The 119,905-nt window shown below is 38.2% G+C and overlaps 6 protein-coding genes across 8 annotated transcripts; all 6 read right to left on the bottom strand.

The window, feature by feature from the left end:
- Positions 1-1,922: 1,922 nt before the first annotated feature.
- ccdc120b (coiled-coil domain containing 120b) lies at positions 1,923-50,528 on the bottom strand. Of its 2 annotated transcripts, XM_057846216.1 has the most exons (12): positions 50,500-50,528; positions 50,077-50,409; positions 26,841-26,970; positions 26,661-26,762; positions 26,121-26,251; positions 19,048-19,149; positions 18,839-18,959; positions 15,423-15,482; positions 13,054-13,207; positions 12,877-12,978; positions 11,461-12,483; positions 1,924-5,617 (listed from the first exon to the last, which is right to left on the bottom strand). In XM_057846216.1, the coding sequence occupies exons 4-12, from the start codon at positions 26,710-26,712 to the stop codon at positions 5,521-5,523; spliced, it is 1,842 nt and encodes a 613-aa protein (XP_057702199.1). In that variant the 5' UTR covers positions 26,713-26,762; positions 26,841-26,970; positions 50,077-50,409; positions 50,500-50,528; the 3' UTR covers positions 1,924-5,520. The 2 variants fall into 2 exon arrangements, with proteins under 2 accessions (XP_057702198.1, XP_057702199.1); XM_057846215.1 differs by lacking the exons at positions 50,077-50,409; positions 50,500-50,528 and adding an exon at positions 40,434-41,652 and having other exon boundaries at positions 1,923-5,617.
- Positions 50,529-56,483: 5,955 nt separating this feature from the next.
- Positions 56,484-76,590, bottom strand: mbd1b (methyl-CpG binding domain protein 1b). 2 transcript variants are annotated; one of them, XM_057847244.1, is made up of 17 exons: positions 76,431-76,590; positions 75,284-75,776; positions 74,971-75,111; positions 71,655-71,790; positions 69,611-69,861; positions 68,684-68,766; positions 68,509-68,549; positions 67,941-68,069; positions 67,782-67,862; positions 65,800-65,820; positions 65,638-65,718; positions 64,480-64,641; positions 64,221-64,370; positions 64,052-64,120; positions 63,895-63,969; positions 57,679-57,768; positions 56,484-57,610 (listed from the first exon to the last, which is right to left on the bottom strand). In XM_057847244.1, exons 2-17 carry the CDS (start codon positions 75,625-75,627, stop codon positions 57,140-57,142), a joined length of 2,325 nt encoding a protein of 774 aa, XP_057703227.1. In that variant the 5' UTR covers positions 75,628-75,776; positions 76,431-76,590; the 3' UTR covers positions 56,484-57,139. The 2 variants fall into 2 exon arrangements, with proteins under 2 accessions (XP_057703227.1, XP_057703226.1); XM_057847243.1 differs by having other exon boundaries at positions 64,221-64,391.
- Positions 76,591-78,852: 2,262 nt separating this feature from the next.
- Positions 78,853-86,983, bottom strand: cxxc1b (CXXC finger protein 1b). The gene is made up of 14 exons (XM_057846052.1): positions 86,857-86,983; positions 86,390-86,505; positions 86,202-86,302; positions 85,972-86,111; positions 84,733-84,888; positions 84,279-84,425; positions 84,083-84,196; positions 83,826-84,004; positions 83,427-83,634; positions 83,212-83,322; positions 80,630-80,679; positions 80,453-80,549; positions 80,212-80,364; positions 78,853-80,121 (listed from the first exon to the last, which is right to left on the bottom strand). Exons 1-14 carry the CDS (start codon positions 86,914-86,916, stop codon positions 79,975-79,977), a joined length of 1,779 nt encoding a protein of 592 aa, XP_057702035.1. The 5' UTR covers positions 86,917-86,983; the 3' UTR covers positions 78,853-79,974.
- A 2,835-nt stretch (positions 86,984-89,818) lies between these two features.
- tfe3b (transcription factor binding to IGHM enhancer 3b) lies at positions 89,819-100,875 on the bottom strand. Its single transcript, XM_057846622.1, has 9 exons — positions 100,712-100,875; positions 96,100-96,325; positions 95,791-96,015; positions 95,234-95,329; positions 94,433-94,544; positions 94,286-94,342; positions 94,093-94,168; positions 93,801-93,948; positions 89,819-91,803 (listed from the first exon to the last, which is right to left on the bottom strand). Exons 2-9 carry the CDS (start codon positions 96,289-96,291, stop codon positions 91,339-91,341), a joined length of 1,371 nt encoding a protein of 456 aa, XP_057702605.1. The 5' UTR covers positions 96,292-96,325; positions 100,712-100,875; the 3' UTR covers positions 89,819-91,338.
- Positions 100,876-100,950: 75 nt separating this feature from the next.
- gnl3l (G protein nucleolar 3 like) lies at positions 100,951-110,290 on the bottom strand. The gene is made up of 15 exons (XM_057846621.1): positions 110,193-110,290; positions 110,057-110,100; positions 109,725-109,832; positions 109,516-109,632; positions 109,337-109,420; positions 109,136-109,271; positions 108,911-109,014; positions 107,451-107,595; positions 106,836-106,923; positions 105,149-105,326; positions 102,976-103,118; positions 102,765-102,901; positions 101,515-101,678; positions 101,186-101,360; positions 100,951-101,109 (listed from the first exon to the last, which is right to left on the bottom strand). The coding sequence occupies exons 1-15, from the start codon at positions 110,203-110,205 to the stop codon at positions 101,042-101,044; spliced, it is 1,704 nt and encodes a 567-aa protein (XP_057702604.1). The 5' UTR covers positions 110,206-110,290; the 3' UTR covers positions 100,951-101,041.
- A 4,571-nt stretch (positions 110,291-114,861) lies between these two features.
- LOC130921610 (red-sensitive opsin) lies at positions 114,862-116,806 on the bottom strand. The gene is made up of 6 exons (XM_057845693.1): positions 116,640-116,806; positions 116,067-116,363; positions 115,825-115,993; positions 115,582-115,747; positions 115,276-115,515; positions 114,862-115,207 (listed from the first exon to the last, which is right to left on the bottom strand). Exons 1-6 carry the CDS (start codon positions 116,737-116,739, stop codon positions 115,109-115,111), a joined length of 1,071 nt encoding a protein of 356 aa, XP_057701676.1. The 5' UTR covers positions 116,740-116,806; the 3' UTR covers positions 114,862-115,108.
- Positions 116,807-119,905: the final 3,099 nt, after the last annotated feature.

The raw sequence follows: 119,905 nt of genomic DNA on the forward strand, positions 1-119,905 counted from the left end.
CGAAGTGAGAAGTGAGTGAGTTAAGAGGCAGGCTCCCGCGGGCGTGACCCCGTCCACCAGAACCACCGGCCCCAGGGCGGAAGAAGCGTCATGGCCCCGATCAATCCCCGCCCCAGACCACCCACGGTGCCTCCGCGACCGCCCACCCCCCTCCCACCCACCGAGCACCCACCCCGCACCCCGAGCAGGCGCCACACCATGCGCCGGCAACCAGGGGGCGTCCACCCCACCGGCAACGGACAGCAAGCCCCACCCTAGGCCCCGCGGGCCCCAAGAGGCCCCGCCAACGACCCCGCCGGCCGGGGGGCAACCGCGGCCGCCGCGGCCCAGGGAGGCGGACAGGGCCGGAAACAGACCAAGGGGAGGGAAGCGCACCCCCACAACCCACCCCCGGGCCAAGAGGGGCGCGCGGTATGGCACCAGAGGGCACCTCCCCGGCACCCGGTACAGGGAGACGCGGCTCCGGCCGGGCGGACCTGGGAGGGAACCATGGCTGCCGCATACACCCCCCGGCCCCCACCCCAACTCCACCCCACCCCGGCCGGCCGGGGAAGGGCCGCGGCCCCGGACCGGCACCCGCGCGGCCCCCCCACCCGCCCACGACACCAGCGCGCGCCCGACGGGACCCCCCGCACAGCCAGACGCAACCAGACAAGCCCCGGCCGAAAATCCCGGGGGCCAAGACCGGCGGCGGGACGGCCCAGGGCAGGACGCCAACAAACTCCACCTGTAAAGCTGATAGAAGAGGTTTATCAAACACCATTAGATGTATGCCAAGGACCAGTGAAGTGTATTATTTACGCATAGTTCCTTAATTGTTCCAAGTCTGATAAGTAATATATAGGGTGTTCCAAAAAAAGTTGCATATGATCCCCAGTAGCTGGAAACCAAATTGTCTATGAATATCCTTGTAAAATAAGCCCATTGACCGACTAAACTGTGAAGGAAGAAAAATTATTTATTACATGCTGTTGGGAGTGTATAAAACAGTTCGGATTTAAACATGTCCAGTTTCCAGCTGCAGAAGGATACATACAACTTCCCTGGACACCCCGCATACATCCATTTATGTATACATTTTTATTATTTTTGTGGCATTCCTTCGCAGGTGAGAGAGAATCCTTATTCTATGTTCATCATTCTTGCGACCGTTTCCCACTGTTGTTCGTATTTGTCCATTTTATTTGTCTGTTTGGCAGATATTTTCTCTAATGTTATATATTCAATGATTAGATTTAGCCATTGGTTAATGCTAATGTTTTGTTTGTTTTTCCAATTAAACAATATTGTTTTTTTGGCTATCGTTAGACTTGCTAGTAGTGGACGGGTTTGATGGATAGAGATATTCACTGTATTCAGATCGCCAAGCAGACAAAGAGTTGGAGACAATGGAATCCTGCAGTTCAATAGGAAAGAGAGTTTCTTCGTTACCTGTGCCCAGAACTCTTGTATTGGTTTACATTGCCAAAGAGCATGAAAGTATGTATCTGAAGTATCTTCGTTGCAGCTTGTACATTTATCGGACTTTTTTCCTTGTTTCTCCAACTGTATCAACTTTTTTTGAAAACTGTGTTGATTTCTCACACAAGAAAATCCACCGTGCGTTCGTTTGCAGTGCTGTCATGTCGTCGTATTTCGAGCAACACGTCGGATGTAGAAACAAATGGCGGCTCAAATTTTACGTCGGATGTCGAAAAGATCGTGTGTCGAAGTGATCGTATGTAGAGGTACCACTGTAAATGGAAAAAATAAGAAGAATTTAGACAAATTCAAATAGGTATGGCCCATGTGTATTTTGCTCCGTTAAACTGGGCACGAAATGATTTTTAAATTCTTTTTTTTTTTCGCTTCCTTGCAACTTTGTTTCAACTTTTGTCTGATTTTTACAATTTTATAGATGTCGTATTCAACCCCTTCCGACCTGCATTTTTTCTGCTAGACAAAAAAATAAAATCTGCATTGATTTTCACTCTGCTAAAACATTTTTTTGGTAGGGGATATTTCATGCTTTTATTGGTTTTTAATGTTAATGTGTTTTTAATGAGAAATGAGCACGTTAAGTTATCCTTTTTGAAGTTGAGTTTGGTCAGCCATTTTCAGAGCCAAAAATAGCAAAGAGGGCATGCCAAACCTCATGATTTGATTTCGATGGGTAAAGTTTCATCCAATCATCTCCCAGAAGTGGCAATAGCAATTAAATTCAGTGTATTTATTGGTTTAGAGCCGCAAACGCGTCATGTTCTTCAGCAGCATACTTAGGTCTGAAGGGGTTAAATAAACTTCTATCTGAACTGATTGACCTCGACCTTTGCATGTTTCATGTAAAATGTTAAAGATGAAAACTTTCCAAATAGTTCCCATTTGGTCGTAAAATGTAAATTCATATTTAAACAGAATTCAATTGGATTTACAGGTATACTTTATGTAATCTTGACTGTAAATCTGCTACGACAATTGCAATCAAGTTGCATAAGTGTGATTTAGGGTAGGTTGGAAGAATTCATTTTACTTTACCCTGAAAAACAACTGATGATACTTTATGGAATCACCCTTAGACGCAAAACTGTTGATTGCAACATGAAACTTTATTTTAGTAGAATGAATGCACAATTTCATACTCACATGTACATACAGTATAAGGAAAGGCCTATTGGGCCTGGTTCATAGACCTGCTAATAAAGGGAGGCAGAACAGTGGTCTTAAATATATATATTTTTTAAAAAGAGGCTTGAATATTAGCAAGTCACACTGCTTGATGAAATAGTTCTAGGTAACACATTAATTCCTGCACTGACTGATGAGAACAAGCTACAGTAGATTGCTACAAAGTCTTCAAGTTTATGAATATACTACAGTATAGGTAAATTTTGCTTTAGAGCTAAATTCAAAGCATTTCTTCTGAACTCTAAGAAAAATACATTTCAATTCCCAGTGCACAGACATTTGGTCTTTTCAGAAAACTGTATAGCTGTGTACATTAGAACATTAAATTCACAGGGTGCTACAGTTTGTACCAGAGTACGAAATAATATCAACATACAGTATCAAACAAACGATACATTCAAACATCATACATGGCAACTAATAGGTCAAAAAATATGTTTACTTTTGTATACATCAAAATCAATTACAATATCATCTTATACTCACATTTTCTGAGGTTTATGTTGCAGAATGTTTGTGAGACTTTGATTAACAACTAAGAAATAATATGCGTAATTAAGTATAAGCACCACCCCCCAGACAACAATAAGAGGTGATTTGTTGAAATGCTAAAATCATTGCATATACAAATTAGCAGAGATAAACTTTCATGAACCCATTTTCTGGTGTGAGGCCTGCTCACTCAGTCATTCAGAACAAAAGCAGCCCTAGTGCGTTCATGCCATCAGCCTCACTTTTTTTGTAAACAGAAAATCAAATTCATTCAAAGCAGGGAGGACTTATTACATGTGTTCAAGGGCGTAGGTTTGGTCTCAACATTGGTAGGGACAATATAACAGCATAACCTGCATGTACACTTTTTACTGGGGATGGGATATTAATAAGACCCAAAAGATTAGGTGAACAAGGGTTAGGGCGACATTTCTCACAAATATGAACCTAATTAATTGATACGATGAATCAAAGGTGCTCATTACATTGATAACGATTGACTCGTCGATCGCAATGCTAGTGTGGGTAGCTCGCGGCATCCCAATTTTTTATGTACAGAGTTAATGATGATTATATTCTGTTGTGTGAGCAACATATGAGGTTATGCAGCACCCCTCTCTCTCTAAACAGCTTTTTTGCTCACGTTTTTCTAGTTTTATAGTTTCCAGCAGAGTTTACTACATTTCTCACAGTTTAATTCAAGTTAAGAGTAGAAAACACAACAGAAGGACACTTCTCTCTATCCAGCTTCCTACTTGGGTTTTGCAGGTTAGCAATTTCACACGGTTTAATGTTATGCTAACTAATGCAGGTCGACCTTTCAGTAGCAAAACTAGTGGTGTTTTTCTCACCTCCACAACATTGGCGTATTATTAAATTACTAACAGTGGCTGCTGCTGGCCGAAAAAAACTTCTTCTAATATCCCTTTCTTAGAAAGGGCTGGAGGGGGCAGCATGTTGTCGACATGTTTTTCTGTTGGGCTGTGTGGGTGTGGGTGTGTGTCAGTGTGGGTCAAGTCATCAGCAAATCAAATGTGCGTTTGAGGGGGGGAATAATGGACCGGCACATTCAGCAAGTGAAATGAGGTAAATGTAAGTTTGAACATAATGAAAATAATTCACTTAATAATGGCAGGGTGACTAGGGTCAGTTCTATCCTTTACATATGGGAAGACAATCTAAATGACCTATATTGCTAAACTCATTATATAATGCATATAAGGTGGCTTAAAAGTTGGTGGGGACAATTTGAGCATCCTGAAAAGTTGCCATTGTTATGTCCCTACCGTCCCTATGCAAACCTACGCCCTTGCATGTGTTAGTTAAAAACAAAAACCAAACAAAATAAGCTATTGTTAGTAAAGGAATAAAACATCATCTTGAATCTCCTCGGCACAATTCAATCTATTTACAGACTCAGGCTGATGATAACTGTCATGTCTCGTGGTGACAAATCAAAGAGAATTTAAGGCTTAAGATGTTCATAAAGTGCTCCGTATGACAGCCACAACCAATTTCAACTGAAGAAAAGCGACACAATTCTTTGTCATACAGTATATGTGCTACTGGAATACAGTAGATCTCACAACAGCCCTCAGGTTTGTTCCAAAAACAAATCAAAGCATCCCATCAGCTGGAGGAATAAAAAGTATTGTTCCAAAATCTCTTAATTTGGTGACATCATGAACTGCTTTGCTTGATTCAATTCAATTCATACAGTAGGTGCTTAATATGAGCAGTACAGCCATTAGAAAGCACTTTAAAGTCATCTAACCAACATTTAGTTTTGCTCTATTAAAAACATTGAGGCACTCCCATCTGCTACACTGGTAAACTTAGTTCATGGCCCATTTCTTGTATCAACATTACCAAATAGGAATAGCTATTAAATAAATTACAGATGAAGATTGAGGTTTTTTTTTTAATAGTCCACAGACACACATTCACTGGCATGTATTTATACTTGTATAACACGCGTGGTTAATGAACAATATATTATCTCTTCATTAAAACCTTTTTTTTTTTTAATTATCTCTGAAGATACAAAATAGTGATTTAATCTTGTAAAAAAGTATACCTTGGGAGAATCTCTGTTATTATTGATGATATTGTGAATTTTTATGGGGATACTATTAAGAAGTAGGGCTCGACTATATTCTTGTTAAATGCACCCCATTTAGGGAAGAGTAGGTTCAAGGGCAAGGGACTGAAAAACACACTATACAGCTACAATCTGTCATTAGTTGGTCATTTTTCTGCTGAGGTTACCATGCTTTGTTTCTCCTGTTTATGTCACATTGTATCAAGTGGTCTGTTCTTAGGCTCACTGCTTGGTATTTTGCATTTTGAATTTGTCAATCTGCTTTAGACAAGGGTGCCTGGATCTTTGTTGGGTTCCTTCGCGGCCCCTTCTTGTGTCTGGGTTTGAGTAGTCTCCTGATAGAGGGAGAGCTCCATTGACCTGTTGGGGAAGCAACACACATCAAAACTCCACAAACACTAGGCAGGAGAGATTTAATTGTTTCCTGTACGTGCGTGGTTTATTGTTTTGTCTCCAAGTGAATATTAATCGGGGTAACAAATACATTGCAGTGCAGGAGTCAAAAGCCAACAATTAATACAATAGCGTACCGCAACGAATACTATTTTTAGACCGCAGGGCTGTGTGACGTGACGTCACCATCGTAAACCCGAAGGGGGTCAACACAGAAGCGCGTTCACATACAACCCATGCTAGTACTGCTTATTTTCTGCTAGTAATCTTTCAAAAAAGAACATGCCGATTAAATACTGCTGCTATGGAACTTGAAGAAACGACTTTAGACATTATGACCGTCCACATATGAAGGATGTTTTTTTCATACGTTTCCCGAAGACAAAAACTCAGAGGGAAAAAATGTGAACAATGGATTAACATGTGCGGACGTCCAAAAGACCAGTTTAGCGCAGCAAGGTGATATTTTTACTTAGTTTTTAGCGCAGCGTTTTGCTGTGCTGCTTCTGTCTGACAATGAATGACCTGAAATTTTTTTTTATTTCTATATTACAAGTCATTTAGACCCATTTTTCCAAAATACGGATATTTAATTAAATTAGCTATGTTTGGCCTTGATCTTTTTATAGTAAGCCTGTTCATGCAGACAGGTAGGCTCTAGAGTTAACAGCTTGATCTTTTCTGTTGTAAAGAAACGACCTTAGTAAAGGGGAACTGTAAATAGATTAATAGAATTAATATTTGTTATTAATGAAAAAATTAAGTGTTCGTTGGCTGTCACTGAGTAGCATTTGCGATCGCTACACAAAAAATCACCCCCAAGAAAGGTCAGAGAAGTAAGACAACCAGAGGATATAATATATAAGAAAGACAGGGCATATGGTGGTAAAGGATAGCTTGTTGAAACAGGAGAATTTCATTGTTAGTGGCGTAAGGCAATGCGCACAAGAAAAAGGTGTCGATAAAAAAGCTACCTCTGGTTCAGGTCGGCTCTTTTCCAGCCCTTGACACTCAAGGCATCTCTTTAACTGAACATTTGTATGTTCTTCTACATTTTTAGCAGCGAATTTGGCACCAGGGACATAATTTTCGGATAGAATTGGTAGGTTTAGTTCAGTAAACATTTCGTTCGTACACTATTTACATTTATCTAGCATGAAGGACAAACGCGAGTTTGACCCCCCTGGCAACAGTTGCTAACGTCATGAATATTAATGAGCAAAGGTGACGTGTTACATGCGGTACCCTAATGGTCAATGTTCACTTGTAAATTTTCACACTTTAAATCAGAGCGAGAGCTGTTTCGGTCACTCCTGAATTGAATGACATTTTACTTCCCACGCTTAACATTTTAAATAATCTACACACTGTATAAAATGCGAGAACATGCAGTTTTTGAGTAAATTTACTTGTCCGGAGGCCAAATTTAAAATAAATAAATAAAAATTGAGTGGAAAAAAAATTCTTAAAATATACTTTTTTAAGATAGCTAGTAAGTCTGGAGTAGTCTAAAATACCAGTTTTCTCTTGTTCCATGCCCCTAACAACCTCATTGAATAGTAAAACAGTTAATGCAATACTAGTTAACTTTTCAACCTTTATAAAATATTTTCATAACATTTGTGATAATATGTCAAGTGACAACTAGTTGAATGGCAATGGCACCACTTTTATATCTTGAGGGGGTCTGTATCGCTTTCACCGGCCCTAATTAACTTTGAGGAAAAAAACTACAAATGTGCTGACTGCTTTACGGCATACGTAACTTTCCCCTTTCCCTATTTATTATAAAGACGAAAGTCGATGTGAACGCTTTCACGTGAATTCTGGAAAGATGGCAGAGGAACAAAACAGACAACCAGGATATACAGAATAAACACTGGCCTGGTCTCACTCGCCATGATGAGCTGCTCATCAGCGCTGACGAGTTTGGGTGGGGTGGGGGGGTTCAGCCACTTGGTTGCTAACCGTCATTGCTATTGTTTAGCCACAACTGGATTCAGTATGATTGGTAGTAGGCCAGAGTCACCCACACCGACGAAAACAAACATTAGTGCTGGATCAGCGAGGCCATTGAGATACATGCTCTCTGCTACCTGGACCAGCATCATGAAAGAGTGAATGGTCAGCAGAGGGCGTGACTCGCCTGTCAATCTGACAGGTGAGACACGCCTTCATTTATCAGCTGATAAAGACGCGTCACACCAACACCAGTGACCCTATGACGAAGGCGGAAGTGTTCACTGAAACATGTCAGGTAATTAAATCACCTACTATTGTCTGGGATAAAAGAAAATTTTGACTAATCTATAAGTGTAGGCAAAATGAACTCAATACAACTTATTACTATTCGTCATTCACACAGCTGCTGTAAACAGAGATTTTGTTTAATCGATCTGCAGAAGACCAGGAGATTCATTTTTGATTCATTTATGATTTTCCTACACTGTCCGGGTAAGCATTGGTCTTCATGGGAAACGCAGCGCTGGTCCTTATGGTTATTGCAGTCTATCTTAAGGCAAAACACTACCGCTTTTGTCCATCGGCGTTGCTAAAATCGTCCAAGACTGAAAAGTTACAAAGTGTTGCTTTAATATATGTATATATATGGCGGAAAACACTCAGGTGACTTCAATTTAGCCAAATTGCAAAATTGTCCGATATGCATGTGTGATACATAATTGGAAAGCTTAATATCTCAATTTTCTGGGGGAAGGAACATTTTGAACAGGAGGGCATTTTTGAAAAAAAAATTTTTTTTTTAAACAGCAAAACCCTATCTGGAGGTAAGAGCAGGCGAGAGCAGAATTACAGACGCCATGACTTAAATGAGATAGTAGCGCAGACTTACCTTGTTTCGATTCAAAAACTCCATGTAGCATGTATCACTGAGTGTCAAGACACAGCTGTGAATGGCCACAGCTGGATTTTTTGAGGATTTTATGGATGAAACATGGTAGTATAACAATTGCCTGGCACGGCCAGACTGTTCTCCCTGTGTTTTTCAAACACTGAGAGTATAGTCTGGGACCCAGCCCATTAACGGCCTCTCGAGCAAGTACAAAATCAGTCGACAAATCAGATTCGTTTATTTGCGTGACGTATTCTTAACGAGCAACGTCACTCTTCCTCATCGGAAGTCGTCTCCACAACAACACAGATGGCGAACAGGAGAGCCAAGAATATGTTTCAATCCACGGTAAAATCAGTTTTATATTACCAAAAACTAGGGCTGTCAAACGATTAAAATTTTTAATCGAGTTAATTACAGCTTAAAAATAAATTAATCGTAATTAATCGCAATTGTTTATTATAACAATAAATCAACAAGATGGCATTAACATTATTAACATTCTGTTAAAGCGATCCATGGATAGAGGGACTTGTAGTTCTTAAAAGAAAAATGTTAGTACAAATTATAGAAATTTTATATTAAAACCCCTCTTAATGTTTTCGTTTTAATAAAATTTGTAAAAATTTCAATCAAAAAATAAACTAGTAGCCCGCCATTGTTGATGTCAATAATTACTTACACAATGCTCATGGGTGCTGAAGCCTATAAAATCAGTCGCACCCAAGCGCCAGCAGAGGGCGGCAAAACTCCATAAAACACAACAAGTGAGCGGGGCATATGCGTTAATTGCGTCAAATATTTTAACGTGATTAATTTAAAAAATTAATTAACGTCCGTTAACGCGATAATTTTGACAGCCCTACCAAAAACATATCGACACAAGTCATTGACAACAGTCTGTCTCGCGCTAGCCATGTGGAATAAACTCCGCTCTCCTCGTATGTTTACTTCCGTGCACAAGTCCCTCGTCCCGCCCGTCGCTGATTGGTCCACTCCGCTGTCTGTTTGCTGTGGCTTGCTCCGCCCTGGAAATCGCTGGAACAGCGCTGAGTCTGGAGTACCAGGCTAGTATAACAAGGGTCGCGATGCAGAAATCGCAGACATCAAGGGGTGGTCAAGATTTTCTTTTCCATATATTTACCCTTTACAACTTTTTTTTCTTTTTTTTTTTTTTTTAATTGTTTGGATCGATTATTTATCATCTAACATATCGGAGAAAATGCGACAGTAACAAAAAAAATACAATTAAGCGATAGTTATGAGGTATATATCCGTGACTTTTTTACAGACACCATTTTTTTCATTGTGACGTCATTTGTTTAAAAGTTTAAAATACGCAAGTGAATAATTTTTTAAAGTTATTTTTTTATAAACAAAATATTTGACATCAATTAATTATTCTAAGTTAAAAATGACAGACATTTCGAATAATAAATATTATGGCTGTCAAATTTTCCGCGTTACCGGGCGTTAATTAATTTTTTTAAATTAATCACGTTAAAATATTTAATGCAATTAACGCATGCGCGGAACGACCCACTCACGTATTGTCGCAAACAGACTACAATAGAGCCGTTTTACTTATATACAGAGCTAAGAGGCAGCGTCAAGTGAGTGGAGTAGATACAAGCAGTCGTTGGGGCGGTGCTTTTAATTGGCAAAAGCTTTGATATCTCTCCCACAACAACTATTAATATTGTGGGGAGTGACGTGGAGAAGAATGATAGGAGTTGAACTTTTTCTTAACACCCTGTATCGTACTCAACGCAGCGAAGATATACCATTTGCAGCCACCACACAGTCATGGTTGCCCTACTTCCCATCATGCATTTGGGCAGAACAGTTAAGTCGCTACAGTATCATTTACTGAAAGCTCAACAAATACACTAGATGGCAATATTTAGTCACAATATACAACTCACATTTATCCTTTAAGAATAACAAGTCTTTCTATCCATGGATCCCTTTCACAGAAAGAATGTTAATAATGTTAATGCCATCTTGTGGATTTATTGTTATAATAAACAAATACAGTACTTATGTACAGTATGTTGAATGTATATATCCGTCTCGTCTTATCTTTCCATTCCAACAATTTAATTTACAGAAAAATATGGCATATTTTAGAGATGGTTTGAATTGCGATTAATTACGATTAATTAATTTTTAAGCAGTGATTAACTCAATTAAAAATTTTAATTGTTTGACAGCCCTAATAAATACAATTACTTACCTTCTTTTTATGGCTAGGTTGAAACAAAAGCGGTTGCATGAAGTCTGTAAAAAAGGGTTTCCAGGGTAAAACTGACAAATTAAAAATAGTTCGGGGGCTTATTGCGCCATGAATCTGCTATGTCAGGATATAACATATTGTTCTATCAAACACAACAGTTCTTTTGGCTTAAAATACAGCAGTTTACTTTAAAGAGGGGTGCAAGAGCATAAACTGCTTTTTTAGTCTTGTCTGTGTTTTCCGCCATATATTTTTTGCTCGCTCGTGTAACTGTGGGAACATATGTTTTGATAAACTTAATTTTTTAAATATATATTATTATTCGTGGAATGTGCATCCCATGCAGTTTCTGAGTAAATTCATTGTCCTGTTCAAATAAAAAAAAAAATTTTTAAAGTGAAAAGAATGCCTGTAAATATGTTTTGAATATAACAAATAAGTATGAAGTACACCTACAGCTATCTTCTTCTCAGCAGAAAGGGCTAACATGAAACAGATTTGCAAGGTAGATAGTTTAATACCTATTATTGATGAATATGTGGCAGAAAATTATAAAAGCGAAGGCATAGTTTTCAAGAATTATGAAGCCCAAACGTCCCCCAATTCTGGAATGACCCACATCACAATGACTGATTTGTTTGTAGATGATGAGAGGGTAATGCAATCAGCTCAGGAGACAGACATTTACCCGCACCCTCATAGTGCAAAGACAGCAATACTGACCTGCCATGCAGTGGGTGCCCATGGAAGCTGGCTGACGTGGACATTTGAGTTCTGTGGAGGTTGACTGCTTCACCTTGAACAGACTGGGCCTGGAAAGCCAGAGGGTGGGGGTGCGACAGACGTGAAATCCCTGCTTCGTGGCTCTTAGAAGGGTATCCGAGGGCATTCCGAAGGTACCAGTCCCTCAGTCCCTCCAGAGCCAGGGCTTTGTGGAGACTACGTGTTGAGTCCTCTGGAGTCGGAAGGGAGAATGGTGGGGCTCTTCTACTAAAAGCAGGGCCAGAGAGCTCGGTCTGGTAAGGGAGCAGGTTGGGAATGGATGATGTAGTGGTTCCAGAGGCAGGAAGGTGTGACTCATACGCTGACAGTAAGATGGCATCCTGGGGGTGTTGCTGCAATGGAATAAAGGGTCCACAAGATTTGGTTCTGGTGACCTTGACCCTCCGCATGTCAGCTTGAGAACCTCGGCCAACCATGGGGCTGTGAGGAGGAACAGCACTCGGGAGGTGCACCTGGGAATGCGAGAAACCGTTAGCATGGGGAGCACCTCCCCCGCTAGTGGAACCGTGAGAGGGCAAATCCTGCCAGATCCTGCCTGTGGACTGGAAGAGGTTGTGCTGCACTTGCATCCTTTGCTGTTTTCCCCAGATGTAGTCCATCAACAGCTCATTGTAGCCCACCCCAGCCCCTCTGCCCCCCATGGACAAGCGCATTTTGGCCTGTTCCCCAGACCCATCCACGTGTTTCTCAGGGCTACTCAGGTGAATGTGTCGTAGTTTCCCATCCGTTAGTGTTTCCGAGCTCTTGTAGGGCCCCCCTTTCGGGTGCATGCCGTTTCTGGGAGCCGGATCGTCGGGAAGGCTGGACCGATCCAGCAGGGCCTCTGAGCTGTTACTGCGTCTGGCTCTGGAGTTGTAAAGGCAGCTTCTACGGTCTGAGCCCTCCTGGGCAAGTGGTATCATATAGGGCACATCTAGACTGCCAGACCACTGCTTCAATCCATTGGTTCCTGACACGTCAGACCTGAAATAATGAATTGAAATAAGGGAAACATCATGTGGAGCGTTTTGGCTGATGAAACAGGAATTTGCTCATCAACTAATATCAAACACTAATCTAAAAAGGGCCTTTGGACCGCCTTGTACTCAACCAGTTCTTATGAGAAGTGGCTGAATACATTAATGCATTTAGTAGAAATCACTATGAGGAGGGAATCTTTCAGCTAAGATTATTGTATTTACATTTCTGAGTCCACATTTACATTTGAATATGACTTCTGAATGTAATGGCTCATCATTTAACCCTCGATTGTTAAATTCATGAGCACTTGGCTGCAGCCTTCCTTAAAGACAAAAAAGGGCTTAAGCCCCTGCTGGTGGTTAAACCCAACCAAATGAATATGAATGAAAACGTTACCTGACATGAACACTGATTGGTGCGGTTCGGGCCAAAAGTGGTGTAGCTGGAACACTTCTGCCTTCAACATTAGATGCACTTCTTGGTAAAGAGTGTGTTGGACTGTGAAAGGTAATATCAAAATGTGCGCTAAAGTGATGAACTCACTAAAAAAATAACATAGTTGGGCTAAAGTACCTGACAGAACTTGTGACAGAATTGCGACGAGTTCTCATTTCGTAGTAAACCTCTACGGGAGAGAGTTTCCTGCTGATCCTGTGGTCAGGGCTGCCTACAGTAAGACGAGGCTGGGACAGAGAACGTTGATCTGCTGCTACGCTGGGAGAGGATTCTTGGCAGAGAAAAAAGAAATATGTGAGAAAGAGTACTAGCACGTAATAAATGTATGGACTTTGATTAAACCTCTATCATCTGTTATTTCTTAATACTGTAAATGATATGTTTAAATCCAAGGTAGCATATCTAGTTTAGAGATAGACCAATTATCAGCCGAACCGATTATCGGCGCCGATGTTTAGAAAATGGACGTATGTCGGTATCAGCTTTTTTTTTTTTTTTAATCTGACCGGCCGATATGAAAAAAAATATTTTAAACTGGGTTATTTCGGCTCAGATGCAGCTGCGCCTCTCTCTCTGCACTAGTATTCACCCTGTCTTCTGATTGGTTTAATGGTATATAGAGTTTAGAGCTTTCCCGACTAGTCAACGTAGTCAACGTCATCGATGATGTAAATGCGTTGACGAGAACAACATCCTGTCGACGGTTAATCAAGGGTTAAAAAAATATATGCGTGGAAAGTTGAGAATGTCGGAGGCTCGGTATGCAAGCGAGGAAAGCGGCACAAAGCCAAAAAGCGCACCTTAGTGGCCAATACATTGACTTATTTGAACGAAACAAAGGAGGGTACAATGTTGTGTCCTGTCTCTTTAATGCCGAGCTTGCATAACAGCATGTGAATGAACACCTAAAGCGGCGTCACCCAGTTGTAATTTTTCGGAAGATGACAGGAGACAACAAGCTGGCAGATCGTAAGTCCATCTAACTAACTAACGACATGTTTAACTGAAGTTGCTTAGCCTGTCACGAGCCCATTTATTGCACGGCAAATAAAAATGAGGGCGGTAATGATCACGGCTGCGTTTTATCGCCGCATGCGTGCGTGCGTGCATGCGTGCATACATTTGTGCGTGCGTGTTGATGGCATATGATACTCCAGTTATTTTCACATATGTTTATTGGTCATTAACATGCCATAGAATTAAAGTTCAGACATACAAATTAAGGAAACACATTTATATTAAACACTGTAAACGTTAGCATTGCTCCATTGTGGCTACTGAGGAAAAAAGACAACCTATTTCTGCCTGCTATAAAACATTGGCAATCTTCTCCAAAACCCAAACTTGCGGTTAAAAGGTGCCACTTCAAACATGAAAAACCGCTGGTTAACAGCATTTTCATATGAGATAATTTTTTTTTAAAAATTAAAAATCTATTACTGACACAACATGCAATGACGAAAAGTGCACTTTTTTTTACAGAGTGTAAAGCATAAGGTTAGCGGTTTAGCGAACGTACTTCCTGTGAACATTTAAAAATAAAAGCATGTCATGTTAGTCATATAAATAACAATTTCTGGAGTTAATCTCACATACTTCAGAATTCAGTTTCTACACTAAAAATAGCTTTTAAATGGCACCCTTATGAAAAATCTGATTGACAATGAATTATTATTATAATACTATTATCTATAGTACTGTACTATAAAATTAATGCTAGATTTTTTTTTTAAGAATTGTTTTGAATCATGTTGGAAAGTCAAAGTCAGTGTTCTGAATCTGTTTGCATTCCATTCTTTTGCACTACAATAGTTAATGGTATCAGCACTTGACCTCATTGTTTATTTGTGATTTATTATTGTTGGTTACGTGTTTATTTGTACTTTAATAAAGAATTTAAGTGTTCCAAGATTGTTTTGCTAATCAATAAGAGTCAACAAAAATTTCATTGCTAAATCAGTAAAAAAATTGAAATATTATTAGATTAGTGGACTAATCGTAAAAATAGTCGGCTGACTAATCGGGAGAAAATTAGTCGTTTGGGACAGCCCTAATGGAGTTAGACTTGTATTGCGCCTTTTCACCTTTTTTAAGCCCTCAAAGCGCTTAACACTATATCCTCATCTACCTACTGGTGATGCAGCACCAGGAGCATCGTGGGGTTTAGTATCTTGTTCAAGGTCATCAGGGCGGAGAATTGAACCCACAACCTGTGGGTTGGGGAACGACCACTGAACCACGCCATTCCCTATTATTAGCTATTATTTTCTATTCGTGTGATTCAGTAAACATGCTCTAAGCATTTCAATGAAGTTCAGTATTTGCATTATTCAAAATTTTTACACCAATTTTTACACTTTTACTGCAAATGAATATCGGCTCCAAAAATCGGTTATCAGCCCCTCTAACTACCAATAATCAGTATTGGTCCTGAAAAAGCCATATCTGTCAATCTCTAATACAGTTATATAAAAATAAGAACATACCATTGTCATGCGATGTTGAATCTGACATAGAGCTCGTACTCTCTGACGTGACACCGTCCTCTGGGAAAAAAAGCAAAACACTTTAAAACTCTTTCCAAACCTATGAATTGAACTGAATTTAGAGAGGCAGACAACAACGAGTGTAAACGTCCTACGTATGAAAGACAGTTGCTCAAAGGATTTAAGCATACAAATCACTAATTTCTTAGACCTTGGATAATGGAGAAAATTTAAACACAGAAAATGACACTGCTTTCGAGTGCAGAAATTTGTGTTGTCAGTTGTCACTTGTACAAATTACGTCAAAAACCGTACACCTTGACAGGTATGGTTGTACTCACACGTTTATACACTAATACTTGTAGATTTGAGCCCAGGTGCATTTCATATAAGTATCAATGACATCATAAAAAAGGATGGACCATCTTTTATGCTCTCATTTGATTGGCTAAAATAGTACCAGCATTGTCACAGTGACATTAATCAAATGTCTGTCCCCGTGTTGGGCGGCCACTTCCTACAAATACTGCCTTTTATTTACATTTTTCATTACTATTAAACATCAGAAAAAGGAAATTTTGCTTTCAATTTTCAAAGATTCTTTCCGCTGGGATGCACATGATACATGTGTTATCTGTCTCTTTAAACTGCACAAACTAGTAATTACCGTATTGGCCTGAATATAAGAAGGTGTTTTTTTGCATTGAAATAAGACTGAAAAAGAGGAGGTCGTCTTATATTTGCGGTCTAGACATTATACCAATTCACGACGCTAGATGGCGCCAGATATCATTGAAGCGGTGTTCTGTCATGACAGCTCTCAGCTACTCTCCCCATTCACGACACTAGATGGCGCCAGATATAATTGAAGCGATGTTCTGTCATGACAGATCTCAGCTACTCTCAAGTTTAACCAGTTTGCATCGTTTTATTGCAATGGTTTTCCTTATTCAGATTTGTTTCAAGACTACAGTTACAGTTAGACTTCACTTTGATGGTTAATGCTGTTATTGCAATTTTGTTGTTTTATCACAATAGATTGGTTTATTTACATTTCAAAAACCAGAAGCCATTCATTTACGAATGTGATTGCACTTTAATTTACATACCATAATTTTCGGAGTATAAGCCGCTACTTTTTTTGTTCATTTTGAATCCTGTGGCTTATAGTCCAGTGCGGCTTATTTGTTGATTTATTTAAGGTAACACTTTATTTGACAGCGGCATCATAAGATCTTCATAATTATTACATGACACTATCTTAGGCAGTACTGATTGCTTATGACAGATGTCATGAAGGGTCCTCCGGCAAATTAGATCACTAACTCCATTTATGTCAAGCTCAGATCTTTTACAACCATTCAAAAGTGAGATAATTTGCCAGATAACACTAAATGACATAAGCATACATTAATGCTCATGACAGTGTCATGTCATAACTATGATTGTCTAATGACAGTCATATGGCGTGTTACCAAATATTATAACTAGCAATTAATGAAACAACTGGAACAGTAACTGAAGAAATAATTAGCACAGAACAAGAATTTTGACATTTACATCTGTAGCTCTGCAATGCATGCTAGGAGGCATGTTGGATGACAACAGTGTTGACAGCAGAGGTTGACTGTCTCCCCAAAGGGAGCAGTGATGGCCAAAGTTTCTTGAAGCAAGGAAGCTTTGCAGCCAATTGGTTCAAAGCTTCATGGTGGTTCATTTGGTGTTATGACAGTGGTATGATGCCACTGTCAAATAGTGTTACCAGTTAATATCTTTTGGTATAAATATCCCATAATACAGTGAGGACAGCTGCGGCTTATAGTCCAGTGCGGCTTATCTATGAACAAATGTTGTTTTGGCGCCAAATTTTGTGGGTGGCGGCTTCTAGTCAGGTGCGCCTAATAGTGCCAAAATTACGGTATTTAAATGTTCAGCTATTAAGAGTTGAATGAGGCAAAATAACATGCCTTTTCTCTCAAATACTGTATATTGTTATAATCATTTGTTTCGGATGTGCTGTAATTTTCTGTATAAAAATTAATTTGTTGTTCAAAAAGTCTTGAAAAAGAGGGGGTCGTCTTCTAATCAGGGCCGTCTTATATTTGGGCCAATACTAGAGCTGAAACGAATACTCGAGCAACTCGAGTAACTCGAGTTTAAAAACTGATCCGAGTAATTTTATTCACCTCGAGTAATTGTTTATTTTGACAGCTCTAAGCATCACGTTTTGCTAGGACTACTTTTAATGCGGGACAACAGGCTGTCACGTGCGGAGAGGAAGAAGGGAAAAAAAAAAAAAAAAACTTACTGCAGCCGACAGCCGCCACAAACGACGCCGACGTTGCTAAATACTAGCCCGCACATGCTACGTTAGTTGCAGCTAGAGTCTGATGCGTCTCATACAGATCACATGTATGTTGAACTAGATGCATATTGACAGACTAGGCCGCGTCTGGGCAGCGTTAGCAAACAGCCGCCATCTTAAAGCAGTAGAGCGCTAAGCGCTAATAAAGAGCGCTAAGCGCTAATATATAAGATTAACGTTACTGTCACTACTAGCTCATCTTACGTTAGCCCTGCGGAGGGCTAGGTTTCAATTAATTAAGACCACTTTCGATGCGTGGCTAACGTGTCTAACATACAGGCTTTAACATAACATAGCGTTGTGGAGTGATGAAGGTGTCAAATAAAAACTCAATAATGCTAACTATCAATTTTAGCTCAGTAGTCATTGCTGGATAAAACACCAAGTAGCACTGGTCCCTAATGTGCTCCAATACAGCCTGCATCATACATTTATTTTGAACAGTGCAAAAACTCAAAATCCTATCAGGACTTACAGTTTAGACTAACTTAAAACTTAACTAGAACTTAAAAATGGCTTGACACAAAGAGAAATTCAATTGAAAAACGTGGGGGGAAAAATCCTAACTTTTAAGTGATGTGTGTTATCAAGCGTAAAGGCATTTCTAGGTGTGTATATATATATATATATATATATATATATATATATATATATATATATATATATATATATATATATATATATATATATATTTTTTTTTTATATATATATATTTTTAAAATAAGATCTAAAGGTTTTTTGAGTGAAAGCAGTGAATTAGTCTTTTTTTTTTTTTAATTCTAGTTACATCTGAGATGCAATTGTTGGCTGTTTTCAACAATATACATCAAAAATAAAGACATTGATTGACTGAAAATGATAAATGTCTTGTTTTCTCATGTATATCTATAATTGCTCTTCACCTAAAAATATATTTGTTTTATCCGATTACTCGATTAATCGATAGAATTTTCAGTCGATTACTCGATTACTAAAATATTCAATAGCTGCAGCCCTAGCCAATACGGTAACTGACTTTCAATTTTTAGAATTTAGATAAAAGTGTGATTACCTGTGTGACAGCCCCGATGAACTGTCCTCTTGTTATTTGGGATGTTTCTTTCTGAATCTGTGTGCCTGTATAGGGCACCAGTAAAGATTGCTTTCATCTGCTTTCTTTGGGCAACATCATCCTGCAACCAGGCATACCCAGTTATGTCAGACCACAGTGAAATTGGCAACGTTGCTACCACACGATGAATATTTAAGGTGGTGACTTACTTCTGTCCTGCAGTTGGGAGGCATGCCAACTCTGCGCTGCACTGCTGGGGGTTTCTCACCGGTCTCCAGGGGGAAAGCTTGTGGCAATTTCCCAGTCAGCTCCTGCAGAGGAAATCAATTAACTGAAATCCCCCTTACTGGCCTAGAAGGTCCAAAGATTTTATAAAAGGACACCACTTAAGAGATTACTTTAAGTTGCCATAAAACTATCCTTTAAATGCTTCACTACTCTGAACAGTTATGGCAGAACTAATGCTTTTGCTATAAATTAACATTTATGACGTTAACCGTGAACAGTGCAGAAACATCTAATTAGCTATACCAGCAACACGAAAGGATCTAAAAATAGTGTATTCATAATGAGTGAGTCACCAAAAACACATGGATGTGTTAAGTAGCTGTGAATAGGCTGAGGCAGCTGTGGCATTATCACTGTATGTGGTGACAGCTATCAGAAGAATATTGATATCCTCACTATATGATGTGAAGAAGAAAAACTCTTGTCACTGCACATTAGCTCAATACACACTTCAATATTGTGGTTTATCAGTCTGGATTGCTTGTTCTTCAATTTAACAACAGCACGTAAAGGGTCAACAGGACAACAGATCAAGACTATCTTGGTATGTTTTCAATTAGGGGTGTGACAAAATATCGAAATGGTGATATATACGTGTATATACAGTGCCTTGCAAAAGTATTCGGCCCCCTTGAATCTTGCAACCTTTCGCCACATTTCAGGCTTCAAACATATAGATATGAAATTTAATTTTTTTGTCAAGAATCAACAACAAGTGGGACACAATCGTGAAGTGGAACAACATTTATTGGATAATTTAAACTTTTTTAACAAATAAAAAACTGAAAAGTGGGGCGTGCAATATTATTCGGCCGCTTTACTTTCAGTGCAGCAAACTCACTCCAGAAGTTCAGTGAGGATCTCTGAATGATCCAATGTTGTCCTAAATGACCGATGATGATAAATAGAATCCACCTGTGTGTAATCAAGTCTCCGTATAAATGCACCTGCTCTGTGATAGTCTCAGGGTTCTGTTTAAAGTGCAGAGAGCATTACGAAAACCAAGGAACACACCAGGCAGGTCCGATATACTGTTGTGGAGAAGTTTAAAGCCGGATTTGGATACAAAAAGATTTCCCAAGCTTTAAACATCTCAAGGAGCACTGTGCAAGCCATCATATTGAAATGGAAGGAGCATCAGACCACTGCAAATCTACCAAGACCCGGCCGTCCTTCCAAACTTTCTTCTCAAACAAGGAGAAAACTGATCAGAGATGCAGCCAAGAGGTCCATGATCACTCTGGATGAACTGCAGAGATCTACAGCTGAGGTGGGAGAGTTTGTCCATAGGACAACAATCAGTCGTACACTGCACAAATCTGGCCTTGATGGAAGAGTGGCAAGAAGAAAGCCATTTCTCAAAGATGTCCATAAAAAGTCTCGTTTAAAGTTTGCCACAAGCCACCTGGGAGACACACCAAACACGTGGAAGAAGGTTTTCTGGTCAGATGAAACCAAAATTGAACTTTTTGGCCACAATGCAAAACGATATGTTTGGCGTAAAAGCAACACAGCTCATCACCCTGAACACACCATCCCCACTGTCAAACATGGTGGTAGCAGCATCATGGTTTGGGCCTGCTTTTCTTCAGCAGGGACAGGGAAGATGGTTAAAATTGACAGGAAGATGGATGCAGCCAAATACAGGAACATTCTGGAAGAAAACCTGTTGGTATCTGCACAAGACCTGAGACTGGGACAGAGATTTATCTTCCAACAGGACAATGATCCAAAACATAAAGCCAAATCTACAATGGAATGGTTCAAAAATAAACGTATCCAGGTGTTAGAATGGCCAAGTCAAAGTCCAGACCTGAATCCAATCGAGAATCTGTGGAAAGAGCTGAAGACTGCTGTTCACAAACATTCTCCATCCAACCTCACTGAGCTCGAGCTGTTTTGCAAGGAAGAATGGGCAAGAATGTCAGTCTCTCGATGTGCAAAACTGATAGAAACATACCCCAAGCGACTTGCAGCTGTAATTGGAGCAAAAGGTGGCGCTACAAAGTATTAACGCAAGGGGGCCGAATAATATTGCACGTCCCACTTTTCAGTTTTTTATTTGTTAAAAAAGTTTAAATTATCCAATAAATTTTGTTCCACTTCACGATTGTGTCCCACTTGTTGTTGATTCTTGACAAAAAAATTAAAATTTTATATCTTTATGTTTGAAGCCTGAAATGTGGCGAAAGGTTGCAAGGTTCAAGGGGACTGAATACTTTTGCAAGGCACTGTATATGTATATATATATATATATATGTATATATACTTTGTATCCCAAGAGGTTATCGATATGCTCCTGCCAAGAATCGAGATGTCGTTTTAAAAAAGCTGTCAATGTCTAAAAAAAATAAAATAAAAAGGAACCAACAAGTTCTACCATAATACCCAGATAGCAGACCGACATTGAACAAACGTTGATTTTCCATCAAAATATTCAGTATGATTGACATCACAATTTTTTACGTCAAGTGACTGTTCTATAGTATGTCAGGCGATGGTTGCGTTAACATTGTTTTATATAGCTGATGAACCAATGTTGACAAATAGTTGATTATTGATTGACCGAGAAATCTGATTGAAAGGTCATTGAATTATGGATGAGCGGGCGTTTTGGTCGAAAACATAACATTTATTCAGTGTTGTTCCAATATTATTAATAATCCAAATGACGTTTAGGTTTTGTTAGGATTTTAACGTTGAAACAATATTAATTGAGGGTGAAAAAGTGACGTTGATTTAACGATATAAGATCAACAGCGGGATGTTGATCCAACATCTTTTCAACATTGGTCTGCTATCTGGGTAGTGTCTGTTAACTCTAAGGCTGCATTAACGGTGCTCGACACCCAATCCATTTAGATTGGGAACGTTCGTTCATTCGAAACCAGAGCATTCACAGTCATTCTGCCCGATTTTTAGGGCATTTACAGGTCACTTGCTATCCATTTTTGGGCATTTACAAGACATTTCCTGTTGAGTTTGAGTCACTGCCTATTCATTTGGGTGATTCCCAGGTCATTTCCTGTTCTGTAACTCAAAATAAACAGGAAGTGACCCATATAATACCCCAAAATCAACAGAAAGTAACTGAAAATCAACAGGTAAATGACCTTAAATTACCTTAAAATTACCTCATTGCCTGGTATTGGCTGCCACAGACAGCCATAGACGTTCAATCCGTTTGAAGTGGGAGGATGGCAGCGAATGAACGAATTTCATTCACTGCCACCCTCCCAGTTCAAATGGATTGGACATTTACTAGTGATAAACTCATTCCAATTCACAGCAGAAGGTTGTTTTTCTGTTTATTAGTTTTTTGTAGAATATCCTAGAATGGTTTCCTGACCAATCTTTCGATAATCGTTGTATCGCCATATTGTCAGATCATCGTTATCCTGAGCTTTTAATAGCAAATCGTATCGTATCGTGAGGTACCAAGAGGTTCCCACTCCTACTTTCAATACTATTAGGTTCTGGAAAACTTTCACTGTGGCACACATTTAGGCAGTAGCCCAAGATGCAGTTGACGGTAGGTAAAAACCAAACCTCACAGACAAAATGATAAAGTAAAAGTTGTTAAAGGGATCCACAGATAGAAAGACTTGTAGTTCTTAAAAGATAAACATTATTATGAGTTAAACTAATTTGAGATTGAAACCTCTACTGATATTTTTGTTTTTATACAATTTGTAAAATTAGTTTAACTAGTAGGTTGCCATTAGAGATGTCCCAATCGATCGGGTGCCGATCGATCGGGTGCGATCACGTCATTTTCAAAGTATCAGGATCGGCAAAAAAAATATCGGCCATATATATATATATATTTTTTTATTAAATAAGTTTTCTAATTGTATTTAAAGTTACAGACATAATATGTTACACTCATCCAGAGTCTTTAGTTCAGGCTTAAGGTAGGATTATCAAATTCATCCCAATAACGGCGGTAATAAATTTTTTTTAATGTATCACGTTGCAAGTAATGCATGCGTTGCACGACCCACTCATGCATTGTCGCGCTCAATCTGTAATGGCGCCATTTTGCCTATATAGAGAGATAAAAGGCAGCGTAAAATAAGTAGAGTGAATTTTGGCAGCCTTTGGAGGCCTAATTTAATTGGCTAAAGCCTTACAATCCCTTTCCCTACGATTAGAAAAATCATGGGAAGCAATGTGGGGATGCAAGGTAGCATTTGATCTTTTTCTTAACACCCTATTTTATTTCCCAACGCAGAGAAGATATATCAATTGATAGCACTATGCACAGTCATGGTTCCACTTCCCATCATGGTTCCACTTCCCATCATGCATTGGGGCATGGCTGCAGTATCATTTACTAAAAGCTCAACAAATACACTAGATGGCAATATTTAGTCACAATATACAAAGTCACAAGTCTTTCTATCCGTGGATCCCTCTCACAGAAAGAATGTTAACAATGTAAATGCCATCTTGAGGATTTATTGTCATAATAAACAAATACAGTACTTATGTACTGTATGTTGAATGTATATATTCGTCCGAGTTTTATTCATTTTTTTTCTTAATGCATTGCCAAAATGTATATGATTGGGAAAAATTATCGGGAATGATTGGAATTGAATCGGGAGCAAAAAAAAGCAATCGGATCGGGAAATATCGGGATCGGCAGATACTCAAACTAAAATGATCGGGATCGGATCGGGAGCAAAAAAACATGATCGGAACAACCCTAGTTGCCATTGTTGCTGACGTCGCAGGGCGGTGATGTCACATGGTTACGCTGCCGGGCTTCCAGAGTATGACTCTAGGAACATGAACATGTCATCTGTTCAACCCTTTCAATTTGAAACCGAAAGGAAAATTAATGAGCATGACAACACTGTCGATATTTCACAAAACGAGCAGCAAACGCAAAATGAACAGGAAAGAAAGGATGAGACGAGACCCCAACCCGAACGACGAGAACCCGGTAGTATTGGTCGAGTGACAGTGACAATCTACGTCATCACTCCGAGCGTTCATTGCGCGCATAAAACATGGCGCCCTCCGTAGGTGAAATCATGAACTAAATATTATAGATTTTTAAATCAATGGCAATATTTAACGTGTTTCTACTAACATATTTTAGTAAAAGAGAACATTTGTGGCTTATTATAGCCTACAAGTATCTAAGTCCAAGGTTCCCTTTAAAATTCCCAGTGTTTGTGGTAATGCACGAATAAATATTTATTACAATCTTCACTTATTCTCATTAAGTTGGAGGAAAATGTCTATCTTTTTAAAGTGCGTACGACAGGAGAAAAAAAAGTCTTAAATAGCATTATTATGTGAATTATAATCATATTTTGAGAAGATTCGACACGCCTACCATTATAGGGCTCTAGCGTCCCCAACAGGTGGATGACGTCAGCGGAGTCACAATTTCATCTGATTTAGTATGCAGCCCATTGAGGGGGAATTATTCACAACGAGGAAAACGCGACGAAGAAAGTCGCAAAATGTCATTGTTTCAGTCTCTCTACTCCAATATTTTTACAGGATATTCTTTTTGTATTGCTGTTGTTGTATTGTATTTGTTTTTCCCCAGTAGCTGAATAAATGGCTTGAGATGGACCAGTCAGCCCGTTGAGGGGGAATTATTCACAACAATTGCTAAATAAATGGCATGGTCATGAAAAATAACAGTCTTGTGCTAAATGGAATATGAAATAATAAAAATGCACTTATTCAGGAGGACAAGGCAAAATTACTCCATAATGGTCAAAACTGTCGACTTCACCTTTACTGTCGCACCTCCCGAACGATATTTTATGACACCTAAACCAGGCTTATGTCATTCCCCCTTCCCCAGCTTCGGAGAATGTAAACAAACCAAGAGTCATGACAGCTAGCCGACACGCTAACCCGAACCGTGTGATGTTTCAAAGTTTTCGAAGCGGAAAATCACACATAACTAGCCCGGATCATTTCACATGACGACTGGTTTGTCGATTGTCCTTGCCGATCGGCAAACTGCCAGGCGGAGAGCAATTTACAGCTCCTTCCCCAGAGGAGGGCGGCTGCAGTTGTTGTGCAGCTAACGTGCAGCTAATGCGCATGAGGAGAGCTTTTTACATGCCTAGCAATGATCAAACGTAAGTAGTCCTTTATTTAAAGAAAGTTTGTCGTGTTTACTTTGTAATCACTGTATTCGCGGCTATTTTTAACACAAAGTTGCAATTTCTGATTGGGTGGAAAATTTGACGGAACAACGGGCACACCAGGAGTGCAAAAGCCGAGTATAGTGCTCGTCTGGCAAAGGGATGGGCGACAGGCCGCCGGTTGTAGGCCGAGTGGACAAGGAGCATGTCAGCCACAAAATGCAAGCCACCTCCGTCTTAAAATGATCCCAGTATTTGACATAATACAAAACACGACTTTTACTCACTTCCTCGTAAGTCCCATGGTCCCACAGTTGTAGGGCTTGTTTTGGCAAATATACACCAGTGAATGGGAACCTTTTGAAACTCCCAAAAGGCGCACACGCCTCTCCCTCATACAGCAATATTTTTCCGCAGACGTTTGGCTGGCGTGATGCGAAAAATAAACGTATTAATCCGCAAAATAAGCTGAATCCTTAGTCCTTCTCATACAACAGTACAGCTGTATAGCGAAGAGGACTCCTTCCTCTGTACACGTCACAGCGCCCTCTTTCTCAACTCGAGATTGTTGCCGGAAGTCACTCATTTTCATGGCGAGGGATTCAAAACGCTAAATAAATATAGCGATCGCTTCCACACACATCCAAGCATAAAATACCGCGTGTCTTATGAAATAAACATGCTTTTTCGTGTCACAGGCACTTTAAATTTTTACCTGTTCTACATTTTACCTGTTACAAGCACTTTTTCTGTAACCATCTACATCATATTCTAACTTGCTGAACAACAGTTGATAAAAATGATCAGCAATAATACCACTGTAGTTGTAGAGAATTGTGTGGTTCAAAACTGGACATAGCGAGAGTACTCACTGCTTCTTGAAAACAAACAAGTTTGAGTTCCTCTATGCGGGTGTTAAGAAGAGCCTCCAGGGCCTGCTTCCTCTCTTGCAGGGCTGCAACCCGCTCAGCCTGCAGCTTGCTGTCGTGGCACACTTGAACATCTACACAACATATTACGCACAGGCAAGTGAGAAATTCGCAATCATCAGTGTATACTGTGACTTTTTTCTAAAATTAAAAGCAAGGTACTGCGTCAAGGTGAGGTGTTGATTTACGCACTTTCACAAAATGTGAGGAGAGGTGTCTGCTACAAGTCACACACATGCATACACACTCAGTGATAAGATTATCTGACAGCTGTGGTGTCAGTATGTGAACAAAAGGTTTCACACATGCAGATGTAGTTCCACTTGGTCATTCCTCAGAGACAAACACTTTTGTTTTCATTGAGTTGGATCGGGGGAAAAAAACAAGGCGAAAATTCCTCCAGGCCATTGTAGGCTTGCCAAGACATGAAAGTGTGTGTATTTGCACCAGAGTCTGGGGGACTTTTTGCAAGTCATTACTCACCTGGAGCTCCCACCAAACCCATGGATGTAATCAGATGGCCTTTGACCTCCATGTGATTTAATTGTGGGTCTTGACGATTCACGCTCCCAGCCACACCTTCACCTAATGAACAGAAAACTGGGTTTAAATTGTGAAGGCAGCCAAACCAAAACCCAGATGTGCACTTTTTTGCCCACTGACCTTGTTGAGTCAGCCATGTGCTTTCCTGAGGTGTTAAGTCAGTGGTCAGCGGGGGATGACTTCTTGTGTCCCCTCGTTCAAATGTAGTATCAGGATATTGCAATTCTGCTTTGGCGCTTACAAAAGTATCCTTCAAAAAAGACAAAATGTAATTTCAGACAAGGGCGTAGGTTTGGTTTTAATATTAGTAGGGACGATATAACAGCATAACCTGCATGTACACTTTTTGCTGGGGACGGGACATTAATAAGACCAAACATATTTGATGAATGGGAGTCAGGGCTCACCGATATGAACCCAGTTAATTGATAGGCTAAATGATTAATGCAAAATAAATCTGTATTGACCTATACTAACTTTCACACTGCAAATTGATAACGTCTTAAACTGTTTTTTTTTTTAAATCTAGTCAAATAATTTTCTAAATAAATATTACATTATGTAATATTGGTAAATATTACTATTCGTTCGTATTGAGCCCATACCATAAAGTTGGTCGTCTTTCACCTAAATCAAGAAAAAAAAAATTCAAATAATGTTTTGAATATTCGTGAATTAAGAACATTTCTGACAAACAAGTTTTTCTTTTAAGATTAAATATACGAACGTTTTTGCTTTAAATAAGTCTGTTAAGCTTATTTTCAGCTTGCTGTTTTTATTATTTCAAGAAATCTCTGAGTAAAATCGATAGACGGAGAGACTTGAAGTTCTACCGTATTCCGAGAGACCCGGAGAGGAGAGCGAGATGGACTGCTGCAATTCGACGAGAAAACTGGGCTCCAAACGATTACCACAGATTGTGTAGTAGTCATTTTATATCTGGTAAGATGCATTTAATATATATTTAGAGGGTTTTGGGCTGACAACCACAATTAAGACCATTGTGAGGCTAATCGCCGACAACATACAGTTTCAAATTCAAGATGCTTATTTCTTCTATCATCATTACATTTTGAATAATATTTAGCTGGTACCAAGTGAAAGAAGCTGGCCTCGTCTACGGATCATCAGTTAAACAGGTGTGTCCAAACCTTTTGCAAAGGGGGCAAGATTTGGTGTGGTAAAAATGCAGGGGGCTACCTTGGCTGATTTACATAGAACAATATATTTAAACAAATTTTAGCATGCCCTTCTGCGTGTCACATTTACTTTTTTTTTTTTCATTAATTCATAATTTCAACAATCTCACCTTTGTGGCGTTCTCTTTCGACACTCGGGCTCTTGTGAAATACTGCTGCTGTGAAATTAAACTAGCTTCTCGTTGCTATAATTTCTCGCTGCGTATCTTCCCTGTAATGTTGTACATGTCAGCGTGTCTTGTTCGGTAGTATTATCGCGTCACATCGAACTCTTTAAAAACAGCGACTGTCTCTTTGCAAATGAGGCAGACACAGTTGTTGCGTGTTTCATTGAAGAAATAGTCCAATATCCACCTATCCTTGAAGCGTCGGCCATCGCAGTCAACTTTTTTTTTTATTGATTGTCACCATTTTAGAAAATTGGAAGTAAAGGGTCACACGTGGTAATGTTGCTTAGAGTGTTGCTCTTAAAGTTTTCAAACTTTCGTGAGAATAGGCTGATTTTGTGTTGACAAGATAGTCGTAGATATCAGGGTAGCAGATGTCAGGCAGAGAGGGCGAAGACAGCGGGTCGAAAAATATCGATTTAGGCATCAAATATGGATCTGGCGAATGGATAGACTGAAGCTTTTCCACATAACGCCTTTTATGCAACGCATCCAATGAGTTTACAGCGTCTGAAAGCACCGGGGCTTCCATGAATTGCTTTATAAACTGAACGACTAATTGAAACCATTGAGAATAGGACTAAACAGAGACGGACAATATGGCGGCCGGATACAGCGACACGTCATTCTGTGACGTTGGTGAGTAGGGTCTACAAGTGAAGTCATTATATAATGCAAATAAGGTTGCTTAAAAGTTGGTTGGGATAATTTGAACATCCTGAAAAGTGTGTAGTGTTATGTCCCTACTGTCCCTATGCAAACTTACGCCCTTGATTTCAGATATTGTATTGAACTAGTGTGACCACACCAATTATGATTTGTCTCACTTATGATAATATAAAAACATAAGTTCACGGGATTCGAACCAAGTTAACCTTTCTTTTAACCCTACTAATAGACTGTATATTTGAGGATCATGGCTTTGCAAGGCCTCATTCAGGGGTCTAAAACAAAGCCTACCAAAAGATCTTTAATTTATCCAAGGGAGCGTTGACATGGAGACTTTCTGACCGATTCAACGACAGAAAACACCCCATTAAGAGATTTGCGTCCACACGGCAAGAGATTGATTTCAGTCTTCATTCGAGACGTGTGAATACAATGTCGTCTTCATGCCATGCAATAGGAGGCAGTGCAGTTTTACAATGCGACAGTCGATACACACACTTCCTTGACAAAATCCTCCTCGGCTCAGATAGTCATTGCAGACAACCAACATTGTTGTTCAATACTACTAGCAGCAAAATGTCAAGCTGGCGGTTTTCTGTTTGGACGGACAGAAAATGAGAATTACTACTTCCTGTTACACTGGACTAGAAAACATTGATATAACAACGTTTTCCTGTTCTTTATTTCATTCTTTAAAAAGAAAATATATGCATCATAAACACAAGCATACAAGTTCCAAATGAAAGGTAGCAGAAAGAAGACTAATCCTGATATACTGTATATTCCCCTTGTCCCAAGAAATTAGTTCACAACAAAATCATCGCATAACGTCAACTGGAAGCCACACTGATCTAACTGCACAAATATTCATAATGGACATTTCAGTTTATTTTTATTAGGAGTATGACAATATATCCAAATGGTGATATATTGTGATACTTTGCATCCCAAAAGGTTATTGATATGCTCATGCCGAGAATCGAGATATCATTTAATAAAGATGTCAATGTAAAAAAAATTAATTACATGATTAATAAGGAACCAACAAGTTTCTACCAAAATCTTCCACAAGAATAGTGTCTCAGTGAACTCTTTGGCTGCCATTGACAGTGCTCAACGCCCAATGAAGACCGGGAAATGCGCATGTACGTTCGTTCGAAACAAAAGCATTCACACTATTTCCAATTTTCAGGCCATTTATAGGTCACTTCCTGCTGAGTTTGATTTACTGCCTATTCATTCCCGGATAACTTCCTGTTCTGTAACGCAAAATCAACAGGAAGTGACTCCTAAAATGCACCAAAATCAATAGGAAGTGACTGAAAATCAACAGGTAATGACTAGAGGTGTGCGAAATTTCTGATTCTTAGATTATTCGCGATTCGGCTGTGGAAGATTTGAGAACGATTCACAAACTTCCAAATTCCGATTATTGAAATATGCCAAGTTAAGCGGAACTAAAACACAGTTAGTGCAGTCTTCGGAACACAATGAGGAACAGACCGAGAGTAAACATCATGTGACAATGCTCAACTTACGGCTCTGGCTCAACTCATGCCGCTAGATAAAAAAAACAATAATACCTTACTGCGGCCGACAGCCGCTACAAACTACGCCCACATAATGCTACTGGAGATATCATATGTATAAAGACGTAGATGCAAAATGACAGACTCAGTGGCGTTAACAGCACATGTATAGACAACTAGATGCGAAATGACAGACTTGCTGGCGTTAGTAAACAGACGCCATCTTAAAACAGTAGACTTCTCTGGAAGGCTGTTGTAGCAAACGTTCGGAGCGAACCTAATTAACTTTTTATCCAAAATACTCCTAAAGGCTGAGTTATGCTCCCGCGTTGCGGTGACGGCGCAGCGACTACAGCGTCATTCGACATTCAATGGTTCTCCGGCCAGGTGACGCATTGCTCTGTAATTCACCCCCAAGCCACTAGAGGGGTGTTGCGTTATGTTTGTACGGTTTTGGGGCATGCTTGTTGACTTCCTCTTGTCTAGTTTAACGGAGAAAATATAAACAATGCAAGATGGAACGCTTGAATGTAGATCTTCAGCTCATCAACATTGAATAAATGTTGATCATACAAATGTTGAGGCGCAGGCGACGCAGAGGACGGTTTCGAGGCGGTCTGTCCAAATTTTGATGCCGCATAGAGAGTTCTAGCCTCGGGTGAAAACCAGCTAGCTGTGACAGCTAGCTTCAAACTGGTGTCGAGCACTGCGTCCAGCGTTTTGTCCGAGGTCTGCAAAGCCCTCCAGCCTGATTTGTGTGCAGTGTTCTACAACCAGACAGGGGGAAGCCATAGCAAATTTCTGGCGTCTATGGAACTTCCCAAACTGCTTTGGAAGCCTTGAAGTTAACGTTATCAGAAAAGCACCAAGGCACTCGCAATCAGTGATGATGTATCGTGTGTGAACTTTCTGTTGTTGAAAATTAAACATCAAAACAACTCTTTTGACACCAAACCTGTGCTTTATTCTTCATATATTTGAAGTGTGACACGTAAATAAGTCACAGACTCACAGCATACATATGTACACAATAAATGATGAAGTGATAAAAAGCTAGCAGTTTTTGGCCGACTGGGTCACCGCTTTGTGTGGCCACTCGATTCCGAACACACACGTCTCGGTGGTTCTTACATTTTTTTATTCAATTGCTGACCTTGCCATTTGGCAATCTTTATGATGTCTTGACGAGACTTGCTCTTCGATGATACTCCCGTCGGCTTGGTCCATTTTTGCGTGTAGAAAAATAATGTTTTACAATGGCGGTGATTTCGCGCTGAACCGGAAACAACAGTCTGAGCGGACCAATCACACCCCATTTCCGCCACGTCATATGCTTTGAAGTGACGCTAGGGTTTGAAAAATCAATAGGTACACGTCAGGCTACAGCGCAGGATAGTAAATTGGGTCTTCCTTGACAGCGCAGGTCTGACACGGTAGCATACCTCGGCCTTTAATCGGCAAAATCTTGACTTGAATCTATCTTTAAATGATGAAACAGTTTTAAAACTTTCACGTGTCAAAAGTAGACAGAAGGGAAATTATGGAATGGCGGGAGCAATTTTAACTTTAACGGTTGATTCACAACATTAAATTAATGTAGTGTAAAGCTGCTCATACAGAATGGGGAATTAAGTATTTCATTCATTGTGAACTGTTAACTTGATACTGAAATAGTAGTTTATGTTTTTGTACAATTTTTGTAACTAATTTACCAAACATCAAAAGCAGCTAATAGCTGGGGGGTATCAATAATCGATTTATAATCGAATTGTAGCCTCTGAATCGTAATCCTAATCGAATCGTTAGGTGCCCCAAGATTCCCATCTCTAGTAGTGACCTGAAATGGCCCAAAATGACATCATTGCCTGGCATTGGCTGCCACTGATGGCCATAGAAGTAGGAGGGGCTGGTTTGTAGTGGGAGGAGTTAATTCGCTGCCACCCTCCCAGTTCAAATTGATTGTTGATCTACTCAGGGCCGGCCCAGCCTATACGCAGACTATGCAACTGCTTAGGGCCCCTGACCACTAGGGGGCCCCCAATTTGGCAATTGTTTAATTTATATTCTATTTTGTTTACTACAGTTTGCTTTATTGACTTTTGATACTTTATTACAAGCTTGAAAAAATAAGTTATTCCTTAACTTCTTTGAAGTTTGAAGTATGCAGTGCAACAAAATCTGATTAATATACAAAATATGGACGTATGGGTTGGATTGCATGTATGGGTTTCACAGTACACTGTGACGAAATGGTGGGCCAAAAAAATGGGCACCTTTGCATTATTTTGCTTAGGGCCCCCAAATGGCCTGGGCCGGCCCTGGATCTACTAGTGATAAACTTATTTCAGAAGGATGAAGATAACTTATTTTTCTGTTTGTTAGTTGTTTCGTAGAATACCCTAGAATGATTTCCTGACCAATGTATCGATAATCATTGTGTCGCCATATTGTGATCTTTGTATCGAAAATCGTATCGTATCGTTAGGTACCAAAAGGTTCCCATCCCTATTTCTTATACGAGCTGCAGTCCTGTTTATATGGTTGTGGAGCAAGCCTCGCAATTGAATCATTCCACTTTGGAGCCCGTAATCGAAAGCTTGAGTCTTATTTTCCCAATTCACCGTCACCATCAAAATGTGAGGCCAATTGCAAAACAATCATTGCGAGCTGCTGTCACGTAAATGGCCACTAATAAGGGTGTTTGAAGGATGTGAGAAATATAAAGTAGCGAGAGACCCCACACATATAGATCACACAAAATTCACCAAAATTGTTCCAGATTTGAATATAGCAGACATGCCAAACACTAATACAATGTGCAGCCCCTTAAAGAATATTAAAAAAATGATTATCATCCACTGTTGTATTTCTTGAGAAAAAATGATTTAAAAAATGTTCTAAAAGTTCTTGTGCCTCATGGCAAAGTGTGAAAGGAGTCTAAAATTACCTCGTGAATGAATTAACAACCTATTAATTTGCAAAGAGGAGGTGAAAGAGGAGAAGCAATATTAATAATGTATTCAGACAAATCCCATTGTGCGTGATGTGCAAAAAATAGTAGATGCCTGAAGTGTTCAATGAATTAAGGGTCTATGCTACCATTAAGGATAACCAAATACCTGGATGTTAAGGTCACATGCAACTTCCCTTAAAAAATATATATATAAATATATTTTCCCACGGAAAATGAATTTAACTTTCCATTCAAAATGTGCTTGACAAGACACAAATGATTGTGTGGAGTTCTCATTTCTTCAAATAGCAGAGGTTCATTACCATCAAAGCCTCAAAGACATCCAAAAATAGTGTCAGTGCTTTTTCCACCGAAATCCTCCCTTCTCAACAATGCTCACAAATCACGACCACAAACAAGCATCTTGCTGTCTGTTCGCCAGTCAGTCGACTAAATCATTACGACTCTATTCAGTCCGCAAATCTGGATGGCTATCCTCGAGGCTGAACCAGAATCAACCTCCTCAAAGGTTGCTTCTGCCAGCATCCCATTTTTAAAGGAGAAACATTTGTCTGTCAAGTAAAAGGAGCAGCTGAGTGCAAGCTAGACCAGCTTTCTGGGTCAAGCAAGAAGATCTAATGTTCTTTTTTCCTGGCTTAAACAACAATGATTGAGGCACGCTTTGTGTGGACACATAGTTGAAATACTTCCACTGGCTCCTGTCCTGGAACTGAACTAGTCACTGTTGTGCGTTCTTGTCTTATACATGTGAAAACCAACAGCATACTTGACCTCTTATTGACAGACAAGTTGCCTCACATGAGTCTGGTTACACAGAACCAGATCAGTGGTCAGACATTAGGTATTCTTACAGTATACAAAAGTACTTCCTTTGGTCATGACTGCGCTCAGGTGTACTTTACTGCTAAGCACTAAACTCACTGAGAGATAGAGAATGTGACACTATGTAAAGGTAATCATCTGGGTGGTTGCCAAATGGTGTTGACATGACAATTGCTTTAGTCTGGAAAGCAAAACATTTGCCTGGACAAGTGAAGTAACTTGCTGTCTAGACCAGAAAACTGATCTGCAAGTCTTTGCATCAGTGTGTGTAGCTTTATTATAATTGATTGATCACAGAAACTTTACAACTAGGCATGTGACATTATGATATTCTGACGGTATGATTCACGGTATCACAGTATTGCAATTACAACTCTAAAATGTGTGAATCTGAGATATCTGGGTTAAAAAAAATCCATTGAACAGGATTTTTCATTTTTCAAAACATATTAGCAAATTGGAACGTAAGTATAATGTTAAGTTAAAATAAATTTTAAAATTATATATTCCTTGTTTTTTCTTTTTTTGTTGTTGTTTTTTATGTTCTGGTGTCTTTTCTATTGTATTGTTTTTCATGTTGTGAATTATTTGCTGGAAAATCAATAAAAAATACATTGGGAAGAAAAAAATATGTATATAACAATTAAAATAAATGCAGTCCTTTAGGTGAGCCGAAACCCACAGCTCAACATAATTACCCTCAGAACAAATATAATGGAATTATTTTCCATAAAAAGTACATGTGTACGACTTGTATCACGTTTACATTATACTAGGGCTGCAGCTATCGAGTATTTTAGTAATCGAGTAATTGACTGAAAATTATATCGATTAATCGAGTAATCGGAAAAAACATTTTTTTTTAGATAAAGAGCAATTATAGATATACGTGAGAAAAAAAGACATTTAATCCAATATTGAACCATTTTCAGTCAATCAATGTCTTTATTTTTGATGTACATTGTTGAAAACAGCCAACAATTGCATCTCAGATGGGACTAGAAATTTTTTTTTAACTGCTTTCACTCAAAAAACCCACTCAAAAAAAAAAAAAAAACATATTTCTTACCTAAAAATGTAATTAGTTACGCTTCATAACACACATCGCTTAAAAGCTAGGTGTTTTTTCACATGTGTTTCAATTGAATTTCCATTTGTGTCAAGCTATTTTTAAGTTGTAGTTCAGTTTTAAATTAGTCTAAACTGTAAGTACTGAGAGGATTTTGAGTTTTTGCAGTGTTCAAAATAAATGTAAGATACCGGCTGTATTGGAGCACATTAGGGACCAGTGCTACTTGGTGTTTTATTCAGCAATGACTACTGAGCTAAAACTGACAGTTAGCTTTATTATGTTTTATTTTTACACCCTCATCACTCTACAACGCTGTGTTTTTACAGATTAAATAAAGCCTGTATGTAAGACACTTTAGCCACGCATCGACAATGGTCATAATCAATACAAACCTAGCCCTCCGAAGGGCTAACATTACATGAGCGAGTGACAGTAACGTTATATTTATTAGCGCTGATAAGTCTACTGCTTAAAGATGGCGGCTGTTTACTAACGCCGCCCAGACGCGGCCGAGTCTGTCATATCGCATCTAGTTCTAAATGCATGCGATATCTATGAGACGCATCGGACACTACCTGCTACCACACTAGCATCATGCGGGCGTAGTTTTTAGCAACGTCGGCGTAGTTTGTGGCGGCTGTCGGCTGCGGTGAGGGTTTTTTTATTCAATTGCTTCTTCCTCTACGCACGTGACGTCAGCGCGTTGTCCCGCGTTAAAAGCAGTCCGGGCAAAACGTGATGCTTAGAGCTGGCAAAATTAAACGATTCCTCGAGGTGAATAAAATTACTCGGATCAGTTTTTAAACTCGAGTTACTGGAGTTGCTCGAGTATTCATTTCAGCTCTACATTATACATACACTCTCTTTCTTAACACAGACAGTTGCAAGAGAGAAAAAAACACCACTTGTTCTACCACCGCTAGACACACTAAACACACTGAAATTAATTCTCATAGCTGGTGGGAAACTTTCATGACAGTGTTTACTAACCTTTAATTTTGCATAAATGCAAAATCATATTGGAGGCGTTGCCTCCTCGGCAGCCACCATCTGCACACATCTTTTACGTGTCGATTGGCCCTCCTCCTCTAAGCCGCGGCTGTCTGTAACTTTTTTGTAGCCGAATGTTTCCCATACCAGCGATTCAGCTTTCTTCGATGGGGGGGGGGTATGAGTTTCACCTCCTCCAGCCATTGTGTAGCACAGCTGACTCACTGACACCGAGCAACAACTGGTGGGGAAGGGTTGAGCCTTACAGTTGAGAGCGAGGAATTTCTCCATGCATTTTTGTGACAAAAAATAGCTAATACCTTAGGGACGGTATGACATAAAATTTTTGCGGTTCTAAAACCTTGACATTTGCATACCACGATATACAGTGCTGCTCGAAAGTTTGTGAACCCCACAGCGATGGTCAGATTTTTTGTAAAAAAAACTAAAATAACCTTATTAAATGTTAAGTTATACCCAAATCCACAATACTGACATTCCAAATAATGGACTGAAACAAAAGAAATAGTTATATTGTCATTCTTTATTTAACAAAAGTGGTTGATTTAAGAAAAACTCAGATATCATGTGTGCAAAAGTATGTGAACCCCTTCAGTTAATAGGATATTGCGCCTCCTTTTGCAGAGATTACCTCAACCAAACGGTTTCTGTAGTGACTAATCAGCCTCTCACATCTACTTTGGGGGATTTTTGCCCATTCTTCCTTGCAGAACGCAGTCAGTTGAGAGAGGTTTGATGGGCGTCTGGCATGAACTGCTCGCTTCAGGTCCCGCCACAGCATTTCAATGGGATTTAGGTCAGGACTTTGACTGGGCCAGTCCAGAACACGAATCTTCTTCTTTTTCAGCCATTCCTTGGTTGTATTGCTGGAATGCTTTGGATCATTATCATGTTGCATGATCCACCTTCTGCCAAGCTTTAACTTCAAAACAGATGGCGTCAGGTTATGTTCTAGGATTTGACAATATTCCTCAGAATTCATGATTCCCTGGACTATGTGGAGTTGTCCAGGTCCTGAGGATGAAAAGCAAGCCCAGATCTTGACATTCCCACCTCCATGCTTCACTGTTGGGAGAAGGTTCTTTTGGTGGTATGCAGTGTTGACTTTTCGCCAGACATGGCGGTTTTGGTTGTGACCAAACAGTTCAATTTTGCACCTACATCAGTTGATGAAAACTCTTTTTAATTTAGTCTCGACAACACAACTGTTAAAAAAACAAAAAAAAAACTACTGAATTGATTGATTAGGAAATCAGGTTGAAATAATAGAAAATTCCAAAATGTTGAGGGGGTTCACAAACTTTTGAGCAGCACTGTACCTTGAAAACGGTAATCGGCACATGTCTACTTACAACAATGAAGTTGGAGGAATAAACACAACATGACACAAAAGCATGTATAGACCCCACTCACCAACGTCACACAATGACGTGTCGCTGTATCCAGCCACCATATTGTCCGTCATGGTTTATCCGTATTCTCAATGGTTTCAATTTGTCGTGCAATTTATAGTGCAATTCATGGAAGCCCCGGTGCTTTCAGATGCTGTAAACTCATTGGATGCGTTGCATAAAAGGCGTTATGTGGAAAAGCTTCAGTCTATCCATTCGCCAGATCAATATTTGATGCCTAAATCGATATTTTTCGACCCGCTGTCTTCGCCGTCTCTGCCTGACATCTGCTACCCTGATATCTACAACTATCTTGTCCAAAGAAACTCAGCCTATTCTCACGAAAGTTTGAAAAACTTTTAAGAGCAGCACTCTAAGCAACATTACCCCGTGTGACCCTATACTTCCAATTTTCTAAAATGGCGACAATCAATAAAAAAAAAAAAGTTGACTGCGATGGCCGACGCTTCAAGGATAGGTGGATATTGGACTATTTCTTCAATAAAATACGCAACAACTGTGTCTGCCTCATTTGCAAAGAGACAGTCGCTGTTTTCAAAGAGTTCGATGTGACGCGTTATAACCAAACAAGGCACGCTGACATGTACGACAACATTACAGGGAAGATACACAGCGAGAAATTAAAGCAACTTGAAGCTAGTTTAATTTCACAGCAGCAGCATTTCGCCAGAGCCCGAGTGTCAAAAGAGAACGCCACAAAGGCGAGATTGTTGAAATTATGAATTTAAAAAAATAATAATAAAGCAAATGTGACATAGAAGGGCTTGCTAAAATTTGTTTAAATAGATTGTTCTACGTAAATCAGCCAAGGTAGCCCCACACATTTTTACCACACCAAATCTGGCCCCCTTTGCAAAAAGTTTGGACACCCCTGTTTAACTGATGACCCGTAGACGAGGCCAGCTTCTTTCACTTGGTACCAGCTAAATATTATTCAAAAAATAATGATGGCGGAAGAAATAAACATCTTGAATTTGAAACTGTATGTTGTCGGCGATTAGCCTCGCAATGATTTTAATTGTGGTTGTCAGCCCAAAACCCTCTAAATATATATTAAATGCATCTTACCAGGTATAAAATGACTACTACATAGTCTGTGGTGATCGTTTGGTGCCCAGTTTTCTCGTCGAATTGCAGCAGTCCATCTCGTTCTCCTCTCCGGGTCTCTCGGAATACGGTAGAACTTCAAGTCTCTCCGTCTATCTTCTCTGTTACTGCAACCAACTGCCACACACGCCTTCACCATTTTGATTATTAATGTTAAAGAGCAGAAAAACACGCCATAAGAGGAGGAATTTACATAGCGGTAATGCGTAAACACGACAAGCTGAAGGACAATATGGCGCGAAGGCGTGGTTGTGACGTCATGTGAGTGGGGTCTATAGAAAACTTTCAAGAAAAGCCTAATCGCATTACAAATATTCAGCTTCTACACAAATTAATGAGAACTGCTGCATGGGAACAGCTTTTGTCATTGAAAGACAAATGGTTTTAAAACACCAAATGCATTGTAATGACCAGTTCACACTTAGCAAAATGACACTTTCTAATCACAGTATCATCAAAAAGTAGAAGGAAGAAAAGGCAAAGAAAAGAACCACTGAATTACCATATGACACACAAATGTGTGTATTCAAATTGTGCTAAAAGCGCATCCCAAACTGAAGGAAACACCAGGTATCCTACAAAAAGCAACAACTGCTACAGTCCGACAATCACACCTGAAGATAAAAAGTGGGAGTTACGGACAAAATGTTCAAACATCTGGTACACAGATGTATGCAGTGATACAGGTATAACAACATGGGACTTCATCACATTCCATGGAACAGCCTGCAGGAGTGCCGGCAGGAGGGATCAGATAAACTGGGAGCTGCATCAAAGGGAGGATCGAGAGCGATATGAACGCTGGAGATATGAATGCGAGGCGATTACCGAACACGTGTTTTGTTTTGCGTGGACTGGGGTGAGGGATTGGAATTGGTAAAGGGGGTTGTGTGGAGGGAGGCTATGTTGGTTAAAACATGAGCTGTGCGACGCAAGTGAGCTTCCTCTGTGCAGCTCGCATCACACGAATGCAAATCAACAAGGAGTTTAACATTCAAGTCTGCAGGGCCAAATGCGGAGGCCTGCAAACATAGCTTCAAATCTGACAACTTTCACACGGCAAGATGCTTTCCTTTATTATCAGCAACATTTGATGGGAGCGTTTCTATTCCTCCCCTGCAATGATCGCAGTGTCTTTAAAAGACAATCTGATTCTATTATCTTTTCTAAAGGCTAGGAGTCTGGAAAAAAACATTCTTTGTGATACGTCAACTGTAATCACTTTCTTAATCCAGCAATTACGAAGATTTTTGGACCCTTTTTTGACTGTGCCCCAGTGGCAAACACAGGGTTCATAACAGTGTGAATGAATGAGTTTGATGTGGAAGAATGTGGGCTTTGACCCCGACCCCATCAAACTAACACAAAGATTGTGAGTCAGGCGCTCTTGTTAAACATCAGTGACATCTGACCTCTCTCAGTGTTTTTCTGGATGAATGAATAATATATAATGAAGGAACACAAACAGACTTCTGCTATTGTCAAAATAGTGTTTAACAGTAGTACATCTTGATGTCCCGACAACACTGCACCACATTGTAATTGGAAACGGACGCACAACATTGTTTGTTAGTTGATTGTTAGTCCTGTCATCTAAGAGACATTAAGAGGCGCTAAGATGACGTGTAAAGCAGCAGCTGAGACATCATCTAACAGTCACTGTTCACAGGTGAGGACAACCAGTTCTCATGTTGACACAGCTGCTGCTGTTGTGAACTTACACATACAAAACAGACAAGGGTTAAACTTACAGCTATACAGCTCCCGCTAAGACGAGAGGAAATGTCTCCTCCTTGTCCGACTGTTTCATGCTGCAGATGCGACAAATCATGATAACGTCGCAACCGTGAACCCATATCCTCTCCAACAGGCCTCCTTTATTTGATAAGCAGAAGACATGTGACTTCTGCCTGCACAGTCATGCTTCTCAGCAGTTTAAATTCATGAGTAGCACCAACATGCTATTGTGGTCTGATGAGGATTTAACGTATACAATGGCAGCCTAATAGTACAATTTCGAAATTGAACTTTTAAATTTTCAGGAAGGTTAAGCTAAAATGTCACTATTACCCCGGGAGTCTAAACATATTTGTGTATAACAACATCAGTGTACCTTGCTGAACTCTTTCAGCCAGCATCAAAGCATTCAATAAAAGGAGATCAGAATGGACTTCCCCAAGAGGGAAAGGGGCTTTTTTCTTTTCATCATGAATAAAGCCCAGGTGTAGAAGGTGAAAAATCTTCATTTATGCTAGCATTAACATCTACCAAGACCTGTCATAGTCACACAAGTTCAACACAGTGGTAAAAAGGCTGCTCAGAAACCTCTACACCTATACTGTTGGGAGCATCCTAAGTATGAGCATCACAGCCTGAATTGGGCACACTAGCTGCATGAAACATCAAAAATACCAGTGCAAATGATTAGGACACCTATAGACAAGTTTCTGAGGTACTTTCGCTTTACTTCTGCATATCTGCTCGCGACTTCCATTTTACATTTTCTCTACCCAAAACAACAGTAGAGCTGGAGTGGCAATACTCATTAAAATCCCTCAAAAAAGACAATTTGGAAATGTCGCATCCATCCGCCATCATTACGACATGGGAGGACAACATGAAGAAATGTCTAATGCCACAACCAAAATAGTTTTGTATTTTATTGATTTAATGGCAGTGGATGGAGACTAGTGTTGCAACCATTAATCGATTAACTCGCGTATTCGATTAGAAAAAAATATTCAAATTAAATTTTATTGCTTCGAGTATTCGTTTAATTAAAGTGGCGTTGTATTGATTTTGAAAGTGTTTGCATGTAGTTTTATTGATTTGGGTGGCAACAATGAATATGATGTAACTCATTTCTCATGGCTGAAACCAGCTGCTGCCTGTTAAAACCAACATTAGCCAAGTTTTTGTTTGAGCTAATGTTTTCTAATGCATTCATGATTTAGTTTATAGGTATATTTAACAGTTTTTTGGGGGAATATGTGTCTGAACCATTTGTTAAGAGCACTGTAAAAAAAAAAATTTTTTTTTTAGCATTTTATAGCATTTAAGCTAGCGGATTTTTTCTGTGTAAGTTAGCCAATTATTCTTTTGTTGTACATACAGTAGATCCTCATTTTTTAATTTCTTTTTAATACCGTTTTAGGGTCGGCTCGGGTATTTTAATTTTTCATGTTCCTTATCCGATTACTCCATTATTCGAACTAACTAGTCCATTGATTAATCGACTAATAAAATCTTCGATAGCTGCAGCCCTAATGGAAACACAATCAGGGACCTGAAAATCTCCAAAGCATGCAGTTGAATGTGTCCTAATATATGAATATAGTAATTTTGTGTTAATAAAGGCAGATGGGGAACCAAGACAGTGCCACCACAAAGTAATAGCAGGTACATTTATGTTCAATTTTACTACAATTCTGTGTGTTGCGTCAAAGCTGAGACATCATGAGCTGGGCATTAGCTTCAACGATAAAGAAATGAAAAACAAACACTCATATACTACAAGTCATACACTGGCTTTTTACCCTACATGCATACAATCAAACGTTACATGTGTTTTGTTTGTTTGTTAACAGTAGGGTTGGGCATCAAGCATGGATGGGAACCGGTTCTAACACTAAGATGCTCCGGAACCGTTCGAATTTTTAAATTTTGATTCCATGTTTCGATGCCCTGACCGCCGAGCGGAAAAAAATTGCTCAAGTTCAAAGACTGATATTTATATACAAGTTTAAAATAGCCCTGTGAGAAGTTCATATAATTTTTAAAAAATCATTGAGAAGTTAAGACTTTAATATAAACTACGCAATTTTTTTTAGCCTGTGCCTCTCTTTTTTTTTTTTTTTTTTTGACCGTGCCTCTTAAAATAATCGGAATCGAAAATCGTTCAGAACCGGAATCGTTCAATTTCAAACGATGCCCAACCCTAGTTAACAGGTGGAAAACGCTGTTAGGAATGGGAAGACAACTTGATATGCCTCACAACAACACTTACGTTGATGGACATACAGTATATCGAGACTATGTGCATTCTACCTTGATGATGGAAGGATTTATGCTCCTCTCTCGTTAATATTTTTCTAAAAAATTTATAATTTGTGATTTATTGACCTGTTTTGCACACGCACCAATAATTTTGAATAAAACATGAAATGGAATCATGTTGTCCAAAAGTTTTATTGCGATCAATATCAGCAATAAAAAAGAATGACATACTATTTGCTTATATGTACATGTGTGATAAACTCATAATAATCTAAACAGATGAACAATACCTTGTAGTAATTCCTTGTAACAACAAAATCTGTGTCAGCCCTTCTGCGTTCAGCAACTGTAATATTGTTTGTAATTTTGCCTCATCTTGGTCACTCAAGTGGACGGCATATCAATCTACACCTCATGTTAACACAGGCTGCACAGCTTGTTAGAATTTGGTCCACGAACGATCAATGAAGTGATAAGATAAGAACAAACGCACAACACAGAAAGTCCTGGAGCTTCATCTACGTCGTGCTGAATCCATTTTTGGAGATTCCATGGGTTCCTCTGGTTTGATTTTGCAGTTTTAACTTTGTCTACACATTGCTTATTTCAACCACACTTCATGTTGTTCTGTACTCTAAACTCGAAGTCCGTAGCCCATGTCTATACCAAATGCTGTAATGTTAAGATCCAGGAGGATCTCCAAGGATCCCTCAGCCACACCAGCGACAGACTGCTGCAATTAGAGAAACAATGAAAATTGTTCAGGGTAAAGATGGAAAGACTGAAATTTGCTTTCTTACCCCAGGTCATCAGACTGCTGAATAAGGACTAAGTAATTTGATGTACACTGTGCAGCTCATGGGAATCTTATAATACAGACAAACTGATATATACATGAAGATGGTCCTTAGTAAGCTGCATTTAACTCTTTTAGTGCCATTGACGATGACAGACGTCCAATACATGTGCCTCGTTTCATTTTACTATTGAGAATTTAAATTATTTTGTCACTAGTAGACATCCAATCCATTTAACCTGGAAAGGCTAAGAGCGAATTAACATTCATTGAAATAACTGGACGTCTATCACCATCGATGGCAGCCAATGAGTTAATCAGTTCTGGTTTAGCTGTCATAGATAAGGCAGTGTGATGATGTTATTGCTTTAAATAAACTATATAGAATTACTGTATCTTTACTGTACGTTTAGTTTGACACTTAATTTACAGACTGGTAGTGGTAAGAAACAGCTTGGAGACAATTTAAAATACCGTATTGGCCTGAATATAAGACGGTGTTTTTTGCATTGAAAAAAGACTGAAAAAATAGGTGTCGTCTTATATTTGCGGTCTAGACATTATACCCATTCACTGTAATGTACTGTAATTATTTTCTGTATAAAAATTAATTTGGTGTTCAAAAAGTCGTTTTTCAAACTTGAGTCTTGAAAAAGAGGGGGTCGTCTTATAATCAGGGCCGTCTTATATTCGAGCAAATACGGTAATTGTTCACTATTTTTTCAAACTAACTACTAGAGGTGTGCGAAATTTCTGATTCTTAGATTACTCGCGATTCGGCCGTGGAAGATTCGAGAACGATTCACAAACATCCAAATTCCGATTATTGAATTATACCAGGTAAAGCAGAACTAAAACACAGTCAGGGTGGTCTTCAGGACGCAATGAGGAACGGACCAAGAGCAAATATGTTCAACTCATGCCGCTAGATAAAAAAAAAACAAAAATACCTGACTGGGGCCGACAGATGGTTCAAACAACGCCCAGTTGCTAGTTGCTACAAACATACGGCCACATACGGCTATAGTAGATATCACATATATGCAGAACTAGATGCTAAATGACAGACGACTTCGGTGTTAGAACATATAAAAAGAACTAGATGCGAAACGACAGGCTTGTCGTTCAGTAGTTGCCGCGTTGTAAACAGCCGCCATCTTAAAGCAGTAGACTTCTCTAGAAGGCTCTGTTGTAGTGAACCTAACTGAAATACTCCTAAATCAGCAAAATCTTGACTTGAATCTATCTTTAAATAATGAAACCATTTTAAAACTTTGGCATGTTGTAAGTAGACAGAAGAGAAATTATGGAATAACGGGAGCAATTTTATCAACTTTAACGGTTGATTCACATCATTAAATTAATTGAATGTAGTTTAAATCTGCTGATACAGAATGGGGACTCGAGTATTTTATTTAATGTTTTTAACTGTTAACTTGATACTTAAATATTAGTTTGGTTTAGCCTAATAGGATTTTTATTCTATTTTGGAACTAATGTACAAAACATTTGGGTGACATCAATAATCGATTTATAATCGAATCGGAGCCTCTGAATCGTAATCGAATCGTTAGTTACCCAAAGATTCCCACCTCTACTAACTACAGCTTATTGTGAAATGAGTTGAGCTGCGTTCAGTGCCACCAGCAGGGTGTTTTTTGTAAAATTTTTGCTCGCAAAGAAGAAGGTCAACTGAACGACGGCTTTAATCTTGAAAAAGTACATCGATTATTACTTATCTCAAAGCGTTTTCCTTATGAAGAATGAAGTTCTTTAAATTTAGACAGGATGACAGGCACTTGAGCACAAAATGTGCTGCACTGTACTGCAGAAGTCCACTTTGAACATTTTAAACAAATATAGACATTATTCAGCAATCTATTTTCACACCTCCTGTTTGTTCAAGGTTTCATGTAGTTGGAGTTTACCCCAGCTGAACTCAGACAAAAGACAGACCACAGCCAGTCAATCACAGGAAGAAAACTATTCACACCTTCACTGAGTGGGAAGTGAACCTAGACTACCTGCACAGAATGAGAAACAATGATGCATGTTGGGAAAATCGGTGATGTAAAACAAAGGGCTTTGTAGAAGTGTAGTGAACCATTATTTTACAATCTTCCGCTTTCCATTTTCTTAAAATACATTACTGATTCATACCAAGTTTATCAGCACTAAGCAGGAAAACTTAGCTTTGATCGAGTAATCTGACAGGTTACTTCTCTTCTTTGGCCTTGACACTCACCTTTTCAATGTAACACATTTTCTCCAAGGTGAAAAAAAAATCTAGATATCCACCTGGATTCTGCTCAGCCAAGGTAGTAGGGTAATAAAGAAAGGAATGTGGCTCAAACATTGGAGAGGATTATTCCAACACATTTTGCTATTGCTCTATACCACCTAGATGAAGACCTGCGTATAGCTTAGGTTTCGATGGTCTACTGTAGCTACAATTTAGAGTGGCATCTAAGAGTTTCTTTTCATGCCACTTTGTCTAAATAGAAGTTTATAACTACACCGTGAGTGTAAATATAGCCATATACTGTACTTGCACACATTAACACAGTTTTGATCTTATTCTGATTGAAATGTAGGTGACTTCACAATTGTTAATGTGCTCAGAGACTTTGAGACCCTCCTCAGTCTGACACCCTTCACTCCCCAGGCTTATTATCTTCTTTTTTGAATCAAAGCTTGCTAAAAAAAAAAAAAAAAAAAAAAAAAAGTCACTGACTACAGTGGTATGAAAAATTAGCTGAACCTTTTGAAATGTGACCTTTGTCAAAATCACACAGATGAAAAAACTGTTTGCTTTAACTAAAATCACCAAAACATTTATAGGTTTTCATATTTTAATGAGGATAGTATGCAAACAATGACAGAAGGAGGAAAATAGGTAAGTGAACCATCACATTTAGTATTTTGTCGTTGACGTTGCTAAAAACTTCGCCCGCATGATGCTAGTGCGGTAGCAGGTAGTGTCCGATGCGTCTCATAGATATCACATGCATTTAGAACAAGATGCGAAATGACATACTCGGCCGAGTATGGGCGGCGTTAGTAAACAGCCGCCATCTTTAAGCAGTAGACTTCTCAGCGCTAATAGATATAACGTTACTGTCTGTCACTCGCTCATGCTTCGGAGGGATAGGTTTCTATTGATTATGACCACTGTCGATGCGTGGCTAACGTGTCTTAAATACAGGCTTTATTTAATCTGTAAAAACACAGCGCTGTAGAGTGATGAGGGTGTAAAATTAAAACATAATAAAGCTAACTGTTAGTTTTAGCTCAGTAGTCATTGCTGAATAAAACACCAAGTAGCACTGGTCCCTAATGTGCGCCAATACAGCAGGTATCATACATTTATTTTGAACACTGCAAAAACTCAAAATCCTATCAGGTTTTACAGTTTAGACTAACTTAAAACTTAACTAGAACTTTAAAATAGCTTGACCAAAATGGAAATTAAATTGAACACGTTGGGAAAAACACGTAGCTTTCAAGTGATGTGTGTTATCAAGCTTAGTTACATTTTTAGGTAAGAAATATATATTTTTTTTAAAAAGATCTAGAAGTTTTTTGAGTGAAAGCAGTGAATTTTTTTTTCTAGTCACACGTGAGAAGCAATTTTTGGCTGTTTTTAACAATGTAAATCGAAAATAAAGACATTGATTGTAGTTCAATATTGGATTAAATGTCTTTTTTTTTCATGTATATTTATAATTGCTCTTTACTTTAAAAAAATGTTTTATCCGATTACTCGATTAATCGATAGAATTTTCAGTCGATTATTCGATTACTAAAATATTCGATAGCTGCAGCCCTAACAAACGCGTTGAACTTTTGTCTTATTTGCGGTCTTTTTTTCTTTCGGAATGACTAAAATTTGCTGTGTTGCTGGTTGTAACACAAGGAAGAGTTCGGAGCCGCATTCGAAGTTCTTCATTCTTCCTCATGAGAAGAAAAGGAGAAGCAAATGGCTGAAAGCAATCAATCGAGGAACAGTAAAAGAAGACGGTTCACCTGCGGGAACCTAAATCCAGGCACATTTACATTTGCATTTTATTACTGGTGAGTAAACTTTAATCGATTTTTTTGCCCCAATCAGCTGCTAGGATTCAATAGACGGGCAGTGGTTATTATCACCGTAACCGACAACTCGCAAAGCGTTATTTTTCTTTTGCCGTGAACTGCTCTGATTGGCCAATCGGTATATTATTGGCATGGTGGGAATTGGTTATTTTGCCGTGACGTGACTCATGCACTGCGTTCTTGCCTCGTGACACCCCATTTAGTTCTACTACCACGGTTCATGGCTAAATAACGCTTAGAGGCGAATTACCGGTTACGGCAGAAAAAAATCAATTCACATACAGTATACTACCATTTTTTGTTGTTGCACACAGTACATACCATATTGGCCCGAATACAAGACGGTGTTTTTTGCATTGAAATGACACTGCAAAAGAGGGGGTCGTCTTATATTGGCGGTCTAGACATTATACCCATTCGCGACGCTAGATGGCGCCAGATATCATTGAAGCGATGTTCTGTCATGATAGATCTCAGCTACTCTTTTTAGTTTAACCTGTTTGCATTATTTTATTGCAATGTTTTTCCTTATTCCGATTTGTTTCAGGACTACAGTTACAGTTAGACTTCACTTTGATGGTTAATGCAGTTATTGCAATTTTGTTGTTTTATCACAATAGATTGGTTTATTTACAGTTCAAAAACCAGAAGCCATTCATTTATGAATGTGATTGCACTTTAGTTTACATATTTAAATGTTCAGATATTAAGATTTGAATGAGGCAAAATAACATGCTTTTTCTCTCAAATATATTGTTATAATCACTTGTTTCGGATGTACTGTAATTATTTTCTGTATAAAAATTAATTTGGTGTTCAAAAAGTCTTTTTTCAAACTTCAGTCTTGAAAAAGAGGGGGTCGTCTTATAATCAGGGCCGTCTTTTACGTCCACGTAATTGATAAAGGTCAACTTACTGGATGACTTTATGAGGTAGTTGTAGATGTTTCCGAACTCCACTACAGGCCATTCCTTTGGAATGTTTATCCAGTTATCAGCTGCGACTTTGTATGGGCAGATTTGCAAGCCAATACACGCTAATTTTAAGTTGTATCGCCTCCTTGCATCTGTCGGCAGTGACTCGTGATAATAATAAGTTATGCTTAAGATGTTTTTATGAAAAAAAGGTGCAAAACACAGCTGAAATATAGAAATTTCAGACAACGTTTGTCTACGGTTGTTTTCATGTGCGTGCCCCCTTCTCAAAATGACGACACGTTGCTATGCGAGATGACGTCATCATGACATCACGCCGACTGCGAGAATTGGGTTCAAGTCTGGACTTTGACTTGTGTAATGGTTCACTTTCCCCCCCCCCCCCCCCCTTCTGTCATTGTTTGCATACTATCCTCCTTAAAATGTTAAAACCTATAAATGTTTGGGTGGTTTTAGTTAAAGCAGATAGTTATTTCATCTGTGTGATTTTGACAAAGATCAGATCACATTTGATGGTGATTTTATGCAGAAATGTGAGAAATTCCAAAAGGTTCAGATACTTTTTCATACCACTGTACATCCAAGCCAGATGCCAGGATCTTTTCTAGCCAATGCTTAATGGGCAAAGGAGTAAAGTCACCCTGACTGAACCTATGTAATCAAAATGTAAAGTGATCTGGGTCAACATCCACTCCCCTTGATGTTTGACAGCAACATACAAAGTGGTGTAAGAGGGAAGGGCGCATTGCAAAGCAGATGGGTGGACATGAGACTGGAGAGAGAAAACAAACACAGCAGCATGTGCTAAAGAGATCAAGATGAAAGGCTGCAATAAATCAAATAAACTAAGTCTCTTCGGGAAAGGTGTGACGTCCCATTAGATAAATTCAACAACAGCCCATACAAAGATCATTACTTTCGAGAGGGGTGTATTGCAAACACAGCAAAAGGGACACTTCAAGAGAGAATCCCCCTGCAGGCATTGGCTGACCCTCACAATCTTTTTTTTTTTTTTTTTCAAAACCTGACAGACATCCTTGTTGAGGAATCTGTTAATGATAGGCCTCCAACCTGCTGCATGGGAAAACAGTATTTATAGATGGCATCCATAAAAATCTATTGAGTCAATTCGCAGAAACGTCTGTATTTCGCTTCATAACAATTCAGCAACAGGGGAAGCATGACACGTATTTCTCCTGTGATGCTGCACGCTTTAATTCATGTAGATGTGCGTGCAATCCACAACATGTGTTGCTGCAAATGATTCACTCACTGCACAAACAGTCACAGTGACCATGTGTTACCAGGCATGACATTGGTGGAAGATACATAGACGTTCATTTTATTGTAATTTGCATTGCATTGCATTTAAAGTGGCGTCTTGGGCGAGTGAGACACGCATCTGCATAGCCGCAGACCACAGTATCACAAACGCGATTAAAAAACACGTCCTATATTATATAGTTCCGTCTCAATATTGTAGATAACATCATTACATTTCACGTCCATTGATTTGAATCTCAACCCGCTGGTTAAAGAAGTGTTCCACTTAGGAGAAGAAACCCCTCTTACCGGAGAGCATGACCGATGTCTTCGGAGGTCTCCATGGTCCTCAAACCGGGGACAAGAATGGTTTTGCTAGGTGACACGAAAGCCTCTTCTTCCACTGTGCGATAACCTTTTAAGAAAAGGAACCACGTGCAATAACCCACTCGTTCATGGCATCACCAAATTTTAATACACGCGAGCACTTGACGAGCGACGTCGGACGGATTCGAACACTCAGCGGTTCGCATCCCAGCTCAGCCGAGCCGACTGGAGCTACCTCCGGAAAGCAGAGCGCTAAGCCCCTCCCACATGCAGCACGCCCCCGATGGGATCAAGCAGATAAAACCTGGCTGTTTTCTTCTCATAACAAAAAGAAAAAAGTATAAAGATATGTTGGTCATGTGGCACAAATTCACACCGGTTCAAAGTAGTTTTACTTGTACTCACCGGCCACAAAATAATTTGGCGACATCCAGTGACGACTCATCCCAGCATGTCTCCACGGTGTCGGACAGATGGCGCTGTTTTTCTTCATAGCAACCAGTGAGTCCCGAGACAACCTTTGACCAGCCAAAGCACATACGAGTACAGTGATCCCTCGTTTTTCAGCGAGAACCAAAAATGGATTTTTTCATGTGGCAAAATTGATTTTCCATGTGGCAAAATGGATTTTTCCATGTGGGATTTTTTTTTCCATGTGGCATTTTTTGGGCCATGTGGCAAAATGGATTTTTCCATGTGGCATTTTTTTGCCATGTAGCAAAATGGATTTTTCCATGTGGATTTTTTTTTGCCATGTGGCAAAATGGATTTTGCCATGTGGCATTTTTTTGCCAGTCGGCAAAATGGATAGGGCCATGAAGCTTTTTTTTCATGTGGCAAAATGGATTTTGCCATGTGGGATTTTTTTGCCATGTGGCTTTTTTTTTTTTTTGCCATGTGGCAAAATGGATTTTTCCATGTGGCGCTTTTTTTGCCATGTGGCATTTTTTTGCCATGTGGTAAAATGGATTTTGCCATGTGGCAATTTTTTTTCCAATTGGCAAAATGCATTTTGCCATATAGCATTTTTTGCCATTCTTCAAAATGGACATGTGGCATTTTTTTTGCCATGTGGCAAAATAGATTTTGCCATGTGGCAAAATGGATTTTGCCATGTGGGATTTTTTGCCATGTGGCAAAATGATTTTTCCATGTGGAATTTTTTTGCCATGTGGCAAAATGGATGTTGCCATGTGGCACTTTTTTTGCCAAGTGGCTTTTTTTTGCCATGTGGCAAAATGGATTTTTCCATGTGGCATTTTTTTACCATGTGGCAAAATGGATATTGCCATGTTGCATATTTTTGCCATGTAGCAAAATGGATTTTGCCATGTAGCATTTTTTTAACATGTGGTATTTTTTGCCATGTGGCAACATTTATTTTGCTATGTGGAATTTTTTTAGGGCCATGTGGCAAAATGGATTTTGGTTTGTGGCATTTTGGTATATGGCAGTTTTGCAGGCCATGCACATCCATGCCATTGATGGCTATGCACGTCCAAATTTTCCATTAATTTTAAATGTCAAATAAAAAATGTGACTGGGATTTTTGACCATACACTTTACATAGAGTGCATTGACATTCAACTGGTCCCCAAGTCAGGCTATGCCATTGACAGCTATACACATCCAAATTTTCCATTAATTTTAAATGGCAGAAAAACGTGTGGCTGTGATTTTTGGCCATCCACAGTGCATCTACATTCAACTGACACCCAAGTCAGGCTATGCCATTGACGGGTATGCAATCTAAATTTTCCATTCATTTTAAATGGCAGAAAAACATGTGTGGCTATGATTTTTGACCATATACTTTACCTTAGAGCGCATTGACATTCAACTGGCACCCAAGTCAGGCTATGCCATTGACGGCTATGCACGTCCAAATCTTCTATTCATATTATATATATATTTTTTAAATATTATTTATAATATTTTTTGTTGTTGTTTTTGTTTTGTTTTTTTCGTTTTTGTGTGTGTTCAATTTATTTGTTCAGCTTTAGCATTGGAAAGAGATACAGATAAGACATGTGTTTTCACTTTTTTCCCAAAGTATAATTAAAAGAAAAACTTATGTATATAGACAGTATATTTTTTAATTTTTAATTTTTAATTATGTTTTAAACATGTTACTGTCCCACCGAATTATTTTTAAACAAGAATAAAGTAAAAAATGCTTGTCTTTATTAAATGCTTCATTGAGTGAGTCCGCTCAAATTCGCTCAAGCTGCTCACTTACACACAATGAGTCGCCTCAGCAAATGTAAATCAAGCTAAACGATGATTGACGCATGCAGCGCTGTGAAGTTTAGGCTTCCAAGCATCTCTGGCAAGATCAAATCTTAATGTCTGTCAATCATCGTTAACTTTAATAAGCAACTCCAGTACACTGCCAGACCAAGAAAAGCAGCAGGAGGAAGAGGGAGACTACGTTATCGGATCTGGACAGCTTGTCTGTATTTGTTTATTCATTTATTAATTGGGGGGAAAAATGCAATGGACTGAGGGCGCGAAGTTTGTTGGCAAAATAGCGAGGGATCAACGTACAGTATTTTATATTTCGGCTACAAAAAAGTTACAGACGGCCACGGCTTAGAGGAGGAGGGTCAACTGACATTTAAAACATGTTTGAGGAGGGTGGCTGCCAAGGAGGTAATACCTCCAATATGATTCCGCATTTAAACAAAAAAGGTTAAAGGTTAGTAAACACTGTCATGAACGTTTCCCACCAGCTACAAGAGTTAACGCCAGCGTGTTCAGTTTGTCTAGCGGTGGTAAAACGTGTTTTTTTTTCTCTCTGGCAACTGTCTGTTGAGAAAGAAAGTGTGTGTATAATGTAAACATGATACGAATCATACACACATGCTTTCTTTGTTCTGATGGTAATAATGTTGCTGTGGGTTGAGGCTCACCTGAAGGACTGCATTTATTTTTATTTAGAATATTTTAGTTGTTTTTTTGTTTTGGTTTTTTTATTTATTGTAACCCAACAATATTCTTCTGTTCCAATTGGCTAATATGTTTTGAAAAATAAAAATCCTGTTCAATGTTTTTTTTTTTTTTTTTTTTTAACTCAAAGTAACACATTATAGAGCTGTAATTGCAATACCGTCATACTGCGAAACCGTGATATTTTGGCTTAAGGTTATCATACCGGCACATGCCTAATTAGGCTATTTTCACATTGGTTGCCATTGACAGCAATAGAGGTCCGATCTATTTTTATGTTTTTAGCTGAAGTTGTCCTGGGACCAAAGGGTCAGCAGTTCAATTCCCGGCTCTGACTGCCCACAGTTGATGTACCCTTGGGCAAGGCACTGAACCCAAATTTGCCCACAATGGGTTGGCAGCAGCACCATTGGTGTGTGAAAGGGTAAAAGTGTGCTAATGTAAAGCGTATTGAGCATGGTAACCAGATAGATGTGATTTTCTGTTTTTTATTTTTATTTTCCACATTCTGGCTCTCGTGGTTGAGATTTACACATTGACAATTGACAATTACAGGCCTCTCTAATCTTTTCAAGTAGGAGAACTTTCACAATTGTTGGTTGACTAAATACTTATTTGCCCCACTGTATTTACCAGGTGAATTTTTGGTCATTAAAAAAAACAAAACAAAAAAAAACATTGTATTTATTTGCAATGTCATTATTTCTTCGATTATTCATTATCTTTTTTTGAAAATGTTTTGTTATATAATTATAAATACATTAATTAATACAATGTGAATAAAAGCTTGGTTAAATTAAAATGAATAAAAACATAAATACACTCGGGTTACGGTCCCAAGTAAAACTCTAAGTTGGAGAGAAAAAAAATCATACGTTTTTACTCATCTCATTCTATTGATAGCAATAGACGCCCAATTCATTTAAACTGGGGGGGGACTGACATGAATGCTCAATTTTCAGTGTCATTGACGGTGCAAGAGGTCCAATCCATTGTGACCGAGAGGCGCCCCTCACAGTCATAAAGGGTTAATACCAGAAGAGGGATAATAAAACACACCATACAGCAGAAGGGTATTGTAGTTTTGTTAGAAAGTGGTTGGCGTCACAATTATTTTTCTAAATAAAAGGGTCCATGTGTGGAGGTGCCAGAATTAATATCTCACATTTCTATGTCTTGCAACGACTTCTTTACCAGTTATCAGACACCTTTGATGTTTGTAAGGTATTACGGCTTGGATAAGGAAAAATATGGAGCTGTTTTATACCAATATAACCGCTGGAGGATGTTGCTTTTCTGGATTTTGAATCGCGGATCAAAAGGATTAACTGGAGGAATAATCTGCCTGACAATTGTACGACATATCTACTATAAGCCCACACATTAGGTACACCTGTGAATTGAAATGATGACACCATAAATGACATTGTTTGCCAAAGACTTAGGTTACAAAAAAAGATGCAAGTACAGCAAGAACATGCAAAATGTAGAAGTATAAATGTCATATCAGAACTCTGACCACTGTACTACTACGCTGGCACGCATGCATTTCATTTCCAATAGCTAGACAAAAATGTAAACACACTTGAGTGTCATTAACTGTGTATATTACCTGTCTTTTGCTGGATTTTGGAAAGTTTTACTGTCCAATAACAACAAACAATATCCCCTTAAGGAGAAGGTCAAGGCTATTTTATAGGCTTTTGATGAGGATTTTCATGTGTGTCTGTATAGAGCCCTATAGATAGCCAAATAAACAGTCATAAGAGCAGCCAACATCATAAGAGCAGCCAACAGTAATTACTGTATAAAACCAAAACAAAAACATATCAAATCTCTACAACTTCCAAAAGATTCTACAATCAATTATTAACACTTGATAAGCACTTCAAAATACAGCGAGGAAATTCTAGATGTCTGGTTTATAAAACTTTGGCATTGGCTTCCTCTAGCTAGAGTCTGTACTACAATCTCATGAGTATTTAAAAAAAAAAAAAAACTACTAGCATGTAGTTCAGCGAAAAATCGACTGAAGTCAAAATTTCAGTAAATCAGTTACGATTTAACTGCTGCGATAACTTGGCACACCACTGAATGATATACAATTGCACTCTTTTGGTTTAGGAGACTTCACATATTTTGGCACCTGGGATCCATTTAATAGAGATGCAATTAAAATATTTATTTTAGAACAATTCTGTCAAATATGAACATGTTAAACACAAGACACTTTAAAACAGAGTTCAACAATTTAAGAATCTGCAATAATTTGAAAAAATGACATTTTTGAAAATAAATGAAATGACACTCATCTTCAAACAGCTACAATACAGCAGAGGAAAACAAATACAGTAGTTTAATTTATAATAGCAAAAGATATTTTTGATGTGCAGCCAATTTTGCAAGGAAAGACCACTACATTTTCTGTGAGTGGAAAATCACATGCTAAGTGACAACCATCCAGTCTTATTTGGGAGAGAAAAACAAGGCAAAGTAACAGGAAAAACTACTAAATGTGGGAATGTGCATAAATATGCAATATTCTGGTATGTTTCATTAAACAGCTGTTTTTTGTTTTTGTTTTTTCCCCAAAAGTAGCATCAACAAATTAAAATTATAATTATAAATGCAATTGGCCTGGGGGGGATTTTAGGAAATTGAATATCCAGTGATTCAGTTCTGATAGCAATTCCTTTTCTGGAATCATACATGTGATAACTCACCAGACCAGTTAAAGACATCATCACCCCAAAAACTCAATCAGTGAACAGTTTGGATTTAGAATTATATCATCTTAACAAATGTGAAAGCACCTTCAGCATTCAGTAAAGCATTGTGAAACACTTTTAGTTCAGGTTTGATTCTGGTTTGTTTCAACCCGAAAAGAGGTTTAAAACCCCAATTCCAATAAAGGTTTTGACATGTTAAATAAAAACAGAATTCAATGATTTACGAATCATGCGAAACCTATATTTAGTTGAATACACTACTACAAAGACATTAAATTTAATGTTCAAACTGATGAACTATTTGTAACAAATAATAAATTAACCAGCAATTTGATGGCCCCATGCTCTAAAAGAGCATATTCAGTTTAGACTGAGGTTGAATATAATTTGCAAATCAATGTTTTCTGTTTTTATTAATGTTTAACACATCACAATTATAATTGGTGTTGTATTTAGCAGCCAGTTAAGTAGCTTGGAGCAAAAACTGATGAATAAACTGAATAATGAGTATCCCTGGTCAGTATAACGTTTGTTTTATTTATTCCCAATCTTTGGCAATAAATAAATTATATACATGTTTTCAATTTACTGTGTGTCTGAAGATACAAGCGTAAAAGAAACAACTTATAGTGAATTGTAGGTTCAAAGCACCACGTCAAAAACACTGTTTGCACTGCACATGCTCACATGATATCCCACACATGGCACACAAATTTTTAATCACTTTACTGGTGCAACTCAAATTTCTGACAAATTTCAATTCAGAAGGTCTTTATTGACATTACTGCTTCCAACTTATTTTGCATTTGTTAAATAGCGATTTGACAAATCCATCTTGGGGATCGATACTTGAATTAACTACAATCAGTGAATTATTATACATTTTTTTAGATTCTTGCAGTAAAACCTACTCATAACAAACTGATGTATCAAAAACAATAGACAATAACCCCAGCCCCCAAGAAAAAAATGAAGGGCAAACACTTAGGCAGGCCATTAGGAGAAGAAGGCAGCCAGTGCCATGGTAAAAATGTCAAGAGTAATAGAGATCATTACGATTGAGACTTCAATTTGGACAAGACAGCAAGAGTGAGTTAAAAGATCAAAATTACAGCATCCATGTATGTTGTATGCATCGATTCTTCAGGTGCAAGTCGATCGTCCACACTATGAGTCTGAGAGTATTCGACTGACATCCATCATCCTTAAAGAAAACCACAATGCTGAAAGAAATACGCTTAATGTCCTTGGAATGCCTTTGGTGGTGCATCTTTCTTATTATTCCAGGTCAGAGCACACTGAAAAAAATACATTATACATCAGTGCTCTATAGAATTGGTCCCACTCTTATTCCCAGTTCATAATCCTCATTCACAAAGTAATTTGCAGTTAAAACAGACGTCACTGTTTTTTTTCACCAAGAACTCGCACGTCGCAGCCCGCTCCAACGTAATGGGAACGTGGCTGTATAACGGGCCCTTGGGGGGCAGCCCATGGCATATGGTGTATTTCTCCAGACCCAAAAGCAGACTGACCACTTCAGTCACAGAGGTCAATTTGTGCGGGAATTTACGATAGAGTGAGTGGGTGGGTAAAAGCGGTTGCTTTTGAACGGTGACATGATATATGAGGTTTGTGTCGATCACCACTATGGTATCGGACATATTGGATTGTTTTGAACACTGAACAAGCTGAATCTGTGGGCCCTGCGCCATTACGGCATACCAGAGGATCGGCAGTGAGGTGCTGCGCAAAGAATTGAGCAAGTTCAATAGTTGGTTATCCATTTCATCCACTGTTTCGACAGGGTTATCGGCCAAACTGAAGATCTGTGTTATCTGAAGAGGAGAAATATGGTCAAAATAAACCTAAACCAGAGTGAGAATCATTTTTATTGAACACTTACCATGGGCAACTCATGATTTTCCTCTTCAGCTTGCCTTGGGCAATCTGTTTCAAGGTGAGACTCCTCTTCTTCCCTTTCATTTTGCCGATTCTGCAAAAATAAGTGTAATTAATACAAAATGAATGTTATTATAGCTGCTGAGCAAGGTTAAACTGAACAATAGCAGCCTGGCAAATGAAACCTGTGCAAATATATCACTCCTCAGGAGATTTCAAAACAGAGTAAAATTCTAGATTGCGCTTCTCTCAGTCAAAGAAAGAGTATGTGGGAAAATAGTGTCCACTTGTGATATTATGGGTGTTAAGCAGAGGTGAAAATGGGTCGAAAGGGCCAGGTACGCCATACCGGTAAAAAAATTGGGACTGGAACGATCTGGTTTAGTGCTTCAGCCCCGAAAATATGACGGCCACGGTCAAACCCCCATGTAAAATAACCTGGCAGACTGCAACACACCAATCTCCATGACAAAATCAATCTATTGACATCAGATTTACATACCCAAGTGTGTTTTAAAACCTCTGTTTACATATTAGCCTTATTGTACTTTTGTTTTATGGGGTGCTTGTTATGGAGAAGCTTTAAATTTCGTTGTACGCTGTATAATGATGATAAAGGCTTTCTAATCTATTCTATCAAGAAGTCTAGTGAAGTGCTTCTGAATTGTTCCAGTGTGCGCTTGTGTAGCATAATCAGTTCCCACACATATCTATTATTCATTCCATGAAGTTCTGTCCACTGGGCCCGTCTCAAGTTTATCTGACAAGACCCATTAATGTTTGCATGCCTAAAACTAACGCCCCTGGACTCAGTTCAATTAGTTGACAAACTGACACACGATCAGTATGGATAGTTAGCTATGATTGGTTCAAATTCACATGTGCTGTCAAAAGAAAAAAACCCAAGAGAGGTAGCTAACAACAAATTAATTCAACGTAAAATTATTTATGTCCTTAAAAGTTAAAAAAAAACAAAAAAAAAAACGTATGTTTACGTTAACTTTCAAATATACAGTGGTACCTCTAAGTATGAAGATAATTTATTCCAGGACCTTGTTTGTAAATTGCAATTGCTGTATGTCGAGCAGGATTTTCCCATAAAAATGCATTATAATTCCATTAATTCGTTCCACAGCCCGAAAACCTACACTAAATCCTTAATAAATGCTGTTGCAAATAGCAATTACACGGAGCAAAACAAATACATTATGAATACGAATCGGAATAATAATAATAATAATACCTGTAATAATGTAACGAATCGGATTCTAATGTGGCGGTTGTGTTTTGCGTGGTGTACCTGAACGCACCGCGTGGCTGACTTCACACAGTGAGAGAGGGATTTTTTACTTTAACTTTGTCCAGCTGCGGCGGACAGTAGGCATGTTGTGTTGCACAAGTAATGAAATAAATGATTAAAAACCTGACGGAGCTGGCGATATTTCGGCTAAGTTTCCACAATAATAACGGTCACCTTAACTTATAAAGACTGACGAACGGCGGTCGGAGGAAGACAATCAAGATAGTAGACATTCTATGGCCGTATTGTCGAGCCAGTTCGCAGACATGCGCACCACGCTCATATTTTTCTATCATTTTCATCGTCATGTCAATGGTAAGCGTCCCCCCTTTTCTCTTTTTTTCACCATCTGCACTAACAATCTTGGACCCTTTGTTGATTTCTCTCACAAGAAAATCAGTCGTGCGTCCGTCTTGCGTGAAAACAAAGAAACTGCGGCGCTGTCATAATTCGTCGTATTTCGAGCATGTTGTCGGATGTAGAAACAAATGGCTAGTCAAATTTTACGTCAGATGTCGAAAAGATCTTGTGTCGAAGCGATCGTATGTCGAGGTACAACTGTGTTTCCATTTCAAATGTGCACGATGTAAGTCATTTGGTTTTTTTTTTGTTAATTTATTTAACTTATTTAATATTATTCATTTAAAAAATAAATATATATAAGGACATGGTTACTGGTGTTTTTGTTAACTTACTTTGCACATCATTGAAAAAAATACACTTTGAAAGTCAAGTTTCTCATGAGTGCGTTGTTGCAGTCAGTGTAATGCCGTAGTCTAATGCATGTGTGAAGTCCTATATTTTGGTGGTTTTAGGTTTGACACATACAGTGCCTTGCAAAAGTATTCGGCCCCCTTGAACCTTGCAACCTTTCGCCACATTTCAGGCTTCAAACATAAAGATATAAAATTTTAATTTTTTGTCAAGAATCAACAACAAGTGGGACACAATCGTGAAGTGGAACAAAATTTATTGGATAATTTAAACTTTTTTAACAAATAAAAAACTGAAAAGTGGGGCGTGCAATATTATTCGGCCCCCTTGCGTTAATACTTTGTAGCGCCACCTTTTGCTCCAATTACAGCTGCAAGTCGCTTGAGGTATGTTTCTATCAGTTTTGCACATCGAGAGACTAACATTCCTGCCCATTCTTCCTTGCAAAACAGCTCGAGCTCAGTGAGGTTGGATGGAGAGTGTTTGTGAACAGCAGTCTTCAGCTCTTTCCACAGATTCTCGATTGGATTCAGGTCTGGACTTTGACTTGGCCATTCTAACACCTGGATACGTTTATTTTTTAACCATTCCATTGTAGATTTGGCTTTATGTTTTGGATCATTGTCCTGTTGGAAGATAAATCTCTGTCCCAGTCTCAGGTCTTGTGCAGATACCAACAGGTTTTCTTCCCGAATGTTCCTGTATTTGGCTGCATCCATCTTCCCGTCAATTTTAACCATCTTCCCTGTCCCTGCTGAAGAAAAGCAGGCCCAAACCACGATGCTGCCACCACCATGTTTGACAGTGGGGATGGTGTGTTCAGGGTGATGAGCTGTGTTGCTTTTACGCCAAACATATCGTTTTGCATTGTGGCCAAAAAGTTCAATTTTGGTTTCATCTGACCAGAGCACCTTCTTCCACATGTTTGGTGTGTCTCCCAGGTGGCTTGTGGCAAACTTTAAACAAGACTTTTTATGGATATCTTTGAGAAATGGCTTTCTTCTTGCCACTCTTCCATAAAGGCCAGATTTGTGCAGTGTACGACTGATTGTTGTCCTATGGACAGACTCTCCCACCTCAGCTGTAGATCTCTGCAGTTCATCCAGAGTGATCATGGGCCTCTTGGCTGCATCTCTGATCAGTTTTCTCCTTGTTTGAGAAGAAAGTTTGGAAGGACGGCCGGGTCTTGGTAGATTTGCAGTGGTCTGATGCTCCTTCCATTTCAATATGATGGCTTGCACAGTGCTCCTTGAGATGTTTAAAGCTTGGGAAATCTTTTTGTATCCAAATCCGGCTTTAAACTTCTCCACAACAGTATCTCGGACCTGCCTGGTGTGTTCCTTGGTTTTCAGAATGCTCTCTGCACTTTAAACAGAACCCTGAGACTATCACAGTGCAGGTGCATTTATACGGAGACTTGATTACACACATTTGGATTCTATTTATCATCATCGGTCATTTAGGACAACATTGGATCATTCAGAGATCCTCACTGAACTTCTGGAGTGAGTTTGCTGCACTGAAAGTAAAGGGGCCGAATAATATTGCACGCCCCACTTTTCAGTTTTTTATTTGTTAAAAAAGTTTAAATTATCCAATAAATGTTGTTCCACTTCACGATTGTGTCCCACTTGTTGTTGATTCTTGACAGAAAAATTAAATTTCATATCTTTATGTTTGAAGCCTGAAATGTGGCGAAAGGTTGCAAGATTCAAGGGGGCCGAATACTTTTGCAAGGCACTGTACGTCCTGAAAAAGCAAAGTTAAGAGTCTAGAAACCTTTTCAAATGAAATGTGTGATGTTGGGTTGAAAGATTTTGAGTAAGGCTATAAATAGGCATCTGCTTTATAGTATCCTTTACGACCTAACCCCTCAGAAATAAAAAGCTGTAAAAATATAAAAGTTACAAATAACTGCTAGCTCACATCATAGGGTGAAATCAGACATCAAAACAATATGAAAGCTTATTCTTCTACTCTATCCCAATTTTGGGAGGGTGACTGGACCATTTACAATAAAGAGCACAAAATACCATTCAAATATTCAAAATAAATGTTAATTTGCCATGATATAAAATGTTTGGTACTGTTGACCTGTGCTTTTAAAGATCTTTCAATGTGCTTGCAACAAAGAGGCTAACATATTAGCTTTTACCAACAAAGTGTCGACTAGCGATGTCCCAATCGCATATCTTTGCACTATAGTCCGAGGCACCTGATTGAGAATCTGCCCGAGTCCTCATCAGATACCGAAAAAAACGTTTTTTTTTTTTTGGTATTATTTAAACAAAAGTTCCAAACATGTTACAGTACTTTCTCTTCCGCTTTTTCTGGGAGTTTTGCAGGGTAAAAAACATAACGTAATTTTTGGACTATAAGAAGTCGCACCTGAGTATAAGTTGCACCAGCCATAAAATGCCCAACAAAGAGGGAAAAAAAGCATATAAGTCGCACCAGAGTATAAGTCGCATTTTTGGGGGAAATTTACTATTATTATTATTATATTACTACTATTACTATTTATTTTAATCCAACACATAGAACAGATATGTCATCTTGAAAGGCAACTTAAAATGGGTTACAACAATAGGGAACAACATGCTGAATAAGTGTACAGGATGATAATGTTACATGATGCATGAACAACAAAATGCGAACGTGGCCGGTATGTTAACGTAACATAGCTATTAAGAGTTATTCAGATAACTATGGCATAAAAAACATGCTAACAAGTTTACCAAACCATTAGTGTTACTCCAAAACACCAAAAATAACATGTGAAATGATATAATAATGTGTTAATAATTTCACATATAAGTTGCTCCAGAGTAAAAGTCACACCACAAGCCAAACATGAAAAAAACTGACTTCTAGTCCGAAAAATACGGTATATATTTTTTCATTTTGTCTTTTAACTGGAAATCCACGCACTACTATTGCGCAGAATAAATAAAGAGATTTTGATTGAAAAAAACATTTTTGTTTCTCTTGGCAATGCCACTGTATTTTTGTTACTTTTTAGCTCTTAAAAAAAAAAAAAAAATATATATATATATATATATATACATATATATATATATATACATATATATATTAGGGCTGTCAAACGATTAAAATTTTTAATCGAGTTAATTACAGCTTAAAAATTAAATAATCGTAATTAATCGCAATTAATCACAATTCATACCATCTATAAAATAGGCAATATTTTTCTGTAAATTATATATATATTCTGTAAAATAAATTGTTGGAATGGAAAGATAAGACACAAGATGGATATATGCATTCAACATACGGTACATAAGGACTGTAGTAGGCATTTCACTCTACTGTCAATTAAATCTGTCTATGCTGTCCTCGCTCGGAAGAGTCTACTTTTTCCCAAAGCTAGACAGCTAATGAACGATGCCTTAATAATCAGACTTCTTCCTTTTTCATCTGATTTATTAATAAAATGGCCTCAAACCATTGTCCTCTTTAGACCGTCGTAAAACTACAAAAAAAGTACACAAGCATTGCATTAGCAACAACGTTAGCTTAGCACGCTATACAGGTTCACTAAACATAAACAAAAAGCGTCTCATACAAAAAATATAACATTTCGCTTACTAACATAATATGTACATTCTTTACAACAACCATACTTACGGACAAATCTTACATTACATTACAACGTAGGCGTCAGCCCGAGACGTCGTGCAGCCATATTGAACTGGCAAGAAAACAATAAACCATGTCGCAAAACGACCACAAGAGTACGCTGTTAGACAGCACAAAAAGCCTTGCTGTAAAACTTACCAAAAGGGAGAATACTGTCTGAACGGGACATGTGCGTTAATTGCGTCAAATATTTTAAAGTGATTAATTTAAAAAATTAATTGCCGCCCGTTAACGCGATAATTTTGACAGCCCTAAAAAAAAAAAAAAAAAACATATATATATATATATATATATATATATATATATGTTGGGTTTTTTTTTTTCAATTAAAAACTCAATCCTTTCCTCCCAATTCAGATCCTCTGAAAAATGGCCCGATCGCCTGATTTCATATCACGTAATTGTATTGAGAACATCCCTAATATAAACATAACAGAGTATATTGGAGGATAGTCGAAAATTTGATCATTTTTCTTGATTGACGGTGACAAAATCTCTAGTCAAACATTAATATTACCTAATTATGAGGATGAGAAAAAAACTTACTTGAGAATCTTTACTTTTGTCTGGGAGACAGTCTCTTTTTGCCATTTCTTGATCTTCCAAAATTGAACGATTTAACTGAGAAAACAAATGATTAGACATTTTCAGAGGACATTTGTCTGTGGCGTCAAAAACATGAAAAATCTGGCAATTATCAAACCTGTTTGGATTTGTCCATCAAGTTCATGTCGTGTCTGTTACTGCTTGAAGGTTCTAAGCTCCAATTAATCTTAAAAGAGAAACATATAGCGTTTTTTTTTTTTGCTGGGAAAACACCCTTTCATTTCATAAACAAAATTAAGAAATGAGTAAAACTAAAGACTACTAACGTCATTGAAGTCGTCATCCTCATCACTTAAGTCCCAAGCACCCGGCGGCAATTTATTCCTTTTTAAATTTGTCTTTCGACTGTATGTGTAATGAGGCCTTGGCCTGCCTGGCAGTGATGGATCATCCGACCTACAATCAGCATGAGACATCTGGAAAGGGAGCAAGTGCCTCTGTAGAAATAAACCAATGCAACTGTGACTTGTCAGTCCAGCACACCATTACTACATTAACGTAGCAGGCAGCCTGGCAGTAACATACCATTGCCTGTCTCTGGCACTGTCGAAGGCGACACTTTTGCCTCTTTTTATTGCTGCCGCCAAACTTGGGTTTGTCAACACAAAAATCACACGTGCCGCAGTCCTTCCTGCAGAGGCATGCGTTACATTCTCCACAGGCACGTCGCTTCCGCTTCCTATGCCACTGAAAACACATGCAGTAGTACATTTAACTCACAATATGCATCATGCTATGTTTTTCTTAGTTAATTAATGCTCCGTTATTTCTGTTTTACGACACTGGTGAGAATATTGTGGTATAGAAGATAAACTATGAATGATATTGCTGCATTATTGTTGGAACTCCTACAATGTTCACCAGATTTTGATGCAAACACCATCAAATAAAAACAAATTCTACATTTACAGGGTTTCTACATGTATCAGCAAATCTCATTTAGTTCAGTTCAGTTTAAGTTTATTGTCCCCTAAGAAGGGGAAACTTGTCTTTAATTCTTTTTAATGCCACATTAAACAAATTTAATGCCCATGCCCAACTCCAGATAGTTTCACACACACACAAATTGTAAGTAGAGTTGTCCGATATTTACTTTGAAACGATAACCGATATTGTCCAACTCCAAGAATCAGATACCGATATATGCGGTCTTGGACTTAACATATTATGGCTAATTGTATTGTGCTGCCCCACTGGATATTTTGATAATGATAAAAGTAATAACTTCAAGGTTTTCCAATAAACATTCTGTGAAAAATAAGGTAACAACTTCAACTGAAGTTAAGGGAAAAGTGCCTATATCGCACCACTATATTTACTGTTGAAATCAAAATAGAGCAAATATCAGTTTTTTGGATAAGTACAAGTGCAAAGTGCCTTTATCCGATATCATTTTAAAGTGATTTTATCAACTAAGAAATTATGTTAAAAAAATAATTTAAAAAAAATTCTTTATAACTGTCCAGTTTACATAATTTATTTAATGCCTTGAAATATTTATTTTAATGCTTTTCAATGACCCGCATAAACTTTGATTTAAAGAGCGCTGAAAAAGATTTTAACTTTAGGGATTTAATGATTAACACCTGTTCATGAAAAAAGATCAATGCTGTGAACATAAAGGAGCAGGAAATTTTGAATTTCCTTTACAAGTTACAAAAAAAAAAAAAGCTCAAGACTCACATCGTCATCATCATCGGTTGAGTAGTCATCATCATCGTCAAAGTCAAAGTTCTCTGTTTCGTTGCTTTTTAGATCCAGCTGCTGCAGGAATGACAAAATGAATGCACAAAATAAGGATCATGATTCCCCATTAATTTTATTCTATAAAATTGGACATTTTACCTGAGAGTCTGTAGGTTCCTCCTGCAAAATATACACAAAATGAATTAATCTCCAAAAAACATACAATTAGACTTAACATCACCCTAAAATAAGAAATGTAAAGGCCAGTTCCTCTATTTGTTCTATAGACTGAAAACAACATTTGTCAGACACGTGTATATCTATTTTGTCTTTGGACTAAAATGTATTTTAAAAAATTGAGAAAAAAAAATTACCCGCCAAGAGCTTTGCGGGGATTCGCACCAATCTAAACTAAGGTTAAAACTTGTCTAAAAATTGGGTTCTCAACTCTCCATAAAAATCAATGCAAATCCTCAAGTGTAAATGATTGCATATAAACATATCCATAATATATTCAAACTAGGGGTGTCAAACGATTAAAATTTTTAATCGAGTTAATTACAGCTTAAAAATTCATTAATCACAATTAATCGCAACTCAAACCTTCTATAAAATATGCCATATTTTTCTGTAAATTATTGTTGGAATGAAAAGATAAGACAAGATGGATATACACATTCAATCTACGGTACATAAGTACTGTATTTCTTTATTGTAACAATAAATCAACAAGATGGCATTACCATTATTAACATTCTGTTAAAGCGATCCATGGATAGAAAGACTTATAGTTCTTAAAAGATATATTAAAACTAGGGCTGTCAAAATTATCGCGTTAACGCGCAGTAATTAATTTTTTAAATTAATCACGTTAAAATATTTGACGCAATTAACGCACATGTCCCGCTCAGACAGTATTCTGCCTTTTGGTAAGTTTTACAGCAAGGCTTTTTGTGCTGTCTAACAGCGAACTCTTGTGGTCGCTTTGCGACATGGTTTATGGTTTTCTTGCCAGTTCAATATGGCTGCACGACGTCTCGGGCTGACGCCTACGTTGTAATGTTGTGCTTATATGATCCTTGGACAAGATTTGTCTGCAAGTATGGTTGTTGTAAAGAATGTACATATTATGTTAGTAAGCGAAATGTTATATTTTTTGTATGAGACGCTTTTTGTTTATGTTTAGTGAACCTGTATAGCGTGCTAAGCTAACGTTGTTGCTAATGCAATGCTTGTGTACTTTTTTTTTGTAGTTTTACGACGGTCTAAAGAGGACAATGGTTTGAGGCCATTTTATTAATAAATCAGATGAATAAGGAAGAAGTCTGATTATTAAGGCGTCGTTCACTAGCTGTCTAGCTTTGGAAAAAGTAGACGCTTCGGAGTGAGGACAGCATAGACAGATTTAAATGACAGTAGAGTGAAATGCCCACTACAGTCCTTATGTACCGTATGTTAAATGTATATATCCATCTTGTGTCTTATCTTTCCATTCCAACAATTTATTTTACAGAATATATATATATAATTTACAGAAAAATACGGCATATTTTATCGATGGTTTGAATTGCGATTAATTGCGATTAATTACGATTAATTAATTTTTAAGCTGCAATTAACTCGATTAAAAATTTTAATCGTTTGACAGCCCTAATTAAAACCCCTCTTCATGTTTTCGTTTTAATAAAATTTGTAAAATTTTCAATCAAAAAATAAACTAGTAGCCTGCCATTGTTGATGTCAATAATTACTGACACAATGCTTATGGGTGCTGAAGCCTATAAAATCAGTCGCACCCAAGCACCAGCAGAGGGCGGCAAAACTCCGAAAAACACAACAAGTACTCCTTTCACTCTGCTGTCATTTTATTGTTTGAGCGAGGCATTTGTGCGTTAATTGCGTCAAATATTTTAACGGGATAAATTTAAAAAATTAATTACCGCTCGTTAACGCGATAATTTTGACAGTCCTAATTCAAACCTCAAGTTAACTCTTTAATCACATTGTTTTATCGCAATTCTGGTATGAAGGTGCAATGAGAAAAATAAAATGTTAGTCATTGTCTATTATTGTTTAACATGCATATATTTTTCAACATTGTCCATTATTGTTTTACATCTATGTTTTTTTCCAACAGTCACCTGCAAACTTATGCTGTCATCCAATAATTCAGAAATGTCGTTCTCTGGCATCTTTGGTATGAGACTTTCTGTTTCAGTCGCCTGGAGGGAAAGTTTTTGACAATTTGTAACCAACGATGAGTTCCATTGTAAAGAACAGCTCTGATCACTTTTACTTACTCTGCGAATTGGACAGAGACATTTGCGCATTCTACAGATGCGTTTTCGGTTTTCAGGATTCTTGCAATTGGCGCACTGGCCACAGTCTACCGTCATATGACATCCTACACACTGCCCACATGGAATCCGCTATAGTGAGAATAAACAATAGATTAGGAAAATAGATGGTGACAATTATTACTATTAGGATCCATTTTATAATCTCATCAATAAACTAATTTTGTTGTGAGAGGCAGAATTGTCTGAAGCAATTGTGTACATACAGTATTTCAAATCGTACAATTAGCAAACATTATATTAAATTCCCAAATGTCAGCATTTAAAAGTTGATGAAAAGCTGTTTTGTCGATGAAGCCATAATACGAAACATTTATTCATTCATCTTCTGAACCGCTTATCCTCACAAGGGTCGCAGGGGTGCTGGAGCCTATACAAGCTAACAACAGGAGGAGACAAACTAATACAAAACATATTCAACTATTTCTATACAATGAATAAAGAGCCAACATGCATAAGAAATAATAAATTATCATGCAAAAAGTACATAAGGTAGAAGAAACCACATTACCTTCCGCATACGAATCAATGGGTGCTCAATTGTCTTTGTGGCTGTGGATTGTCAAAATAAATAAATAAAAACAAGTTCGTAAGAATGATTATTTTCCCACAGAAAAATTTTTACAATATCGATTTGCACTATGTTCTAGTTCTTCACAACAACACTTCTACATTAACTGACATACCCCAACATGAAGGACAGCTGGGTCTCTTCCTTTGTCTGTCGTACCATGTGCCAATGAAAGACATACCACATTTGGAACACAATCTGTTGAGAAATAATACCACTATAAGTTCAGCTGTATTTATTCTGTTTGTTTATTAAGCTGTAGTACAGGGTGACCCAAAAAAAAGTTTACACTCAGTTGACTGCTTGTTTAAAAGCCATTGAAACATATCTAAATAGGTTGTCATGCTTAAGTGATTCATTAAGTTCACTCAATGCAGCTGGTAATCTCTCATCTCGACAATTCCTGTGCTTCTGCTGAAAATGAAGAAAACTTTAGCTGTACCTGAATTGCTGCGTGCCGGTCTGACACCTACTGAGATTGCAGCAAATCTGAGAATATCCAGATGTGCAGTCTACAAAGTCAAAAAGAAGCTGAAAGATACTGGAACAGCCTCACGAAAACCTGGGTCTGGAAGTGCCCGATCTGTGGGGACCAAAAAGTTGATTGACAAGGTGATATGTGGCCACCCCAGAGTCCAGATCTCAATCCCCTGGATTATAGCATATGGGCAACTGTGGAGGACAGTGCCTGTAAGAAGCCACAAACTTCTGTGGCAGCCTTGGAGAGGTCCATTGTTAGATCTTGGGAAAAGATGACAGCATCCTACATAAAGAAGACCTGTCAAGCGTTCCGCAGGCGCCTGGAGGCTGTTGTGACACTTAAGGGAGGACACATTGAAAAATAGAGTGTACTGTACATGTTCTTTACAATAATGTATAATTTGTGATTAAATTCTAATTCTAAGATGAATAAACATGGCATTTAAGTTGTATTATGGCAGTGTAAACTTTTTTTTGGGTCACCCTGTAGTTAAAGCAGCAGTGGCAGAAACTTCGTAGCTATAGGTTTTTGTGTGAATGTGAACTCAGCCACTGAACTCACAATGTTTTATCATCTGGGCCAGGTTGTCCTTTTATAGAGAGGTGTGGTTTGTTTGATGACGGCACGCACAATTTAATTTTAATACTGGGTACTACATCTTCACTGACAGGTTGTTGGTAAGAATGCTCCTTTGAGAGGAAGGCTTTGGCCCAATTGCTGGGACCACGCTTGGGGCCTGAGTCTGGAGTGTCCGCACCCTCGCCTCTCTCCATCCAACTGGACTCTGAGGAGGAACGTTCCCGAACTTTCCTCTGGTGAGTCAGAAATGGTAAAGTTAAAAAAACAAAAAACGCGTAGCATGTTTTCAAACATAACATCTTCAATGCAGAACAGAATAGACTTTATTTGTCATTATACATACATTGCTGGCCAAAAGTATTGTACCCCAGCAATTCTGTCAGATAGATAATGCTCAAATTCTCCCAGAAAATGATTGCAATTACAAATGCTTTGGTAGTAATATCTTTATTTATTTTGCTTGCAATGAACAAACATAAAAGAATGAAAAACAGAATTTAAATCATTATCATTTTACACTAAACTCCAAAAATGGGACGGACAAAAGTATTGGCACCCTCAGCCTAATACTTGGTAGCACAGCCTTTAGACAAAATAACTGCGAACAGCAGCTTCCGGTACCCATCAATGAGTTTCTTACAATGCTCTGCTGGAATTTTAGACCATTCTTCTTTGGCCAACTGCTCCAGGTCTCTGAGATTTGAAGGGTGCCTTCTCCCAACTGCCATTTTCAGATCTCTCTATGGGATCCAGGTCTTGCTGGCCACTTTAGAAGTCTCCAGTGCTTCCTCTCAAACCATTTTCTAGAGCTTTTTGAAGTGTGTTTTGGGTCATTGTCCTGCTGGACGACCCATGACCTCTGAGGGAGACCCAGCCTTCTTACACTGGGCCCTACATTATCCTGCAAAATTTGTTGATAGTCTTCAGGCCTTATAACGCCGTGCACACGGTCAAGCATTCCAGGCCCAGAGGTAGAAAAGCAACCCCAAAACATCAGGGAACCTCTGCCATCTTTGACTGTGGGGACTGCGCTCTTTTCTTTGAAGGCCTGTTTTTTTTCCCCTGTAAACTCTATGTTGATGCCTTTTCCCAAAAGCTCTATTTTTGTCTCATCTAACCAGAGAACATTATTCCAAAACGTTTTTGGCTTTTCTCAGGTAAGTTTTGGCAAACTCCAGCCTGGCTTTTTTTATGTCTCTGGGTTAAAAGTGGGGTCTTCCTAGGTATCCTACCATAGAGTCCCTTTTCATTCAGACGCCGACAAATAGTACGGGTTGACACTCTTGTACCCTCGGACTGCAGGTCAGCTTGAATTCGTTTGAATGTTAGTCGAGGTTCTTTATCCACCATCCGCACAATCTTTCGTTTAAATCTCTCGTCAATCTTTCTTTTCCGTCCACATCTACGGAGGTTAGCCAAAGTGCCATGGGCTTTACACTTACTGATAACCCTGTGCACGGTAGACACAGGAACATTTAGGTCTTTGGAGATGGACTTATAGCCTTGAGTTTACCCATGCTTCCGGACAATTTTGCTTCTCAAGTCCTCAGACAGTGCTTTTGTCTTCTTTTGCTTTCGCTATGCTCAATGTGGTACACACAGGGACACAGGACAGAGGTTGAGTCAACTTTAATCCACTTTAACTTGCTACAAGTGTGATTTAGTTATTGCCACCACCTGTTAGGTGCCACAGGTAAGTAACATGTGGTGTTAATTACACAAATAAGAGAAGCATCACATGATTTTTCAAAGGGTGCCAATACTTTTGTCCGGACCATTTTTGGAGAATAAGTAAAATGATAATGATTTAATTTTTTTCCCCATACTCTTTTGCGTTTTTTTAATTGCAAGCAAAATAAATGAAGATATTACTACCAAAGCATTTGTAATTGCAATCATTTTCTGGGAGAAAATGAGCATTATCTCACAGAATTGCAGGGTGCCAATACTTTTGGCCAGCAGTGTAGTACAATGAGATTAAAAGTAGAAAGTAACATACATCAATACATATTTTTTTTCAAAATACCTTTCTTCCTCCTCGACTTCTTCGCACTTCACCATTATGGAATTTCCCTGCTTTGTAGTCAAATTTTGATATGTCGCGTCCGCCATCAAACAACGTCATCAGCTCTACTCTGCTTCTTACTCGAAAACCTTGAGGACTGAGAATTGGAAAAAGTCAAATGCAGCTTTTAGCAACTTTTAACCCGTCACTGTCTATTCCATTACTAAAACTGAACACCAGAAAAAAATGCCAGTAATTCTGAGTTGCATAATACGATTCTAAGTTACATTCAATTGCTCTAACCCCGGTAATATACCAGGCGTGTGTGCAGTGCATCGGTCAACGCACCGCTGACGCTCGCTACCAATTTCCACAGGATGCACTTTACGAACACAGCGTATGTGGAGCGGCTCGATCGGTTCATGCCAGGATTGCAAAATCGCACAAGAGTAGCGGGTATCTAAAGATAACAATACAACAACCTTTTGCCTTTTAGACCTCGCATGTTTCAGCTCGTAATTTTTTTCTTACGAAAAGTTTAAAAAAGCTTTATTGATGAATTTTCTCAAGTTAAAGCGCCACACAGAAATTGATAAAGTTGCATATTATTTTGAAAATTGACTGGATCCACCATATTTTTACGTAGTAACTGATACCTAGTCAACTGACGCAGGAGGGTTGCGTCGCACGACAAATAATAAACTCTCCCGTTCATTTCAGGTGCGATGCGTCGAACCGCTTCTGTGAGACATCTGAAACGCAGCCACTCTGCAGCTGGTGTGCAATCACTACTTGACTTTAACGGCCGCGTTTCAATGCGTTGATGCGGCTGGTGTATTACAGCCTCAAAGCCATAATAACCACTTGGGTGTTAAACAACTTCGAATTTGACGAGAGCAGAATACACACATATTGAAAATCCTGTCAAATTTGAGCATTTCCTCTTCTATCATCAAATGCAGTATGAATTTATTAAAAAAATACTGCCTATGTGTAAATCCCGTTATATGTACACTTAAGTGTTTGCTTTAAGAATGCTTCAGATTTTTTATTTTTTGACAATTTCAGTGCTTTCTTAACACGTAATGCATTCTTAAATGTTCATTCATATCGATCAGGGGTCTGAATGGCGGTCCCTGGGAAAATATTTTGCGCCCCCCCCCATTGGACATCCAATTGTAGTATTAGTGTTGCCTGCGTGTACTTTGCGATGGACAATAAAAAAATATATATATATACGGTATATAAATAATTTAATATTAACTGCAGAATCCATTTTGGGAAAAAAAAAATGAAACAGCATTGAATTAAAGCAGGGCGGTAAACCAAAAATTTACCGTTACCAAAATTCCTTACGATGACCAACGTAATTTTGACCATGTCCGTAAATTCGGTAATTTAATAAAACAAGAAAATATTGTCTTTTCATCCCGCTTTGACTCTGTGTTGTTCGGCTATGTCCATTCCCCTTTTAAGAAAGCAGTCAGTGTGCTTACATATGGAGTGACGTGGTTTTCAGGAAGCCAAACAAACAGAAGCCCGGTAGGCCAGCGCTAGCGGCTAACGCTACAAGTAAACGTGATGGAATCGGGCTTAAGGGAGCTTTGCCAAACTTTCAACCGACATTAAGTAAACTCTTGGCGGGTTCCAGACGGGCTTTCACCCGCTGTCCTCCCTGGTTCTCACGATTCTAGGAGAGGATGCTTTCAGTTCTTTCTTGTGGTAGCCAAGCTACAGGCTAATGCTAGCGGCTAACGCTACAAATGAACGTGATGGAGTCGGATAGCGACTCTAACCTTGTCGAAACGGCTGAAATTAATGAGTGGACTAGGCACGGACTTCATCTAGCAATCATTATGTCGCGTTATTTGGTATCTGTGCGATTTCTCTGAAAGCTTTCATGATGGTAAAGCACTCAGCATAAAGTATAATCCAACAGTGAAGCCTATACATAATATGACAGTTTAATGGCCACAGCTGTTTTTCTGTATGTGTTTGCATTATTCTGCCATCATAAAATCTTAAATGTTTCATTGGCATCAGGGCAATACAGCTTTAATCTGGTTGTGTCTGGGGGGATGCATGTATTAAAAAATGTTCTGGAAAAAAAACCTGAAACCTTGACGTAAACACGTGTGTTGAATAATTATGTCACAGCAGCCATTACCAATAATTTTTCTGAAGTGTGCTGTTAAAGCTGCAAGTCATTTGTGTTACAATGACATGTTTGCACAGTCGTCATATTGATTTTTATAATGTTGTACATTTTTCAAGTCATACAAGCTGTTATAAATGTTCACACTAGAATTCTTATTGTTTACAAGATTTTTTTTATACTTAATGTTTAGAGTAGACTGCTTGTGCAATTGTTAAATTTAAAGCTGGTAAATAAATTTAACGAGAAAGGGTTAATTTGTATTCCATGCATTGATTCAAATTTTCAAATTATATAACAGTCCGCTTGGGAGAATTTATCGTCATTTATCGTTATCGAGGTAAATCTTTCTCAATTTATCGTGATAAGTACTTAAGGGCATATCGCCCAGCCCTACAATGAATTATAAAAATGTAATAAATTGAAAAAAAAAAAGAATAAAGACATTCAAATAAGAAAGGCCTGACTGTATTTTGCTTTGGGGATTTTTTTTTATTGCTGTTGTCTGTTTCATGACTCATGTGACCTCATATAACTCAAAGTCTTTGGTTGCCATTGACTGCAATAGATGTCCAATACATTATAAGTGGCAGGGGCTGGAAGCGATCCCCCAGTTGAAATGGACTGGACATCTATTACCATCAATAGGTGTTTTCAATATCAATATCCCTCTTTTAGTAACTAGCACAACGCAAACTCTGATCTGGGCTGGCAGTGAATGAGTTACGTAAATGACAACTTTTGAATAGATGTCCACTGCCAGGTTAGTACTCTCCAGTCCGTTTTAAGAGTGCTGATGTTTAATTTTATTAATCGTTTGAAGGGTTCTAAAAATCTAGTTGTCTTGGGCCTGACTAACATTCTGCAGTTCTGCATGCTTCTTGTCACTGTTCTGGAAACACTGGTATAGCTGCCTTTTAAAAGTGGATCACTCGAAGACCCAGTGTTGTATCACTGTAGTTTACTTTTTATTTTTGTTTATTTGTTTTGATTATTTATCTCTTGCTTGTATTGTGTTGTTATAACATGGGACCTTGAGTCTGTTTGGCAGCAATTTTAAATTTTACTTATTTAAGGAAAAAAACAATGCAGAGTTGCAGACTTCCTGTTAAGCATGAACTTTATACATATGTTCAAAATGCACCAATGTCACACACCCCAAACAAGCAAATACGCAATTACCTGAGGTAATAGACATCCATTTGACCAATACTAGAACCAGACTGCCGAATAACCTCTTTGCGCTTCCAACCCTCTCCAAGTTCAGGGAAGTCAAACCATCCCTCGTCGGGATGTGTACGCTTGCGTTTGGTTCGAATAAGTCTAATGTAACCCAAAAAAAGCAACAACAGACAGGAAGAATATATTAGAAATGCAGATAAAAAAGTGATTAATGCCATAATTCAATCGCAAACAACTACCAACTTGAAAGCTGATGATAGCATCACTGCCAAATTGAATGGAAAATAGATCAAATACATATAAATGATCTTACCTGTTTACTGTTTTTAAAACATTCTCATTGCCCATTGCGCTATGACTCCATTCACTTCCTCCTGCTACGCTTTCATCATCTTCACACTGATCATCATCTTCAAGAGGCTCCAACCAGTCAGTGGGGGGACAGTCAACCACGGGCTTTTCTTCCTCTATCTGATTCTCCCTTCCTTGTGCTTCTCCAACATGTGGCACTGGGCCTTCTCTTGTATCACGAGTAATTGCATTTTGTACTTCGCTGGTCTTCTCTGTGCTTTGACCTGCATCTTTTGCTGGCTCGTACCTGAGAGGCTGCAGTGGTTCCCCGTTGCTCCCGGGAGTGTGCAGGACTTCCATGTCCATTGGTGCAACACCATAAAAACTATCAAGGGTGTTTTCAAAGGATGGCCAGGTCCGTCTAGCTCTATTTACCTTCGAGCATCCTATTTGATGTAGAACATTTCACCACCATGCGAGGATTCAGTTTGTTGCTTGTGGTCTACAATATTTATCTGGGGGTAAAAGAAAGATGGTTGGAAGTAATTAGTGATTAAGCAGAAATGAAATAGCTGTTTCTGCCTTACTTTTTTTAAAGTTGCAAAATATCACACCTATTCTGTTTTTCCCCAGGTATAAAGCAGAACAAAAATAGAATAGGTGATCAGGGTTTTTTTTTTTTTTTTTTTTTTTTTCTTCTTCTAAATTTGTTAGCAGATGAAGACGATTTTTTAAATTTAAAAAATAAGACCAGTTTACAAAAGGATGGATAGTAAGATATACCAATTAGTATTGTAAATAGACAAGAAATAATCTTACTGTTCTGTTGTGTTGAGCAACGACGGAGGGCAAATTGGTCATGAAACACACTAGGGTCACTTATAAAAGTTAATTTGCAAAGGGGTAGACGTATAACTGTTGCTCGTTATTGCTTCATTCAAAGTTCAGGACATATCAAACGCTAATAATAGATTTCTATACGAGGGTGAACGCCAACTAACCGGTTACTAACGTTAGCAGACAAAAGCTAAAGCTAACTTGATGGTCACAGTGTAAAGAAATAGCATAATTTACGACTAAGCGTATGGACTGTTGTATGCTACCAGCCAATACATGTTTGTCGGTTCGATGAGTCAACAAAAACTTACGATTAAGGAATTATTACTTACCTTCTTGACAGTAGCAACACCACGATTCCACGGTGTTCCTCTATTACCAATACAGCTAGCTAGCTAGCTAGCTAGTGAATTACAGGCACGGACGGAATCTACGTTAGGACAAAAAGTTAACAAAACATTTGCGTTGAAGTCACTTTTAACTTACTGTAAACTCTAATTTATAGATATTGACAATGTTTGTAAACCGCTATATTTTAACACTATCAAATTACTGCTAAAATATATTTGGTAAAGGCAAGGGGCTGAAAAATGAATAGTTAATGAAAAACCGAGTGAAGTGAATGATCTTGCTTTAATTACACTATCTTCATCAAGTGAACTCAGTCAGCTGTGCTGCCTTCACGGTTCAAATAGTTTAACCAATTCCACTCTTTTGATTTTGCGTAACTTTACTTACAGCAGTCAGCAGCTATTCGGAAGCATGCACGTGATTATAAAATATGTTGTATTATTTGGCTGCAAGTTTTGCTAATAGCAGGGCCCGGACAAGGAGCTTCTAGTCAACGGAGCACATTTGTGTTGAAAATATTATTACTGTATTACTATACATTTCCTGGAAAACGGGACCCCCCCCCCCCCCCCCCAGCCCCCCGTGTTCAGAAAAAAGTACGCGTCCTGTATTGAGTTTACAAGGAACCCATTTTATCATGAAACTAGAAAATAGCGATTTGTACAACGAATAAATACCGGTAGGTTGCTTTTTAATATACAGGGCCATTTTTTTTTTTTTTTAGAAATGTTTTGTTTTTTCCTGTATAACCATGGAGAAATAGTAACAGATAAAAGATATGTATAAATTTTATGTAAATTCTAGCAAAAGTCCATATTTATAGTATAAAATATGTATATTACAATATATTTTAAAATTATTATTTAATTGCACAGATTATTTTTTGCCTTAAATATTTTTTTTATCACATTCATATAAGACAGGGGTCTCAAACTTACGGCCGAGGGGCCACTTGCGCCCCCATTTAACATCCACTTACAGCAGGGCTGTGCAGAGACGGATGGAGGGGCAGGAGCTCATAGATCAAAAGGGGCACATGAACAAGAAATACACCTTACAACAACTTCCAGTTTAGGCAGCTTTACAGTATAATTGGCTGTGACTGTGACAGATTTTAATTGGGAGGGGGAATAGTGAATAGAAATCAACACTGTCATCAACACTTTCAGTCTTTGCCTCTTTTCTTACTTCAACCTCAATATCAAAACTTCATTACTCAACTTGTTCATCTGAGAACAAACCAAATTAGATGTTCACTGAGCCACCATCAGCAGTTTTTTAAAAAACTATTATTTCATTATTAGAGAACTCAAAGATGTGTACCTTTCTAGATAATGTTGTGAAGTGAATGGACCAATATGGTTGCCTATAGAGTAGAGACGCATTGATCGCAATAGCCATGGGGTGGGGGTAGTTAATTATTAAAGTAGAAAACTATATAAGAGAAAATGAGTTTTTTTTTTTTTTTTTTTTTTTAAATCCCCACAAAAAACATGTCAGATTTTTCACTACAGTATTTGCTTGAACACGGTTTAATAGGGTAACACTATTTTTTCAACCACCAGATGTCTTCAGACTCCTCACCACACACCCGAGTCACAGCTTGCTGGGGGAGGAGGCGTGGGTTATGCGGCGGCTTAACGACACACAGACACTTTATTTTGTAATTTTTTTTTTTTTTTTAAAGGTGTTTGCTAAGTAAAGTACTCTGTAGCGTGCCTGCACAGTCGGCCAGCACACACATAACGCACACACACACACAAAAAAAAAAGCAATAAAAATATAATTCTAAATAAACTAAGTTCAAATAATTTAAACAAATTTTAATACATTGAAAAATAGACATTCAAATAAGCGTTGCCAGTGTGTATTTTGTTCTAGGCATGTTTGTTTCATGTCTCTTGTGACCTCACACAGCATCACGATTTTTTTTATTCATTCAATCGTTTCCAGCCCCTCCCTGTTCAAGTGCGTTGGGCATCTATTGCCGTCAATGGGTGTTTTCAACATCAGTTTCCTTCTTTTGCTGACTACCACAGCACATACTCTGTGGCCTGGGCTGGCAGTGGATGAGTTAAGCTAATGATAACTTTTGAAAAGCAGTCCACTGCAGGGACAACTGTCTCTGAAAGTTTTTTGTTTTTCTTCAGATTTTAAATTTTAAAGTAGGAAAATGACATAAGAGAACGGCAATGATGCCCCAAGGGAATACACTGAATGGTATTGTCCCAATTTCATTTCATTTTTTACTTTGTGAAGTGTTTTAAAGATCAAAGTAAATTAATTCAAATAAAATTCAGCTAAAGTAAAATAACTGATTTGAATTTTTATTTTTTTAAATAACAAGTTATTCCAAAAAACAATTACAGCAAAAAGAGTAAATGTAACGCAATACTTTCCACCCCTTTCCTTTGTATATGTGTAGTGCCGTACAATATAACAATATATTTATAGTCGTGTTCACTGAAATAAAGTTGAAGACTTTTAAGTTGTCTCTTTAACTTTTATGAAAGCAGTTCCTCGGAGGATAGTTTGGAAACCCCTGGTTTACTGCTTCATAAATGTTTACAGTAATTTGCCCAGGACTAAGAAATACTGTAATTGAGGAAGCTTGTCTTATCGCTTAGAATTTCAAATCTACTTTCATGAAAAAGATCAATGATATATCATCCGCATATCAAATATGAACGAGGCTTCGGAATGTAATCAGATAAGGAGAAAACTCAGGAGATTCATAAATACGCTACAAGCTTCATTCGTTAAGAGTTTATTTTATGAGTTCATAGCAAAAACAGCACTAGATCATGAAGTTGGGAAAAAATATATATATATCTATATCAATTTAAGTTAATTATCATACAACCAAGTAAAAAAAAAAAAAAAAAAATTAACCTGTCCTGTTCTGCTGCTTAGACACTGAGAACAGGGATCTGAGTGTCCTTTTGGTCTGAACAGTTTTAATGTATCACATGGGAGTTTGATAGACCTGTCAGTTCACCTAGCAAAGTCAACCCAACGATCTCCAGTTCGGGTGAAAGTTTGCAGACATAATGCTTATGACTGAAAGCTCAAGTTCAAAATCGGGTCAAGGATTAGGGAGATGTTCTTTTGACCTCTTTGACAAATTTTGCTGTCCTACTGAATTTCAAATGTCCATATTTCGACAACCCTGTTCCTATCATTCTTTAATTAGTGTCATTGTACTGGGATATTAACATCTGAAAGTCAGAATGAGAGCAAAATTTATCGAAAAAAGGTCAAAAGTTAAAGAGATCACATGCTCATAACCCCTGATCTAATCGTGCATCAGTCAAAAGCTTTAGCTCTACAAAGTTTAATCAAAATTGGAGATGCACATGTTAAATCTTGAAATTATTTTGTCTAATTTGACACATAATGACCCAATAACCAGAGTGAACACTCTATTTTCACATCTGACCAGTACAATTTTTTCTTTAGATTAAACCCTAAAGACACAAATATCAGTACAAACAGTGACCAGTCAATAGGAGTGGACTACTCCCACTACCTATCCTTGTTACTGCGAAGATCTGTGGTCAGAGGATCATGCTGAATGGTTTGGTGCAACATCAGTGCGAGCAGACCTGCTCTGTTGGTCATTGCAGTCCTAACATTGCGCTCTTGTTCAAAGAGCTCATCCAACTTGTACCACTGTGGGTTCAGAAATAAAACAAGTTACAATGCTTAATCTATTAATGGACTGTGGGCTTGTTTGAACTACACCTATCAATAAATACTCACCACTCGAACTCGCTCCAGGTCAACTTCCGCCCTCCTGAGCTTCTCCCAGTTATAATGTTTGTTACATTTCCGTTTTGCCACCCTGCAATATTCTCCTGTCAATTCGAAGACATTTTTCACCAAAGGACACCCGCACACCTCATCAACAGGAATCTGGGAATCACAGGAATGAAATGAAGAGAACTAAGAAAACATTACAAAAAGTAGTGTATAGTGTGGATGATGGAAATCTTGCACTAACCTTGGGATCTCTAGAATGCTCTGGACACAAAACCTGAAGTCTCTTGCAGTAAGTTTTGCTTTGGGGATTGTACACATCACAGAAGAGCCTTGTTGCCCTAAAAGAAGAACAAAAACAGCGAAAATTGTAAAGCATCTGAACTGAGAGCAGATATAAACATGTTTTTTTCCCCCTTACCCTTCAATTCTTGTAGGATACATGGACCCGAACGAGGTTTGACTCTCATACTGTAAAGATAAAACACAGATTGAACCTCCCTTGGTTGTCTTTAATGCTTATCCTCAAGAGTGTCATATCTGTGCTGGAGCCTATCCCAGCCGACTTTGGGGCAAGTGATATGGTTCTTTCTTGACTGGTTACCAGCCAAATCGCATGGCATATACTGTATGTCTTGGCATATATGCATATAGTCTTTTTTTAAACTGTGCTCAGACTCATTCAGATACTCAAATATTTGTTACAGCCAATCTTAACAAGCACTCCTTTTCAAGGTTGGTTGTAGTGCTGCAACGATTAATCGATTAACTCCAGTATTCGATTAGAAAAAAATATTCAAATTAAATTTAGCTGCTTCGAGTATTCGTTTAATTAAAGTGGCATTGTATTGGTTTGTTTTGAAAGAGTTTGCCTTTAGTTTTATTGATTTGGGGGGATTCACTGCCCTCTAGTCTGCCTCATTCACATGGCTTAATCCATTTGCTCCCTGTTAAGACCAACATAAGCTGAGTTTTTGCTTGAGCTAATGTTTTTTAATGCATTCGTAATTTAGGTTAAATGTATACAGTGGTACCTCTACATACGAAGTTAATCCGTTCCAGGACCTTGTTTGTAAGTCGAAATGGTCGTATGTCGAGCAGGATTTTCCCATAGGAATACATTACAATTCCATTAATTCGTTCCACAGCCCAAAAACCTTCACTAAATCCTTAAAAAATACTGCTGGTACTATTAAAAATGGCAATTACACATAGCAAAACAAATAAATTATAAATCAAAATCGGAATAATAATAATAATAATAATAATTATAATTCCTGTATTAATGTAACGAATCGGGTTCTAATGTGGCGGACGTTTTTTGCTGACCCTGAACGCACCGCGGTGCTGACGTGCCAGAGGCAGACCGGTGAGCTTGAGTTTCACTTTCACTTTGAATGTTTTCTTAACACCGTCAATTGCGGCAGACAGAAGGTGTTTTTGTTTTGAATAAGTTGTGAAATAAATGATAAAAACGTGGCGAAGTTGGCAATTTCTCTGGAGATGTTACCACAATAAGAATTGTCAGCTTAACTTATAAAGACTGGCGAACGATGGTCGGAGGAGGACCGTGGAGATGTATTGTTGAGCCATTTCACGGATGCCCACCCTACGCTCATATTTTTCTGTCATTTGCATCTTCATTTAGAAGGTAAGCGTCAACTTTTTCCTTGTTTCACCACCTGTACCAACCTTTTCTGAAACCAGTGTTGATTTGTCACACAAGAAAATCCGCCGTGCATTCGTCTGCGGTGCTGCCATTGTCGTCGTATTTCGAGCATGTCGTCGGATGTAGGAACAAATGGCGAGTCAAATTTTACGTCGGATGTCGAAAAGTTCGTGTGTCGAAGCGATCGTATGTAGAGGTACCACTGTATTAGCCAATTTTTGTGGGACTATTTGTCTGAACCATTTGTTTAGAGCACAGGTGTCAAAAAGATTCCAGAAAGGGCCAAGTGGGTGCTGGATTTCGTTCCAACCGATACAACGCAGAGAGTTTAACCAATGAACTTCCTGCTGAAACAAGCAGCACCTGACAAAGTTTAACTGATTACACATGTAAAAGATCTAATTGGTGAAAAGGTGTCCTCTTCATTGGTTGGAAAGCAAACCTGCACCCACTTGGCCCTTTCTGGAATTGGTTTGACACCTGTGGTTTAGAGCATTGTATAAATAAATAAATTTTTTAAAAGTATTTTATTGCATTTAAGCTAGCGGACTTTTTCTATGTAAGTTATCCAATTGTTCTTTTGTTGTACCTAGATTTTTTTTTTTTTTTAATACCATTTGAGGCTCAGCTAAGGTATTTAAATTTTTTATGTACCTTATCCGATTACTCGATTATTCAAACTAACTAGTTCATCGATTAATTGACTTCTAAAATAATCGATAGATGCAGCTCTAGTTGGTTGACTGTTGCGAAAATAATACAGGAGAGGCAGCTATCCAGGCAAAGCCACGTAATCCATTTCAGTAGGTTTTGTCATTTGAATTGGGAGCTCAAACTTCCAATTTTGAAGGGTTCTACGAATTCAAGTATGAAACGTGGGGTTCAGTACCTCCAACAAGTTTAAATAAGAACCCCCTAGTCCTCATTGAACCTCACAACATGGATGTTTTTAGTAAAGGGGAATGAAAAAGGAGGACATGCATCATCCAGAAATGCAAGAACGTGGATTAGAACATCCAAAAGTGAACTGTGGAGTGGACTTGCTAACCCAGGGGTGCCCAATCCTGGTCCTCGAGAGCCCCTATCAAGCTTGTTTCCGTGTCTCCTCTTTTAACACACCTGAATCAAATGATCAGCTCATCAGCAAGCTCTGCAGCAGCCTGATAACGATCCTGATTAGTTGATTCAGGTGTGTTAGAGGAGGGAGACATGGAAAACAAGCTGGATAGGGGCTCTCGAGGACCTGGATTGGGCACCCCTGTGCTAACCAATCACCATTGTTTACATTTTGCAATTAATGTCCCGTAGTGGAGGCTGAAATTTAAGACATTCACCTTTGCATAGCACCTCTCCATATGTCTTAGTGCAACTTTGGGGTTGATAGGATGGCTGCAGGACACGCAAAAAATCTGGAGGTCTGTGTCATCTCCCTCTCCTTCATTCACCTGACAACAAAAGGCAAAACATTGCAGAACATATACAGTAGTTGAAAAATGATTTTTGTGACGGCTAAATAATTTAACAATATTTTAAAAAGACATCAGTTCACCTCCTCATCCTGCTGCACTGCCTGCTGCTTGGCCTTGGCGATGATGCCCTCCAGTTCATGGAAGCGACGTTCCATTTCAGTTAGGCGCAAGCGGGCATTTTGCTGATCCCTGCGAATGCGCTCTAGTTGCTTTTTACCGTGTTCCTCTGCGATGCAGGGGCTCTGTTGCCACTGCTGGATGCGTTGAGGGAGTATCTCATAAATTCGACTGCAGAGAGACACCCAAACATGGTAGACAATTTCTAATCAGCAGTGTTTGGCTATCAAGCAGCTAGTATGTGATAATTTTGCATTTAATGCACCATTTAAAAACGTCTTCTGACAGAGTCGAGCCCCAAAGGTAAAATGAGATTTGGTTATTCTACACATGCCATCTTAACAATAAAAGAAGGCTCTTACTTGGCGGCTAACTTCATGCCACATGCCTCTGAGCAGTATTTGGAATTTGCCCTTGAAGCCTCAACACAGTTGGGCCCGAGACACTGATGGCGCCCACCGTGATCCCGTAAGTCTCCCCTCTCACTGTGTCGGCTTCGGTCCTTGTGCTTCTGCTTCTGCTTGTGGCGCCGGGACTCTTTCTAAACAGATTGAAAACATTTCCCATTTGTTAACATGTAACTACAACACTAAGAAAACCTTTAAAGCAACAGTTGTACTTTTTTGTCGAACTTCTTCTCTCGTCTCTTAACGTGTTTCACTTTCACAGCTTTCTTTCGCAAGACAGGACTGAAAGGCGGCTCATCGTCATCGTCGTCATCCGTTGCCCACCCCTGGTAAAAAAAAACAAAAGAAGGGTTGAACATATCGTTACAGACAAAACACCTTATATGGAGTAAGTCTTCGTAGTGCTACCATGCTTCTGTTAAACCCTGATGCTTTGTATTGGTGGTAGAGATCTGCCTCGCTGTCATAGTCTTCAGAGTAACGCCTTCTTCTGTGGTGGGAGTTCTGTCTTCTTTCTCGCAAATACTGTTCCTCTTCTTTTACCCGTAGCATTTTCTGTGTTACACAAGACAGAATTGTTTTTCATTTTTTGCAAGAGAAGCCTTAATGAAAGTAAAACTGCACAATAATTCAGCAACGTAAATGTTGTACTTTTTTTTTTTTAATTAAAAAAAAAAAGTTTAACTATCAGAAACTTGGGTTTAAAATTGTGCTAAATCTTTTTTTTAATGAAAAGGAAACATGGCGCAGAAAATTAGCTTTGATAAGACTTTTTTATGAAATGTCTGATCCATTTTTTAACAAAGCACAATTGTTTTACATTATACAAAGCATTTTGACATTGTCTAATGTTAAAACATACCCTTGCTCGGACTTCACATTGTCTGAATCTGCATTTCTGCCTTATTTTATTAGGGCCCCCGAATTTCTTCATGTCTTTGCAGAAGTCACATTGTGCGCAATCCTCAGTCCTCCTGCAGGGCTCACATTCGCCACACATTCGCACGGAGCGCTTCACCTGCAAAACATAAGACAGACAATTAGATCTGCGAGTGGTGATGAAGAAGCATAACTACTCAAGGTTACAGTAGCTGGTAGTTTGGATCATTTTCATCACATCGCTTCATTAGTATCTTTTCACTTGACTACCACTCTAAGGATAACAAAAATGAACCAATGTTGTAAATCGATAAGGATATGCAACAACATAAGATTACTAAGAGTAGGAGTGGGAACCTCACGATACGATTTGTGATATAAAGCTCACGATAACGATGATCTGACAATATGGCAATACAACGATTATCAACACATTGGTCAGGAAATCATTGTTGTATATTCTACAAACAACTAATACACAGAAAAATGAACTTCTTCTGTGAATTGGAATGATTTTATCACTAGTAGACATCCAATCCATTTGAACTGGGAGGGTGGCAGCGAATGAACATTCGTTCATTCACTGCCACACCTCCCACTTCAAACGGATTGAACGTCTATAGCTGTCTGTGGCAGCCAGTGCCTGGCAATGAGGTAATTTTGGGCCATTCAAGGTCATTAACCTGTTGATTTTCAGTTACTTACTGTTGATTTTGGGGTATTTTATGGGTCACTTCATGTTTGAGTTACAGAACAGGAAGTGACCTGGGAATCACCCAAATGAATAGGCAGTGACTCAAACTCAAAAGGAAGTGACTTGTAAATGCCCTAAAATTAACCTCAAGCAACCCTTAAATGCCCTGAAAATCGCACAGAGTGACTGCGAATGGTCTGGTTTCAAACGAACGAACGTTCCCAGTCTAAATTGATTGGGCGTCATGCACCGTCAATGCAGCCTTAGAGTTAACTGAGACACTATTATGGTGGAAGATTTTGGTAGCAACTTGTTGGTTCCTTCTTATTTTATTTTTTTTTTTTAAAGACATTGACACCTTTTTTAAAACGATATCTCGATTCTTGGCAGGAGCATATCGACAACCTTTTGGGATACAAAGTATCACGATATATCACCATTTCGATATTTTGTCACACCCCTAACTAACAGCGTGGCTTTTTTCTCCCTTATTGTTCTAAAATGCTGATTTTTATTTAGAGAACTTACTTTTGATCCACGTCGCCTTTCACTCCTGTAGTCTGGAGTACTAGGGGTGCTGTACTGTCTTTCAGTTCTATCAGAGTCTGGCTCTCTGTCTCGGTTTTTCTTTTCTTTTCTATACTTTATCTCCAACAATGGGTTTTCATCTGGAAACATGAAGAAGAAAAGGGCAACAACAATAGGTACTTTTATCAGTCGCTCAATAAATGCTAGGCTAACTTGTTCGTTTAAACCACCTCTGCATCTCATGCAGTACCACTCTCGGATAGCTTTGGCCATCTTCTCTGTGATATTAATGCAGTTTCCATGGAACCATTCGTTGCAGTTATCACAGCCACTAGGAGGTGCAAACACAGCATTTAATCTTTGATATAATTTGCCATCGGAAAATAAGTGAATTATGAAACAGTGGTGGTGTGCCTACATCATGAAGCAGTTGATGTGCGGTTTTCTGCAAATACAATATAGTGGGGCATTCTCCCCATCCATATTATTGCTTTCTGGTCCTGGCGCAGGGTCAATATCAGAAGCTTCGCTTTCCTATTAAAAAAAAAAAAAAAGCCAACAATTTTAATATTGATTAATTGAGTTAACTGCAATACAACAATGAAAAGTGTCACTGTCTTGCTTGACAGCAGACATGCTAAATTACCACACTTAAAATCATCTTTAACCATTGATCAAATTCAGGCAACTTCATAAATTCTATGTAAAAGTGTGGTCACCAGAGATTTGACAATACGGTCAATTTCAAGGTTTCGATATTTATTTATGTCGTGAATGTGCTGCTGGCGTCAAGTTAGGCCATGTCTATATCGAACAACTTAACGCATCTGAGATGGTTACAACTTCTATTTGTGAATAAAAAAATAAATCAACACTCGCACTTACCATTGTATTTGAACTCGCTCGCGATTTTTCAAGAAGTAAAGAAGACAGCTGTTGTGGCATAAAACAAAACCTCTTAGTGCGATATTCAACATTAGCCTAGCTAATAGATGAACCTACGATGTTTACGTCATCAAAATAGACTGGTGATAAGATGCTCTAAAATACATTACTGACATCTACTGGACAGGAGTGTAAATCGGTAGATAACACAGGAACACAATTTTTCTTGGTTAGTTATGACGGGAGCAAAACTACAATTAAGCTTACGGTAGTTCTTCAATATCACGTCAAGCTTTTAAACAATAAAACAGTACTTTATGAACATATGTCCTTGTTTTATTTATTTATTTATTTTTAAACCTACCATCAACTAATTGACATGCAATGAAGTATGAATATACTAGTATATGATATATTATCTAAATCTGTCAGCTTTTTACAAAGGATTTGGCTAATTATAGTTGTGTGCAAGTGGTAAAAACATATTAAGTAAGAAGAGGAGGGAAAAAAATGTCGAAAACCTCTAACTGCATTTGTGGAACCAGCATGTACATTTTCGTTTTATTCAGCTTAAAAATTTGGATTTAAAAAATATATATTTTCAAATTGTTCCCAGATGTAATTAGAACAGTGGAACAAGGAGCCAGGAAAAAGTTATTTAAATCACATTAATTTTCTATTTTATTTACTAATTTCTCTGAATTATACAATTCAAACCAGTAAATAATAAGAAATTATTAAATGTTTTCAAGCATTTTGACCGACCAAATGTGATCCAGATGGAGGCAAAAGTTGAAGTTTGCTTTAATGTATTTAAAATTTTGACTCTTGAAATCACTAAATAAGACAAAAGTCTGACCATTGGAATTTTTCCATTACACTTATATTTACACATCTAAAATAGTTGATTTTTAAAATATATTTTTGTAAATGCATACAAATGCACTCACAAACATGTGCGCGCACACCCCCTCACACCTATATCCATAGGAGACAGGATATAACGGATAGGAGGAGTTCCTGTATGATGTTGATGTATATTTTTACTGCTGAAGACTTTCAGGACATTAATTGTGAAGGCTGTAACACAAAAGAAGAGGACAATTGTTAAAGCTATTTGTGCCATTACCTCGTACATAATGCCATGCCAGGTAAGTTTAATCTTGTTTTTGTTATTTTTGGGTGAAGGGCTGTGAATTTCAAATTCTAATTGTTAGATTAATTGAAGGTTAAATAGAAGTACACAGTCACTTTACGATCCCTTCATTCAACTTAATAAGTCTTGTAAAACTTATGTTGTGTTCAAAATATTTTATTTAGCAAGTATCATTTAATACCATAAAAAACGGTGGCTCTCATCGTACAATTAGACTGCTCAACTTGGTGTCATACCTTAAGAATGAAATATCAACCTTCGCATGAGTGAAGTTGCCTGAGAAAATGTGTAATTAATGAATAGCAAAATGAAGTTCACTCACATTCCCACACAGCTGTCAGCATATTGATGCACAGCCTTTCATACAAATGTTTCCAAAATGATATTAATAATAGATCAACTTTCCTGCCTTTTTCCATGCTGTTCATTCAACAGTCAATGCAGAGCTGATGTAATGTATGCAGGAGATATGTCTGTGGATTCTCAGTCATCCACGTCATGGTAATTTGCAAAAGGAAGGAAAAAAATTTGACGCATCTTCTAAACATTTATAATGTATTTGCGATTAATTTGAAACATCTTCAAAAACACAAGAGTGGGGGTGTGTGGATTCAACTTTTGAGGACGTATGCAGGGATTTTTTTTTTTTTTTTTTTTTAAATTTTGCAATACTGTTACAATATTTCTATATATGACCATTTGCTTTGTAGTATATTGTAATTTGTAATTTAATTTGGTTACTTTAAAAAGTCAAATAAGGCTAAGCAGCATTGGTTATGTAAAATATATATTTTTTTAAAGGTGTGTTTACTCTTCCTGCACAGTGTGTCACACACAGTTTCCAGTAACAATGCATGTGTTCTTAAAGATTTGTGACGTTTTTTCTTTACAGCCTTAATCAGTTTTAGCACCCCCAAAACTGAAGCACATTATATATTACTATGGATGCCAAACAAAATTCCACAGAGGGTCTTCAGAAATTGGATAATGGACGTGATGACTCAACCAAAGAATCTGACCTGGAGAGCTCCACTGTATCGAACAACAATATTGCTGATAAAACAGGTATTAGTTAGTTAATGAAGCTCAACTTTTCTATAAAACATTTATCCAGTATTTTTTATTACAAAGGTTGTATGTTCAGAATAGGCCTAGAGAATTGTTGTCATGCGCATAATTCTTGATGCAAACGCACTTAGTAACTTTTCTTGCCTTATTCAGAGACTCAGGAACAGAAAACATTTAACTCCGGTGACACACTAGGTCAAGCAGGATCCTTGAATGACTTGAGTTCTACAGAGAGACCTCAGCTACTGCCTGTGTTGTTGCCATCAGGCAGCAAAGAATCATTCTCATCAGCCAGGAAGAGTCAAGAACAGCTAAAAACTGACACTTTGAACATGATGCCCCCAGATGAAGATGGTAAGCCCATTCTACTTTTGAAATACTTTGCTTTCCCTCAATTAAGTTTTACACCTAATTTTCCTTAATGTTTTCCTGAGACGTCTGTGCTCCAATCCTGTTGGCCTGTCTGTTCTGCCATCCACTGGATTTTATAGTGGCAACAGTCAGAGGGTGTAGCCAGTGCCTGTGCTCTTTACTGTTCTGCTGCGAGCCCACCACTGTGCAGAATCTCCTGAATATCACTCAACATTGTAATATATGCAGATGTCAAGAACTATACTGTTGTCAATGTGACTGCAGTATCTGTGATCTGTGTCTTCAGGCGACCGAGTGTCTGGATCTAGCCATGGAAATCTCTCAAATGCTCTACCACTAATCTTGCAACGAGCAGATAAACTCACTTAAACACATGAAAGAATAGTTTATTTGTTCAAATTTACTCACACACTGAGTTGAGCATATACAATTAACAGGTGAAACACACAAAGTTTCTCATACAATTGTGAAAGGCTGGATGTGCTTTTAAGTTTCAGAAAGCAACAAAATGCTGTTCATTTGGTGCTTGATTTTAGAATTGCACAATCGGGCACGACACCAAACTAGCTAATGTGAAATAAAATAGAAGGGGTATGCCTTAGAGTATATAAATTCCAGGAGTGGACAACAATGTAACTTAAAAACTAATTGGGCTGGTTCAGTTCATGTTTTTGTAACACCAACAAAATTGCAAATACAACCATACCACTTTCAAAACCTGCTGAAACAAATTCTTATTTACATTGCCCCAGTGTTTGAAAACTAAAAACATGCATAGACAAGTACACATTCATTTATTTCTACTTGCATGATGCAACTAAAGAATTAAATGCCGTGTTATCTTTACCTCATGGTATACCTGTAAAATAGTGGTTTATTAAAAAGAAAAAAAACTATGCATTTAAAGATCATTTTACACCCCCACTATAATGAAAAATACTCAAATGAAATGATCTGGTAAAATCAGCCAGCGATCACCAAGGTTAATGGAGAATAACAATCACAAACACAAATATTAGTCACATGAAACAACATGCACATCAACCAATTATTTAGGTATCAAAAATACAATTAACTGCAGCACTATTATAAAAAAATCAAACTGTTCTCTGTGTTTTATTGTGAAGCTGAGTATATTGAAAAATAGAACATTGATTTGTAATTTGCACTGTAGCTACTTTGAGTCCTGCTTTGGCTAACTAGCAGCAGCGGCAGCATTTAAACACTCATAAGAATACATGCACCCATTGTGTCATATATAAAACAGATTTCTCATAAAATGCATAGACTGCAATAACATAAGGTGCAATGAATTTCTGGAAAATATCCTTATTTTCACACAAAGAGGGAAAGCATTTCATAATGTGCCAATTCACTTTTTAAGCATATCCCTTTTATACCCTCTCTAAATATACCAACACGGACACATGTGCAAACCCTGATTCCAGTAAAAAAATAAAAATAAAACATATCTTTGCACCTTTTTGATTTTGCCAATACTGTTACATTAATAAGGCCAAGAAAGTATTCTGTATACGACCACATAATAATTCAAGCAAAAATGTATATTACTCTTAAATCTTGAAAAATATGAAAAATTATTCATATATTGTCTGTAAACTACCCTATAGTGTACAATATTCTGTTTCAATACTATTGCATATGCACACCCAGACATAATCACTCAACCAGCACTCAATAGGATCACCAATAACATTTACATGTACCAGGACAAGAGGGTTAGTCCCACTAACATTTAGGTTATTTTCAATCTGAATATTTACTTCAAACGGCAACAGTCCTACAAACAGACTCACTTAACATTAGAGACAGACTGCATGCTGACATTCAGTCCTGGCGAGCACGCGTGTGCCACTCCGAGCATGTCACAAGTCTTCATCCATATCGAGGCTGCTCCTGCGGCTGCTGGTTTTAGAGGCACCCGGTGACAATGGAGAAAAGAGGGGCTCAGCCACCGCTTCTGGAGAGAGTGTGCATCCATCATCCATAAGAATGTCCCCCAAGCCGACATCAGGGTAGAGAGACGAGGCGGAGGTGTCCTCTAGCTCTGCGAAGCTCAGGCTGCCCAACTCTAAAGGGCTGCTAATGGTGACACCAGCGGGAGAGTCTGAGGAAGGTGGGGAGAGGAAGGCAGTGGGCAGAGGCTGTCCAGTAGCTGCCGCACCCAAACTGAGGAGGTTCTGCCCGGATGTTGCATCTGCACTGGGATGCAGGGACTGGCCATTCTGAAGGATTTGCTGGTGCTGTTGCAGCAAGGCAGGACTGGAGCTCAGACCAGAGATACTGGCGTTAGAAGTGAGGCCATGGATGCGGGCCTGTATTTCCAGCTCCTGAAAAATTAGGGACAAATGAAATCTCATAATGAAATCATGAACAGCTGCATGATGAAATGACATCATGACAAACTAATTAGCTGACAAAAATACTGAGACATTTGGTAAACGTATCCATTTCAAATAAATAAAAACGTTTACAGTATTTTCCGCACTATAAGGCGCACGTAAAAGCCTCCAATCTTTTCAAAAGTGCGTCTTATAATCCCATGCACCTTACATATGGATTAATAATAGTTAATGATGGCATGACATTCCCTTTAGCGCAGCTACAGCGAGTGGATGCATAACATAGAAATACTACTTCCACTGCACCCTATATATGAAAACAGTTTTAATACAAGCCATACACTGAACTTGCGCCTTATATTCCGATGCGCCTTATAGTATGAAAAATAAGGTACATCAAATACACTGAGCTAAATGCAATTCATCTACAGTCAAAAAACGTGAATACAATGGTCCTTAAGAACACAAGATTTTGCTGTAAAAAAATAAATAAAATCTACAATAAAGACTTAGTGTGTTACCGCCGATTCTAAAGAGCAATACTGTGTGCCAGACATATGTTATTTGAAAATCTTTTTGTGTACCGTATCGGCCCGAATATAAGACGGCCCTGATTTTAAGATGACCCCCTCTTTTTCAAGACTCAAGTTTGAAAAAAAAGACTTCTTGAACACCAAATTAATTTTTATACAGAAGATAATTACAGTACATCTGAAACAAATGATTATAACAATATATTTGAGAGAAAAAGTATGTTGTTTTGCCTCATTCAAATCTTAATATCTGAACATTTAAATATGTAAACTAAAGTACAATAACATTCGTAAATGAATGGCTTCTGGTTTTTGAAATGCAAATAAACTAGGGCTGTCAAAATTATCGCTTTAACGGGCGTTAATTAAATTTTTAAATTAATCATGTTAAAATATTTGACGCATTTAACGCACATGCCCTGCTCAAACAGATTAAAACGACAGCAAAGTGTCATTTCCACTTGTTACTTGTGTTTTTTGGTGTTTTGCCGCCCTCTGATGGTGCTTGGATGCGACTGATTTTATGGCTTTCAGCATCATAAGTATTATTGACATCAACAATGACGAGCTACTAGTTTATTTTTGGACTGAAAATTTTACAAACTTTATTAAAACGAAAACATTAAGAGGGGTTTTAATACAAAATTTCTATAACTTGTACTAATATTTATCTTTTAAGAACTACAAGTCTTTCTATCCAAGGATCGCTTTAACAGAATGTTAATAATGTTAATACTATCTTGTTGATTTATTGTTATAATAAACAAATACTTATGTACCGTATGTTGAATGTATATATCCGTCTTGTGTCTTATCTTTCCATTCCAACAATAATTTACAGAAAAATATGGCATATTTTATGGATGGTTTGAATTGTGATTTATTACGATTAATTAATTTTTAAGCTATAATTAACTCAGTTAAAAATTTTAATCTTTTGACAGCCCTAAAATAAACCAATCTGTTGTGATAAAACAACAAAATTGCAATAACTGAATTAACCATCAAAGTGAAGTCTAACTGTAACTGTAGTCTTGAAACAAATCTGAATAAGGAAAAACATTGCAATAAAATAAAACAAACTGGTTAAACTTGAGAGTAGCTGAGATATATCATGACAGAACATCGCTTCAGTGATATCTGGCGCCATCTAGCGTCATGACTGGGTATAATGTCTAGACCGCGAATATAAGACGACCCCCAATTTTTCAGTCTTATTTCAATGCAAAAAACACCGTCTTACATTCGGGCCAATACGGTAATTGCTGTAACCACCCGCCGCTGTTTTTTTAAATTCATTACAAGTATATTATGACATGACATGAAAGTATGTAGTTCATTGTACTACAGTGACTGTGGAAGGTGTGCCTCCAAATTGTTTTCATTGCTTATAAACCCAATTAGAAACAAGGTTATCAATACGACAGATTGTAATGAACAACAATCACTAACCTGGATACGCAACATTAAACTGTGGTTCGCTTGCTCCAGTTTTTTCTGGCGCAGTTCAATATCCTTGGTTCGATGTTGCTCCTTTTGTAACTTGCGGATGTAATCCACAGAGGCCTTCAAAATGGTGCCCTTATTCCAGCGCATCTCGCTGTTGTTATTGAAATAATTAGTATATTTCGCAGACAACAGAAAATGAATTTTACATTAATGCTGCTCATATTTGGTTCAAAAACAAAAGTTAGTCTCCTATTCACTCAATAGTTTAGCAAAGTAAAATCAAGGTAGCACTTACGGGTCACTTGACTTGGGTATGAGAGTACCAAGCTCTTTTATGCGGTCGTTAATATTAAATCTTCGCCTCCTCTCAACTGTCAAGAACAAATAGTGAAACAATTGTTATTTCTGTTATTGTTAAAGGGATCATGGTGCCATGCAACACCAGAAGTTGATTTTACAAAGTGATTAGACATTAAATCTCAGCTTACTCAAGTTGTGGTTGTCTTTCTTTTGCCTCTCCTTCATAAAAGCTTTGGTATCAGCATCTGAAAGAAAATTATTATGTTTCATGAAATTACTCTACGGATTGTATTTCACAAGCCATATAAGTAAATGGCACAGATTTTTGACCATACCAGTAATTTCCCTTTTAATATTTGGAAGATCAGCAGGACATGAGTTGCTGACAGCCAGAGTGGGTGCTGCCATTCCAGGGCTATGATACACATCCAACAGATTTCCTGGGAGCTAAATAAAACAAACACATTTTACAAAGGTTGCAACCAATGCTGACTGCCAAAGTGTAGGAATATGTGAAAAGCATGACTTCCTCATTCTATGTTAAAACTAAAGCAACTACCTCTTTGGGTTCCCAAACTGACAAATCCAGTAGATTATTTTTTTCTAGCATAATTTAAACACACAATGCACTGCACATATTATGTAATTTTACATCTGCTGCTCACAAAAACAAAATCAATTGATAGAACAATAAATATTAACAGTACAAATTGGTTTTACCTCACTGTGCTTTTTTCTTTCTTCCAACATCACCATAATCCTCATTTTCTGTTAGCTAGCAAATATTTGAGAATTCCTTTGTGCTAGTAAACCTGGTATCTTTGCAATCCACGTTTTAATGAGCTCTAAACACTTTGTCTGACTTCTTGCAGTCTACCTCTCGCTGATAACCCCGCCCAGTCAGCACATTTGTGACAAATGGTAAGGAAGTGCCAAAGGCATATATTTACTCCAACGGCGATTACTGCCTCTCAATTCCACACAGTTAAAAGATGCTTAATTGAAGGAAGAAAAAAGCATCTATACGTACAAAGGTTATGAGAGTAATTCGTTAATATCCTTCCATTTAAATGGAATCGTTTCAGTCAGGGTGGTGTTGAATGTGGTAAAGGATGCTTCTTTATCTTCTTACTTACCGTACTAGGTAATTGAAGACCTGAGTCAATTAACGTGATGATGTCGTCATTGAAACTGGATTCAAGACTAATTATGTCATCTATTACATCTTCCATCTAAATAAAGCAGATGAGAGGGAACGTGTTACAGTGGAAGTAGTGAGTTTCATTGTTAAATTTTATCCCAGCACATTCACACACTCTAAGGACTTTATAGACATTTGTGTAATAACAAAAAAAAAAAAAAAAATTCAGTTCGCTTTAAAACGGCCTCATATCACAAACGTGCAAGTGGAAAACTAGCATGGTTAATCTGCGGGTGCAGTATTTAGCATCATATTGTGACATCAGGGCAGCAAGTATATGATGACAAAAGGCATGCGACATTAAAGTGGGACCTGGGGCCACATCACTGCCGAACAAACAAAAAGTAATTAAGTACAAAGTGCTTAACTTCAAACTTCTCCAAAAACGCACTGGAACTCAACAGAAAGACGAGTATTGGCAAGACTGTGTCATCAGCTGTGTCAGCAAACTGCTGTGTTTAAAAAAAAAAAAAAAACGGGAATTTGGCATACTTCCTCCTTGTTGGAACTGATGTTAAGTAGGGCCATCGGACTGTTAGGGGCACTGGTGGCAGTATGGGCAACCTCAGGGGCGGAGCTGCACTGTGGCACAGGCGAAACACCAAGCGTCTGAGTAACTGCATTGTTACCCAGAGTGGTGGAGAGGTACTGCTTCACCTGTTGCCTTTGTGCCTGCTGGATGTGATACTTGGTAGGGTTCTCTAGGTGGGTCTGCACCTGCGTTATTTAAGCAGAAGTTCAGAACTCAAGTTTAATACAGACTTACTGAAATGAGATGGGCAACAAAGAGCAAACGCTTACTTTTAGCACCTCCACAGGAACTTGGGCTGGAGGGGGGCGGGCAGAATTTGGAGGCAAAGAGACGGAGATGGCAGGAGTGGTGTCAGTGGGCCGGAGCTGAGAGGCAGAGGCCTGTTGCTGGGCCTCTCGCCTCTCCTGCTCCTGTGCTTGTTCTCGCATCAGCTGCTGTCGCATCAACACGCGCGACGACATGGCTAAAGACAACGAGCAAGATCGAAGGATAAACCTGCAGGCAAAATAAGATGGTATTTTAGCACAGCACTACAAGAAGTTTTAAATGATTTCGCCATTATCCTTTCTTATATATATCCTTATATTTTCTTAATTTTTTTTCTAAATAGATGATTCAGATGCCAGCAATTTTTTTAAGTAATTCACAATACAGTTTGATTTTTTTTTTTTTTACAAACCTCCCAATGAAACAGTATTTTTTTCCCAAAAAAAGGACCACAAATGAAATTTACTAATACATCTATTGATTTTGAAAGTTATTTTAAAAACATCTTTAAAATGTACATTTTCACAAAATACACTTTTGTAACCAGCTTCACAATTTTCGCAATCATTGAAATTGTCTTTGCTCTAACGCAGGGGTCCCCAAACTTTTTCCTGTGAGGGCCACATAACCCTTCTCTTCTCTGATGAGGGGCCGGGGTCAGTTTGTAACAGAAAAAGTGTGACGATTGCAGGAGTGCCTAAATGTAAAAATGTATTGTTTTTCAGAAAGCCACAATCAAATAACCCTTTCTGGATTCTTCACGGAACCAAAGTAAATAAAATAAAAATGATATAATATAGTATAATATAATACAATTAGGGCTGTCAAACGATTAAAATTTTTAAGCGAGTTAATCACAGCTTAAAAATTAATCGTAATTAATCGCAATTCAAACATCTCTAAAATATGCCTTATTTTTCTGTAAGTACAAATTATAGAAATTTTATGTTAAAACCCCTCTTAATGTTTTCGTTTTAATAAAATTGGTAAAATTTTCAATCAAAAAAATTAACTAGTAGCTCACCATTGTTGATGTCAAGAATTACACAATGCTCATGGTGCATAAAATCAGTCGCACCCAAGCGCCAGCAGAGGGAGACAAAAAACACAAGTAACAAGTGGACATGACACTGCTGTCATTTTAATCTGTTTGAGTGGGGCATATGCGTTAATTGCGTCAAATATTTTAACGTGATTAATGAAAAAAATTAATTACCGCCCGTTAACGCGATAACTTTGACAGCCCTTAATATAATATAATATAATATAATATAATATAATACAATACAATACAATATCATCAGGGGTGCACATAATTTTTTTGCCCAGGTTCTCAGAGGAGGACCTGGAGATGTGACTTGGTCCTCATTGAGCTTGAGAGCCGACCCACCTGATGCGATAAATTTATGACAAGCTTTACTTAGAGCCAATTAACTTTGATTAATTATATTAACAGTTAATGCTTGATTAACATCAACTGGCACAACAAAATTGCCATTACTTTGAAGTGAAATGTAAAGAAATAAACATAAAAGCACCAATTCAAAATAAAGGGCATTATGCGGCTCCCACATTAACTCCAAGCCTTTTTAAAAGTGGGATGTCCTCCTCATAAGACCTCATTGAATGTGTATGTTTAGCTTTGTAAAATGCGAGCAAAAACACGTTTGTCAGTGCATGTCGCTGTTCATTACCTTTATTCCGCCCTATTCCGCCACATGTCCATAGGGCGAGTGGGGTCCTGTTTGACATCGATAGTTTGCTTAATTGCCACATGCTCTCTGTTTTTTTCGTGCTTTTCAAAGTTTGGATGGCTGAAATTCTTTGACCCTACATAAAATGCGTTGCTCTAATCGGCGACATTGGGATTCTCACGGCACATTTTGTACCGCATTTCCGTGCGAGCATCATTCACTTCTAGCCATGGTACCTCCTGTAGCCACTTTTCAGCAAAAGTCCTTTTTTTCGGTAGCTCCGGTGACGTCTCTGTCGTCTGTCTGTCTTTTGACGGGGGTGGGTGAACACGGAAGTAATTACTCAGTGTGGCCTGCCTCATCGACATTTTGAGAAGTTATTTTCTCGTGTCCGCCGCAAATAGTGGTCAGCCATCGGTACGCAAAAGCGTATGGAAGCCGTTGAGGGCCAGCGCGTTTGTCTACGTCCAGTACACATGCGCGGACCACTTATGTGCACCCCTGAATATAATATAATATAATATAATATCATGTAATGTAATATAATATAATAATACTGTATTAATTAAATAGATAATAACCAAATAACCATTGCTCAGTTCTTCACAGAAAAAAGCCAGGACATAAATAACTATTGGAGGAAAAAAAAAAAAAAAAAAAATTTTATTTTTTTTTTTTTTTAACAAAAAATTTTTTTTTTTTTTCTTGTTCAGGGGGCCGGACCAAATGTGGCTGCGGGCCGTATCCGGCCCACGGGCCGTAGTTTGGGGACCCCTGCTCTAACGTCTTAACAGAGTTGTGAGATGCTGTTAAGATGTAAATTGCCTCCTACCCTAATAGATCTTTAGTTTGAGAATGCTACAAAGGTGCACAAGAGTTAAGGTAAAAAAAAAAAAAAGATGGGGGTCACACCATGAGTTTTTTTTTTCTTTTTTTCTGCTTATAGCAGCCATTGATGCAGAGGTGTGTGCTGCCTTATTCTTTTTCTTGTTAAATTATATCAAGAAAACATTGGCATTTGAGCAGGGGTGTGTAGACCTTAAATATACAAGGTGATTCAAAAAGAATGCACCCAAGTCATCACGCTATATGACAAAATAAAAAAACATAGCAAAAATCTAAATTGGACATGACGTAATGATTTTGGCACTTTTTTAGTCAACCTGTTCATCATGTATATGCTCAGAGGAGGGAGGGAGGTACTTCCAAAAACATTAAGTGGACATGTGTTATGATAATACAACCATAGTTGCCATTAATTTTTAACATCTTTGAGAAATGGCAGCATTGAGAGAAAAATCTGTCCCTTCTTTCTTCTCGGGTTATCTCCTTGACTCCACTTATGGAACTTTAGTAGCAGAAGCTATTATATGAACAAAGCCAAGACTAGGGACTGAGGAGAAAGCAAATGAAGAAATGCGATCTCTCCAAAATTGTCCATAGGTGTGAATGGTTGTTTACACATTGTATATGACCATGTAATATATACCTTGAATGATGTGTGAATAAATTGAAACTGATAATACTGATAATTGTTTATTTTTCCTTTTAGAAAATGCTTCTCTTTAATAGTTGTGTCGTAGAACATCTCAGATTGATTTGTTGACCCATGTATGGATAATTGCTGTATTCTAACAGTTATTGTGAGCCTTGAATCGCAAATTGTATCATATTGTGAATAACCCATATTTATATGTATACATGTCATTTGGTGCAAGTTGGCATGTTGTGAATGAGTGCGGAATACGTAAGGGCGTTTGTTTAGATCTATGTTGTATAACTGTAATTATTGTAAAACTGGGAGACGTTTAAATAATATTGTTTGGGTAGATCAATACTGGTGATTGTAAAAAAAAAAAAAAAAAAAAAAAAAAAAAAAAAAAAAGAATAACTGTACCGCAAAGGCTACAGTCCAAAGAATTCAAAATCAAGGTTTATGTTGCTCTCACTTGTGCTATACTCAAATGGATAAAGTCAAAATTCAATATACATACATTTGATCACATAATTTGACATTTCACCACCGGACCAACAGCAGGCATCAAAATATTTGAAGGAATGTTAATATTTCAAAATGGAATATTCAAAAAGGTTGTTTTTTTTGCTTATTCTTGACAACATGAAATATTTTTTTAAATTAATAAAGCACTCAGTGCGTAACACAATCTTTCACCAGAATTAACGCTTCATCAAACACATTCTTTTGACAGACTACAAGATTGATCACATCAGGGTGGGGAGTGGGGGGTCGATGACAAGGAAGGGGTCCAAGATATGGTATATAGCTAGTTGGTTTTTAGAATATTTTACAGCATGATAGCGACAGCCTACATTGGGAAAACTCTTAAATGCAATAGTCATAAATAATTTTGATTTTCCTCGTCTTGGGGAATTTCTCTGTTATATTAAGAGGAACAATCTGTGAGTCAACTGAGTCTCGACCTAAATTCTTGTCATATTTACCCAAATGTTCGTGCTGTTTATTTTGTAAAACAGCTGCTACTGTTACAATTGAATTTAGCCTGCATACGTGTGACAGATTTCCTGTAGTGAACATTGTCAATTAATACTGATATATTGTATTTAATGTGATTCACTTGGTAATAAAATAAATTACGATACATGTGCTGACTTGACAGCTGAGTGTCGCCAGGCTTTAGTTTACAAGTGCACGTTGTTCAAAACGTACACGAGGTTTGTATCGAAGGTAATAATTGGTTTTATGTGTTATCCGCCAACCAAATGATACATATTTAAGTCTGAGCTTTAGTATTTAGGAAAAAGCTAGCAGTTTTTGTTTTGTTTTTCCAAAAGAGGAAGTTGTTGCTTAGCTAGCCAACTAGCTATGATTATTAATGGTCGAAGGAGCTAATGCTACCGGGTTAACACGTTTAACATAGAAATGTAACTTGAAACATACTGAATGAACAAAAATGTTCGACGGGATCACAGCCAAGAATCCAGTACGTCCTCTGTGTTTCTGGCCATTTTAAGTCGTTGCTTCAAATTGAGCAGCAGCAGCAGCACGCCATGGCCGCCCCGGCCCCAGCAGCGTTGTTTACCTCGGGCCAACGCGCTGAGGTCATACTCCGACTTTTTACCCGGAACTTGTTGACTGTAGGAATGCCAGAACCATTTTTACTTCTAAATGATTCTTCCAGACTTGTTTAACGTGTTAAAGTGTGTGCTAAATGTCACAGAACACAGAAAACACTACATAAGACTTGTTTGAGACAATCCTGTCCTTTAATCAGCTGTCACAAAATGAGAAATCCATTGCAGATATGAGAGTGTCTGAGAGTTTGGTAGCAAGTTTGTCTGTAGAAGAAATAGAAAATAGATCACGTTAGACATAGGTACAGAAAATAATATCTATGTAAGTTAAGACACCAACCAGCTCTTTTCTGTTGCTTCTTCCGCTTTTTGCCAGCAGCCAGCAGTGCCTGACCTTGTTGTAACGGATCTACATTTAAAATGTCCTTCAAATCTGGAGCCTTACGAGCAAGATCAGTTTCAGGCAAGCTACTCTTCAACTTCTGAGATTTTATCTCCACAGTCATTGGTCCAAACTGTTAGAAAAATGATAACACTTATTTAGCATGGTTTATTATTATTGTTACAAAACAGACCTTTAAATTAAGAGTAAACCAAAAGTAAACCAAATTCTACAGATTGAATTTGACAGTAATTTCTGCCCTTATAAAGGATCAAATGTCTTTACACCTCTGGATCCTGATCATCCTCCATGGATTCAGTTGCATTTTTAAAGTCTGACTCCCACACAGACTCTTCCATTTCTTGGATAGAAAGTGTTTGAGCCTGGTTACCATTCGTCATTCCCATGGTTTCGATGCAGAATCCCATTTGAACATCAGAAATAGATGAATCTAAAACATAAGACGGATGGGATTTATGACTCTTCAGAGGGAGCTGGCTATTTAGGATCCGTTCACGTCAAGGAGCTGTTTAAAAAAGAAAAAAAAACTGGCTCATTTAGCTTCATTCATTTATTTTTATTTTTACCTGTTGCTTGGATACGCAGAATTGTAGGTCTGAATGCCTTTTAATGCACAAATTGTGTGTTACCCTTTGCATAATGTGTGTAAAACCACTACTATTCATGCAGCATCTAAACTCATACACAATGAACAATAAAACAGGCTACAGCTAAGTTCCATGCAAAAGCTTTCAGTGCAAACAGTACACACAACATTCTGAAAAAAAAAAATCAAAACTATATTAAAATTATATGATACAGATTAAAGGAGCTGTTAAAAAACAAACCAAGTTGTCAGCCAGTAACACCATAGTCTGGTATTTGTGCTTTTTTGTCTCCTTTTGTAGAAAAATGTCTGACGCAATATATACATAGAAAACAAAAAACGACATATATTAGGGAACCATATCTCCAATAAAATGGAGAAAATAACTCATAACCTACAGGCAAATATAAGTCCACAATTAATCAGTCCTGATTAAAAAAATAAAATCGATTCTGAGACCCTAATAGATATTTGCCCATTCTACAAAATTACCCAGTTTCAAGACTATTAGTTCATGAAAAACTGAGTAGTAGGTCTTCAAATTAAATTTCCATAAGAACAACAACAACAACTTCTTGAGTGGTTACTTGTCAGTCCCACAAGTTGAGCTTGTGTGAATATTTCAGGGATGGATAAAAACAGGGAGCGAGAAAAGACCGACTCCCAACAAAATGTGACGAATCTTATCATTCATGTTAATGAGCCATTCAAAAGATTCATTCCCCAATATCACAGTGCAAATTAAAAACAGGGGTGACCTACTGCATTGTTTAATTTCTTTCATAAACCAAACTACATTTCTTGTGAAACAGACACTCCTAATTTAAATAAATGTACATTATGTGTGTTGCGTAATTATTCTTCACCTAGCAATTTTATATTCCCACAGCAAATACTATAGTCAAATTAAGATCAAAAGAGTATTGTTACCTGCAAGAACTTCCTGATTTCCTTTTTCAAGTTCATCCCAGTCAAATGCTTTACCCATCTCTGTTACAATCTCGGCGCTGACATGCGTAGGAAGCGTGTGCGTCTCAGGAGGGTGTGTGAAATAGGTGATTCTTCCCCTAAAGAACACTGCAATTAACACTTATATATTCTAAAATCTGTAAGGTATAAAAAAGCAAAACATTTGGCTCACCCTGTCCAGTCCATTAATACGCTTTTTGCTGCTTTGTCAGTGTCAGGCAGTCCACCCTTTTTTAATTTGCCTTGGCGCCGCGCAAGCAATGCCAAGAACTCCAGAGCGGTGTGAAAGTCAGGTATGCCGTAGTGCTGGAGTATCTGTAAAATCCATGAAAATAATTGTCAGGGCTAGTGTACATATATTACTGCTTAATAGAGGTGGGAATCTTTGGGCACCTAACGATTCGATTACAATTACGATTCAGAGGCTACGATTCGATTATGAATCGATTATTGATAACCCCCCCGCTATTAGCTGATTTTAATGTTTTGTACATTAGTTACAAAAACTGTAAAAAAAAAAAAAAAAATTTAAAGCCTCGCAGGCTTCAATAAACTACTATTTCAGTATCAAGTTAACAGTTAAAAACAATAAATAATATACTCAAATCCCCATTCTGTATCAGCAGCTTTAAACTACATTCAATTAATTTAATGTTGTGAATCAACCAATAGACCCTACCCACGTGACGTCACAACTCCGCTCTCCTGACTGGTGCCGCCCACTTGTCCGTCAACACATCGTGTTGACCTGTTACGGCTACGTACATTCCTCCTATTTACGGCGTGTTTTTCTGCTCGTTAACATTAATAATCAAAATGGTGAAGGCGTGTGTGGCGGTCGGTTGCAATAACAGAGAAGATAGACGGAGAGACTTGAAGTTCTACCGGATTCCGAGAGACACGGAGAGGAGAGAGCGAGATGGGCTGCTGCAATTCGACGAGAAAACTGGGCTCCAAACGATTACCACAGATTATGTAGTCGTCATTTTATATCTGGTAAGATGCATTTAATATATATTTAGAGGGTTTTGGGCTGACAACCACAATTAAGATCATTGCTAGGCTAATCGCCGACAGCATACACGTATGTATGTAGTGAGAGTGCTATCGCTAAACCATATAAACATTAAAAGCCCTAGCTCCATTGACAAATGACATGAAATACATTAGACTTGACAGTGGATGTTAGCAAGAACAAAAGATTTTGAATTGAAAATTTCGTAACTCACCTTCCGAGCACAAGATTCCTGCCGAATTTTCGTGTACGAGGACCTGTTTCACCCAACCAGCAACGTAGCATTTATAAGCCTCCAAGCTCTTAAAGTTTTTCAAACTTTCGTGAGAATAGGCTGATTTTGTGTGGACAAGATAGTTGTAAATATCAGGGTCAGGCAGAGATGGCGAAGGCAGCCGGTCAAAAATCATCGATTTAGGCATCAAATATGGATCTGGCGACTGTATAGAACGAAGCTTTTCCACATAACGTCTTTTATGCAACACATCCAGTGAGTTTACGGCATCAGAAAGCACCGGGTCTTCCATGAAATGCATTTTAAATTCCTCGATCAATTGAAACCAATGCTAATACAGAGACAAAATGACGGACAAGTGGGCGGAACCATACAGCGAGCACGTGGTTTTGTGACGTCGGTGGGTAGGGTATATAAAGTTGTTAAAATTGCTCCCGTTATTCCATAATTTCCCTTTTGTCTACTTTCGACATGTGAAAGTTTTAAAACTATTTTAAAGATAGATTCAAGTCAATATTTTAACGATTTAGGAGTATTTTATATGAAAAGTTAATTAGGTCCGCTTGGAGGGTTCGGTACAACAGCCTTGCAGGGAAGTCTACTGCTTTAAGATGGCGGCCATTTACTAATGCTCGCATCTAGCTTTTTGTACATGTGCTGCTAACGCCACGGAGTCTATAAAGCATCTAGTCCTATATAATATGATATCTACCGTACCATTATGTGGACGTACTTTGTAGCAGCTGTCGGCAGCAGTCAGGTATGTTGTTGTTTTTTTTATCTCGCGGCATGAGTTGAGCTAGAGACGTGAGTTGAGCATTGGCATCTCCCGAGGGGCCGGGTAATGACAAGCATGATGTTTAGGTACTCTCGCACCGTTCCTCATTACGTCCCGAAGACCGCGCGGGGCGTGTAGCGTGTTTTACTTCCGCTTTACTTGACATATTTCAATAATCAGAATTTGGATGTTTGTGAATCGTTCTCGAATCTTACACGGCCGAATCGCGAATAATCTAAGAATCGGAAATTTCGCACACCTCTACTGCTTAATACTAAAATTTGCATCAGTCGATGAAAGAAATTCAAACAACATACCTGTGCCTTGTTGCACCGTCGGAGGATGGCTTCAACAGGTGGAAGTGGATCAACAAGCTGTTCAATTTTCACACAATTACGGAGAATCATTGCAGCATCAGTTGTTGACGTTGCCATAACAATGCCAGGACAATCAAGAAGTTTAATGTGTTTGTCCAAGTGAACTTCTTGAAGGCACCTGAATATGTAATAAAGTCATCGTTAAAAACATGTCATTGCTGTTTTAAAATCTGCTATATGTGAAATTTCATCCTGATATAGAATAAAACACTTATATCTGGACAGCACTTCATGAGCATTTGACTGAACTTAGTTGCCGCCTTAGTCATTTCTGTTTAAAACTTTTACAAGTAAATTGGGTGCCTGAATCAATAGTTTGTGTATTCAAAATGTCTTGATTCTTTCAGTGTGTATTTGTGACTTCTCTAATGAATATAGTGATACAATGATAATTGTGACAATCTTAGGCTAGGTTCATACCGCAGGTCTAAATGCACAAATCCTATTATTTTGTGTTTTTCCGACTCGAGTGAGGCATTAACTTGACGGTCTGAATGTGATTAGTCGCATAGAAGTTGACCATTTTAAATCCGATCTGGGCCACATTTTTCCAGAATGTAGCGGCGGTCTGAACTGTCAAGTCTCCCAAATCGAAATTCAGATTCAGAATATTTATTGTCGTTGTTAGAAAGAGCAGAACGAAACTTTGTTTGGAGCATCCATACAGCTAAGTAGGTAATCATGTGTAAAGTGTAATCATTGACACAGTATTGGACATAAGTACAACAAAAATTCAACAGCAGCGTCAAGTCATGTTAGCGCTAAAGTGCAGAGCAAGATATACCAGATAAAAACAGTTATAAATCAGTGCAAAAAAACAGCTAAGTTAAGGAAGAGGAAGTAGTGGGTAGTGACATACTGCAACAATGCAAGCAATACTGCAATTTATGCAGCAATTACGTCAGCAAATGGCGGGAGCGTCATGCAGGACGACAGCGATGTAGCTGTGCATTAATGTTAGTGCCTAGCTTGAACTCTGCTTTTACGCAGGAGGTAGGCTTGACCACAGTCATAAAAAAATATAATGAAGAAAAGGATAAGCCTGATAATGCTCGATTTTCTTTCTGTGCGCCAAATGAGCAATATTTCAGTTTTGCATACGTGGTCGAGTCAGGGCAAACTGATGCACACACGTAAGGCTTTTTGTGTTTGCATCATGCATGCACAGTGCGTGTATGTGTTCTATCAGTCCATATAGACTGTGAAAATAAGACTAAACATGGATTATTAATGTCTGTTATATGTTCTCTTTTTGGAAATCAAAACATGATCACCCGAAATGACTTACAGCCAACATGTGTAGTTAATTTTTTCATGCTTCTGCGCATACGGGTCCGTTTGCTCAGTGCGTGTTGGACTGCGAATTAGTGCGCATGCAATACTTGCTGGCAAAGCCTGTCTGAACGGGCATGCAAAAAAAACAGATATGACAAAGTCGGAATTGTGCATTAAGACCTGCAGTATGAACCGAGCCTAAGTTACCATATGGATGTCAAGATTTTCATGTGTCCATCTTTACTGGCCAACCATAATACATGTATTACTGCTTGCAAAATGATATCCAATACATGAGCTGGATAACCCATGCAGTGTGATCAATTAAAACATCTTTTATTGAATTACTCACTTGGTGACACCAGGAGTCGCCCCAACATTACATGCTCTTGCACGTTTTAAACTGTTGATCAAACTGCTCTTTCCAACATTGGGAAAACCTTTAAAAAAAGAAAACAAGAACGGAAGCCAAAAAGTGAAATATATATACAGTAATAACCTCAACATCATGGAATATGAGCACCTCTCCCTTTGTACTGAGCAATCATTGTGAACACTGAAATATCCACACAATCCCGTTATTTTCCATCTATACATTATTTCCTTACTTTGTATTACCATAAATAACATTGCAACAGAGGCCAAGGTAGTCTGCTTCTTCCTTGACTAACATGTATTCCTTCCCATCTTTCCTGAAACTGCCTTCCATCGGCATTAATGTTCCCCTTACTAAACATTTTCCAAAAGAAATATTGTTTGATTTTCTTTGTTGGGAAAACTGCATTGTATTATGTGGATACTACCACTTCTTGCAAGTATTTTTAGTCAGTCAGACTGTATTGATTTGCTTCACTACTTCTGAAAAGAATTACGAAAATCGCATATATGACAGCTCAGTATTACACCGTAACAGGAGTACTACAGTGTTAATCTCACCATGCAACACGTAAAGATCATGTGTGATTACCTACAACACCTACAGTGATGGCCGTCTTTATGTCAAGGTTGCGGCAGTAGTTACCGAGTAGCTTCATCAAGCAGTCTGCCCCAATACAAGCACTGCTGCTTAGGAGCTCTGTGCTGGCTTGAGTCACTGATACATTGCTGCGTTTCTGTCAATGTCAAGATGCAAAACTACTGTTAGTCTACAATGCAGTATAAAGGCATATAATCTGTCAGTGACAAGGAAAGAATGAAAAGGGTTTTTTTTTTTTAATGAAAATTCTGCCAAACCCATACACACACACCCATGACTTGCCCTGGACATTTCCGAGGACACCTTCAATTTTTCGCCAATTATTTGGGGCCGCCGAAGCAGATACCAATTTAAAACAAAAAATAAAATTCAGCTAATTGCCTTCATCTAAGGCTGATTTTGTAGGCTGATATTATATTAAGTACATTAATTATGAAACCCAATTGAAACATTCACTATATTAATGTATATATTAGAAATCAAATACACCAAAAGTACTTCAAACATTCATTAAACTTTTTATGTATTACTAAGGAGGCACACTTGTGTCGGCACGCGAGCAAAGAAAAGTGCCTCTCATCTGGCTAGATGGCAAACAGCAGCATGAGGGCAAACTGAGCCGAATAAAGTTGGAGGAAGAGGCGAAAAGGTACGGCAAATGGCGTGCTCAAAACTACGCAAGATTGATGCAGAAAACAGAGTGTTTAAGGAGGAGTGGACAAACACATTTTTGTTCGTTTTACCTGGCGGCAGCACAAGACCGCTATGCCTCATCTGAGACTCATTCAGAGACGGTACCGCTTGTAAAAAGCAGCAATTTGAAAAGGCACTATGAGACGAAGCACGCAGCTTTTTTTTTTTTTTTTGTGCAAAGTTTCCCTATGAACTCTTCCATCCATTCTCAAAAAATAGCGGAATTAAGGGCTCAATATGATTGCACCTCAAGGCTCATGGTACTTCTTTTATTCACTGCACAGCAACGCGCAAATGAATTCTCCCTCAGAATAGCGTGGATATTGGGTCAAAGCAAAAAGTCTTTCAGTGACGCTCCGATTGTCAAAGATTGTATGAATGTAGTTGCTGAAACTTTGTTGATGGAAAGCAAAAAGAAGAGGTCTGTCAAAAAATAAAGCAATTAGCAAATCCCCCTGTCAGCATCCACAATTTAAAAAGAAATCTTGAACATGCTCTTATGTTGCTAATTAATGATTCAATTAAAGCACTTTTTTATTTTATGCACCTTTTATATTTTATTTACATTTTTGAATGTTGTAATTATCAGCATGGCCACGTAAAAATACTTTATTTTTGGGGAAAAAAAGAAGCATTAAAAATATTTCCAGACCCAAGATTGTTTTAATTTTCTAATCTCGGACCCAGAGGATTTTTAATTCATGACCCCTGCTCTATACTATGTGCTGAAAATAAGTACTGTACATAAATAAATTTACCAAGTTTTTGGACTGCTGCTGAGTAGATGCCTTGAAAGCCACTGTGGGAAACTCATTCCGCAGATACTTAATCCACTTCTCCACAATTTCCTTTGCCACTAAATCTGCAATCAGAATAATAATAATAGTTCAGACATATTGATATAGATCAAAGTAAAATTCAAGTTCCCCCCCAGGCATTTAAAATTTACTGCAAACTCATTAAATGCATCGAGTTGAACCTACCAATTTTATTTAGCACCAAAACAATCTTTTTGTTGGTCCCACTTTGAATTACTGCCTGCTCAACCTGAGGGCATCTGCAACCCAGTGGGTCACGTGCATCCAGAACTTCTAAGATTACATCTGCAGCCTCTACTACCTTCAAGACAGGAATTAAAACATCTATTAAAATGTGACACTAACGCGCATTTTAATACAGTATACCTTTTTAAATTCTCTGTAGTATGCCTTTCTTGAATTCTCATTTTCAAAGTGCGCATGCTTTTCCAAACTCTGTATCTCTGTTTCCTGTCAACACAACAAGAAGGAAATAGAGAAGACAACAGTTACATTACTTGCAGTCTTTACATTATGGTCTGTATCTCTGAAACTATACTGTTTACCCGCTGCTCAAACTCTCTTTGCCTCTGTAGGATGTCATTTTGAAAGCTTTGCAAGTTCCTCCTCTTCATCAGCTGTTGTTCTCTGGAGATCTTCTGCTTTTCTTGGAACTCTTGAAGCTTAACAGGTTAAAAGAATGGGGTAACATTTTGTGTTCTGTATCTGTAGTAGTATATCAGTTTAACCTCTTATTTGAGGTACAAGATTTTACCCTTTGCTTTCTGATTTCTTCTGCCTTTCTGTCCTTGCCATGTTGCACAGATGACTGTTCTTTAGAATTTGCCCCCTTGTGAGCATCCGCAGTTTTCCCATCTTTATTCTGTTTACAGGGAACATGCGAAATATGTGAAAATTCGATGTCAGACTCATCCAGTCGACACACATATGACACGCTACAATAGATGCCGACCGAGTTTTACTTGGGTGACACATGATTTATATATATATTAAAAAAAAAAAAAAAAAACCTGAATCAAATCAATCTTCAACAAATTTGTTTGTGACGGACAACAGCGTCACACTACAGGTTAGAAGAGCACGTACCTTATATTTCCCCAAAAAACCAAGGCGTTTAGCTCGTTTTTGCTCTGCGAAATACACATAAGAGATATTACTAAATGCTCTTGATCGTTTCAGGCTGATTTTAGTAACAAAAGTCAAACGAAAAAGTGTTACGCACTGGATTTGGACATGTCTTCAGCCTCACCGAGTTCACGTGTGCAGTCAAAATATGAGCATGCGCAACAGCGAGTGCGTAACTTCCGGAATTTCAAAATAAAACAGAACAGTCATTTTACATGTTCATAAAATAAAAAATACACTTCTCCTTCTTCTTTACATTTCCGAATGCCGTTTTTTCTCCCTTTTTCAGTTCATATTTGGAAATGTAGCCCTGATGTGTAAAAATGTAATCAGTGCCCTCCCCATCTCAAAATGATGCTCCATATGACGATAAAAGTAAAACCACAGGACCCCCTCCCTCATCATCTCAGCAATCATCCTTGTCTCTCCCCTGCTGTACAGCCTACACCAGGGGTCGGCAAACCAAAATGTTGAAAGAGCCATATTGGACAAAAACAACAACAACAAAAAAACAAATATTTCTGGAGCTGCAAAAAAAATGTTTGTATCTATATTAGCTATTTTAGCCTACTATCAAAATGACTAAGTTGTCAACAAATATAGTGCTGCAACGATTAATCAATTAACTCGAGTAATTTGATTAGAAAAAAAAGCTTCAAATCAAGTTTTGTTGCTTTGAGGATTAGTTTAAAAAGAGTGGCGTTGTAAAGGTTTGTTTTGAAAGTGTTTGCATTTACAGTGTATCACAAAAGTGAGTACACCCCTCGCATTTCTGCAGATATTTAAGTATATCTTTTCATGGGACAACACTGACAAAATGACACTTTGACACAATGAAAACTAGTCTGTGTACAGCTTATATAATAGAGTTAATTTATTTTCCCCTCAAAATAATTCAAAATATACCCATTAATATCTAAACCCCTGGCAACAAAAATGAGTACACCGCATTGGAACTACGTACATCCCTAAATGTCCAAATTGAGTACTGCTTGTCATTTTCCCTCCAAAATGTCATGTGACTCGTTACAGGAGTGCTGTCAGGATTGCTGCAGAGATTGAAGAGGTGGGCGGATCATTCCCACCACCATGCTTGACTGTAGGCATGACATACTTATCTTTGTACTCCTCACCTAATCGCCGCTACTCATGCTTGAGACCATCGGAACCAAACAAATTAATCTTTGTCTCATCAGACCATAGGACATGGTTCCAGTCCATGTGCTTTGTTGACATGTCTTCAGCAAACTGTTTGCGGAATTTCTTGTGTACCGTCTTCAGAAGAGGCTTCCTCCTGGGGGGACAGCCATGCACACCAATTTGATGTAGAGTACGGCGTATGGTCTAAACACTAACAGGCTGACCCCTGGGGGGGTGTCGTGGACACTGGGTGTATGGGGGCCCATCACTCCTTCTTTCATCTAGTGGCCGTCTGTTCCGATGGGCAGGGCTTGGCCTGCAGGAGCCTCCCTTTTTTCCTCACACTTGCTCCACTTTTCACTTTAAATATCTGACACCTTGAGCACTTCCATACTCATTCAGGTGTTTCCGTGGGGGGTGGAGTAGACTTCACCATCAGTTGACGAGACAGCTCCTACAGACATCGCGCCACGGCTTTCCGTAGGGGGCCCAGCCAGGCAGAGCGTCACGGAAGCTTTCACTGCGATAAAATCAAACACACGCTTCGCTCTTACGCCGGATTTAGGTGGGAACAGGACGAAAGTTTTAGTGCATACAAGCAGGCAGGAGTGTCTCAAGAGTGAGTTGGTCGAAGATTCAAGGTAATTATTATATGAAATAACACCATGCGTGCACTTTGAAACGTTGTGGAAAAAATGAAATTAATCGAAAAAAGCGTAACTTTGGCTTAAAATTTTTTCGTACAATGAATGATACAGTAACTGCCAGTTTTTTGCTTTTAACCAAGAATGTAGACTGTTTTACGTTCAGAGCTACATGAATTGAGCGATTTACACATTTATTTACAATAATTTTCAATTTACAAAGCTCTTCGTTTTGTGATGGCCGCCATGTTGGATTTTGTATCATACACAATAGTGTAAATTTAAATTACATTCAAATAATCATTCAAATTAAAAAATACATTCATATAATTTTCGGCCAGCTGCGCGTTTTGGAGCAAAAAAACTCGTCATTTAGACATTTCTGCTTCCATACAAAAAAATTCGACTTTTACGTGTTTTATTTTATGTAATATTTCAATCTAAAAACGCTGAGGGCCAGATAGCCGGCAAGACATGCTAAGGCAATTGTGACATCGGAATTCAACCTAAATAAGTTGTTATTGTATATAGAAAATGCAAAATTAGCTTTTGTTGATTAAAATAAAGATAATTCTGCATGCTTTCCTCGAGTATTAAGTTTCTGATTTGAAAATTGAGTGATTTATTAGCTGTTGAAAACTTAGGTCAAAAATGCACACACAAAAAAAAAAAAATTAAGTCGCTATTTCTGGCAAAAACTTTTAAATACTGCTATTGATCCTGAAAATGTAGGTGATTATCTCTGCATTTTTTTATTTTTGTGCACCCAGCGTAAAATCTGAGAATTTTACAGCCATTTTAAGTTTTGTTATACATATATAAAAAACAATTAATCAGGATTTTATTAGGGAACGTCTTTAAGTTTTTTTTTTTATGCCGCTGCTCATGGAGGCTCATGCCTAAGGGAGGTGCCTGTTCTTGTTTTAAGTCGCTAGCACCTTTGGTTTTAAAAATATTTGAATTTTAAGTTTGTTTGTTTTTATATTGGACCTCTATGGATTGGCCCCGAGCCCTGTGTCTCGTCAACTGATGGTGAAATCTATGCACAGGGCTATATAATGTAGTTCCTGACCCCCCCATTACAACGCATCATACATCTGAAAGTGTGGGGTGGTTGGGGTCGACGGGGGCATCATTATTTTTCACCACCACAACCCACTTCTCCAAAACCGAAATAGTCCTTCTTGTACCACCCACCCCTCCAGCCTAGGCTTGACTGCAGACAACATCTCTCCAATCGGGATTTTGCCTCCAACTTTACAAAATAACTTCTCCAATACTCTCGCTTTGCCCCATGAAGGATCCTCCAAGCCACGGCCCTGACCTCCTATTTTTTACCACTTGTCCCTCCCCCAGACATCTTCTAAGAATCCTAGATGCCTGATTCCTTTTTTGTTTTATAAACACATATGGCGACAAACACTCAGCTGACTTGAAGTTCCGTTCTGAGACCCCCAATTTGAACAACTTTCAAAATTGTCCGATATGCATGTGATACATCATTGGAAAGTTTAAAATTTAAATTTTCTGGGGAAGGAAAAGTTTTGACCAGGAGGGAACATATTAAAATTTTTTTTTTTTTTTTTAAGTTTTTTAAACAGCAAAACCCTATCTGAAGGTCAGAGCACACGAGAGCAGAATTACAGACTTACCTTGTTTCGATCCAAAAACTCCATGTAGCATGTATCACTGAGTGTCAAGACACAGCTGTGAATGGCCACAGCTGGATTTTTGGGGAATTTTATGGGTGAAACATGATAATATAACAAGGGTCGCGATGCAGAAATCGCAGACATTAAGGAGTGGTCGAGATGTTCTTTTTCATATATTTACCCTTTTAAATGTTTTTTTTTTCTTTTTTCAATTTTTCTTTGTTTGGATCGATTATTTGTCATCTAACATATCAGTAAAATGCCAAAGTAACAAAAAAAAATACAATTAAGCGATAGTTATGAGGCAGATATCCGTGACTTTTTTACAGACACCAATTTTTTCATTCTGCCGTAATTTGTTTAAAAGTTTAAAATATGCGAGTGAATAATTTTTTTAAAGTCGTTTTTTTTTTTTTTTTTTTTTTAATGAAATATTGGACATCGAATAATGATTCCAAGCTAAAGATGACATTTTGAATATTAAATAGAATTACTTACCTTCTTTTTATGCCTTGGTTGAAACAAAAGTGGTTGCGCGACGTCTGTAAACGGGGCTTTCCAGGGTAAAAGGGACAAATTAAAAATAGTTCGGGGGCTTAATGAGCCATGAATCTGCTCTGGCAGCATATAGACATATTGTTCTATCAAACACAACAGTTTTTTTGGCTTAAAATACAGCAGTTTATTTTATAGAGGGTTGCAAGAGCAGAAACTGCTTTTTCCGTCTTGTCTGTGTTTTCCGCCATATATCAACTATTTCGTTTATTTTATGTACTTAAATTTAAATAGAAAAAGGCTGAACCTCTCATATTCTGTAGCCTTAGTTTATGTTTTGTTTTTTTAATATTACTGCATTATCTAATTTTGCCTGATCAACCTAAACAAATGAGATTTAGAACTTGAGTCCTATGTATTCAACACCAGTTTTACCCTGTGGGAAAGAGCAAATAATACAAGTACTATATATATGCCTGTAATCATTTGAAAGGCCCAATACATAATCAATTTTATGTGTTTTGACTGTACGTTTAACAGGAAAGCTTTTGATTTTTTGATTTTGTCATACTAATGTCAACCTTTTCAAAATGAGTGAAATGTTCACTCACAGACCAGCAAAATATTTCTTAATTGTCATTTATAAGTCACAAATGTTTCGCAAACTGGTAGTTTTAATACGGTACTTCCCCTTAGTTTGTTGGTGAATTCAGTTGTGGTGTTGTAAATCCACTGACAGGTACATTATAATCAAAACACAATAATAGTCCGGCAGTGTGTCGTTGTTGTTTTGTTTATTTACTTTAAAAAGTTTAGCCTATGTATTAGTCTAATGAACAATATAGCAAAAAAAATAAACAAATAAAATAAAATCTCAATATGAAAGCTGAGTGGCTCAGCATTTGATCACTACAACTTCCTGTGATAAAAAGAAAATAATAGATGGATTTGCTGCATGTTTTTATTTTATTTTTCATTTGCCAGAAAACTATATTTACTAGACATCATTTGTAAGCAAAAATAAATATTAAACATCAGTGTACAAATTATGTTGATTCCCAAATCTTCACTCAGAGAGGACTTTATGCAGGAGCCACAGAGGAGACTTCTGTCTTTGACGTAGATACTTCTGAGCCATCATCTACTTGTTTGCCAAAGAGCTGCATGATGCATGTCCGGAACTGATGAAAGGGGGGAGAGGGTTTGTCAAAAAGTAGTGATTTTGTATTCAGAACAAGTTGCTCATTACCTGTCGATTCATAAAAACGTAGATGATTGGGTTGTAGATAGTTGCACTTTTGGCGAAATATGCCGGCATTGCTGCAGCAAGAGGATGGAAAGCATATCCGGGATTTGCTGCGGCAAAGCAGGCAAAAAATGTGTATGGTCCCCAGCAAAAAATGTATGCAAGGATCATGACGACCACCATCCTGGATACTTCTCTCTCTGCTTTCTGTGTGGACTCAGATTCCTTCTGCTGCATGGCAACCTGCGACAGACAAATGGACGCTGTTAGACTCAGGCTGTGAACTACGATGCGATTTCACAAACTTACAGTTCGGATGGCCCACCACACTGCAAAGTAGCACAATATAATGATGGCCAGTGGAATCAAGCAACAAGTAATCATAAGAACAACCATATAGGACTGAACACCAGGGTCTTCACTTCCACTGAATACATCAGGGCCGCAGGATGTTTTTAATCCGTGAGGCCAGTACCTACAAGTAGAGTTTATATAATAAATGTTGGTTTCTTTGTCCCCTGAATAACCAGTGGTAGCACAATGATATCATACCTACTCCATCCAAAGATTGGGGGCGCACACCATACGGCTGACCAGACCCAGGAAAACACAATTCCACCTGTAGCCCATTTGCCATCAAATTTAACATTTCCAAATGGTTTGCATACAACTATCCATCTCTCCCAAGATATAATAGTCAGGGACCAAAGAGCGGTGATACCTATGAAAAAGCAGTAATCCCAATGAAAACAGAGTTAAACATTTTATCTCAGAATTCCTTTCTTAGGACTTACCACAAGTCGAGACAGTGAAACCCTCAAATATGCACATTGGGTGTCCCAGAATAAAATAGCCAAAAAACTGGTTGCAAACGCTGATAGTGCTGGCAAAAACTGTTTCTCCAAGATCAGCAATGGCAAGATTGACCAGAATCCAATTGAGAGGGTGACGCAGTTTCTTAAATTTTGCTGTCGCCACCAAGACGAGTCCATTTGTGAATACTGATGCAACGACCACAAATAACATCCAACATGTTGAAACATTGTAAACCCATCGAGGGGCGATATGGTAATTAGGACCTTCAAAAGGATCTGGGGAATTACAAAAAAGAACACAAACAGTCTGTTAGATTGCCTTTCACTTCCATGCACATTCATTTATATAAAGGTCACTGAAGTTCAATCACTCAAAGAATCTCTATAAGCACTCTAGGGTCGCCCCTAAATATTGTGTTTTATTTTCAAGGAATGAAAATTGTGCAGTATTTTAGACTCGAGATTGTCCTTTCTTCATATTGTAGCTTCCCAAATAAAATAATTCAAAGCATATAATTAACAAATAAAAATAATAACAATATAATTCTGTACCTCTGGTATTGTTGCTGTTTGTATAAGCAAATGCAGACCCTCTTGTAGTCTCTTGATACCGCCTGGCTGCAAAGTGTGGTTTATCCCAGGCGTCTGCCATTATTGTTGCACAAGGATCAACTGCCCCTTCTCGCAACTTACACTTAACTTCAGCTTTTATACTTCTGCTCTAGAGAACTCTGATAGGATTAAGTTGAAATCAAATTATAGCCGTTGGTTGGAACTTTGTAGCAATCCACGTGCCAACAAACCTCAACTGTAATTAAAACCACGAGTAATTGGGTTAAGACACCGAATGCCATAACAATCTTGTTAAAAAGCAGATTTCCGTCCAGTCACTGACGGTACGGCTTAATTGCCAGACTTACCTTTACGCTGAGCTCAATACCTATTAACACAAATCTGAGGCATCAGTAGGTCATCCGGATGGAGCTTTACATTGGAACCTAAGGTTTAATTTCCACTACAGACAAAATTAAGTAGAAATTGGACAGATACGTAGAAGTTCAGGTGCCTTTACTCAATGTAATGCCCAGAATACACATGTCTGCCTGCCTTCAGCTCCAAGACCCAGTTCTGCCTGTCCTTGAATGCCTGCTTGCAAGTAAGCTGCTTCGCTGTGGTGTGCAAAATTTGTCAAGGAGGGGGGTTATATTTGTATAATTATCAAAACTAGCAAATTACACCTCCAAAGGGGTCTAAAGTAAAATTGTTAATCACATTCTAATTGCATAACCAGACAGAGAATATTGTGACTTGTAATAAATAATTGCTTGAGTGTGTGATGAAAATTGCACATCTTAGTTGTTGAGCAACAAAATCATAACAGTTTTCATTTTTCACAGTACTGTATTGTAAAATAAATAAATAAATAAATAAATAAATAAGTCACAGATATGCTCCAAAAGCATTGCAATAAGTTTCACTTGAAAAAAAAAACATGTCAGTCTTATTTTCTGCACTGAAGAGGCTGTAGCAACCCAAATGAATAATCTTGCATGCAAGACCTCGTAAACTTCACATGAAAAACTTGTGAAGCGAATACAAACATTTGTTTCTAACAATATCAGTTTTGTCTTCAAGTAATTGATGAACACGTGCAAAGACTGAGAATGTTATATTAACCTGCTGAATTGGTGAGATAGCACGTTCGGCTCTTTTATATATTTTTTTAATCAATTCACCTATCTAACTACTGAGCGTCTTCATTCCAACAATGGCTCACAATAGCATACCGAACGAATGCTATTTTTAGACCCTGACGTTGCATTGTAAAACGGAAGTTGGACATTATAGACACGCACTCGCATACAAACCATTATATTTCTGTTCGTTTTCTCCAGTTGTCTTTCAAAAACGAACATGCCGATCAAACGCTGCTACTATGGAACTTGTACAAACGACTCTAGACATTACGACCGTCTACATATGAAGGATGTTTTCTTCATACGTTTCCCAAAACCAAAGACTCAAAGGAAAAAATGTGAACAATAGATCAGCTTGTGCGGACGTCCGAAAGACCGGTTTAACGCCAGCAAGGTTCATATGCAGTAACAATTTCGTTGGGGGTCATGGTCCTACAAATGACAATCCCAACCCATTGCCTGCCACAGCGTCCCAAAAAGAGCTGAGCCATTTTGATATTTTTACTTATTTTTTAGCGTGACGTTTTGCCATGCTGCTTCTGTCTGACAATGAATGACCTGAAAAAAATTGAAGTGGTATCTGACTGCCTTTTCTGTTGTAAAGAAATAACTTTAGCAAGGGTGAAGTGTAAATAAATTAATAGAATTAAGATTTGTTATTAATGAAAACATTAAAAGTGTTCGTTCGCTGTCACTGAGAAGCATTTGCGATCGCTACACAAAACTAACAATATAAATTACCCCCAAGATCGGTCAGAGACGTAAGACAACCAGAGGATATAATATATAAGAAAGACAGGGCATATGGGGGTTAAGGATAGCTTATTGAAACAGGAGAACTTCATTGTCAGTGGCGTAAGGAAAAAGGTGTGGCTCAGCTCGGCTCTTTTTCAGCCCTCGACACTCAAGTCATCTCTTTAACTGAACATTTGTATGTTCTTCCACAACTTTACCAGTTAATTTGGCACCAAGGACATCATTTTCGGACAAAATTGGTAGGCTTAGCTCTATAAACATTTCCTTCGTACAGTATTTCCATTCGTTTACTATTGGGGACAAACGGCAGCGTGTCCCCCTTAGCAGCAGTTGCTGACGTCATGAATATTAATGAGCGGAAGTGACGTTTAGCATGAGGTACGCCATTTGGAGGAACCGTATTAATAATTGAGCCTTTTTGTACTACTAAAACATGCCGTTTGTCAGGAAGCTATTCTTTTTTTTTTTCTTTCTTGGAGTACACAGTTTTAATTTGCCACTTGGGAGTTTACTGTCCTCTGATTATGGTTGTTTATATTGTGTTGTTTCTTCAGTGAAAGCAGCTTGCCAGGAAAGGGGTCTGGGGTGCCAAAGAGAATAGAAGAACAGAAGGAATACTGATACCCAAAAAATTAAATATGCAGTATATGCTACCTAATACAAGTAGGGTTGCTCTCTACCTTTACCGAGGGTACACCTATTTGGTAGGGGATACCCAGTAACTAAATGAAAGGAAGAGGGAAGAAAAGAAGGGTAAAAGTGTGTAAATGGTTGAGTGCACAATGTTAGTAATGTGTAGTAGGAAAGCCAGTACTAGGACAAATAATTGACATCCTCCAACGTGTGTGTCTGTGCCATGCACAGAATGTGAGCAAGCTCGAAACACCCCTAATCCCGAGGCCATAGCCAATGGAGCACTGTCTGCAGCCCAGGACCATGAAGTTATTCTAAAAATGACCATATGTGTGTTTTGTGTTACTCAGGCTACAGTGTCTCTGCTGTGTGTCTGCTCATGACACACAAAGCGAATCGCCAGTCTGTGTCGTTATGTGATGGAAGGAAGATACCTACTTTTTAATCATCCTAACTAGAGAGGTCACCTCAGAGCAGGCTTGTTCAAAACCCTTTGATCCTGAACACTCACGTCACTGTCCTCGCGGAAAGGGCAGAGTAAAGGTGCTTAGCATGATTTGTTTGTGTGCCCAGATATTTGGTTCCTCCCCAGGATTCAAACTGCTTACACACATTTCCTCCTACCATGCATTAGTATAGCATTAAAAATATACACAGTAATATACTGGGGGGAAAAACAAAAGACATAAAATGTATTATACCAAGCATTTATTCAGATTCAGAGTTTATTTG

The sequence above is a fragment of the Corythoichthys intestinalis genome, chromosome 9 (assembly GCF_030265065.1).
Source record: "Corythoichthys intestinalis isolate RoL2023-P3 chromosome 9, ASM3026506v1, whole genome shotgun sequence".
Classification (NCBI taxonomy): Eukaryota; Metazoa; Chordata; class Actinopteri; order Syngnathiformes; family Syngnathidae; genus Corythoichthys; species Corythoichthys intestinalis.

What these genes read in the sequence shown, in the direction of transcription:
- mbd1b (XM_057847243.1), bottom strand. Translation starts at nt 75,627, where the DNA reads ATGGACATGGAAGTCCTGCACACTCCCGGGAGCAACGGGGAACCACTG. An exon ending in AGGAACCTACAGACTCTCAG is followed by an intron (nt 65,719 to 65,799) that starts GTAAAATGTCCA and finishes TCATTCCTGCAG; the next exon opens with CAGCTGGATCTAAAAAGCAA. An exon ending in CAACCGATGATGATGACGAT is followed by an intron (nt 64,642 to 65,637) that starts GTGAGTCTTGAG and finishes ATGTGTTTTCAG; the next exon opens with TGGCATAGGAAGCGGAAGCG.
- cxxc1b (XM_057846052.1), bottom strand. Translation starts at nt 86,916, where the DNA reads ATGCCACAACAGCTGTCTTCTTTACTTCTTGAAAAATCGCGAGCGAGT. An exon ending in GAGCGAGTTCAAATACAATG is followed by an intron (nt 86,506 to 86,856) that starts GTAAGTGCGAGT and finishes TTTTTTTAATAG; the next exon opens with GAAAGCGAAGCTTCTGATAT. An exon ending in AAAGGCGACGTGGATCAAAA is followed by an intron (nt 84,889 to 85,971) that starts GTAAGTTCTCTA and finishes TATGTTTTGCAG; the next exon opens with GTGAAGCGCTCCGTGCGAAT.
- ccdc120b (XM_057846215.1), bottom strand. Translation starts at nt 40,538, where the DNA reads ATGGGTTCACGGTTGCGACGTTATCATGATTTGTCGCATCTGCAGCAT. An exon ending in TTAGCGGGAGCTGTATAGCT is followed by an intron (nt 26,971 to 40,433) that starts GTAAGTTTAACC and finishes TCTTTTTTGAAG; the next exon opens with GATACTTTTGTAAGCGCCAA. An exon ending in GGGCACCCACTGCATGGCAG is followed by an intron (nt 5,618 to 11,460) that starts GTCAGTATTGCT and finishes CTTCCCCAACAG; the next exon opens with GTCAATGGAGCTCTCCCTCT.
- tfe3b (XM_057846622.1), bottom strand. Translation starts at nt 96,291, where the DNA reads ATGTCGTCGCGCGTGTTGATGCGACAGCAGCTGATGCGAGAACAAGCA. An exon ending in TTCCTGTGGAGGTGCTAAAA is followed by an intron (nt 96,016 to 96,099) that starts GTAAGCGTTTGC and finishes TAAATAACGCAG; the next exon opens with GTGCAGACCCACCTAGAGAA. An exon ending in TCAGTTCCAACAAGGAGGAA is followed by an intron (nt 95,330 to 95,790) that starts GTATGCCAAATT and finishes TGCTTTATTTAG; the next exon opens with ATGGAAGATGTAATAGATGA.
- gnl3l (XM_057846621.1), bottom strand. An exon ending in ACTACAGAGAATTTAAAAAG is followed by an intron (nt 109,272 to 109,336) that starts GTATACTGTATT and finishes CCTGTCTTGAAG; the next exon opens with GTAGTAGAGGCTGCAGATGT. An exon ending in AGGATGATCAGGATCCAGAG is followed by an intron (nt 101,361 to 101,514) that starts GTGTAAAGACAT and finishes TTTTTCTAACAG; the next exon opens with TTTGGACCAATGACTGTGGA.
- LOC130921610 (XM_057845693.1), bottom strand. Translation starts at nt 116,739, where the DNA reads ATGGCAGACGCCTGGGATAAACCACACTTTGCAGCCAGGCGGTATCAA. An exon ending in AAACAGCAACAATACCAGAG is followed by an intron (nt 116,364 to 116,639) that starts GTACAGAATTAT and finishes GTAATTCCCCAG; the next exon opens with ATCCTTTTGAAGGTCCTAAT. An exon ending in CCAATCTTTGGATGGAGTAG is followed by an intron (nt 115,748 to 115,824) that starts GTATGATATCAT and finishes CTCTACTTGTAG; the next exon opens with GTACTGGCCTCACGGATTAA.